At 50.5% G+C, this 142,219-nt stretch overlaps 1 protein-coding gene across 1 annotated transcript; it reads left to right on the forward strand.

The window, feature by feature from the left end:
• Positions 1-1,299: 1,299 nt before the first annotated feature.
• Positions 1,300-66,840, forward strand: TNS1 (tensin 1). The gene is made up of 34 exons (XM_054381062.1): positions 1,300-1,332; positions 5,483-5,597; positions 6,881-6,918; positions 21,816-21,854; positions 23,934-23,975; positions 26,726-26,775; positions 27,094-27,265; positions 27,630-27,680; positions 28,162-28,284; positions 28,578-28,642; positions 28,763-28,846; positions 28,958-29,070; positions 29,729-29,789; positions 30,979-31,054; positions 31,192-31,321; positions 31,707-31,772; positions 32,324-32,485; positions 41,077-42,774; positions 45,161-45,241; positions 48,794-48,972; positions 49,250-49,388; positions 51,937-52,029; positions 52,857-52,892; positions 56,221-56,395; positions 56,814-57,673; positions 59,016-59,102; positions 59,799-59,930; positions 60,315-60,407; positions 60,896-60,973; positions 61,077-61,148; positions 61,228-61,396; positions 61,624-61,692; positions 62,041-62,073; positions 62,907-66,840. Exons 1-34 carry the CDS (start codon positions 1,300-1,302, stop codon positions 63,049-63,051), a joined length of 5,559 nt encoding a protein of 1,852 aa, XP_054237037.1. The 3' UTR covers positions 63,052-66,840.
• Positions 66,841-142,219: the final 75,379 nt, after the last annotated feature.

Below are 142,219 nucleotides of genomic sequence, written 5' to 3' on the forward strand. Positions count from 1 at the left end.
CCTGGGTGGGGGGGGCACAGAGGACCTCTGCCAAGGCTGGCCCTGCTCTGGAGGTACATGCCTGCACCGGTGGTACCCGTGGGGGAGAGGAGTCTGGGCTAAGTGCCCTGTTTGTGTCTTCCGGTGAGAAAAGGAGCTCTGAATGATGCTCACAGGCAGCGTCCCTACAGCTGCCCTATCTCTGTTGCATGATCCTTGTCTCTGCCCTTCTGAGGGGCCTGGGCTTGTCACAGCAGTGAATGGGAGGGAGTGATTTATGCAGGGGTGGGGACACCCCTCTCTATTGGGGCTTCCATTTGTGGGCAGTTACGAGGCTGATGAATGAGGGAAGTAATGTTGCAGAGGGGGCATATGGATGGGCGTTCCCTGTGTGTTTGGTGCTGCGAGCAAGATCAGGCTCCCCAGCCTCCCCAGGTCTAACTGGCATGGGGGGACAGGGAGTGCTGTCCCTGTCTGTCCCCTGTCCCATCTGTCACATCTCCACAGAGGTACCTCTACCATGGGCTGGGCAGGCACAGTGGAGTAGTAGGGTGTAGGGTGATGGGAACTGGATAATTTTGGCAAGGGATGCAGCACTTTAGTGGATTCATATGCCATACCAGCCTCTGGGAAGGGCAGCCTACCCCTGCCCTTTCTTTCTGAGCTGGCAGCTACATGTAGCATACAGACGGGAAACTGAGGCATGGGCAGGGGGAGCCATTAGAGTGCCCATGTCCCCATGCCAGCTGTGGCCTGTCCTATGCCGGTGTCCTTACCCCACGGCACGTTCCCAGTCCTGACTCACATCGTCATGGTCATAGCCAGCTGCGCACAAGTTTCCAGGTTGGAGCCAGAGTCAGCATCGCTGGGCAGGGGGGAGTCGGGGAATACAGACACCGAGGGTCGTCTGGCCAGGTTCCCCCAGGAGGCGCTAGGGCATCTATCTGCCAAATCCACCCCCTTCTGGACCGCGGGCTACCAAGCCGTTCTCCATCACGCCTGGAGCTTGTCCTCACCTCGCTGAGGCCCCCCTGTTTGGCGCATGGAAGTCTACCGCTCCCTCCCAGTTTCCCGTCCTGGGACCACCCAGGAGACATGAGTGAGGGGTGGCGGAGGGGACACCCTGCCGCAGGACTCAGCGGAGCAGGGATGGGGGTGAGGTGTGTGGTAGGTTTCCCCTCGGATCAGCAGAGGAAATGGATCCCAAATGTTTGTGCGTGTATGTGGAAAGGGGCCGGGACAAGGCACAGCCCCACTCCTGGGCGGGCGGAGCGAGGGGCCGGGGGTCTCGGCCGGCGGCGGGGCCGCGCCGGGGGCAGCATGACCGGGCTGTGCCTCTTCTGCCTGCTCTGGGTACGGCCCGCCGCGCCTGCACCGGGGGGCACTGGGGGGCACCGGGCGGGGGGGAGCAGGCCAGCAGCACGGTGGGGCCCGGTGCTGGGGCCTCAGCGGGGCTGGTTCCGGGACCGGGCGGTGGATGGGGTTAGTTGCAGGGGGGTGGGTTGCAGCGGGGGTAACCGGAGGCGTTTGCACTGGGGCGGGCTGACTGGGCGCAAGGGGAACCGGCGATGCTGGATTCGGGCTGGGACCGATTCTGTGGGAAAGGGGAGACGGGCAGGGATGGCCGGACGGAGCAGGGCTGGGGGAACTGGACCGGGAGCGAGCCCGGGGAAGCCTCGGCGACCGGGCGGAGTGAAGCGGGACTCAGACAGGGAGAGAGGGGGCGGTGGGCACTGGGCGAGGAGATGCACGAAAAAGAGACCACTATGGGATGCGGGACAGGGACACCGGACCGACCATCAGCCTGCGGCACCGGCCAGGACCTCTCGCCTTTCCCAGGGCTGCGGCTCTGCTACCCCACGGAAGGAGAGGGAAACTAGGCAAGCTGCGAGGAATACAGTTGGTTTGGGGGTCTGCCCGTCACCCCTAGTCACCAAGCTAAGCTGAGCCCCAGGGCACAGCGGCGTGCAAAGTATTGGGTGAACCCGAGCCCGCAGGGCTGGACCGGGGTGTTCGGGTGCTCTCCACCCACCCCTGCTTTGCAGCCTCAGGGGAATTAGGTGTCTCTCCCCGACGCTGCACCTCTCTGCAGTGCTGGGCAATGGATCTAGGCCTCCTAGCTCCTGATTAGTCTGGCGTGTCTCTCCAGTGCTTCTTCCAGCCCAGGACACTTAGGTCCCCTTCCAGTCTCCTTGGGCCTGCATATTGGGGTGGTCCTTGGCCAGGGATGCCCATGTCTCCCCTTTCCCCCACCGTTTGGATGCTGGCCCTTGGAAGTGGCATCCCCAAGAAGCTCCTTGCCCCTCCAAGAATCCTCTTAACAGTTCCTACCCCTGGGGACAGGGACGCTAACTGGAATCTTGCCAGCATGGGGGTGGGACAGGGTTGTTTCGTGGGATAGGCTGGTTCCACGGCAGGCTGGGTGGCGCTGGGTGGGCAGGGTGCAGTCCTGGCAGCAAGGAGGTGGGTGCTATATGGGCAGCCCCCCCCCGGCGTGGCGATGGTGCTGGCAATGGGGCTAGCAGAGGGGGCTCTGTAGGGTGGGAAGTGGTTGGGGAGCTCTTTCCCTAGCAAGGATAATTGCCGTTAATGAAGCAGACCCATACAAACGTGAAGGGCCAGGGCAGGGTGGGAGGGACGTGCGTGGCATCCCGGCTGGGTCCTTGGGAGCAGGGGGCGGGGCAAGGCCTCTTCCCGGGGCACCCCGCAGCGAAGATGGTGCTTTGCATATGTAAACGAGCGGATGGCATCTTTAGGCCTTGTTGTCACCCAGCAACTGCCCTTGACCTGGGGGAGCTTTTCCCATGGCTGCTGACAGCTGCTGACGGGTGGATGATGACACGCCTGTGCACACGTGTGTGGATGCATGTGGGTACACCCAGCCGGCTGCATCCTGGTCCCTTGTAGGTTGGCACAAGCACAGGGGCTGCAAGGGACTGGTGAGTGGTCCTGCAGGAGCAGGTGCCCAGGAAAGAGGGGCTTGCCTGCATATGTAAAAATCTGTGCAAGTGTGCAAAAGCTTGCACATGGGCCTGTGCTTGGGAACATGGAAACCAACACATGTATCTGCTGGTGCTGCTGCGGCTAGCGGGGGTGTGCTTGGTTGGCACATGCTTGGTTGCACATGCTTGCACAGGCACAGAGGCTTGGGTACATTGGCATGCTCACAGATGTGGATGTGCGTGCAGCAGCATGACACGTGCACCACATTCAGCACCTGCAGCACCATCACAGCCCCGGGGGTGTTTGCATGCATGCAGACATGCAGACATTCTGCCTGTCCGTGTGTGCATGAAGGAAACTGAGGTGGGGAAGTTTTAAGGAGTAGCTGGCACCCCAACCCTTTGGCACCTCCCTCCTCGTGGATCTGGTGTGATGCTGAGGCCAGAGGAGATTGGGGCACCCAGGCAAGGGGGTGCTGATGGGCCTCTGCCTAATCTCTTTAGCCTTGGCATGAAAAGGTGGATTTACAGGGGTCTTTATCTGGCAGGTGGGTGGCCAGAGCTGGCATGCTGCCAGGGGGTGCCCTTCCCCAGAAAGCAGAGAGGAGGTTGGGAAGGGCACTGGCTGCCTCCAGCTGTGCTGGCATGCTCACCACTCTAAATCCCCCTGCCTGAACACATGCACATGCTTGCACACTCGCACCCCAGTGTCTGCACATGTTAGGATCAATCCTGCACTCACACACGTGGGCTGTGCCAGGCAGGGTGGGCATGGCTGCTCACTCAGGGGGCATCACATCCCATACACCCTTCTGTTAGACACCTGAGCACATGCAGTCTGGCATGCAACCCAAAATATGGTGTGACACGAAGACACATGCACACATGTAGATGCACACACATGCACACACACACGTACATGCAAACATACATGCATACACACATTCACCCACACAGACACACATACATGCACACACATGTGGATGCACAAGACATGTAGGATGTAAGAATATGTACATGCACATATACAAATTTGCATGCAATAAACACAGACACATGTACATTAATAACACACATGTGTAGGTACACACATGTATATGCACACACATGCACACACATGTAGATGCATAGAAGTGTACATGCACACACAGATTCACAGACATGTACATGCACACACATGTGGGTGCACACACATGGACATGTATGCAGATGGCCACACACAGATTCACAGATGTGCACACACACATGTACATGCACACACGTGGAGGCATATATGTGTACATGCACACAGCTACATGGACACACAGAGTCACAGATGTGCACACACACACATGTACATGCACACACACGTGGATGCACAGATGTGGGCATGCACACAGATGTGGACATACACACAGATGTGGACATACACACATACATGCGCACAGAGATTCACAGATGTGTATGCACATACACATGTACGTGCATGCACACACACATGTATGTGCACACACAAGTGGATGCACAGTTGTGGGTATACACACACAGATTCACAGATGTGCACACACACACATGTACATGCACACACACGTGGATGCACGGATGTGGGCATGCACACAGATGTGGACATACACACATACATGCACACAGAGATTCACAGATGTGTATGCACACACACATGTATATGCACACACGCGTGGATGCACAGATGTGGGTATGCACACACAGAGTCACCGATGTGCACACACACACATGTACATGCACACACACATGGAGGCACAGATGTGGGCATGCACACAGATGTGGACATACATACATGCGCACAGAGATTCACAGATGGGTACGCACACACACGTACGTGCACGCACACACGTGGATGCACAGATGTGGGCATGCACACAGATGTGGACATGCACACATACATGCGCACAGAGATTCACAGATGGGTACGCACACACATGTGGATGCACAGATGTGGGTATACACACACAGATTCACAGATGTGCACACACACGTGTACGAGCACACACACGTGGAAGCACAGACGTGGGCATGCACACACATGCGGGCATGCACGCACACACACGCATATAGATGCGCGCGCACGCACTCGCAGATGCACGCCCCCGTGCACGCGAGCACACGCGCGCTCTGACTCGCGGTGAGGCGGGAGGTCGCGGCTGAGCGTATGCGCGGGCGGCACCGTGTGCGGGTGCGGGCTCACTCGCGCGTGCGGGCTCACTCGCGCGTGCATAGGCTTGCACGGGCGCGCCCCACCAGGGGGCGTCAGAGGCTGTCCGAGAGGTACGGCGGCGAGGTAGGGCAGTGCCCACCCCCCCCAATCCCTCCCCCCCGCACACCCGGGCACGAGCCTCGGCGTGCCCCCTCTGCCCTACTCGCCCCGGCCCCGCTGCAGGGGGCACGGACTCAGGGGCTGGGGTGCGGGGGGAACAATTCTTCACACGAGGGAGTGAGTGGAGGATGATGACCCCTGCCTAGAGGGAAGCCGAGGCAGGGCAGAGTGCCCTGCTCTGTGCCACCACAGAGCTAACGAAGCCCTGTGCATCTGTCCCCACTTCCAGCCTCAGGACCTGGAGACCCCCGCGACGCACACCTTCAAGATGACGAGCTTCAAGAAGGTGAAGGCGTGTGGGATCTGCCGGCAGGCCATCACGCGCCAGGGCAGCACCTGCCGAGGTGAACGGGGGCTGTGGGCACACGTGTGCAATGGGGCTTGCTGGGGGGGGTCTGGCTGTGGTGGAATGTGAGTGTGTGCCTGTGGGTACAGCCGTGCACATGAGCACTCAGGTGGGAACTTGTGGCTGTGCCATCCCACACCCACATGTGTGTGCTTGTGTCAGGGCAGGAGGCTGTGGGTGTGCAAGGAGGAGTGTGGTGCTTTGGTGAGCAGAAAGGTGGCTGGGAGGGGAGGACAGCACATGGAGGCACTTGTGTGCATGCATGTGACTGTGTCAGTGGCCCTTGTGCAGCTGGCTTGCAGCTGTCACCATGCAAGAGAACATGGGCGTGCAGCAAGTGTGCAGCTGTCACCACATGGGTGTGCACATGCATGCAACTGATGCGCAGCTGTTGCCATGTGGGTGTGCAGAGGTGTGTGAGTCTGTGTCCCTGGGTGGGTGTTCACATTCTCTGCTGTGCCCACTGCCTGTGATGCCCAGTGGGACAAAGGCGGTGTCACAGCCCCTTGCACGTGTGCTGTGCTGCTGAGCAACGTGTATGGGGCGGCGGGAGGAAACGCTGCTGGCCACGGGAACAATGTGGCTTCCTGTGCTGCAGGAAATATCCCCAGGGGGGGACAGGGCCTGGGAGGTGGCCGTGACTGGGGCCACGCTGTGCAGGGACCCTTGTGTCCCCTGAGGATGGGACATGCGGCTTTGTAGGGCTGCCCAGGGGATTGGTGGTGCCCTGTATGAGTGCGTATCCCCAGCAGTGGCAGACATGCTGGCATTGCCCATGTGCATGTGCTGTCCGCTGCAGCAGCACTGGCAGGAGTGTGCAACACCAGCATGCAGGCACGTGGGGGCATGGGCACTGGGGGTGCCCCCACCATGCTTTCTTGCATGCCAGTGTGCGTGTGAGGCCTTGTGAGACGTGTCCAAGCATGGCCTCACTCGATGCCGTTAACCTCTGGGCACTGGGGTTTGCATGCACACACATTTCCCAGCACGTTGTCCTGGGGGGTGACTGGCTTGTACACATGGGTGTGTGCCCCAGTGCAGCAGGCATGTGCACATGGATCTGTGCTGGTGCAACAGGGCATGTGCCTGCACGCATGTGAGGTGGGGGCATCTGTGTGTGCGCGTCCTAGCAGCTTGTGCCAAGTGCCAGGGTGCTCCATGCACCATGTCATAGGGTCCCACTTCCTATCCTGCCCTGCATGTGCAGTGCTTGTGAGCTGTCCCTCAGCAATGGCCTCTCTTCTGCCCCTGCTAACCTTGTCTCCTCTCTCCCCCCCTTAGGCTGCAAGCTTTCCTGCCACACCAAGTGTCAAGCCAAGGTAAGGCTGGTGCTCCAAGGCATACTGGTCTCTGGGGGACACCAGAGGTTTAGGGGGGAGAAGCCACTGTCCATGCCAGCTGACCCAAATAGGCTGGTGGCTGTGGGCTGGTCATCATGGCACTGATGTTGCCTGTGCCTGTCTGGGTACTGGACTGGGTTTTCAGGTGCAGCTCTGCTCAGAGGCTCCCGGCATGGGTCCATGCCTCAGTGCTTGGAATGGGGTGCCCTTTGCCAGGGTGAGTGCTGCTGCATGTGATGCCATGCACCAAGGCTGAATGCTGCCAGCAGAACGCAAATGAGCTGAGCACCTCTCCCAACTCCCAGCACTGCTGGGGGCGGATCTTGCTGGTGGGAAGGAGAGGAGCCCCAAGGATTCTCAGCAGTGGTGTCCGTCTGTCCATCTGCCACACCAGCGAAGGGGGACCCTACTGCAACCCAGGTTCTTCAGGGAGCTGAGCACAGTTCTCTCTGCTATGCTGCTGGGGCAGGGGAGGTGGCATGTTCCTGAATCCCCGGGGAGGCATGTGTGCCAGCCAGGTCTGGGGCTGGCATCTTGGGCAGGAAGAGGCTGGCATGCCCCAGGCGGGCAGCATAGGCTGGGACATGCCCATGCTCATGCCCCATTGGGCAGGGAGAGAGAGGAAAAGCCTGGGGTGGAGGTGAGGGCTTGAGCTTGGGGCCAGGCACGCGTCAGGCTTTGCAGGGTGCTGCAGCGTGGGTGGTGGCATGCAGCAGGCACTGGGAGCAGCCCTGGCATCGAGCTCCAGCTGAGGTGTCGGAAGAGGTGGGGGCTGTGGGGGCACCCTAGGGACATGCCTGGCACTTTGGGTCCTGAGCAATCAAGGCAGAGGTGGCCAGGAGGCTCATCAGGGCTGTGCCACCCTGGAGACCTTGTGCCATCCTAGGACCCTCTGCCAATCCCAGGGCAGTGCCAAAGACACCCCAGGGCTGAAGGTAGAGAAGGCATGCTGTGGGCATAGAAGGGCGTGTGGGGTGAGAGGATGCCCGCAGTACGGCAGGGAACGTCTGCCAATGGTTTCCAGGCAGGAGGCAGCATTGGGAAGTGCATGGATCTGGTTGCGTGCCCAGTGGAGATTCTCTGATGTCTGCTGTGGGGCCGCACACCAAGAAGGGGTGTCACACCGAGAAGGGGTGTCACACCGAGAAGGGGTGTCACACCGAGAAGGGGTGTCACACCAGGATTCCAGCATCTGGGTTGCCTGTGCACAAGGGCAGCCTGTGACTTCCTCCTGCAGCTGGATGCGTTTCATTAGCCTCTGTCACCCTTCCCACGCTTGCTGGAAGCTGGAGCCCCCTCGGTGGGGCCAGCTAGCTGAGGGGTGTGCTGCTGGGGGTGTGTGTACATGGGGCCAGGGGTGTTCTGCAGAGCTCCTTTGGGCCAGCGCCCAGGGAGGGGCTCCTCTGCCTGGGCAAGCGGCCAGCTGACTCACACGCTGGCTTGTTATTGTAGGGTCTTGAGGGAGAGTTCATGTGGGGAGGGGAGCTTGGCACAGAGCAAAACTGGCCTCTTGTCTACCTGAAACCCCTTATGTTTAACCCCTACACTCTCAGGATATATTGGAATGAGAAGATGGACTCATCCTCAAAGTGCTGGCAGCTGCACACTCCAGTGCTTCTTCATTCTGCCCTGGATGTGCTGCTGAGGTCTTGGTGCTCCCCATTCTGGATTCTGTCTCACCATGCTATTGGCAGCATCTTCCCCATGGTCCCCATATTTACACCATTGGGACCTTCCCTGACCCCTCGGTCTGCACCCCTGGCTGCCCCTCCAATACAGCCAGCTCCTGGACAGCTGCCCCCAGGAAGCCCCCAGTTTCAAACCCCAAACGGACTGGGTATGGTGAGAGAGGGGGAGAGGGGAGTGAGGTGTGAGTAGCGGAGCTGTCAGAGTGTGAAGGGATGTGCTGGAGGTGATTGGTGTGGAGTGCCAGGTAATACCATGGATGTGATGGGGATACAGGGGAGGGCTCACAGGGGTGTATGTGGAAACACCAGGAAGATGTTGGGGTGCTGGTGAGTGCCACATCTCCAAGGAGGCAGTGAGGGGGCAGAGCTGTGTCAGGGTGGGCAGGACCTGTGCCCTGGAAGTGCCCTGCATTCCTTGAGGTCCCACCCTGCCCAACAGATAGTGGTGGGGACAGCACTCAGACCTGTGCCTGTGGTGGAAGTGATGTTGGCGGGGTGCCCAGCACCCGTGGGCGGCTCTGGAGGGACCAGGGCAGCCGCACACACGTAGTCTGGGAAGTACAATGCTGTTCCCATGCCCATGTAAGGCCCTTCTGATGTGCGGCCCCTCCGCTCGGGGATTTTTCCTCACTTAGTAAACTTCCCTCCCTCTGAGGGAAACCAGCGGACAAAGGGGATGGATGGATGGACACTGGTGTGTATCCAGCACCCCCAGCCTGCCCCATCCCTGCACCAAAACTGTCTGCCCAAAGCAGGGGTGGGTGTGTATCTTTGAGAAGTGGGGAAACTGAGTCACAGAACCCTGCCTTGGGGCAGCTGGAGGTGGGGACATGACATGGAATGAAGTGCACTCTTTCTGTGGCAGTGGTCGTGTGTGGGTGAGCCTGTGTGTTGGCATGTGCCAGCTGTGGCCCAGCCAGGATCTGGCTGGCATGGAGGGATAAGCCCAGGGATGCTCTGGGCATTGGGGCCACACAGGCATGTCCCAAATCATGGAAGAAGGGAGATGTTGGAGGCATCCCTGTCCCCTGGGATGTGCTCACTCCCACTGGGGTTGGATTTTGACATGATGCTGCTTGGAGAGGCTGAGAAAAGATGGGGGACAATGTTTCTCCTTGTGGTGGGAGCCAGTCTGGTGATAGCCAGTGTGGCTGGGGAACAGGGAGAGCTGCAACGTTTGGCTGAGTAATCAGCTGGCGATTACTGCTGGGTAATTCTGGGAAGTGGTGGATGTACCAGCCCCTGGGCCTGGCAGGGCTCCAGCCCACCCCACTTTGCCTTGTGCCACACTGGGGCTCACATGTCCTAGGGAGATGCAGGTGCTGGGCTGTGCCAAGAGGGAAAACTGAAGCATGGCACATAGTGTGGGGCAGAGGCATCCCAGGGCTGCCTTGACCGCTGGTGTCAGCCCCTGAAGAGCTGATATAGGGCTGCTTGCCCATATGTGTGAGTGTGTGTGAGCATCTGTGCACGGGTGTGTATGAGTGTGCATGCGTGTGCCCAGAGGTGTGTTTGCACGGCTGTGCCCATGCCTGTGGGTGCACAATCACCTGTGCTCACAGACACCTCTGTGTGCCTGGGAGCCTGTGGGTGTGCAACGCCATCCAGCCCTGCACACAAGTGTGCTCACACATGGGCCATATGCATGTGCTCATAGGTCAGTGCCATCCACCCCCGCTGGCTTTGTGCCAGGCACGGCTTGTTTATCAAGTGCCCCCCTGCAATGGGACTCCAGGGGTGAATTTGTCCATCATTAAACCAGGAGCTGGAGCAGTGCCATTGCTGGGCAGTGAGGCGCATCCTGGCTGGAGCAATCGCTCCCAGTGCCCACAGCATGGCTGGGCTGTTGGTAGTGGGGGAACAAAGAAGAACCAGTGCTGTGGTGTGTGGTGGTGGTGGTGAAAAGGACACATGTCTCCTGTCCTCATTTGGGGCTGAGGAGTCCCCAGCTTGTACAGCAAGTCAGAACCAGGAGAGGAAACTGAGGCAGGGAGCAGTTGGAGCCTTCTGGGGAGGCTTTGTTTATGGTCATGGGCACCCTGCAGCTGTAACATGGGCAGGGGCCTGGGCAGTGCTAGGGTCATGGCCAAGTGGTGCATCATAGACTTTTCTGTGCCAGGAACAAGGGCTGTAGGGAGAGAACATCCATGTCCCCTTAGCTCTGGCTAAGGTTCATGCGGCTGTCCTGTCCCCGCTCACTGCCCCAGCCATTCTGCCCTGCTGCCTCCTCCTGGCACAGCGGAAGGGATGACATGGCAGTCACATGGGGAGCTGCCCATCTGTCCCTGTCCTTGATTCCCCCTAGAAGTCCCCCCACCCAGTGCTTCAGGACATCTAATTAACAATACCCTTAGTCTCCACAACAGAGCCGTGGGGGAGGAATGCCACAGCACCTGGCATGGGCCCAGGTGGAAAGGTGGCTTTGGGAGCTGCAGGGATCAGCCCTGCCTCAGTGCCATGCCAGGTCATGTTTATGCAGCAGCTGTTGGTTTGGGGGTGGTCGGGGTTTTTTCTTTTTGATTTTTTTTCCTTCCTCTTTCCTTTTCCCCCTTCTTTACATCCCTACCCAAATATTCAGGCTCTCGCAGCTCCCAGGGGGGTGGAATTTGACTCAGTCGCTTGAGGAAGCTGGGGCCTTTTCTGCACCACTTGGGTGCTGCTTCATACAAGGAGGGCAGGCAGGGGAGCAGTGATACTGAGATTGCCCACACTTGCTGCACTGGTGATCTCAGGCTGGGGCTGTCCCAGGAGGTGTCACCTGAGACAGCAGGGACCACTAATTTTCCTCCTTGGGGGCTCCCAAGGAAGAAAGGGGGTCCTGTGTTGCTTGGAGGCAGTATCTGGGCTGGACAGGTCTCTGCCCACAGACCCACTGAGGGTCTCTGCCAATCATTTCCCACTTATTTTCTCCCTTTCCATATTATCCACATCCCCCATCACCACTTGGATGGGGAGTGCTAACTTGGACCTGCCCTGGCAGGGGCATTGAATCCTCAAGGACCCCCAGCATCCTCCAAGGGGTGGCACCAACCCCAAAGTAGCCAAAGATTCTGGTTCAGGTACAGACCCTGCAATGGGGCTTCATCTCCTCCTCTGTGCTTTCACGTCCAGAGATGATCCTTCCTTGATGTCTGGTCCCCAGGTCTTTCTTCCACTGACATCTGGGGTGACTATGCTCATAATTTTGGGTTGTGGAGAAGCTGATTCAGGCAGGAGGTGCTTTCTCTGGAGGTGCTGAGGGGACCCCATGGGGTGCAGAGGAAGCTAAAGCCACTTGGCTGACTTCTGGACCCTCAGTACGTTGACCTGATGACTCTGGGAGATACTTTGGTGGCTGGAGTTCAGGGATGTTGTCAAGGCTTCTCTGGCAGAGTCCTGTGAAGGGAACATGTCATGTCCCCAGAGGACAGCTCCCATCAGTGCTACAGGGATAGGGACATGCTGTCAGTGCCCTTTGCTCACCCACTCATTTCCATCCTGGTTAGTCACTGATACTTTCCCATCTGGCCCTGTCTTCTTCTGACGCTGGTGTTTCCCAGGGTCCGGGAGCTGTCCCATGGCTGCCTTCTGAGGAGCCAGGGCTGGGTGGGGTCCATGCAGGGGTCTGTACTAGACCTGAGCCAGGGTCTGTGCCCAGATCCCCTGGCACAAAACATGCACTGCCTCTCCATCCCAGTTGTAGTGCTCCCCTCTTTTTGGGATGCCTGCTCTTGGGAGGCTGTGGTGCTGGGGCTGTTTGTTTGGGGGTGCCAATGGATCCCCAGAGTGGTGACTATTGTGATCCAGCCCTGTGCCCTTGGGTGCCAGCAGAGGCTCATGCTTGCCCAGGAGAGGGGTAAGGAGGTGCCCCCCGGGGATTTTTAAGCTCTGGTGCTTCATGCTTGGCAGTGGGAAGGATCTGCCACTGCCTTTTGGTGCTCCTGTCCCTTGGCACTGTCCAGCTGCTTGGGAAACCGAGGCATTCAGGGGCTGGGAAGGATCTGCTGGACTGGAATTGCACTCACGGGGGTGTTGCATCTTATGGAAGAAGGCAGGGGGAGAGCCCCTTGCCACCAAGCTCTCCCTGAGGGCGATGAGGCAGGAGAGGTCCCTGGGGTCCTGCCCTGTGCCAGCTGAGCCAGTCCCAGCCTTTTGGCTGAGCCCGCACTGTGAGGATGGAAACGCAAACAGGAACGGGGAGGTGTTGGGCGAGAAAATGTCAACAGCGCTGGGCCGGGTGCCTGGCTCGCTGCCTCCTCGGCCGGCTCGCTGCTCTGTGGGCCACTGCCAGGCAGGCTCTCCCCTGCCATGCACCGCTGGGGGCTTCCACACTTTGCTTCCGGGTCTTCCAGCACTAAGCACTTGCTCGGGCAGCAGGGCTGGGCTGGGCTGGCCCAAGGGTGGCCAGGGAGAGCGGGGCTCCATCCATTGCCACAGAGCCCGAGGAGAAGGAGGAGGAAGAAGGGAGACGGGAGGAAGGCAAGGAGGATGTTGGGTGCACACCGGGTTTGGGACAGGCAAGCAGGGACTGGTGTGTCTCTCTGTGCCAAGGGACAGCTGGGACTTTTCCAGCATTTTAGCTTTGCTCTTTAATTGGGGTGGGGATGGGCTTATAAATCTTCACATACCCCCAACACCAGGGGTGTGGGTACCCAAGGACCATTAATCGGACACCTTGTCCCATGCATGGGCAGGGGGGACCAAGTTATGCCAAGGGGTGCCAGGCAGAGAAAGGCCCCAAGAAGGGCCCCACACCCCCGTCTGTGCCACCCCCCCGCCAAGGGCACGGGGACGCCGGTGGCGTCACGCGGGGCGATAAGGCCCCGACCCCGCTGCGCCCCATCGTCTGCCACGGCCCCTCCAGCACGGGGTACGAGGTGCTCTGCAGGGGGCTGTGGTGGAGGTGTGTGTGAGGTATTCTTCTGTGAGCAAGGGGGCTGCCCACTTGCCAGCACCCCTCACCCAGGGCCGTCTGCCCGAGACGAGCTCTCAGTTGCCTTTAAGGGCGTTTTTGGGGGAGGCGAGGGGAGCGGAGCGGGGCTGGACTTGGAGCGCGCCGTGCAGCTGGGGAGAGAGGGAAGAGAAGAAAGAGGGAGAGGGAGCGAGACGAGGGAGGGGAGTGGTGGAAAACGCCGCCCGGGACCCCCTTCCTCCCCAGGGCCAGGGCCGGGGCCCCCGAGCTCCCCAGCCCCCGGTCGCCCCGGGGGTGCCGTGGGGAGCGGGGGGCCGGCGGGACCCCCTCGAGCTCCTGCATCGCTTGCGGGGTCCTGCTTGCGGGTAGTGAAACCCTTCGGTCTCTCCCCCTCCTTCCCTCCCCTCCCTCCTCCCTCCCTCCTTCCTTCCTTCCTTCTCCAGACTTGGCCGGGGAGGGAGGGGGGCTCTGCCTGCAGTCTGCCTTCACTCCTGCCCGCCCGGGCGACGCTGGGCTCCCGCCTGCCCCCTCTACCCCTGCCCTCCCTAGCCGCCCCCAGCCGTCCCCCGGCCGCCCCCGGGCCAGGTGAGGCCGCGCCGCTGACCCTTTCAGATGTAGGCAGGCGAGACCCCGGATGGATTTCGGGAGCGTCATGAATAAGGTATGGGCGAACGGCGAGTGCACGGGGGTCCCTAACCCCTCCTGGGGGGGCGTGGGGTGGGTGGGTGCTGCAGGAGGTGGTATCTGTTCAGGGGGTGGAGGCCACGCGCCACGCGTGACATCTGAGTGGGGATGTGGTGGTGGGTGGCTGGGGGTTGCTACACCCCTATATTGGGGTGTCCTCAGCTGTCGGTCTCTAAAGGGGATCTCGGGGCGCGGGGAGGACTTGGACTGGAGCAGTGCAGTACTTCCAGGGAGGAGTATTTGGGAAGAGGGTGAGGGCTGTTTGGCTGCTGGCTAGGAGCTGTGAGCGGCTTGGAGGGGCCATGCCCCCTGCTCCCACCTTCCCACCTCGCCGAGGCGGTGACTCGCTGGGTGACCTGGAGCGGGACACGGAGGCACGGGGCTCCTCGTCCCCTCTCAAGTGTGTGAGGACCTGTCCCTCGGGATCGAGGGCTGCGCGGGAAAGCGAATTCCTGCCCCGGCACCCCGCTCCCACGCCACGGCTAGGGGGGCGATGCTGGGCGGATGCCTGTCACCCCGCACCGAGGAGGACAAACGAGAGGGGCAGGCCCTGGGCCAGGACACCCAGGCAGCCCACGGGTTAACCCCCCTGCGCGTCAATGGTTAAACCCCGGGTTAATGAGTGGCGAGGAGCCCGGCAGCCCCGGCGGGTGCCAGTTCCACCCCCCCCCCCCCCTCCCCGGCAGGGACCCCCGTCCCCTCGGCGTTGCCGGGCCCGCAGAGGGTTAAATCCGGCAGGGCAGGTCCCAGCGCAGATGTTTTTGGGCCGTGCTCGTGGGAGAGGAAACGGCGGAGCTCTCTTAGTTTTAAGGGCAAAACAAGCAGAGAAAAACAAAACAAAATAAAACAAAAACCAAAACCAAAAAAAAACCCCAAAAAAATAAAAAGAGAGAACTGCTCCCTGCCCGGGGTGCCTGATCCTGCTTGGTAGCGAGGTCAGCCACCGGTGACCCCAGTGTGAGTGCTGAGGGGCAGCTGGCAGGGACAAGGGAGTGACAGTAGCTGTGCCACCCGGGTCCTCATGGAGGGTGTTGAGGTGGCATCTGCTGTATCATGAGTTTGGGGTTTCTGTGGGACAACTAAGTAGGTACCCTGTGCCCTTGCAGCATGGTGCAACTTGGAGCATTGTGTGTCTGTCCTGCCTGGAGCCTGAAGCCATCCCTGCGGGTGACATCCCTAGGGAGAGTCAGTTGGGAGAAAATGAGCTCCCAGCCTGTGCTCTAATGAAGTCTGGCTGGCCCCTTTTTCAGGAAGGGTGGGGCACTGAGCCTTCTTTGTGTCCCCGTTTTTGGGTCCTGAGCTGAGGGGTTCATTTACACCGTTTCAGGGGTCTGCTGGAGCAGAGTTGCCCTGGGCCACTCTCATGTGCCTGGCCTTGCGCAGCCCATCTCTGGGGCATCTTGCCACAGTGTCAGCAGTCCCCACTCAGCACTGGAGCCACCCCACTGGGTGTTACAGTGCAGGGAGGAAAGTAAACCCACAGTACAGGCCCTGGCTGTGGGGAAGCAACTCTGTCTCGGCTTACGCCTCCTGTTCCCACACCTCCTTGACCTCATAGGTGAGGAACAACAGTTTTGGGGTGCTGCTCAGCTGTTGGCTTTCATGGCAGCGTCTCCAGCTTCATACTGTGGAGTGGGGACACAGCACCTACCGCAGTCTCCATTTGCTTGGGGCTTTCCCCCATATGGGGAGCCCCCAGGCTCAGTGCTGGGGGCACAAACCCCCTTGGGGCAGTCAAGGCTTATTTTGGCCCCTTGACCATCCATTGAGGTGGGTTACAGCTCCATGGGCACTGGCATTGATGCCATGAGGCAGCCCAAAGCCACCTGCAGTGGGGTCTTTATGCCTTGTGCTCCACCAGTATGGCAGAGAGGATCTGTGAGGCAGGACTCACACAAGACACAGGCAGCCAGCCTACTCGTTCATGGGCCCATGTGCTGGCCAGTCACACATGAGTACCTGTGCTCTGAGCAATCTCGCATCAGGATCCATTTGTTGACCAGTCCCATGTGAAAATCTGTGACTGACCAATCCTGTGCTGGAATCACTGTTCTGACCAATCCTGCATGAGAATCAGTGCTCCAGCCAATCCCATGTCAGAATCCATGTACTGGCCAATCCCGTCTGAGAATCTATGCCCTGGGTAATTGCATCTAAGAATCCATGTAGTGGCCAATGCTGTGTGAGAATCTATGCATTGAACAGTCTCAGGTGAGAATCCAGTTGCTGCCCAGTGCCATGTAAGAATCCATGCACCAGATAGTCCAGTGTAAGAACCTGTGTATGCACCAGTCCTGGTGAAGCCCCCTGCAGCAGATTGTGTCTTAGCCCATCCCAGTGTGACTCTGCTCTCTGGCCAAACCTGATAGCTGATTTGGGGCCAAGGAGGTTGATGAGGGCCTGGGGATGACCCCCACGCCTCCCCTGGAGTAGCCTGGTTGTTGAGACCCCATGGGACTGAGGTGAGGGCTGTCACCACAGCGAGGTGGCAGTATCCACAGCAGCTGGCAGCAGGGCATAGCTGGGGGCTGTGGGGCCAGTGCCAGGCATGTGCTGGCCTGCAGGACTGGATCCAGACCTGCTGCCTGCAGATGTTGCCTTTTTAGGCACTGGAGCACAGCACATCCTTGCCCGTGGCCGGCCTCATGCCGAGGCAGCATACACTGCCAGAGCAGGGCCAACCCTTGTCCTGGGCGTGTGGAGGCACCTCTGCCACCCTTCTAACCTCCCAAACTCCCTTTTCCCCCACAACAGGCCTGAGGATGCTACCTTCTCCCCCTTCCTCTAGTCAGCACTTGGCACCCTGGGGCTGATTGCTCAAACCACCCTTAAGCTGACCTGCCCTTATTTGGGTTGAAATCAGGGCTACTTTAGTGCTGTTGCCTCCATTACAACCCCTTGGAGCTTTCCTGTGTGTTGCCTTCCCCATCGAGTGTCCCATCTCCCTGTACTGGGACTGCTGGCCTGGCCAGCTGTGGGCTACTGGGAACTGTCACCCTCCTGACTGTGCCATGGGGTCCTGGGGTGTGCTGGAGTGCCAGTGGTGACCCTGGGGCCACTGTGTCTGTGAGTGCCTTATGTCCTCCACAATATCTCAGCTGTGATCTGCAGGGCTGGGCACACCTGGTGACCTCTGTCCTGGCCCTGCTGCCGCCAGGGCGGGGATGGGCTATGGGGTGGCTCCCCAGGCACATACCTGGAGGGAGACAGAGGGATGGGGTCTGTCCCAGCCTGGGGGGCATCCCTGGCACCGTGGTGGCTCTTTGCTCTGTGGTACCCAAGTCGAGTACCAACAGCATCTCATGGGTAATGTAGGGCAGGATAGCCTGATGGCCTCTGCCCTGGCACAAGTGCTGCCAGGCATCCAAGCACGGAGGGGATGGCATGGTGACAGCCTTTGGCCCAGCTGTGGGGCAGGCCAGGGATGCTCAGAGGGAAGCCTGGGAGCAGCGAGACCTCTGTGCCCCAGTGTCAGCCCAGCCTGACTCAGCCTGAGCTGCTGGCCAGGCAGCTTCCTGGCCCTTCGGTACAGCCGTTGGTTACACCCACCCGAAGGAGGAAAGCTCAGAAGCAGTAAAGCCCCTGAGCACTGGTGGGGGCATAGAAGGGCTGTGTGATGCTGAGGTGCTGCCTGCTCGACAGGGTCCCCATGATGATAGACCAGGGCTCTGCATAGCTGCCTGTGTCTCACGCTGGGACTGTGCAGGGCAGGGTGGAGCTTGGGCGAAGGGGGGAGTGGGTGTGGATGGAAACATGCCGTCCTCCCGCCGAGGACTTGTTGCATAAACAGGAGATTTGCCAGAGCTGTGAGAAATGTGAGGGAAGGAGCAGGCAGCACGTGATGTAGTCAGCAGAGACCTGAACCCTGTGCAGGGCAGGGGGGGTGGGCCGAGGGGCACTCTCTGAGTTTGGATCCTATAGTCTCTTACGGCTGGCAGGGGGGAAGGATGCTGCACCTGGTCTCACTGGGAAGTGGGGTGTAAGGTTGCTGGAGAGAGGAAAACCTTCTCCATCATCCTCAACTTGGTGGTCGTAAGAAATTTCCTTAAAGTGCTTTCTAGTGTGGGGTGCCAGAGCAGGGCTCTTGCTCTGCCCCACACTGCAGCTAAGAGGGGCTTCAGTCGGCCTCTATGGCTGTGACAGGACTGGAGGGGGTTGACGAGCACAAGAGCTTTTTGTACCCCTGAAATCCCTCCTTGCCTGGAGCAGGGTCTTGGGGTGAGCAGAGAGCCATGGGGAGGTGATGTGCAGCTCAGCTGGGGCACGGGTGACAGAAAGCTCAGGTGATGTTGCTAGGGAGGAATAGGTTCCCCATGGAGTGATGTGGGCTGAGCTGGCATCAGTGCCACCCCAGTACTGGCCTGTGGAATGCCAATCTGGTCACTGAGTCACCATCCTCTTAGGCAAATGCATTTCCAGCCCACAGGGTGGTTTGGGCAGGAGACCCGTTTTACTGAGGGCTAGAGGGAATAGGGTATCTTACTGCCTTCTTTTGGGGTTCATATCCTTCTGGGTAGGGGAAGCCAGGAGGGCTGTACCTGCCCGATACTGTTTTGCAGGGACAGACAGATTTGAAGTGCTAGGAGGGTCCCTTTTGACAGCTCATCTCCATCTCTGACCTCACCAGCTGGGCTGGCTTGCTGCTGTCTGGGTGCTGGGCTGTGTGGAAAGCAGCTCAAGTTTGCCAGGGTCTGCACAAGGGCTGAGGTAGCTGGTGCTGCAGCTGCTCCCAGCACTGCAAGGGTCAGCACCAGCCCGGATATCGGCCAACTCAGGAATGTTTATCGGAGCTCCTGGGGAAGGGAAAAACAAAAACCACCACCCAAAGGAAGGGATATGCGTCAGAGATGGGCTTGCATCGCCCACCGGCAGCTGGGCGGGCCATGCTGTGGGCTGCAGGCCAGTGCTCGCCTGCCTCCAGCAGCCTGGCTAGGGGAACCCCTGTGCTCCCCAAGCCTGTGCCATGCCTGCACAGGGACCTTCTGTGGAGGTTTGTCTCACGAAGTGCCACGGGCATTCCACAGGCTGGGCGTCCAGCCCGTGGGGATGCTCTAGCTGGAGCAGGACACAGCGATGCCCCTGATCATGTCCATGGCTGCAGGGGTTATTTTGCTGAGGGAGGAGGGAGAGGAAGGATCTGGGAGGGAGAGAGATGTGGGCGGTGGTTGCAGCATAGAGAAGGCTCCGAGGTGTCTCATCACTAGGTATGTGGTGGATGTCCACATCTCTCCAGCTTTGCTTGGTGCTTGTGAACTGATGCCAAAGTCCCGACAGGGATCTGGGGTGCAGTAGCTGGTCCCCAGGCTGTAGCTGGTGGGGTTTGGTGGAGGAGGACTGCTCTGCCCTGGGGAGGTGTGGCCAGGGGCTGGTAGGGGTTTGCCGGCCAGGTGTTTGTTTCTGGGCTTGGACACCTCGAAGGTGTCAAGTTACTCTAGGTGTGGTGACAGCTGGTTATGAGCGAACAAGCCCACTCTCTCCAGGGAAAAGCTGCAGTCTGTGCCCAGTCCTTTGTGAGACATGGAGAATCCCTGCCACTTGTGGCTGTTGAGCCTCATTTGCTGGGAAACTGATATTGCTGCTTTGCAAACCCTGGGTCTCAGGGCAGCATCTCATGGGATATGGCTGTTGGGAGGGGCAGAGCTGCGACCTGGGGGGCCTTGGGCTGGAGGGGGGTTGGGGGGTGGGTGTCAACCCCGCTGTGCCTCGTTTCTCACATTCCTGGGCAGGGCTGCTGGGCGGCGGGGTCGCGGCTGTGGGGGCCAGGCAGCAGGAATGCAAACACCGGTGGGGGGGGGGAGAAGAAAGGCTGCTCTGTCTGCCGCAGCGAGGCAAAGCCCCGACCAGGGGTGTGCAGGTCCCCCCACCTTTACCACCCCTCCCTGCACTGTCCTTGCAGGGTTTCTTGGAGATGGAGTTGGTGGCAGTGCTGGGGGTTGCCATGGTCCTGTGTGCACTAATACTCTCACTGGTCCTGTGGGGCAGGAGGGATGCTCCTGTACCCCTGGGTCAGTAACTTGGCTTCCTAGGAAGAGGTCCATTGCCTGAGGCAGGGTCTTGCCTGTTCTCGTTGAACCTGGGGCGTGTTTGAGCCAAAGCTGCAAGAGGCACGGAAGCTGAAAACAGCATTACATTCCTGCAGTCCTTGTAAAACTGCCTTTTTGGGATGAAAGAGTGCCTTACAGCCTGGGTTGGTGTATCCTGTGGATGGGAGGAGCAGTGTCGGGTGAGCACAAGCCCATATTAGACATCAGAGAATCCGCTAGGGCAGGGAAATACAACCATGGGCACCCCTGTTTTCTCTCCAGCTGAAGGTTACGTTCATAGCCTGCAAACCCTCTAGTGCTCACAGCAGAAGAGGGATGGGCATGGACCCTACCTGTCTGTGAGACCACTGTGCCCCATGCTGGAATGGGGGGCTCTGCATCTCCCCCTGTCACTGGCCTCAGGAGCTGGGGCTAAGTGGAGTCCAGGGGCCCTTGGGTGAGCATGCCCAGAAGGAGAGTAAAACGGTGTGCAGGGTACGGTGTGGCGTATGGCGAGGAGCTCGCCAGCAGCTCGCTGCCGCAGAACATTCCAGGGAGGCTGGCGTGGGGCCAGCGCCGAGGGGCAGGGAAAGGGGCCTTTTATGGAAGCATTTCTGCATTAGAATAAAATAATAATAATAATGCGCAGTGGAAGGGAATGGGAGGAGGAACCCCTGAACAAAACAGGCGGGATAGGAGCAGGCTGGCAGCTGGGCAGGGGCAGACACTGGTCATTGCCCTGCGGGGACCGGGATGGGGTGGAATCCGCGTGGTTCAAGTGGAGTGCTTCGCCAAGTCCTGCTTTTTATGGCCCAGGACAGGGGAGGCTGAGCGGGGTGCAGGGGATCACCGAGCTGCCATGCTCAGGGACCAGCCCCTGAGTGGTGTTTGGCACACTGGCTCAGTGCTGGGTCGGGACAAGGGATGCATGGCTGGAGGTCACAGCTCCTGGGGACACACGGCGGGGTTTGGAGAGGTCAAAATGCCACGAATCTCACCCTCCTCCTACCGCTGGCATCTCCCTGTCAACTCGGGGCCGGAGCGGCTGTTCCTGCTGCCCCCGGCACGAAAAACCAAGGCGCGGGGTCTCCCAGCTCGGCGTGCTGCTGCTTCCCGACGAACCAGGGTGCACGCAAAACCCAAGGTTAATTGTCAGTAATTGCCGCTGGTAATTAAGGTAACAATAGCTGGGCTGTTCAGCTGGCGGCTACAGGAGGCTCACGAGGCCAGGCTGGGATGTGTTCCAGGAGCTGCTCTTGGCATCAGGCAGCCTTGCCATGCGGTGCCCTGCCATGCCCACCCAAGGCTGGGGCTCCCTCATTTCGCTGGCTGATGGAAGAATGGCACAGCCACCGTGGCCCTGAGCCTGCTCCCCTTACCAGGGAGCCCTGTCTTGACCTCGGTACTCTGATTGTGCCTCTGCCCAGGGTGGCAGGGTCATGGACCACAAGTGCCCCTGTCACCCCTTGGACAGGAGTTGGATTTGCTTGGGTTGGGGAGGTGGATGGTGCAGCGCAGCCTCTTCTCTCATCCCATGCTGGGCTGTGGTCTACAGGGACTAATCCTGGCCCTCTTTCTGCTTCCTTGCAGGCTGTGACCCCCTGCTCCCCCACTGTCAACTATGAGCTGGTAAGCAAGCCCTCACCATGAGCTGTGCATGCCAGGCAGAGTTCTGGGGATGCTGGGTGGCATGGACACCCTGTTCTTCACTGGTGTAGGGGCTTTCTCTACCTGGGGGCTTCATGGTGTGAGTCACCCACCCCCAAAAACACAGGTGTTCTGTGTTAAGATAAATGGCACCCCCCCAGTTTCAGTGCTGTGGCCGCAGCATGGCTGGCTGCAGGGCATCCTGCGTCATGAATTGAGGCAGCCCAGCCATCAGACTCCTGGAGCTGGAAGAGGGGTTTGCAGGGTTGTTGGGAGGGTAAGAAAGATGGGATGTGACCTACCTGGGCTGTAGGGTACCCCCAGCACCAAGGGCCTCCCCTCCCTGGTCAGAGCCAGGGCAGTTTCTTGCATGTGCGGAGATGGCTCTACCAGATGTGTCTTTGGCTCAGGGCACCCAAGGCGGTGCATTTGCAGCCCTTGTTATTGTCACCCTATTCTTTTGTTCCTCCTGGGGACCTTTCAATGAGCAGCTGGGGCCAGAGTGTCGCACAGCCCTTCCCACCCTGTCCTCCCTGGACACTGAGAGAACAGCTGGGAGCGCCATCTCCTTTCAACCCACTCTGGGGACAGTGAGTGTGGGAGTACTGGGCAGGCAGCCCTGCTCCCTTTCCATGCTACTTCAGGGATGGCAGGGCACCAGGGTGGCATCAAGAGTAGGACCGTGTCTAGGACAGAGGTTTGGGAAGCGTGGCATGGTAGTGCCCGCCAGGCATCATCTTGCCAGCAGGGCAGCAGCCCTGCCCTGTCCCCAGCCTGGCCATGCCTGCGGGAGTGGGCAGAGTGGGCATCTGGTAGTGGGGAGGCTGGCATTGCCCAGGGCCAGTATGGCCACCCTTCCTTCTTGCTCCGCATTTGTGCCAAGGCTTGCTGGCAGGGTTTCAGCTCCAGACTCAACAGCCTGGCAGTGCTGGGGTGGCTGTGCCACGTGTGGGGCCCTGGGTGGGCACCCCATAGGAAAACCCACCTGAAAAGTAGGGTTAAGGGATGGCTCTCTGGTCATGAGTGAAGTGCATGAGTCCAAGTGAGTGAAGGCATGGGGTGGGAGCAGAGTATGCTGCCCACCCTGGAGCCCTCTGGTTGTTATCTGCCCTGGGTTTAATCTCTGCCAGCACTCCCCCTCCACCCGTGCCAGCCTCCTTGGGCACTTATCACCAGCAAAAACATGTTGGCTTTGAGCTGGGACCGTTACTGCGGCTTTGAGAGGAAATCAAAAGAGGTTTGCCCAGGCCTGTGACTGGAAATGGCAGCCTTGGCCATGCTGCCAGAACAGCCTGGTCTCGGAGGTGCCCCTGGCCCTAAGACCTCCATAAGCCACACAGCTGTGTTCCTTTGCTGTGCCACCCCAAGGCACCTCAATCAGCCGTCCCCAGGCAGAAGTGTCTGTCCTCTGCTCTGTGTATCTGGGGTCTGGAGACTCTTAACCCATCCTGGAATGTTAATTCCTATCCTCAACTTAGTTTCACAGCTCTCCACAGACTCCAGTGGTGTGTCACCAAATTTGCTCCTTTTTAGAGCATCTTGGACCCCTGCTCTGCTCCTTCTGGGGTCCTTCACTGGCCCCATGAGTCTAAGTTTGTCTCTGGGAGCTGGGGCTGCCTGTGGCTAGTGGCCAGGCTGGGTGTGGGGCTATGCTGAGCTCGCCTTGTTTGCCTTCTGGCTGTAAGGTCTGAACATGGAGGATCTGGATGGGATCCCACACGTGTGGGGGCCATTGGGTGCCCACTGTGGAGCAGGTGCAGTGTTGAGCTGAGCAGTCTCCATCCATGACAGTGCTGTGGTGCAGAGAGCTGCTGCCTGGAGGCAGGATGGCAGTGCCCTTGGTACCCAAGACTCACCTGGGTTTCAAGTGATTCCTGACCTTTAGGAGTAGTGGAAACTGACGGGCAGGAAAGGAAATGGGACTGAGACACGTTTCCTAGAAAGGGCCAGAAATAGCCAGGGGGCAACTTTTGACCCTAGTCCCCATTCTGTTTATGTGTGTCTCTCTCAATCTCTCTCCTTTCTCACTTTTTCTCACCTTCCCTTTCCACCTGCCTGCAGCCATCCCCAGGGGAGAGCATCATGAAGCAGGCAGACACCCTGGTAAGTACTACCAGTCACAGAGGCTAGTCTCTACTTTGAGACCTCCTGGAGGTCACTTCTGCTTGACTCATTGCCACAGGCACCCACTCTTAGTCAAAATCCCTCAGCCTGGAATGCCCTTGTGGTCTCCTGATATCCTTGGGATCCCCCAGCCCTCCCCCGCTGCCAGCCAAAAGGCCAAGCAAGGTACCCAGGGTTGGTGGCAGAGGCAAGTGGCAGAGGCCGTGTCGGACCCAGTGAAGTGGGGGCTGGGGCTCTTGCCACAAAGCTGGCTTTCCTGTCCCAGAGCTAGGGATATGTTATTTAATCTGTGGACACAGAATTGCTAAGACATTGTAGACAAACGCACTGCCAAAGTCAACGCGGACGGCTTCCCCTTGCCCACAGCCAGCTCACTGGCCTCCCTGCCTGCTGGAGCTGGGACCCAAGGGATGGAGGCAGAGCAGTTCTCATGAGAAGAGGATGAAAGCCTTCCTCACCTGGGAGCTGGCTTTGCCCCATCGCTTTGGTTGTCCAGGGTGTGTTTCTAATCCCTCTCCAAACATGAGCAAGAATTGAGGCTAGGATGATCCAGCAGGACAAGCAGAACTCCCCTTTGCTCTCTTTTGGGGAAGTTTCCTGGTATTTCTGCAGCCTTTTTTGAGCGTCCTGACACCCTTTTTAAGCAGAAGGGACCTGTGGGTTTCACATGTTGCCCAGACCCTGGGGACATGCTGAGCCAGCCTAGGGCTGGAACATGGATGCTTGATGGGGCTGGCCAGGGGGTCTTTAATCCAAAATGTCTGGGATCAGCCTGTCCAGTGCTGGGCTGGACTGGGACACACTGGCTTGGAAGGGGTCTCTCCTGCAGAGGGGTCCTTTGCAGGGTGTCCCAGCCCAGCAGCAGGCAGGCATGTTTAATAAGTGAGTGCTTGCTCCTACCAGCTGATTGCTGGCTGACTCTTTCTTGTGCAGGGGCTGGCAGCAGAGATGGCAGCATGGCTGCAGTCGTAGCAGGCAGGGAGCGGGACAGAGCTAGAGGGGTCCTGCCAGAGCAGGGGACACTGAAGGGCCATGGACACAGGCACCTGCTCCCCTAGGTTGGGAGGGTGCTGGGAGTGGAGCTGCAATGCCGTGGAAATGGATTAGCAAGGGTCTTGCCACTGTCAAGGTATGAAGAGGGAGAGGGGCTCTGCTGTTCCTGCCTTGCTCACATTCAATGTCTCAGTTTCCCCAGGCAGGAGGGTGAGGCAAGTCACAGTTGACCCATGTCACCTCCTCCATGGGGGTCAGACGAGGCTGTGGTTTGGGATGCTGCTGTGACTGGAAGGGGTTACAGGGGCTAATGAAGCTCCTAGGGCTGGTGGACATGGGTGGAGGACGCCAGATGTCTCCCACTGTGAATGACTGGGGCAGAACAGAATCTGTGGTGGGGATCCCATCCTAGTCACCAGTGAGTGATGCAGGGATCAAGCTGGCTCCACACACCTTAGTTCTGCCTTGGTAAGGTTTTACCTTTCTTTATGCTGCGTTTTTAACTCATTCTTTTCCCTTGGCAATGCTGGGGAGTTTCTGGCATGAGCAGGAGTTTTGGGACATCCTGAGGAGAGCTGGGAGGAGGATTGTCATTGCTGTCTAATATCCCTGGGTGCTCAGGTGGCACTGCTGCCTCCTGGAGAGGCTTTGGCTGGAAGAGGAAATCATTGTCCTTGGGCACTGCAGGCTGCCGAGTCCAGCCCTGCTCTGCTGGGCAGCCTGACCTTGAAAGGGGGACATGAGGCCAATGGAGACATTGGCTGTCCACAGAAGGAGCCCTGGGACTGCTTAGGGTGGGAGATGGTGGGCAAAGGACACTGGGGGCACCTCTCCCACCTTGTCCTGTTGCCTCAGATATGCCATTTGGGGGTTGGTGCAGCCTTGAGGAGGGTGGCAGCAAGTCCTGCAGCTCCAGAGACAAAAGGTGCATCGCAGGAGCTGGCTGTGGGGTGCATCTCTTGTTTCTGGATCCTTACAGGGGGATAGGGATGTGCTGCCTGCATGAGATGAGTCTTTAAATGACTCCTGCTTATTAGCTGGAGATACTGAAACTAATGAGGTGTGAGCGTGTTGTAACTTAGCAGGGCTTTTTTGGAAGCCCTGCTTTGTTTTTTGGCTGAGGTCATGAAGTCACTGAGCAAACCGGCTGCAGATGAAATTCTTGAGGCTGAGGAACATACATAAATAGAAGTTTCCTGCTCTGAGAACTCAAACATTTCCTCCCGGCGTTTGGCTTTGTGGAGCTGGGGCCAAAGCAAACCATTGTGCCTGGATGGCTCCTCACCGCCGCTGGGGCAGCAAACCTGCCCCTGGCAGCGGGCTCTGTCCTGCCAGGTGTGTGCCTGGAGCCTGGCTGAGGCTGGAGGGGCTCATGACGAGCCTGAGTCTGTGCACCCACCCGCAGCATCCTCCTTAAAGGTCCTCTGGGACCCTATCCCAAGGTGCTGGACCTGCAGCGCACATAGCAGCTGGTTACAGCTGTGTTGGGGTTGTGAGAGCTGAGTTTTGCTTGTGGCCTTGGTATAGGAGGACGGTAGTGCCTTTGGGATGTTTGATGTCATAGGGATGCTCAGCAGGGGGGATTTGGAGACTGATGGTTTGAGCGTGTTGAAGGTGTGCAGTGGTGGGACTGGGATGTTCTGGCAGCACCATCACAGCTGACTCTAGTAGGACTCCTGTGCTGGCTGAGGGCTGGGTCAGGGCAGTAACTCATATTTTCCCTCTGTTTCCTTTAGGACGCCACAAAATCCCCTAGGAGTGGGCAGTCACGTCACAAAACATCCAGGTAGATGCTTTAGTTTCCCCTTCTGGTGACCACCTTTGCCCTTCCTGAACCCTCTTTCTCCACCAATGCTTTGCTTTTCTGTACGTGCTACAGCTAAGAGATGCTCCCCAAGGAGAAGGCAGGGGTTCTGACCCACTATCCCCAGCCTAGGTCCTGGGGACACCCCAGTGGGGCTGGAAGCAAGAAATAGGCTGTGGGTAGCCCTGACATGGTGTCCTAGCCTGTTTTACTTAATCCTAGCGGCTGTGCAGGGTGGAGAGAGGTCACCATGTCCCATCCTCACACTGTGGCCTGATAGTGGTCGCCTCCCTCTCCCAGGAGCATGAGCCTGACTGCAGCCATGGAGAGCAGTTGTGAGCTGGACCTGGTGTACATCACGGAGCGGATTATTGCTGTCTCCTACCCCAGTGCAGCTGAAGAGCAAAGCTTCTGCAGCAACCTCCGCGAGGTGGCCCACATGCTGAAGTCCAAGCACGGGGACAACTATGTGGTGAGGGACACAGCCAGGTCACCTTCAGGTTGGGGATAGTCCAGTTGGGCTCAAGTCCAGGGGATGGGGTACTTGAAGGGATGGATGCTGCATCCTTGGCTCTGACTGGGCTTAACTTTGGTGAGGAGGGTCTTTGCGCTAAGGTGGATGAATTTCTTCCTTCCTTGAAGATTTCCAGTGCCTTTTGGATCCCCTGGGAGTTTTTAGCCATTGAGTTGCCTTGTGGGAAGGCATTGCTTGGATTAATGTATTTGGCGAAACCTCTTACAGAGAGATTTGGTGAGGCTTTGAAGTGAGGAATGGGTGGGGGATGGCAGGAAGGGAGGAAGGTGTTTCCTCACTCTCTTATTCCTCTTCCCTGAAGCTTTTCAACCTCTCTGAGCGGAGAAATGACATCAGCAAGCTTCATTCCAAGGTGGGTCATATCTGTGGGGAGAAGAGAGGTGCAGGGCAGGGTTGCCTGTGACCTGTTTCTGGAAGAAGCAGACACCCTTTCTATCCTACTCTGCTGTTGGAGGGAAAGCACTGAGACTTCCCAATGAATTTGTGGGGTCTTATCCTAACTCCTGTCCCCATGTCCAGTCAAAACCTGTCTGTGGAGGTGTCTTGGAGACCTTCCCAAAGCATTGTTGCCATCCTAGCGAACATGGAGGAGCCCTGGGCAACTGAGCCAAGTGACCCAGAGGAGGACTGAGATTTGGGACTCAGTCCCCCGAGGGCAGGGGTCTGAAAAGTGGGGTGCAGGGTTGGGGAAGAGGCTGGGAGAGGTGCATCAGGGCAAAGCAGGGGTGTCCCCCATGGTTATGTGCCCTGGGATATGCACGTTGTCAGGCTGGAGACTGTGGAGGGGCCAGAGCCCAGTGTGGATTTGACCTCTGGCCACTGCCTCCAACCAGGTGCTGGATTTTGGGTGGCCTGACCTGCACACCCCAGCGCTGGAGAAGATCTGCAGCATTTGCAAAGCCATGGACACGTGGCTCAACGCGGCCACGCACAACGTGGTGGTGCTGCACAACAAGGTGGGCTGGACCTGGGGTGCACAGGGATGGGGGTCTGGTGTAGCCAAAGGAGCTGCAGGGCTAGGGCTGAGCAGCCTCAGAGGCCAAGGGTTGCAAGGAATGTGGTGGTTTGTGGCTTGGGGTGTGGGTAGGTGTCAGCATGTATGTGCATTGGTTGTGTATATAAGAGTTGGGGTGTGCATAGGGGTTGGTGCATGGGCATAGGGCCCGGTGTGTGCCCGTCTGCAAGGCAGCCTTGTTCAGGCACTCACAAGCACTGCTGCTCCTGTGACACTCCTGCTGTGTGCCTGCAGGGAAACCGTGGCCGGCTGGGGGTGGTAGTGGCTGCCTACATGCACTACAGCAACATCTCGGCCAGGTGAGAGGGGCATGCAGTCCTGGGGTGGCCCTGGGGTCCACTGCTGACCTCCATCCTGGCAGTGCTGCGGTGCTGGTACAGATGCCCTCCTTCAGTCTTGTCTGCCCTCTGTCCCTGTAGCGCCAGCCAGGCTCTGGACAGGTTTGCCATGAAGCGATTCTATGAGGACAAAGTGGTACCAGTGGGGCAGCCATCCCAGAAGAGGTGAGTCCTGGTGTGCGTTTTACCCCTGTGGCCAGAGTGGTTGAGTGCAGGGAGTACAAGGGGAGTTCTCCGCTGTGGTTCTTGCCTCTGACCTGTCTGTATGCCCTGTAGGTACATCCATTACTTCAGTGGGCTCCTCTCTGGCAGCATCAAGATGAACAACAAGCCCCTCTTTCTCCATCATGTCATCATGCATGGTATCCCCAACTTTGAGTCAAAAGGCGGTAGGTACTCCCCACTCCTCCCCTCTGCCTGGCCCCCATGAACACACCACCACTCCTTGCTGCATGATTGGGCTTGCTGCCTATGGGGGATATTTTCCACATTTTCCATGACAATTTGCATTTCCCTTTCCCTCTCAGGGTCTGTTCTGTCTCTTTGACTGCTCACTGTAGCAGGATGCTACTTTTTTTCCCACAAAGAACCCATGGGGGCTGCTCCCTTTGTGCAGGGCTCCAGGGACTGGGCACTAACTTGAGCCTCAAGGTGAATAGGCTTTCTGGAATATGGCACCAGATTAGGCTTGGGGTTTGGGATGTAGCACCACACGTGATGCTGATACCCAGAAGCAGTCCCCCTCTCAAGAGACCATCATCCTCATAACCCTACCTTCATCCCTAGCCCAGCATGTGCCCCAAGTTCTACAGGAGCCAAAGTGGACTATGGAGGCTTTCCCATTTTCCCACACCATCCAGGGCATCCCTTTTTGCCCATCCAAGATGTTGCCCGTGGCCTGTGCAGGCTGGCCAGGGTGGGGAGTGGCTGTTTGCCTTGGCTCTCTCCCTGTTTGGATTTCTCCCCCATGACTAATCCCTGCCCTGGCCCCTCCGCCCTGCCGGCTAACAGCAGTGTGCCTTCTCTGCCTGCCTTGATGTCTTCCAGGTTGTCGGCCCTTCCTGAAAATATACCAGGCCATGCAGCCCGTCTACACCTCGGGGATCTAGTAACTATCTCCTCACCACGGGGCTTCCCTCTTCCCCAGCACGGGGGGGTTGGCAAGCAGGGGAAGATGGAGAGGGTCAAGGCCAAACTCTGCAGCGGTTCAGTGCTCTGTGCTTAGTCTGTTAGGAGTCCAAGGAACTGACAAAAGGGGCTTCCTTTTCCTTGGGGGTGGTAACTAGCCATACTAGCCCTTCTGCTGGGAGGGCTGTAGTGACTCCGCATATCACCAGAGGGAGCCCGGGGCTGTGCAGAGCCTCAGGCTGGGTGCCCCCGAAGGGAGCCGGGACAGAAACGGGCACACTTCCTTGGGAAATGGAGGTGTTTCTCCTCTCCCAGCCTGAAGAGCTACTCTTCTTGCTGGGATTAGTCCTAAAAGCCCTCCTTCTTTCCACCCAAAAAGTTTCCCCCCATTTTAACCTTCTCATGATTTATCCTGACACCATTTTCTGATGCTGCTCCTGGGAGCAGGCACTGTCGAAGGTAACACAGGACCCAGTTTTTTCAGCTGCTCAGATGCTTTGTTGGGCCCACGTCCCAGCCGGGGAGTTCCTGGCTCCCCTAGAGACAGCAAAGCCCCTCACTTCAGGGGTGTTCCCATTCCACCCCACTGAACCAGGATCAGCTTTCCCTGCAGCCAGGCATCCCTGTTAGCTAAGATTTACTGCCATCCCAGCCTTGCCTCTCAGCTTTTAATAGGCTGTTTATGGGATGCTGGTAATAAACTCCAGGTTTATCTTGCCTGTGAAATCCAACTCCTTCTTGCCCCCCGGTGCTGACGCCACTGCCCAGAGAACAGCCCCTTGATCTAAGGGGAGGGAAGGGCTTCCAGCAGGGAAACTGAGGCAGAGAGGATGCCTTCCCCAAGACCTCTCCCTCTGTATTCTGTGGCCTGCTTGACTCATGGGATGGCTGATAGCCCAGCCTCAGCTCTCAGAGCCTGGTCAAATGCTCCCACACAGAAGTTTTAGCTCTGTCGTTGAACTGTGCCTTAGTTTCCCTGTCTTGTCCTCCTCTCCCCGGGAATGGGTGCCCCTTGGCAGTTGGGGCTGGGACCCGACAGAGCCAGTTCTGTGCTTTGTGCCTTTCTTGGATGGGTGTGGGTGGAAGGGGCTGGTTGAGGTGGTGCTGGAAGCTCTGGGAAGGAGAGATCTGCACCACAACTTCTTGTCTTCCCATGTGCCTCTCTGCAGCAATGTGCAAGGAGACAGCCAGACAGGCATCTGCATCACCATTGAGCCTGGCTTACTACTGAAAGGTGATATCTTGGTAAGAGGCCTTGGCTCAGCCCCCTGCGTGGGGAGCAGCCAGGAGACAGGTGGTCCTTGTGCCTCAGGACTCCCTGGTTTCACCTTGCCCAGCTCCAGGGGCTTGTCCTGACAGCCCATCCCCACTTCCCTCCACAGCTGAAGTGTTACCACAAGAAGTTTCGCAGCCCGACCCGTGATGTGATTTTCCGTGTGCAGTTCCACACGTGTGCTGTGCATGACCTTGATGTTGTCTTTGGCAAGGAGGACCTGGATGAGGCCTTCAGAGGTAACCACCCTGGCACCTCCCTGCTGCAAACTTCATCTTCCCACCTCTCTAACACTGTTCCCATTGCTGGGGTATCTGTCAACTTACCCCAAATCCCCCCCCCCCCCCCCCCATGAAGCAGGATACCTCTGCTCCATCTGCAGAGTGTGGTGCTGCTCAGGGAGCAGTGGCAGTGTCATCCCCTTCATTGCCAAAAGCAATGGTGACAATGCAGAGGGGCTGCCTCGCGGTTGTTTAGGGGACTGAGAGGTGCTGCCCTGTGCCAGAATATCCCCTACCAGCTCCTGGCTTTGAGCTGGCCTGTGAGCATGTTTGGCTTGGATGTTCTGGTGCCATTGGAAGGATAGATGGAGATAGTCCCTTTGCTCTGCTTTTTCCCTGCCAGATGACCGTTTCCCTGAGTATGGGAAGGTGGAGTTTGTGTTCTCCTATGGCCCTGAGAAGATCCAAGGTATGGCTAGCTCACTGCTGTTGAGGTTCAGAGCTGGATGCTGCCTTCTTCCCTGCTCCCCAGCTCTATCCCCTGCTGCCTCCCTTATGACCTCCCCCTGTCCCATTTGCCCTCTGTTTGAGGCTAGGATGGGGTGCGGGCTTCAGGCAGTGATGCTGATGCACCCGTGAGTGCCCTGTTGCCCTCACTGTCTTTTGCAGGAGGCCACTCTCTGCAGCACTTGCTGGCCCAGTTGAGAAGGAAGGAGGGAGGGAATGGAGGAATCCCTGCCCAAAATGTCGAGACCTAGGCATGCTCACTGTCAGTCTGTCTGCCTATCCCTAGGCAATCTCAAAAGCCCCAGCCACCTTTGTACACTTTGTCTGTGGATCTTGATGTGTATCCCATGTCTGCCCATCTCTTTTGGTGCTCTCCTTCTTACATAACTCTTCTGACTTGTGCTGTGGCTCCTGTACTTTTTCCTTTGTTTGCACCTTCTCTCCATCTCCTCCCCCTGTCCCACATGCACTGGTTCCATTTAAACCCCAGCTGACCGTCTTGCCTCTTCCTAGGCATGGAGCACCTGGAGAACGGGCCCAGCGTCTCTGTGGACTACAACACATCTGACCCACTCATCCGATGGGACTCCTATGAGAACTTCAACATCCAGCGTGACAATAGCACGGAGGGAGCCTGGGCTGAGCCACCCCTCCCTGACAAGCACCTGGAGAAAGGTTAGGGCTCACAAAGTTGTCGGTGGCCAAAGCGTCCCCATGGAATGTGTCTTGCCCCAGGAAGGGGATGCTGGTGGGCAGCAGAGCTGGGAGCAGACATCTGCTGCTGGGAAGAGTGTGGCTATTGGATGGAAGAGGAAGATCTCATGAATATTCTTTCCTGCCACGATCCCAGGGAACTCAGGCTTTTTTTTCAGCACTTGTGCTCTCAAAGCCCTGTTTGCATGGAGCAAGTCCATCCTCAGTGTATGCCTCAGAGCTTTGGGAAACCCACTTCCCAGGTCTGTTGGGAGTGCGAGCCAATGGGGGGACCGTTACATCTCCCAACTCCTTTCTCATGTCACAAGCATGGAAGGATGTAGCTGTGCCTCAGTTTGTCCCTGGAGGGTCTGCACCATTACTTGGAGCTAGGAAAAGACCTTTGAGCACCCATTTGGATGCAACAAGTTGGCCACCCTCACCCGCTTGGCAGGAACAGGCAATACTTGTATCTCAAAGGGTGGTGGGTCCCCAGCCCAGCAGCAAGGCCACCTGTGGCCAAGCAGATGCTTGAGCTTTCCAGCCCCGGTTCAGGGATCCCTGAAGCAGGGACAGCTATGGTTCCTGATGTCCCTGAAGGTCACCATCTGCTCTGAGTGGGAGCTTGGATGTGGGGCTGGATCTGGGATGGCTGCGCAAAGCTGGCACAGGCACTTGCCTTGGCACAGGGCATTAAACAGGCAACTCGTGATGCGCAGGCTCAGCTATGCGGCAGGGACCTGGGTAACTGTGAGTCTGGCCCTGAGGAAGACGCACGTGACCCTGTCATGAGCTCAGACTGGCTCTACCCCTGCCCTGAGCTGGCAGGACTGGCTGGCAGCCCCCTCCGGCCTGAGAGACCCAAGTGCCTTGATGCATGTGTGTTCCCTGTTGGCCCTCAGAGCAAAGCTGCTGCACTTTGTCTCTCACAGGGCCGCAGAAGTATCCCAGGGCTCCTCTCTGTCCCTTCCCAGGGGTGTCGCTGGGTGTCAGGGCTGCAAAGATACCCCAAGGCTCCTCTCCATCCCCTTCCAGGGGTCTTGGCAGGTGTTGGGGCTGTGTAGGTTCCTCCATGTGCTGAGTTGGCTGTCCTTCCAGCAGGGAATGTGGCAATGGGGACTGAGGGCACCTTGGATTCACAAACACTGCCTCGGTTTGGGGATGAACTGGTGCTGCTAGAGAGCAAAGCTGCAGGCAGGAGGCTGCCCTCCAACCCACGACAGTGCGGATAGCTCCGAAGTAGCCCTTCTCTAGGAGGTGTCACCCCAGCTGCTCTGTGAGGCACCTTGAGCAGTGATGGGCAGAGCCAGCATGGGGGTTCACATTTTTCTCCCTTTCTGTCAGCATTTTGTCTCCTCTCCAGCCTGTCTGAAGCTGGACTGGGGGACCCTGGTGCCCAGCTCTGCAAGTGGGGTCCCTGTTTATGGTTGTTCTCGCCTTATTTGGTCAGGGAATTGCACGCTGCATTTTTGGCACCACCAGGCGTGAGCAAACGGCAGCCGGGGGTGGAGGGGGGGTGAGACTGGCACCAGGACCCATGCTGGGGTGGGATCAGCCGCTGCTCCTTGTCACTGCCACTGCCATTCCCCACTGCTCGCTGAAAGCTCTTCTCAGACCAGCTCTGCAGCCCAGGTCGTCAGGATCAGGACTACCTGCCAAACGGTGGGTTCCCCCTGTGCTGCCTCTCTGCTGACTCTCAGCAGAGGTGGATGCCCTTTCTCTGGCAGCTTCGGCTTCGTGTGGGGCACCCATATGGGCTGGAGGGGGTGCCTGACAGGGTGGGATGACCCTATGGGACCCCAAAGCTGGAGGGGCAGGTGGATGGCTGGGGATGATGCCTATCCTCATGTTCCCCTTTCCTCTGCTGTGCTTGGGGAAGAGGAAAGTGAGTCACAGCAGGGTCACTGTCTGACCAAGCTCACCCAAGGCAGGGGGCATGAGAGAGGAATCTGACCCCCTGCGTCCTGCTCTTTCACTGAGGGTGCCTGGCTGAATTCAGCAGATGGGGACTGCCCCACAAACCAGCCCTATCAGTGAGCTCTCCCTCCTGCCTTACCCCAGCGGGGTCCATGCTACCTGCTGGATTCAGGCTGCCTGTGGTTCTTGAGGAGAGTGGGGTGTGCTGTGATACCTCAGCAAATCCATTCTAGTGCCTGTCATCTATCTCCTTGTTTCACAGGGGAGGCAAATGACTCTGCCTTTCTTCCTCCTTCTCCAAGGGGCTTTGGGGTCACTGCCAGCTGCATGGTGGGTTCCTGCATTCCCCATAGCCATTGGTTGGCTGAGAGGGTGTTTGGAAGCTTCTTCCTTTGGCTATTTTTGGAGTTCAGATGTTGTGTATGTCGGGTGGGTGACGAATGCTTTGCCAGCACTGTGGTGGCTCTCACTGGGGGGGCGAGGCTGGCTCCTGGGAGGCAGGAAGAGACCTGTGGCTGGATATTGCACTGCTGGGTTTGCAACTCGTTGGAGGATTGATGCAAAGAAATTTTAGGGGTGTCACAGAGGCAGGTGGGCAAATCTGAACGGGGGACATCCATGTCCTCGTTTGGTTTTGCTGAGAAAACCAATGTTGACGGAGAACAGGTTGTTGGGGCTGGCACAGAGCTGGTGGAGGGGTTCTCTCCAGGGTCTGCATGTGTGATTGTGGGAGACACATGCCAGGCTTTACCATCCTAGGGTAGCGTGAGACACTGTGAAAGAGCTGGGTTTATGTCCCTGACCCACCAGCTCCCTGTAATGATCAGCCCTTGGACCCACTCTGTCTGGTTCTGCTGCGCCCAGCATTCACCGTTCTCCCCACCTCCCACTCTTGTACCATCCCTGTCCCCACCACAGGCTCGCCCTGTCTACCCTCCCCTTTTTACTGGGGCTGGAAAGGGGGGGTGGCCAGGGCTTGGCCAAATCCAACATCTGCAGGAGACTTGCTAAATCCCCACCTGAGTCATGGTTCTGGCACAGGGCTCCCCTGCAGCTCAGTCCCATGCACAGGGCAGGGCTGGCCAGGGTGGGGAGGGGAATAAGCATCCCATTCCTCTGGGGATGGGAGATCCCGGCAGAGCCTGGATTCTATGTGACAAAGGTCGAGGGATCCCAGAGCCCCACAAATCAGGCTGGATGCCAATCCTTCACCTTTCCATGGGGCAGGAAACTCCTAGATGGTATTGCTGCCATCTGTTAGTTCCCCAGGAGAGTGTGCATCTTCTGGGGTACATCCTATCCTGCCCTGCTTGTCTGGGGCTGAGGCTGCCAAGGAGGGTAAGCCAGGCTGTGCAAAGGTGGAGAGCCAAATGGGCCAGGCCAGAGCTGTTAAATCCATTGCTGGAGCTGCCGTCAGGCTGCTGCTCTCCCCCCGCGGCTGGATCTGTCCCCTGGCCAGGCTCGGTGGGGAGGGGAGCCACTGGCTCACCTCTCGCCTTCGCCAGCTGACTAAAGCTGAAGGAATCCACTTCCCCCTCCCCATCCCGCCCCTCTCTACTGCTCTCTGCTCTGGCCACGGCAAGGTAAAGGCTTGGTGGGGCGGGTGTTTTAGGGGGCAGTGGGGACCCAGATGGGCTTGGATGGAGATCCCCAGGGAGTCTCCCTCTTGCTTCTGGTTATTCCCCATGCTGGAGCATCTACAGGTCTGGCTAGACTTTTCAGCTGAAGTGTCGCTGTTCCCAGGGCAGGGTCTGTCCTCTGACTTGGTATGTGGGGTTTTGATGTTGGTGGGTGGTGGGGTTTGGTTCCACTGTGACTAGAAATTAGGCAGGGCAGGGATTCAGGGAGAGAGGGACAGGCTGGTGGAAGCTCAGCCCCTTGTCTTCTCCCTTTAAACCATCCTTGAAGTCAAAGCCTGCCAGAGCATGTGTCTGAAGCTGGGGTTGTCTCTGGGCAGCTGGGCTGGAGAAGGTTACTTTTGGCCTGCCCTCTAATGAACTGCCCACAGCTGTACAAGCAGGGCAAAAAGTAAAAAGGCAGTGAAGCCTGTAAACCTTGGGGGGTTTGAGAAGATGCTGTGCCACTGTTTGGGAGCAAATGGGGCTATGAGTCAGGGGGCTGGCTGGAAACACTGCTCTCATCCCCTGCCATCATCTGCAGGGGTGTGGGAAATGAACATTTTCAGGGATTAGAGTGGAGGGAGCCTCATGTTTTGCTGAGTATGTTGGATCAATCAAGGAGTGGAGGCTTGAGGGTGGGTTCAAGCAGGGACCCGAATACAGGATGGGCTTGCCATCACCTCTACCAGTGAACTGGTGGCACCATCGCAGCACAGATTTTGCCTGGGATGGAGCAGCACAGTCACAGGTGGCTCCAGGGTGGACAGGATTCATACTGTGCCTCCTGCCATGGGAGAGGGTGGCACGTGCAGTTGTGAAGAGTGCTGGGACATCCATGTCATGTCATGGTGCTGGTGGGGCAATGAAAGAGAGTTGTGAAAAAGAGGTGAGTTTGGTATTGGTGGGGTTGCCGTGGTGAATTTCCACCCCACTTTGTGTATTTAAGATGGAGAAACTCAAGTCTCCAGCAAGACATCTGTGTTTGCAGACCCAGCTGGACTGCAGCCTCATGTGTGGCTTATATCCCCACCTCAAACGTGTCACATCTTGGGGAAAACCGTGACCGTGTGCACCCAGGCAGGAGTCGGGGTCTCAAACTGGGGGCGTCCTCCAGCGAAATAACGTGCAGCACCGAGTGTGGGGTGGATAGGCTATCCATCTGTCCGTCCATCGGTCTGTCGTGCCTAGGAAACAGTTAACGCGGCGCAGCTCTGCCTGTGGAGGAAGTAGTTAATATTCATAGCTAGGAGCTGTCTGTCCGGCTGTCCTCCCTCCGTGGCTCTCACCCTCCCCGTACTTCCCTGGGGTTAACCCGGGCTGGGGCTTAGCCTTGGGCGGCCCCAGCCACCTCCTCAGCCTCTCCCCTTCCCCTCCCGCTCATCCCTGTGTGGTCTGGGGCGGAGGGGAGCACAACCGCACCTCCTTGCCTGCAGCCCATCTCCTGTCTCTGCCGCCTTCCTCTCCTCTATCCTCCCCCCTCCATTCTCCCCTCTGGCGCCCTGTGTCCTGGGGGTACCCCGTGTCCAGGGGGTACTCCGTATCCCAGCCCCTCCGGTGCCCTGCTGCCGTCGGGGTGCCCCTCTTGCTGGCCCCGTGGGACACGGCGCTGGGAAGAGAATAGCTCCCTCCTCGAGAGGGAAAGCAAAGCCAAAAGGACAAACGCCAACCCAAGCCAGCTCCGGCCCGTCAGCTCCTGTCCTGGAGGACATACGGAGCTGGCTGCAGACGCAGTTTGAGCTGCCGCCACATTAGGTGCCCCGGGAAGACACTGATGCTGGAAGGGGCAATGGAAGGAATTTTGCTGCCCGCTCCTTGTCTTCACCTGGGATCTTTTCTTCCCCATCCCTTTTGGTAAGTCCTGACTTTGCTTTTCTTTGAGCTGGACAAGATGGAGAAAAGGGCTGGGAGTGGGTGCAGAATTCATGGCCGTGGTGACGACAGCTTAGAAGCTTCCTCTACTTCTTGCCATCGTATCTGGGCACAGGATGAAAACAGAGCTGGGGGGTTGGGCTCTTCTTTCTGGGACTCAGACTTCATCCTTCATCCTATAAAGGATCCCAGGACCCCAGAATCTTCCCTGCTGGCTGATGCTCTGGAGATGCCCTGGGGCCAAGGCTCTGGGTGGTGGGGAGCGGAGGCAGCAGGTGGGATGTTCCTGAGGGGCAGGACTAGGGGAAACACGGTGGTGCCTGAGCCTAATCCTCTGCACAGGTGCAAAGTTCCAGCCAGGATTTGTGCCCATGTATGATGCTGTATGGTGTGAGGCAGATGGCTGGGATTTTGGAGATAGAAGCTGAGCCCTGTTCCCATTGTCACCTGTGCTCTGGGTCGTTTTTTCTCCTGGATGTAGCTGCAGGGTGCTGGGGAGGGAGAAAAGAGAGCATTGCCCTGCTGGGATGGTGACCCTGGCAGCAATGGTAGAACCAGGCTGGGCTCAGCGCTTCCCCCAGATGCCTTTGATACGGCTGGAGCAGATAGACCTGAAGTAGAGCCGTGTCTGGAGCTGAGACCTGGGCAAACCCTACCCATGCTGGGATGGCACAGCCTGCAGGCTGGAGCAGCTCTGACCTTCAGGGATGAAATCTGACCTTTCTGGAAGTTGCAGACACTTTGCAAATGGGGACCTGGGGGCCTGTTGCTTTGGGGCTGGCTGCTTCAGCTAAGGCAGCCTGTCCCCCCTTCCCCTGGCCTTTTTTTGGGGGGGGATATTGTTCAAGAGCTTCTCAGGTGACAAGCAATAGACAGTCATGGGCGCAAACGCATGGCCCAGGGATGGTGGAAGGGGCTGGGAGTGGCAAGGAATAAGCAGGATTTGGCTCTTTTTGTCAGAGCTCAGGATGCAGGGGGATGAGGACAGGGTAGGCAGTCAAATGTAGAGCAGAGCAGCCATGGGACTGCCTCGGCTGGTGGCAGAGGTGTCAATCCCTTTCTTCTTATTCTGATACTGCTTTTGGGGTGGGGACCAAAAGCAGTCCCTGCTTGGGGAAGAACCCTCCCCCCATGTCCCTGCCTGGGGAAGGTGGGAGACGTGAACAGTGATGTGCTTCTGCTTTTGAGAAGTTTCTCCCCACCATGGGATGATGCCAGCCTACAGGTTGGGTGCAGGCTTTCAAAGCTATTTTCTCTCTTGTTGCTATGTGCTTTCATTTATATTTATTCATTCTCTTTTCCTTTCTATTCCCCTGCCCTATTTATCACAGCCCCCATCCTGGGTCTTGCCCTTGTTTCCTGGGACTGGCTGGCACCCATTGCTGCCATCAGACAGTAGGGCTGGGCTTTTTCCCCATCTCCAGGTGATCTCTCAGCCTCCCTGGTGTTGATGCTGCCCCTGGACATGATGTTTTTTTCCTTCATGGGAAAGGATCCTCTCCCTTGCATTAGAGGTGTTGTGGAGACAAAATGCTACTGGTTCCTGGCTACACTGGCTGGATGAAAGAACTCTGAGTCTCTGGGAGAAATTTTGGAACCCTATCCTTATCCTTTCCAGCACCGAGTGTGTGGAGAGGCTCTTGTGCAGTCCTACAGTATCTGTAGTCCAAAGTGGGCCTTTGGGGCTTGACTGCCTCCTTGGGATGCTGCTGGCAGGGATTTGGGAATGGAAAGTCAGCAGTGAGGAGAGGGCCTTGATTTGGTGGGACTTGTGATGGGTTATTTCTTCTCTCTGCTTTACAACCAGGGCAGTCGGTGGTGCAGGAGCTTCTGGGGTGTGGGTGCAGAGGCATGGGACTGGCCAAGCTGTCCAGGCTTAAGGCTGGCTTTCTGAAGTGTTTTGCTCACAGATAGGAGCTCTCTGATTTCACACTATCGCATTAGAGCCGTCTTCCGTCCCTGAGTCAGCCACCTGGCCCCCTGCCAGGGAAGAGTAATTTTTTCCTCCAAAAGAAAGTGTTTAATGCAGCTCGCGAACCCTTCCAGGAAACCTCAGCAGGGAGCTGGAAAAACAAGAGTCTGCAGCTTGGGCGGTGTTGTGTGTGCTCCAGTGGGGGCACACACTGCTTGGGGACCATCCCCATTGCCATCTCTTTGCTGAGATCCCTCTGTGCTCCCAAAATCTCACTGCCTGGATTGGAAAGGTTTAAAGGGCACAGCTGGTTGTGGTGATGGGGCTGGTGGACGCTGGGGGACTCAGAACTGGGGGGCAGGGTTGCAGGTAGGGGTGCTGCTGTGCTTTGGCTGCCCTCCAGCATTTTGGGGCTGCAGAGCAAAGCTGACTGCTTGCACTGGTCTTGAATCGTGACAACAGGGTGCTGGGTGCTCCCCCGGGGAGGACACACTGCATGTTTGAGCTTGGACAGAGGCACTGCCTGTGCAGGAGCTTTGGGGCAGTGTCTGGCTGTGAGGAAAGGTCTGTGGCAGATCCACCTGTCCTGAGAGAGAGAAGGGGAAGGACAGAAATTGTTGGAGCCTGTCTGTATCTAGGGACAAAATGTCAAAGATAAGTGGCTGGCTGTAACTGCATCATCTGGGAGGAGAGCGGGTAGGGAGAAGTAAGATGGGTCCATGGTTCACCTGTCTTTCATCCGTGGGCTGAGTACATCCATACAGTTGGAGACATGCAGAGCTATGAGGCCAAATCCTGACTGCCTCTGCCTGTCCTTCTACAGCCCATGGTGCATCTCCCCATACCCTCCCTGGTGCCTTGTGGCCCTGCAGGACCAGCAGAGCCTTGTGGAGCCACCTGCATGGGCAGCCAGGCCCTCGCCAGCCACGAAGGGTAATGGTCAGAAATGATGCCTGGAACCAGCATGGGATATTTGGTTAATCCCAGTGGAGCAGGTGATGCTTGCAGGGCAGGGCAGGACGGTGTGCAGGATGTGGGACTGTGGGAGCATGAGCATGGGGTGGGAGTCTGGCTCCAGCGTCTCTGCATGGTGGTGCCCGTGGGATTGCGGAGGGTGCCGAGGAGACGGCGATGCTGGTTGTTAAGCGTTCCAGCGGCACAGAAGAGATCGAAACCACCGGCTAATGGGACCCATTAGCTCTTTGCAGAGAGCCAGGAATTGATCTGGGATCTCGTGTTCGTTTCTCCCCTTGCAGAGGTTGGGCACACACAAGGGCCCCTGGACGGGAGCCTCTACGCTAAAGTGAAGAAGAAAGACTCCCTCCACGGCAGCACTGGTGCCATCAATGCTGCTCGCCTCCCGCTGCCAGCAGCGCCCAACCACGTTGAGCACACGCTCTCGGTGAGCAGTGACTCGGGCAACTCCACTGCCTCCACCAAGACTGACCGGACCGATGAGCCGGCGGTGCCTGGGGCGCCTGGTGGCCAGGCGGTGCTGAGCCCTGAGGAGAAGCGGGAGCTGGATCGTCTCCTTGTTGGCTTTGGCTTAGAGAGTGCCCCACCCATGCACAACCACCTGCCCGGCCCCGTACCGGCACGCCTGACCGCCATGCCAGGCCGCCATGTGGTGCCAGCTCAGGTGCATGTTAATGGGAATGCTGCGACACTGGTGGCTGAGCGGGAGACGGATATATTGGATGATGATCTGCCCAACCAGGATGGGCACAGTGTGGGCAGCCTGGGCACGCTCTCTTCCTTGGATGGCACCACCACTGCAAGCGAGGCTGGCTACCAGGAAGCTCCCCGGGTGGGAAGCCTCTCCTCGCTGCCCAATGGGCCTTCGAGCTGCAACGGGACCGAGAAGTTGCTGAAGGAGGGGCTGTATGATGGTGAGCTGCTCTCCAATGGTGGCTACCCCTACAACAACCAGAACACCCTCACAGGCCACCACCTCCGTGACACGCTGCCTTCCCTGCGGCCCTCAGCGTCTGCTCAGGACCACCTGGCTGGCTATCCACAGCGTCCGCCTGGCTCCCACACCCCAGGCTGGCTCCAGCCTCAGCCACTGCCCAGTTCCCAGTCCTACCTGTATGGCTATGACCCCTCTGGCACCTATCATTCCCGGTCCTTCCCAGCGATGGACACAGCCAAGTACGATGTGAACCCAGTACTGCCCCAGGCTCCAGCTCGCAGCACCAGCAGCCGGGAGGCCGTGCAGAGGGGCTTGAATTCCTGGCAGCAGCAAGGAGGGAGTCGGCCACCTTCTCGGCTACAGGAAAGTGGTGTGGAGAGCCACAGCCCCAGTGTCTCCAGCTGCAGCCCCCAGCCCAGCCCACTACAGCTGGTGCCTCCGCACAGCCACAGCATGCCGGAGTTCCCCCGGACGCCTTCCCGACGGGAGATTGAGCAGTCCATTGAAGCCCTCGATGTCCTCATGCTGGACCTTGCACCCGCCATCCACAAGTCACAGAGCGTGCCCACTGCCTCCCGACAGGATAAGCCAGCAGGATCCCTGCACTCCTCCCTCTCAGCCCAGCCCATTGCTGGTCTCTACGCCCGGCCGACTCCGCAGGTGGTCCAACCGAGGTCCTTTGGCACTTCTGTGAGCCCTGTGGTCTCCGAGCCTGAGGGCAAAGCCTGTTCTCCCAGGGAGCCGGACTATGGGGTGCATGAGTACCGGGAAACTTATTTGCCCTACAACTACCAGTCGGCCCCAGTGCCAGAGCCAAGGAGCTACAGCCATTCCCCAGCCGGAGCGCCAATGGGAATCCCCCTGCACAGCACCTCCTACAGCCCTGCAGGGTCTCAGCAGCTCCTTGTCTCTTCTCCGCCTTCCCCCACCATCCCAGCACAAACTCAGATGCCCCCCAAGGGACCAGAGAGCTATGAAGACCTGTCGAGGTCGGCAGAAGAGCCCTTGAATCTGGAGGGCCTGGTGGCCCACAGAGTGGCAGGTAGGACATTTTGATTAATTGGGAAAATGGGGGTGCCTGTGTCTTGAGAAACCAAAGCTCAAAGGGGTGGGATGCACAGTGACACCAGGAACGGGAGATGTAGCGACTCCTTGTGTGTGTTGCATTCAGGCTTGGGACAGAGCCACCCGCCGTGGGGGCATGCTGGGCAGAGGATCAATTGTGCTGCTCTCCTTTGCCAAGATCCTCTCTTGCAGCTTGACATCTGCAGCAGCATCACCCAGAGTGGTGAGAAGGGGTGGCTGAGGGGTATGGGCCACTCCATCCTCACCTTTTTGGGGTATGGGGCTGGTCTGCTCCTGAAGCAGGGCCATGTGCTAGGTCCTGAGGGGATTTCTCCCTTTTGGGGAGAATATGGTGCGGTTTGAGAAGATGTTTTCACCTCTGGCTGAGGGTGTCCAGCCTGGACCCCACCTTTTGGACATGAGGCTCTCCTTGCCTGGGCATGATGCTCCGGTGTAAGGTCCCAGCAGAATGCTTGCCTAGTTTTTAATTTACCTGGGCTGCTCCCTGATTTCAGCCCTTGCTTTCCCCCCAGCATACTGGGCTTGGTGTTCTGAGCTCCTACCCAGGAAGCTGGGGTACTGCTAGAGGAGGGGGGTGTGTGCAGGCTGGCAGTAGCCTTCTGCCTCAGTGGCCCAGCCAGCTTCATTCACCCCAGGTGGTTTGAAGCTTGACCTGGCCTTGAAACGATGGTCAGTCTGAGAAAGCTTTTCCCACCCCTGTCAGAGGGCTTTGGTGCAACGCTTGGCTGGGTGCAGTGCTGAGTAGTGGTGCCATGGCTGGATGAAGACATTTGCCCTGTGCCATAGAGGTGAAACTGTGTCCTTTGACTCTCTGCTGTCCCATGGCTCTGGCTCAAGGTCTCTGGGGACACAGAGGCTCCCAGTCTCCCAGAAGGGTGGTGCCATGGGCCTGTGGATGCCTTCCTTCTCCACTGCTTCGGCTGTAGTTGAATTGTGGAGTGACATTTGGGAAGGGATTGGGGCAGTGGCCAGGCTGAGGGCCAGCTCGTGATGCTGAGGCTTGGCAACTGTATCCCTTCCAGCTCTGTGCTCAGTCCAGAAACTCGCCCGGCATTAGAGGGAGGGGGAAAAGGCTTGACTGGAAAAATCCAACAGCACCAACCTCCCAGGCATAGAGGCTGAGTCACTGCAGCACCAGGGCAGAGGGCAGGAGGGGTGCCAGCAGCAGCAATGGGGCAAAGGTGGGTGACAGAGGTGTTGGAGCAGTTTACATCCATCTGGATTCAACCTCAGTGTTCCAGGCCAGATCTGCAGAGAGACTCAGGGCTTGTGCAGAGGGTTTGAACAAACGCAAGGACAGAACAGATGCCCAAACTGTGGTGCATGTCTGGACTGAATATTATACGGAGCAAATCCTCCCTCCCAGCTATGGAGTGGAAGAAATGAAGTGGAAAGGAGGAGAGCCCTCAGGAGAGAAGGAGCAGTATTTGTAGTGGGTGGGAAATGGATGTTGAACGGTGTCTACCAAAAAAATCCATTCCCTGCAATGATGGGGTCAGGTTCTCAAGGCTGGACTGGGGTCACTCTCATTCCCCTGCAGCCGCTGGGCTTTCAGAAGAGGAGAGGCTGCCCAAGGATGGCCTCCAGCCTGTGGCCACATGTCCCTGCTGGAGCCTGGACGTCTGTGCTGAGGCAGAGACAGTGCTTGCAGGCAGCCTGACCTCCAGCAGGAACGAGGTGTCCTGAAGCCAGTGCTGGGAGGGGACAGCTGAAGGGGATGGTGAGGCACAGATGGGTTTGTTTACATTCCCCACTGCTATAAATTGACTGTGTGTCCCAGCAGAACTACGAGGAGCATCTCACACCTCCTCCATTCCCGGCGGGGAAGCGCTACTCTTCCTGCTTCCCACTGGACGGGAAGAGATGGGACAGGGCAGTGCTGGTGTCCCCAGAGGAGGAGCCAGTCCTGCAGTTCTTCAAGTCCTCATCATCTCCCAGCAAGGCATCTGGGGTCATCCCTTCTTTTCCCAGCCCTGGGCATCCTACGATTGAGGAGACCTGCATGGTGCCATCCTGAAGGAGACAGTGATGGGCATTTATGGCATTGCAAAAAGCCACATGTGACTCGAAGTCACTATTGGTTTCCCCATGGGTTTAAGCAGTGCTTGGAGACAGGCAGTTTGGGTGATGGGAAAGCAGTTCCAAGATGAGTCTGAGCTTCCTTGGACTCCAAATTTATGTGTCGAAGCCCATCTAATACTTTCTTTTGTTTTCTCTTTCTGTCTTCCTATTGTATCTTGTGACATTGTCCTGTCTTGCCCCTTCCTCTCCCTATGGGGCACTGTGTCTGTCCTGTGTGACCTCTCACCTTCCTTACACTCCCCATCATGGTACACTGGCAGAGTACAACGCCAGGCTCAGGGAACTCAACAAGAGCACCAAAGTCCCCCGTCCTCTGAACCAGCAACGGTCCTTCTCCTCTGGTTTGTTCATTTCACCTACCTCCTTTGTCCTCTATCCTTTCCCAACCATCCTTCTCCTTCCACCCCTTTTCTCCCTTCTTATCCTTCCTTCCATTTCCCTTCTCTTTTCTCCTTCCTTCCCTCTCATCCCTCCTTCTTCCCCCGTCCCTGCATGCTGTGTGCTCTGTGTGTTGCATGGATGTGTGATGCAGGGAAGCTCAACACACTCTCCCCATGCAGGCTTGATCCCCTTTCTCAGAAGGGCAATGCTCAGGGACCCCCTTCACCTCCTCACCTCCTCTGATGATGGTGAAACCCCTGGTTACAGACTCCCCTTCCCATGCTTGGTTTTACATCTCATCCAAGCCTGGCACTGTTCTCTGTGGGTTTTGTTGCTGGGCCAGATCTGGACCTTTGCTCCATCACCTCCAAGGTTTCCCCTGGCCATGGCTTACCCCCTGAAGAAGCAAGGGCTGGGGTGCAGCTCTACAGACCCCTGGTTTAGCCACTTCTCATCCTGGCAGGGTCTCATCTGCCTCAGTCCAAGGGATTTCTCCCATGGGTCTCTCTGCAGATGATGGAAGGCCCCTGGCTGTACTCGTTTTTGGTTGAAACATGGATGGCTGCATCAATGAAGTGCCCTGGGAGGAGGGGAGCAAAAGACTTGTCTGTGACCAGTGGGTTGAGTTTGGCTCTGGTGAAGAGTGGTACAGGGCAATGTCTGCTGCTGCTCCTCATGCAGGCAGGGAGCGACTTTGCATCTCTCTTTTCCCTGGGCATTGTGTGTCTCTATGTGGCTTCAGCTGCTGGGTCCAACATCTTGAGAGCCATGGGATGCATCTTTGCCTTCTCCTCTCCACTGTGGAGCATTGCCTGGCTCTTGCCTGGCAGTAGCTCCAGCATCTCATGCCCAAAAGCATCTTCCTCCTGATTTGGCCCAGAAACTTGTCTCCCGAGGCACAAAACCACCTGAGTTTAAAACCCTTCTGTTTCCTTCCCCTGACTGTTAGACTTGCTGGGAGAGGGTTGCTGCCAGGTTAAGGAGATAAATAGGCAGCAGAAGGGGTGGTAGTGCCAGGGGTGGTGGGGGTGAAGGTGGGGAGCAGGGTGCAGGGTGCTGTTCTCCCTTTGTGATGGGGAACACCCCGTCCTGCAGCCACGCAGGGCATCCTTGGAGGGCCAGCAGTGGTACTGTGGCTAAGGCAGGTTGTACATCTGTCAAGGGGGCACAATGAATGGGGGAAAGGAGAGTTTGTTTTTCAAGCATAGTTTCCAGCCCATAAATCACCCGAGGGGTTGGGGGAGCCGTGCTCAGAGCTGAGTTTCTCCAGGCTTTTGCTCCAGGCAGCCCATGAAGTTTCCCACTCTCCACCCCTGAACAATGAGTCCCTTTTTTCCCCTCTCTTCCCCTCCCTGTGGCCCCAGCCACGTTCTGTCAGAGGAGTGGAGCAGCCAAAGCCTGGTGAGCTCCTGAGTGTCCCAAAGGGCCAGATCCAGCACCCTGTAGCTGGGTGATGTGCAGCCCCAGGGGTGGAGAGAGGGGGTCCCACACTGCAGATGTGTGATGTACACTGATCGCTGGGCTTCAGCAAGCTGCTGTTTGTACTTCCCAAATGGAAAATGCAAAGCAAGCAGGCGTGCAGGACTGGAGAAGCCAGTCCTTGCCTCTCCATAGTGTTTGGTTGCTGCAGCTCACTTTGGGATGGGCCAGAGGATGTTCCTGGTGATGCTCATGCACCGTGCAGGACACCCTAAAATGCGCAGAGTGGAAAGACAAAAAGAAAATATGAGAGTTTGCTTTATTTTTGCCCAACGTTTTGTTTCTCCCTAAAGTGCTTCGTTCCCCTGAACTGAAGAGCAGGGCAAAAGGTAGAAGGTGGCCTTACACGATGCTATGCATGCCTGCAGGACGGCTTTGCAGGGACCCTCTCCATCCCCTTGTCCCTTCCACAGCCCTTTCTAATGGCCGTCCCCCACGCCTGTGAGCACCTGCAGAAGGGATCGGGAGTTATGTTTCAAAGCTGCTCTTAGTGGAATTTTCCAGGCCGCCTCCGCGGCTGGAGCCAGCCCCGTTGGCTCGCATCCCCCGCCTCGCAGCCCGGCCGCCTCTCCCCTCTGAGCCACGATTTTATTGTTGTTGCCGTTCACTGGGCTGGTTATTTAGAAATGCACCCAGGCCACCTCCCTCCTCCTGTGCTTCCAGCCCTTTCCCCAGGGCCAAGAGAGCTCTAGTGCGGGTGTCGGAGTGGTGAAGAGGGGAGGTCGACAGGCGTGAGGTGTGGGTCCTGCACCAAGCCCTGGGGAGTGAGGGGAAGCAGCTGATGGCTGGTTTTCCTCCGCCAGCCCGTGGGAAAGGAGTTGGTGTTTGAAAAGTGCATTTCCTGGAGCATGGTTCCGGCTCCTTTTTTTCCCCCCTTCTCCTAGCTCTCTTTTTTTATTTTTCTCTTTTCTCCAGTGTGCTGGCCAAGGGGAGCGTGAATGCTCCCCAGCTCTGCAAGAAAGGTGGGTCCCAGGGAAGAGCAGGAGTCCTGCAGGGATTTCAGCTGTGCCTGTGATACTCTGCGTGGTTCCCCTGCTCTGAACCTGGCATCATCACCCCTGAGCCCTAATTCACCTCTTTGTCAGGCGAGGTGGGGCAGAGACTGTGTTTTGGCCCCAATGGGTGATGGGAATTGGAGTCACAACTCTCATCCCTGCACCCCCGCACCCTCCTGCCCTGTGCTGGCTTTGTCCCCGTTCCTGGGGTTTATCTCAGCTCGTGGGGATTGCCAGACCCTGACAGCCTGGAGAAACCCATTCTTCTGTGGTGACTTGATCAATCCCTTCTTTACCCCAGGCTGTGAGCACTGGTGAATTGTGGTCCTGGGGTAGGAGATCTGGAGGGGAAATGGAGAAGAGATGCCAATCTCCCCCTTCAGGAAAGCTTTGTGCTGGGGACAGGAGATAGCAATGGTTTGTTTGAGTTCCCTGCAACATCCCTGTGTTGGGGTCCTTCTGACTTGGTGCTCCCTCTGCCTTGGTGCTCCCTCTGCCTTGAGGACTCACAAAACCAGGCTTTTTCCACTGCTGTGATTGAAGCCACATCTGTTTGTGGGAGATGCAGCTGCACGTGGCTGCCGAACGTGGCTGCCCCAGTGCTGGGGGATTCAGCCCTTTTTACCACTGTGAAGCTGGTGGGAGGTCCTGGTCACTTCCTGCTCTGTGGGGCTGGGCTGGCTGGGATGCTCAGTGGTGCCCCTTGCACCTGCTGCTAGGTTGTGGTGTCCCTAAACCGAAGTCTCATGGTGCTTGGGAGGGCTGGTGAGGATATTCAGCCACTAGCCACAACCCTGCCATGCTTTGTTGCTTGCTCCTGAGCCACTGCTATAGGGTGTATGTACTGCAGCTCAAAACTGCTGGTACTGTCTGGGGGTTAGGTGCAGGTGAGTGCTGAGGCTGCCATCTTTGCTGGGCAAAGTCCCCTCTGCGGCACGTAGCCTTGGGGAGGCACATGAGCTTTGGAGCATCTCCTACTGGTCTCCATCTCAGCTAGCAGCTCCTCACTCACCTCTCCATCCTGTGCTTGCCCCACAGGGGTTCAGTCCAGGGAGAAGGCCCCGGAGGAGAGTGCTGTCCCTGCCCGTAAACGGACTCCCAGTGATAGCCACTATGAGAAGAGCTCGCCGGAGCCCAGCTCGCCCCGCAGCCCCACTGTCCTCTCGCCTGAGGTGGTCAGCACCATCGCAGCCAACCCTGGAGGGAGGCCCAAAGAGGTGTGGTAGGGTGGGATGGGGAGTGGTACTTGGGTGAGAGGTGGCTGACCAGAAGCAGACACCTCCAGGGAGGGAGAAGGCTTGGAGTGGGGTATGAGACTTTTAGCATCCACAAGATACTGGAGAGTTGGGGGTCAATCATGTTTTTGTGGTGGTGGTGGTTAACAGGGAGGATGTGAAAACCTTCCCTTTGAGCCCTCTGCTCCCTCCTTGGGGTGTCCTGGAGGTTTGTGCCTGTAATAGGGATGGGACTGATCATTTCTCCTGCTCTCCCTAGCCTCACCTCCACAGCTACAAGGAAGCCTTTGAAGAGATTGAGGGTGCTTCCCCCACCAGCCCACCCTCCAGCGGCGGTGAGATTTCTCCCCCCATCCCGGCCTTCCCCGTCTCACCACAAACCCCTTACTCCAACCCCAGTAAGTCCTACAGCTCCGGGAGGCGGAGGGGCTCGGTGGGTGGCTCTTGACAAGCCAGAAATTTGCTAAAGGTCAGACAGCTCTGGGCTCCAGACACCCACTGCCATGTTAATCACTCTTTCTCTCCATCCTGCTCTTCTCTGCATCCCACCACTCCACACTGCCATTACCATCCCACTGCCCTCTGCACCCCATGTTCAGTAACTTTCTGTCGTCTTTTTCCCACCCTGCACTCAATGGGGTGTTTCTTGGGTGGAATCCCAAGGTGGGATAAGGAGAGAGGCAGAGTCTGAAAGATGGCATCCTTTCACCTTGTTCCTGTCCTGCACCTCCCCATATTTCATACCAGTATGGCAGGAAGGGTAATGAGGCTGCAGCAGTAGGCAAGAAAGGGGAAAGTAGGAGGGTCTGAAGACCGGGAGGGAACTTGGGGCAGACCCCAGTGCTGTGCTGCTTCTTGCTAACTTTTTCTGGGACAGGAGGGGAAAAAGGCTGGAAGATGCTAGTCCTTTGCATGCCACCTGTCTCTGCTCTTCTGGCACAGCATGCCTCCTTTCTGACTAACTCTGACTCTGTAGTCACTGTGGGTTTGTGTGGACCCAGTTTGTGTGACTGGCACCAGCGATGAACCCCAGAGAGCAGCCTCGCATTGACCCAGCAGGACTTGGACTGGACCAGTGCAGTGGAGCAGACAGTCAGCTGGGAAACCCATCAAAAATACAGCACCCCCCCTGCCCCCAAACACTTTTGTAGTCTGAATGCTAAAGGATGGTTTAGGGCTGAGGATGCTCGGGCTGGGTGCATCCTCCTCTAATGCCACATCCTGATCTCAGTGGAGTTATTCCCTGACTCCCATAGCTCAGCCCATGTGGCTTGAGCCATTCTCCCTGTGCTGTTGCTGTTCCTCCCCTGTAACCCACTGATGCATGAGCCCTAGCTTATGGGATGCATTGACTGGAGTGTGGGAGTGCCCGGGGGTGTTTGGCAGCTCGGAAATGGCCCTATTGTTCTGGGGGACCAGAGAGCTTGGCCCTGGATGGGGGTCAGCAGCTCCTTGGCAGTGGGACAGTGACTTGTTTTGGGGATGAGTCACTTGCAGAGGTGACAGGAACAGCCCAGCTGGGGATGTGGCTCAGAAGCAGTGCTTCTTACCCAGCGCCAGTTGGGGAGGCCTGGGAAGTTTGAAGCTGCAGTTTTCAGGCGTTGCCAAAGTGTCCCCTGGGGAGATACAGGAGTGATTCCCCTCCATGGGGAGATGGCAGTCCTGGGGGAATTCCCGGCCCCTGGAGGACCCTGCTGTCAGCCAACAGATGCACAGGCTGACATCAAGCCGACTTCAAGCTGACATTGTGGCTGCAAGCCGACCTGATTTAGGGAAAGCAAACACCCGCCAGGGAAGGTGTTGCTGTCTTGGTTTCCCAGGGACTTGGCTGCTCAGCTGCTCCAGCCCCAGGCTGCTGGGGGAATTTGGCCTTGGGGTGAGGGTCTGGCTTTCCCACCACCCTCTGCCTCCCGGCTTCGCTGTAGACCCCATGTCCTTACCACCAGTCAGGGATGTTCAAAAGCTGATGGAGCAATGTGCCTTCTGGTCCCTTGTGTGGGAGATGGGACCTGAAGGTCACCCTCAGGGAAATGTAGCACTGGGGAGATGGGTCAAACCTGGAAGCAGGAGAGGAGGCACAGCTGGCTCAGGGAGGTCCACCCTGCCCCATGAAACCTGTCACCCTGAACTGCCAATGCGTTGATGCCATAGCCATACGTACATATGCAGCTTCTCCTGGTGTGTACGCATGGGCCCAGAGGTATAGACCTCGTGTGCATTGCCACCCCTTGGGGAACATGCTGTACATGAACATCCTCACCTGCCCATTGAGCTGCTCTGGAGGGCAGGGTTTTTCTTTGGCAGTTCCACTCTGCCTTTTTTGGGGCTCATGAGCTGCTCTGAGACAGCACAGTCCCAGCGCAGCCAGATTTGGGGATCAGCAGAGGGTGAGATCTGGTCTGGGAGGATGGCTGCTCAAACAGGAGCAATGAAGGAGGCTTCATGCCTATAGTGGGGCCATTCTCATATGAGGAGAGTGCTGGGAGGTGGAGTCCGCTGTGGTGGGAATTGCCCTGTGATGCAACAATCTGCTTGTTCGCAGAATTACAGAATCACAGAATTGTCAGGGTTAGAAGGGACCTCAAGGATCATCTAGTTCCAACCCCCCTGACATTGACAGGGACACTTTCCATTAGATCAGGTTGCCCAGAGCCACATCCAGCCTGGCCTTAAAAACTTCCAGGGATGGGGCTTCCACCACCTCTTTGGGCAACTCATTCCCATGTACCTCCTGCCCTTTGCCCTCTCACAAATAGAGGGATTGGTGCCCTGCCCCGGGGTGTTGCTTCTTGTGAGGGCATCATCTCTTCCCAGCACCTCCTATAGGAACTGGTAGGTGGGGTGGAACATGGGGCCTCTGAAGCCTTGGGCAGCAACAGCTCCAGCCTTTCTGAAGCCTCACCTCCTACTTTTGGACTAATGCTTCTGTGTCCCCTCTGCCAACAGTGCGTTCTCCTCCTGGCCTGGCCAAGACTCCACTTTCAGCACTGGGACTGAAACCCCACAACCCAGCTGAGATCCTTCTGCATCCTGTAGGAGGTGAGTGAGGGCACAGGGGCTGCAGGTGTTTTTCAGGTAGGGAGCATCCATGAAGGTACCTATGGAAGGGTTCTCTGTCTGGAAAAGGCACTTCTGCCTCTCTTCTTGAGTCTGGTGTGTGAGGGTGCGGGGATGTTGGTGCTGCCTTGGCAGGGTTCAGCCCAGCAGGGTCTTTAGTGATGGAGGCTGGAAAACCCCAGGGTCCTGCCCCGTTGGCAAGTCCTTGTTCTTCTTGCCTTCACTCCCTCCACCCCTTCTCCCCAGCACAACTGCAGAAGGTTTGCTCTGCAGGAACTGAGCCTGCCAGGTGGAACAGTATCCATAGCCCTCTCTGTCCTGGAGAGCTGTCTTGGGGTGCAAAGGCCCTGCTGTCCTGAGGACACATCCCAGAGCAGCCAGCCAAAAAAGACCTCACTGCTCCTCAGCACCCTGGGCCCCTTTCTGGGCCATCTCAGGGCTGAGTATAATCTCCCCAAAACCCAGCTGAGCCCAGCAGGGGGGATGGTCTGGATGAGTCTGATGGGCAGGACCCTTCTTGCTCTGCCCTGAAGGGTGAGCTGATGCTTTTTTTGGTGCTAGCTGATCATCATGGAGCATCCCTTTGTGGTGGCTCCCTGCTGGGCTGTTCCCTTTTCCCCATCTGAAACCAGCCTCCTTGATTTTGAACTTCATCTTTGGGATGCCAAGGTGGACCATGTGTGTGTCTGAGGCTGTGTGCCCCTGCCTGAGTAAGGCAAAGCTGCTTAACTAATTTATCTTTCTTTGTGTCTCACACCTGCCTTCTTCCTCCTGCCCACTTCTGTTGCTCCCTTGCCCCTGCATCTCAGAGCTAGAAGGGGAGGCAGGTGGTGATTCTGAAGAAGGTAAGAAAGGCTTTTCTTTCTCTGTCTCTCTCTCCTCTGCTCATTCCCACTGTCAGAACCATTATTTAGAGCAGGCTCTGGCGTTCTGTGCCAGCAGCCTTCCCTTGCATTGGCCTCCAGGGTTGTAGGAGCCTGAGTCCTGCCTGTTCTGCTCACTTTTGAGGATGGGAGCATTGTGCCTTGTGTTGTGACTGAATTCCTCAATGTCCAAATTGGACCTGAAGGTCTGTTACATTGGGTGGTGATTGTCCATGGGGGCTGGGAACAATTTCTTGGTGGGTGGCATCCTCACCCATGGCACACCAGGGATGTAGGCATGCTGCTTTGGATGAGCCTGAGGGAGGGCTGGGAGCATCAGCCCCAGTTTTGGGCTCCTGCCCTCCTGTTCTGGCTTTGCCACTGCTGTTCCGAGCGAAAATAAACCAAAGTGCAGCACAAAAGGTCAGCAGGCACAGAGGCCACCGGCAGGCTGCTGGCTTAGTCAGCTGGGCAGCAGCGCAGCGCCGGCAGCCGGTGCATATCCTCCACCGACTGGGAGCCCGCCCAAATTTCCCCCCACCGCTCTCCTTCCTGGGATGAGCCTCTCTGAGGATGTCACAGATGGAGCTGAGCTGGGATGTCAGCTCCAGAGTGTCTGTGCTGATGGAGAGGGCACTGTGTCTCTGGGTGGCATGTCTCCTGAGGGAACAGAGGCTTCGTGCAGTGGCTGTGATTCCCTGGAGTGCTGCCTGCTCTCTAACGGCTGTCGAGTGGTTTTGCTTTCTTCTTCAATGAAACTTTGGACTCTCAAGGCCAGGATGGGGAACTGTGTGTTCAAGATGAGTTTTGAGGAGAGGATATTCTTGGAGAGTTTGCAGTGCTTCTTGTGGGCCTGGAAACCATCAGCATTTCTCCCTGGGAGTTCCTCAAAGTGCACATACCCTAAACATGAACATTGTGTAATATACTGGAGAAAGTGTTTGCTTGAAGAAAATGTTCTGCTTCCAGAGCTGGTTTTTCAGCTATGGCTTCTTGAGTACATTAGAGGAAGAAAAACTGGCCTAAAACCAGGTGTTTCCCTCCTAAGTCCTCCCTGGCTTTACCATTTCTGCCCAGCTTTAAGCCTCCACAGACCCAAACGTTGTCTCTTTTTTCCTTCCCACCAAACCCTTGGGAGCTCAAGCTGCACTATTTTTTGGTTCCTGTGGCACACCAGCCACTTGCATGATGGTTGACCCAGAGCAAAGATGTCTGGTGACCTTGTGTGGCCAGGCTCTTTCCCTGCTTCATCCTCTTGGATAACGTGATGTTTTTTTGTGGGGGTTGAATCTTCAGCCCTGAGAAGGGACCTGTGTTTTGGCTTACAGCTGTGGTGTAGCACCCTCTGCACCCAGCTGCACTCTGCGTGAGGATCCCTGACTCTCTATGCTCTGCTCAGCAGATCCCATCCCACATGGCTGGACTGTGGCTGGGGCTTGGGGGATACTCTGTCAGTGCAGGAGCTCAGGGCCTGGCTGCCACCTCCAAGAAGGTTTTAAAACAGCCTGGTACAGTTACAGTGCTGGGAATTTGTGTCCAGAGCACAGGCCTGCTCTGATTTGGGATTCCCAAACAACTGCTCACCTCCCTGGTGACTCACAGCCTTTTTGTGCTCCCACCATTTTCCAGTTTCTGGAGCCTCTTCCAAGAAAACACCAGGAGGCAAAATCAGATTTTTCAACCTGAAAGAATCCTGCCTGAAACTTCCTAGGGTTTTGGTTTTGTTTTTTTTTCTTTATTCTTTTCTCCCTGTATTGAACCAAGTGGTCACACACCTCGGCTGTGCCCCCTCTCTGAGTCCTGGCTGCTGCTTTGCTTCAGCTCCCATCTTTGCAGGAGGGGCTGGCATTTTTGAAGGTGTTTGGTCTTAACCTCTTGCAGGCTGACTCATATGCACTGTCTGGCTAATTTTAGTTGGAGTGAGGAACTGGAAGGGGGAAGTAAGTAGCTGTGAAATTAATTTAATTACCTAAGCTGCAAGGAGTTTCTTGCAGCTGCCCTGGGCGTCCTCCTGAGCAGTGCCTCATCCCCATCACTCAGAGCCACATGTCCTGCCTCAGATGCTTGTGTTGAGGTCCTCGGTCTGTTTTTGGCTCAGATCTTTCCTTAGATGGTTGAGCAGGGCTGGGCAAGGAGATCAGGCCAAGAGATGGACTCCTCCTTCCCTATCTGCAGGTGGATGGGACATAGAGATGCTGTGGGGAAAGGAAGGGGACATGTGACAAGTCTTCTTTTCAACCCCCTGATCCGGCACTGAACATGGATCTGTGCATTGGTGTTGCAGGTCAGCCGGCAGGCTTAGTTGGAGCCTGGCTGTTATGACTAAAAATGTTTGTCATGCTAATTACTACTGTGGAGCTGCCTCGGGCACAGCCAGCCTGGAGCCAGGGACCTGCAAGGATGCCCATCTCAGAGAGTTTGACGCCATCAGGTTTCCCTTAGGGTGTTGTGCCCAAGCATGGAGGCAGTTGGTGGCACTTACCAGCTGAGGTGTGACACAGCTGTTGGGCAGATGGGGCTGAAGGTGCAGCCCCTTCCTCCAGTGCCTCTTTGGCAAGGGGGAGGTGGTAGGGATGAGAAGCAGCCTGGATGGAGCAAGAAGCAGAGGGGAAAGGGAGGGCAAGGTCTGATGGCTGCTGTGGCTGGTGATGGCCAGCCGAGCCTGCTGCTCCTGGCACACGACTGCTCTGCAGCCTCGAAGGAAAATTGCTCCTTTTGGTTGTGCTTGAGAGCTCTGGTTTCAAGGCAAGCTGAGAGTGTGAGAGTGTTGGATGCTGCAGTGGAAATAACTAGAGCTGCTCTCTGGTCTGCTTCTGGAGATGGCTGGCAGAGTTGGGCCCTGCAGGGCAGGGTCCGAAGGGTATCGTTGTCAGTCCCACATGAGTCAGCGCAGGCTGGGCAGAGTCACTGGCTCTATTTTTAGGGGCTGAGGATGAGCAGGGAACACGACGTGTGCTGTGTGGCATCTCGGGTGGGGAAGGACACTGACTCAGAGCAGGGTGGAGGAGCTGTGGCATTGGAAGGGGCCGTGGTCCTGTGTGTTACAGTCCCTATGGGGAAAGTGGTGGTCACGTCTCCACTCCCTGTGCCCTGGCTGAGATCTTCAACATCTGTTGGAGCAACCTAAAGGCCCAGATGAGGCAGATGTGGTTTTGCACACCCCCTGGGCAAAGAATGATGTGGGAAATGTGTAGCTGAAGGAGCTCAGCCCAAGCACCTTCGTTGGCTGAAATGGGGACACTGGGAAGGGTGTGGCTCTCCTCGTCTGCAAGCTATGGACTCATGCATTTCCCCTTCTCTTTTGTCACAGAGCCCAGGAGCTATGTCGAGTCTGTGGCCCGCACAGCCACAATAAGCAGAGGAGGAACTCTGCCGACTACCCAGCACGGAGGCCCAGAGGTGCCCACCAGGAATGGCACCTTCACCAACTCCTTCACCACCCCCAGCCCCATCTCCACCAGCAGTCCCATTCACAGCGTGGATGGGTAAGGCAGTAGGTGCAAGTCCTTGGGGGCTGGTGGGGTCAGGGCTGAATCCTCCCTGGTGCCCAGGCTTGCTCCCACATTGAACCTGCCTTTACAAGGACTGCTATCTCTTCATGCAGGATTTGGGGGTCCCAGTGACCCATGTGGCTCACAGCCTCAAAGATACAAAGCAGGGTCACTGATTGTAACTTGGTGGTCACAGGGTCTCAGCAGCATCTTGCTGGAAACCTGTCCCCTGAGGTGGGAGGAGGGATGGGGTTTGTGCTACTCTCTAGCTGGCAGAACCCATCCCACCATTGTCTCTGAGCTACCAAGCAGCTGTGTCTCAGTTTCCTTGGGGGCCACTCACAGGAGGGTGCCAGCCAGCAGCAGGAATGAGAGATGGAGTTGAATCCTCCTTATCCTTATCTCTCCTCAGGGCCTCCCTCCGCAGCTACCCATCTGAGGGCAGCCCTCATGGCACTGTTACGCCTCCCCATGCCTCATCTGAGCATGTTTACCGGTCCCCTGTCAGCTCGCAGATGCCTTCTGCTCACAGCAGCTATCAAAACTCGTCTCCATCCTCTTTTGCAATGGTCCAAGGTGGGGTCCCGGGATCAGCATACACCAGCCCTGACTACCCTGATGGCCGAGCTGCCCTCCAGCCAGACACCCAGGCTCGGCCTCAGCCTCATGTCAATGTGGGGGCACACGTTGTACCGGGCAGCCCCCGCACCCTGCATCGGACAGTGGCTACCAACACACCGACACCACCCAGCCCTGGCTTTGGGCGAAGAGCTGTCAACCCCAGTATGAGCAGTGCTCCTGGCAGCCCCGGGCTGGGCAGACATGCAGTGGCAGTCCACAGCAACCTGGTGGCCCCACCGGGAAGCCCCAGCCTGGCCAGGCATCAAGCTGCAGCGGCCCTCCCGCCTGGCAGCCCCCTGTATGGCTACTCCAGCCCAGAGGAGAGGCGCCCAACGGTGTCTCGGCAGAGCAGCTCCTCCGGCTACCAGCCTCCCTCCACGCCGTCCTTCCCAGTCTCGCCGGCTTACTACCCTGGCACAAGCACGCCGCACTCCTCCTCCCCGGACTCGGCTGCCTACCATCAGGGTAGCCCCACACCTCAGCCCACGCTGCCCGAGAAGCGGCGGATGTCGGCTGGGGAACGCTCCAACAGTCTGCCCAACTATGCCACTGTCAATGGTAAGGTGTCCTCGCCCCTCTCCAGCCCCAGCAGCGGGGGTGCCGTCACCTTCTCCCACACCCTGCCAGACTTCTCCAAGTTCTCCATGCCAGGTAAGGGATGCCTTGAGAGTTCCCAGCGTCTCCCCATCCTGCATAGGGCTCTCCTCTCTTTCTCCTCACTGTCTGGTGGGGAAGGGCTTGTAGCTGTGTCCTGATTTATCCCTCCTGCCCATCTGCAAACTGGTGGCACCACCGGCATTCGGGGCTATTTCCTGCGCTTTCTGGCAAATCCAAACAGGAAAAGCACCGACGCGGAATCATCGTAAACAGCACCCAGAGTTGTGTACCGGGAGATCAAAGCACCCGGAGGTGGCTTTTCTCTGCCGTGGGGATGTGCTGACCTCCCAACCCTGTTCCCAGCAGGCTTTACCCCGCCAAGACCCTGCTGTGGCACTGCTTCCTTGTTTCAAATGGTTTGCTGTGCCCCGGGTGCTGCTGTGCCTGGAACGCCTTTTCTGGCTCCTGTTACAGGACACCTTATTGACGCCAAGATTGGGCTGATAGGACCAAGGGAATAAAGCTGTGGGACAGAAGTGGCTCCGGCTGCTGGGCCAGTTTTGCTTACAAGCAGGCACCCCTTTGTGGGCAGGCTGGCGCCCGCCCCAGCCCTGTGACTCGCCATGGCTGGGGACCTTTCCCAGCAGGGAAGCATAAGCAATTAAATCCTGTAACAATTAGCAAGTGAGCTGAGGAGGGGAGCGAGCCCCCGGCCTCTCTGAAGGTGACCAGATTGCAGAGGGCTGATAACTTGTCCCCAGCAGAGATGCTATCTGGCTCTCTGGGTTGTTTATTGGGTTGGTTTTGGAAAGCAGGTGGATGGAAACATTGCCCAAGCAAAGTGCTTGTCACTTTGCTTCACAGCCAGAGGACTGCCTCCCAATGGGGCTGTGCCATTGGTGGGCACTAAGTGAGGCAGGGTTGGGCTTGGGCTGCTGTTCCCAGGTTGACTTGTCCACTTCCTCTACATGCAGCAAAGATAAGGAATTTATTTTTATGATGGGCAGGCCAAATCTTGAACGTTAGAGTGGTGAAGGTCCTCTGAAGTCAGAGAATCTGTCCACTGCCCTCTGGACATACCTTTTTCCTCTGACAGCTTTCATTTCACCTAGCCAGCTCCCTTTTAAATGGTGAGCTCCCATTTTTAATCTGTCCCTGTGGCAGAGATGTTCATCCAATTCCTCCCTCTTCAAGGCCCTTGCACTTGCGTTTATCTTTAGATGCTCATCAGCTCCAAAAGCTCCAGATGATGATCATTCTGCCTGGATATGGAGGATTGGGTTGAGGTTTAAGCAATTTACTGGGGGTGAGAGGAGTGGCAGATTTGCTAAAAACTCACATGGAGTTTTTGATACAGCATCTTTTAGCTTTTTTTCTTGTCTTCCTTTCCTTGCAGACATCAGCCCTGAGACTCGTGCCAATGTCAAGTTTGTCCAGGACACTTCCAAGTACTGGTATAAACCGGAGATCTCCAGGGAGCAGGGTGGGTAGATGGCACAGGATGAAGGATAAAGTCAAATGAGCCATGGTCAGGAGTTGGGGAATATCTGGGATCACAGATATTATCAAGGATATCCCTTAGGGGCTGGGTTAGCAGTGAAGATGGATCGTGGATGCTCAGACTATTGCAGAGGGCTATTGATGCTGGCTTGCATGATGTGAGCTCCCCAAACTTATCCCTTGGTGGAGGAACACAGTTCCTGTGGCATGTAGTTTGGGATGCAAGACACCCAGATCTTGAACTGAGCTAGCTCAGAGAGGTCTTGAAGATGTGACTAAAAGAAGAGGGCACAGGATCACAGTGATCCTGTGACCTCTTGTTTTAGTCATTTTAGGTGAGAGCAAGGAGAGGTCAAGGTGCCTTCAGGTGCAAGGTCCCAGCATTTGGTCTCTGTCCATGTCTGTTTTCCAGTGCTTGATTGCTCAGAGCTAGACTGGGTGGGAATGGGTGCTTTGGGCTGCCCATTCAAGGGCAGTGTAAGTGGGAGGGAGGTGAGCCCCAGTCTGGCCACAGACCCATTCAAGACCCCCATCCAAATGTGCAAGGAGATCAGTAACATTGCGATGCCTGGCTGTGAGGCCATGGAACCAAGGTGCTCCATCCTCATCCACACCTCGTTTGGGAGGGCACGTTGGCTCTCGCCATGCTGGCTCTGACGCCTGCCTTTCTCTCCTGCAGCCATCGCACTGCTGAAGGACAGGGAGCCAGGAGCTTTCATCATTCGAGACAGCCACTCCTTCCGGGGAGCCTATGGCCTTGCCATGAAAGTAGCTTCTCCACCTCCCACGGTTATGCAGCAGAACAAGAAAGGTATTGTGTGTCCCTCTCCATCCCACGCCAAGATGCTTTCCGTCGTTTGGCCAGGGCGTTCGGGCAGCTGGGTATGTGCTGATGTGGCAGAATTCTGCCCTTCTAGCCCTTCCCTCCTGGGACACAAGGAAGCACTGGACACCCTCTGCTCTGAGGCATCTGTATCTTGGGCTTTGGCATAGTGAAATGGGCACAGCCGTCTCAGACCACCAGCACTACTAAGGAGTGTGGCTTGGGGTTGACCCTGTTCAAAGGACCTGATTTGAGGAGTATGTGCAGAGTAGCATGGACCCCTCACTCAAACTGGAGCATGGGCATCCCCTTGGGACTGCAGAGTAGTTTGAAGAGGTGGGTCTGATGTGAGAACATCTTGTCTCTTCCCAGGAGACATCACCAACGAGCTGGTGAGGCACTTCCTCATCGAGACCAGCCCACGGGGTGTGAAACTAAAAGGATGCCCCAACGAGCCCCATTTTGGTGAGTGCCTCCAGTGTACTGCCCACCTGTGGGGTTGGGAGACACTTGCTTTTGCTGGACTGTCAAAAGAGAGCTGTTGGGTGTCTGGGAGAGCCCCCGTGTGTTACTGCTTCTTGTCCCTGTGTAACCAAGTCCTGTGGGCTTCTGGAGTCTCTGGGGTCAGGAACACTCATGACTGCACACAGGTGTGTCTGTATGCACAGGTACATATCTTTCTGCACACACTTGTAGGTCAGGGTGGAGGGCAGGAGCTTCCCCTGTTCCATTTATCCTATGGCTAACGTGCTCCAAGACACTGCATGAGGATCTCTGCCCAATTAGGTTTTCCTAAGGTGGCCCCGGCATGGAGATTTCTTCAAGAGGAATTGCCATGTGGCAGAAAAAACCCACCAAAAAGCCTGTTCCCATCCAACCAGGGCAACAATGACCTAACACCAGGAAAACTTGTGTCTCCAGCCCTGCACTGACTATTTCCCCTCTCTTCCCAGGATGTCTCTCAGCCCTGGTGTACCAGCACTCCATCATGCCCTTGGCCCTGCCCTGCAAGCTGGTCATTCCTGACCGAGGTAAGAGCCAGGACCAGGTGCGACTGCATCTGCTTTGACATCCTGCAAGCATAGAGTAGGTATCCAAGCTGACAGCAGCAAGTAACCTTCCTATGTCTTCTAGATCCTATGGAGGAAAAGAAGGACACTGCATCTGCCACCAACTCAGCCACAGACCTCCTCAAACAGGGTGCAGGTGAGTAGAAAGGGGCTGTCACGGGGTGAAGGTAACTTGGAACAGTGGTTGACCCCATGCTTGCTGTCTCCCTTTCCAGCCTGCAATGTTCTCTTCATCAATTCAGTGGAGATGGAGTCACTAACAGGCCCACAAGCCATTGCAAAGGCTGTCACCGAGACACTGGTGGCTGACCCTACGCCCACTGCCACCATTGTCCACTTCAAAGTCTCTGCACAAGGCATCACCTTAACCGACAACCAGAGGAAGTAAGAGTCCCAACAGCTACATCCCTGGGGGGCCGATGGGGAACATGATGAAGGATGTCCCTAGGATGGCATGAACCTGGTCATGGGAAGGGCTGGGCTTTGTTCTTGACTCTGAAGCATCCTAGGGTAGACCTATGGGGAGTGTCCCATTATGCTGGTGAGGCTGAGCTGTGGTGGGGCAGAGGTGGAAGCTCCCTGCCCCTGATGTTCCCTGATTTGTATTTCAGATTGTTCTTCCGACGTCACTACCCCCTCAACACTGTCACCTTCTGTGACCTGGACCCCCAGGAACGAAAGTGAGTGCTCTAGCCTTCGGTAGCACGTGTCCCCTGCCCTTTCCCTCACCCAGGCTTCTAGCCTGCTTGGAGCAGGGTCTTTGCTCTGTTCCCCTTCCTCCTGTGGAGGGCCGGGATGGAAGGTCCCTTTGGATACTGTGGGGCAACATCAGCTTCTCCTGCTCACTTTTTGGTGTCTCCAAGCATCTTCATGATGGGGCAGAGGTGCATTAGTTTTTCTTCTGTACAGTCAAGCCTCTGCAAAACCAGGCTGACGCTCCAGCATTGGTGTGATGATCCCCATCATATCCCTGTTTCTCTGTGGGGTGTGGGAGGCACCATCCCTCACATCTCCTCTTCTCCTTGCAGGTGGACTAAAACTGATGGAAATGGCCCAGCCAAGTAAGTACTTTTCTGTGCTTCCCAGCTGATTCCTTCTAGCTGCTTTGAGGTGGCTTCCATTTGTATTTGAGCATTGGCTGGGAGATGCCCCATGCAGGGCAGTTTCCTGGCCATGTGTGAGATGGGCTCAGCTCCTTGCCACAGGAATGTTTCACCCAAGCATGGTTCTGGGGGCTCAGAAAACATCTTTCAGCCCCAAATTCCTGGTCGGAGCAGGCGTGGTTCTTGCTTAACTTGCCTTACTGGCAGGTCTTACAGCAGATTCAGGGGACCCAGCTCATGGAGCAGAGCCAGGGATTGTGCTGATGGCCTGTGACCCACTGATTGGCTCTTCCTTTTCCTCCTGTCCTCCCTGTCCTGACCCACAGGAGTGAACAGCCTCTGGCTGAGCCCATTTCCAGGGGCGAACTCCCACTAATTTTAGCCATTGTGTTAGCAAAGGGGTTTTTATTAGGATGTCCATCTGCTGGGATATTTCCTCTCCCCGGCTGGAAATGCCACTGCCTGGGCCTGTGTCACATTCTGTTCCCCTGTATTTATAACTTGAGTTTGCATGTTCTAATTAAACAAAAAAAGAAAAAAAAAAAAGAAGAGGCGTTTTATTCATCAGGGGAGAGACAGACAGAAATAACTGCATGGCCTCACTCAGCTCCCCATGTCCCCACGTGGCCTTCCTCTCATCCTCTCTGATTTGGGGATATCTCTCTGTGTTGTGCAAGGTGGATGTTAAAAAGGGGAAAGTGGAGATGACCATGCTGGAAGAAGGTGGTGGTGTTCCTTGGGTGAGCAATGCTGGCCAGCCTTGCTAAGTCTCTCACCTTCTCCCTACCCAGGCTCTTTGGCTTTGTGGCCAGGAAGCAAGGGAGTACCACAGACAACATCTGCCACCTCTTTGCGGAGCTGGACCCAGACCAGCCAGCTGCAGCCATTGTCAACTTTGTCTCCAGGGTCATGCTTGGATCTGGCCAGAAAAGATGAGCTGGCACTTGTGGGTGATTCTTGAATTTTGGAGAAGGACTTGGAGCAGATCCGAGAAAGAGTGTGAGGAAGTGCATTGTGGGAGAGGGAAGTGAATCTGGGGGGGCGGTGGGGGGGAAGGATTGGAATTTTGGAGGAAAACAGCAAACAACAAGGAAGCCCCAATGAAACCCCTAAAAACTCAACACAAGCCAAGGAACCAAATCCATGCACCTACATAAGAGAACCACAAAGTCACGCCGGACAGGATGCATGTTCCATCGCAGAGAAGGTGACCAAATGAAGGTGGCAGTGAGAGGTGTGTTCCCAGCTTCCAGCATCATGGTCCCAAGAGATGACAGCCACTTGGGACTGACTGCAGGACCATGACTGGTGTTTTTCATCTGCAAGAAGATGACACAACTGGCAAAACCCATGGAAGAAGCTCTGTCCCAGCAGCTCCATCAGTGAGAATCATCTGTGTGTTTGAAACGACTGTAGGAGATCATGATGTGGGCTGGGTCTCTGTGGGACAATGTAGTAGATGCTCTCAGAAATCTTCCCTTGTCTGGCTGCAGAATAGGGTTCTCACCAGCCCTTGCACTTCTCCTGAAACTGGCTGGTCTCCTGGCAACTTACTGGGGATGTGGAGGGACTTGGTTCTGAACCCTCCCATCCCTGCAGAGCTCAGCTATGGGCAGACCTGCATTGCTGACCCAGAGCCCAGCACCAGTCACAGGTAAGCAGCTGTGAGTCCACCTGGAGAAGCGAAGCGGGGGGTGATGACATTTCTCCATCTCCCCTAGGGGTGCTTCTGCCTCCAAGCCAGCAAGGGAATGTGTGGGGAAAGCAGATGCTCCCTGGCAGCCTCCTTGGAGGATGCAGAAAGTTGTCTCCTCTCCATGTTCCCCTTTTCTCTCCCATCACTAGTCCTCTTTGGTAGTTTTCTCCTGCGGCCTGTCACACGTTCTCTTATACACACACAGAAAAAAAAAAAACAAAAAAAAAACCAAACTAGAAAGGCAAGAAAACCATTGCATTAATAATAATAATAATAATAATAATAATAATAGCAGATGCTGGCACAGGTGGGTTCTCTGTGCAAAGCAGCAGCCCCGTGGCTATCCCTGTCTCACTCTTCGGAGACGCTCAAGCGGTTTTTAAATTGCATGGACGTTCCAGTTGCACGAAAGGTGAATGACTACAAGTAACTCAGGCGCTTTCTCTTCCTTTTGTTTTGGAGGCCACGTTAAAAAAAAAAAAAAGGCAAATTTTAAATAGAAAGTAGAAAAGGAAAGGACCTGCCATCACTGGGCAACTTTGGCTCGGTGGGGAGGTAACAAGTCCTCTGAGAGCCACCCCTGCTAGGCACATGGGTGCCCTCCAAACCGACTGGCTGGAGGCTTGTGCCTTCCAAATGCACTGCAGAGTTGCAGTGGCTTTGGTGCTGACAGCTTTTCCCTTTGGGAGGTGAGGAGGGCCAGCTGGGGGGCGAGAGGGACAAAGGGCTGCTGTAGGGACAGATCATGGTTGGAGAGGCAGCAGGCAGAGGTACCAGCCCCTCAGTGTCAGGGAGGGGGCAGAGAATGCTTTGGTCAGACATGAAGGTTTGGGACAGGGGGAGCTATCTGGCTGGAGTGATGACTGATCATTGCTGAGCTCTCTGCTGCAAATATTCCCCCTGCCTTGAGCTCGGGAGAAGTTTTCAGTGCAAAGTGGCCCAGACAATATATTTGGGGCAAGAATTAGAAACATAGCGCTGCAGCCCCCAATCCCAGAGAGCTTGTTGTCCTTGGGCCGCCCTTGCCTCGATAGCTACACTATATATGCAAACTATGCTGATGAAATACTGTAAGCTAACAAAGTTTTAAGGAGGAAGAAACAGTTAAATTTACACTCTGAAAATATTTATTTTTTTGCCATATTGCTTTGTGTGCATCATAACTCCCCCATTATATCTGCCCCCCTTCCTCTGCCCCGGGGATATACCTGCACGTTAAAAGAAGATCCAGAACAAGGAGAAATGCTGATGGGGGTAGAGGTGCGGGGACCCCCCCCATGCCCGGGCAGCGTGCATGTGGCTGGTGTGCATGTGTGTGTGCGTGTGTGTGAGCCTGGGGGAGCGAGCGGCATGGGCGCCCGGAGCGGGATGGCACAGCTGGATGTACTGGAGTGAGTAAGGATGCCAAGTGAGGAGTTGATTGAGAGATGGAGGCAGCATGGGGTGCTCTGGGGGGAGGAGGATTTCCCACCTCCTTGGTCCCCCAGCTGCATGGATGTGGAGACCTTTTTGTTTTCGATGTGTTCAAGAAGTGATTCCCTCCTTCTGCGAAATTCAAGCAAGATGAGAGATAATCTCACCTGAAATCTCCTCACCTTGCCGTTCACCGGTCAGAGAAAACACTGTGTTTATAGATATATAAAGATATATTTTTGAAAGCCTCTATTTTTCAAACTTGGTTTTCTCACTGCTAGGAAAAGAGATGATAATAATGTAATTTTATTTTAATCCGCTGCCTCGGAAACTGGTGCTTGAAAGTCCCTATCCTCTTTTTCTCTCCATACAAACAAAGCAGATGTAAGCACCCCAGAGATGTTGTGTAGAAGCTGACCCCAGCAGATAACTTGCCGAAAGCATCACGCCTGCTTCGGGCCCTGAGCCGCTCACGGCTTCCCCACTAACCCACGAGCTGAAGATTTAGACTGTATCAAAATCTCAACACTAATCTGATGATTATATCATTTTTTTTTAACACACATCTAATCACTTTCCAATGATGTAGCCAGGTGTTTGTCAACTCCCTTTAAAGGCACTTTCCCCCTCCCCTTTTATCTCCTTTTAAAAGCTACATTTTTAGGTGTAACTACCCTTTTGGTCCCCAGGAGAGACGGGAGGCTGGCATTCAGAGTCGCCCAGGTCTTGGGGCTGGTGGGGACCTAGTGTTGATATTTTTTCCTTATGAAAGGGACAGAAAAGACACTTGCGTTTTTTTTTTTTTCTTTTTTTTCCCCCTTTGGGTTTTAAATGCAGTCATGGTATTTGAGATTTGAGCTTGCATGAGTTAAGCCCAGCATATGTTTTTTTGTAATCACACTGCCGTTGTCAGCAGCTGGATGGTATCTCTCGCTCTCTCTCTCACACACACACAAACACATCCCTCCTTCCTGCACAAAGAACTGCATATATTCTTGCCAAAGATATCCTTTAAAACGCACTTTCCCCCCACATATATATATATAAATATATATATAATTTTTTTTCATGTGTGTGTGTGTGTGTAAATTTATTGTTCGTGCCCTTTTTGTGTTGGTTTGTTTTTCAGAGAATCCCCTTCCCGCCTGTCCTCCCTTTGCTCTCGATGTTGCTGTCTGTTGGGGAAACGCTTCCCAAGGGGTTGTTCGCTCTCTAGCCAAAATGGTAGCTCCTGCAGTGCACATCAGTGGAGATGGGGCGGCTCATGGGTTTAAGCAGGTAAATTGAGAATAGTTTGGGATTGCTCTGGACGCAACATTTGCTGGCTGCCCCTGGTCAAACCACACATGGAAAACAAACCAGGTAGGGAGGAAAACCCAACTTAGCCTCCAGGCATTGATTTTTCCAGTGTGTTCAACCGCCTGCACTGAAGAGCAAAGTAAATCCCCACCCAGCAGGTTGGGCGGGTAAAGAAACCAGTTGCCCAAAAACCCCAGACAGCAGCATCAACAAAAGGCAACCCTTCCCGTTGGAGCAGGCAGGAGGATCAGACAGCAAAGGAGCCCGCAGGGGCTTGTTTCATTTCGTTCGTTTGTTTTGCAAATTGCGAGGTTGGTTTGGGGTTACTCTTTTTTTTTTTAAATTTTTTTTTCTTTTCCTTAAAAAGGAGGGGGAAAAAAAAAAGAAAAGGAAGCAACCCACCACTGTGTTATGTGTGGGTTTTGTTGTTGTTGTTATTGTCTTTGTTACTTTGGGAATGTTACAGATTTATTTGCTAATCAGTGTTAATGAACAGTTTCAAACTTTTAGACTTGCCCATTTCTGTGTATTTATATAGATGGAAAAAACCCCCCAAACCCAACCCTGTTCTGTTTTGTATCTTTTTGCCCATAACGTTGTCAAGCGTGTAAGGATGACTTTGGTCGCCCCATGTCCGTGTGTGAATGTGACTCCGCTGTTGTCTTCCCATTGTACAGATGTTGGATCCTTTGCAGTTCATTGTATGGCTTTATAAAGTGGTAAAAACAACAACAAAAAAAGTATCAAATTATATAAAATATACTGTTGCTTGGAATGCCAGCTTCGTGTCTGGGTTGCTGGAAATGTATCTTGAAATTTAAGGGAGCGCAGGAATAAATGCTCTGTTCTTTTTGCACAGGGAAAAAGAAAACCCCTAAATCCCAGTGGGTGCTGTGTTTTCTCCAGGCTTTCCTTCCCCCTGTTCCTTGATGGCAGACTGGGGCCCCCGGACAGATGTGGGGCAGTGGGCGTGGGAAGAAGTAGGGGTTGTGCTGCTGCTTGTCAGCCTCCAGCCACAGCTTGTGTTCACCAGATGCTCGCTAGCCAGAGAGCCCCCAAACTTCCTACATAGCTCCAGCTCTGGCTTGGGCTTTTGTTTACTAGGAGGGATATCTCCAGCCTGTCTTGTAGACAGTGTGTGCTCTTCAAAATCCTACCACTTTTTCCTAGGCTGCCTTTGGGTGCTCTCTGTCCAGTCTTGGGCAGCCCCTTCGAGTCAATTTCCCACAGGGAAATGGGATGGGATGATGCTGGTTATGGGGTCTTTTGCCTTTGCTGAGGTGGTGGTTGGGCTCTGCTCCCATTAAATCCCATTCCCGTACCCTTTCAGAGCCATCCTGCTCCCCCCCCTGCCAGTCTGGCAAAACTTCCCTCAAAGTCTCAGGCTTGGCTTTCCCCAGTGTTTGCAGAGTAATTCCCAGCATCCATCAGATCCCTCAGCCCCTGGCTCTCTGGCTCAGCTCGTTCCCCTCCTTGCTGAGTTGGTGGCCAAGGCCTGGCCCCCGGGATGGATTGAGTTTAATTATACGAGAAATATCAGCCAGAGCAGCGGCAGTTTCTCTGGCGCCAGTGCTGCTGCAGCTCAGAGGCTCAGAGTTTCTCCTGGGAGCCGGCAGCACTAAAAATATCTCCTGCCTTTCTCTAAAATAGCTGCAGGGTGAGGGGTGGATTGAGGGGGCTGCTTGTGCGGGGACCCTGTGCTATGGGGTTTGTGCTAGGAGGCAAAGAGGGGTAAAAAAAAGAAAGGGGAGAGGATGGGATGTCTTCTAGCCCCACAGAAATAGCTATGGGGCTGTAGGTGGGCTCCCAAGATATGTGCCTTCCAAGCCAGACTGTACCGTGGGACCTTGAGAGGTACCTGGTATCTGCCAGACTTGGCCTCTGTTGTTCCCCATCTGCCCGTCAGCATGACAGGACCTGCAGCGTCCTCTCCCTGTCTGACACAGCAGGGATGGTATTTTCCTGTCAGCTTCTCTTAGTTTTGTTTCTTCCTTGAGTTCTGCTGGAATTGATCCTGCAGGAGCTGGCACCAGTTGTGTGCCCATTTCTGATGCTCCTGCCTGGCTGGGACAGCCACTGGGGGATGTCCCCCAGGCAGGAAGGAGAGGCGGCCAGTGCCTGGTGAGCAGGCACCAACAGACTATTTGTTGTGAGCCATAAACTGCTGTGCATCAACCCTCCACCCCTCCTTCCTTGCCCCTCCTTGCCCCCCCATCTGGCTTTTCTGCAGTTAATTCCCCATTTCCTTTCCAAAATTCCTCAGGAGCTTCTGGTTTGTGTTTTTCCTCAACATGTTCTTATCTGCCACCCGCTTCCCCTCACTGGCTCTCACAGTGCAGGCTTTTCAGGGTCTCCCTCTTTGCAGTTTGCTGCTGTCTCCAGGCCAGGCTGGTGGCTGTGATGATACCATCGGGAAAGGCAGATCCACCAGCTCCATGCCAGGAAACCTTTCCCACATCACATCTCCCTGTGCCTATCGAGTCCCTAGCTTGAGGTTCCCAAGTTAGTGTTTGTCTTTTGATTTCAGCCCCTGCACCTGAGGCTCTGGATCACCTGAGGAGTGTTTCTTACACGGCCTGAAAAGCAGCAAAGATTCATACTGTCTGCTGTTGGCTCCAGAGGAAGAGAGTGGGCTTGCTGTCAGACAGTATGGAAACTCTGGGTTGGGGTTGGGGGTACCAAGCCTTCACCCAGGGCAAGTATTCCTAGCTGCTTCCTTTGCAAGCGTGGTCACAGTCTGAGCAACCTTTATTTAACAGATGTTAAAGCCCAGGCTTTGGAGCCCACAGGCTTAATGGTCTGCGGGGTGCTGTTGGCAGATAAAAGCTAGCTGGAAAGCCATGCCCTGAGTCCAAGGAGGTACTCCTGCACAGAAACCCTGGAAGTGGGTCTCTCCCACCACCATCATCATTTTCCACTGACTAAGCTAGAAACAGTCCTCAGTTCTGGAGTGAAAATGGGACCACAGTGGTGGGGATCAGGCAGTTTAATCTTCCTTTGCTTATACTCTTTCCTGGCTTCTCATTGATGCTGGGCCCCCTCAGAAGTACCATCAAGTGACAGAAAGCGTGACACAACCTGACTTTTCCCAACATCGTGTCTGGGCAAAGGTCAGGAGGCAGCCAGCCTGCCCAGGGTGGGAAGGCTGCAGCAGACCAGATGTGTACAAAAGCCACCCTATGGCTGAAGTGATCTGTGTTCACATCTGCACCCTATTAAGCAAACAGCATTCCTGTCCCCTTCCCTGCTGCAGTCACCCAAGTCAACCCCCCCTGAGCCATGTTCTCCCTGACTTCTTGAACTTACCTTTGCCCCATTGCCATACCAGACGGGACCCTGTCCACATGGGGCTGGACCTGACCAATGCTGCATTGCTGCCTGCCAAGCGCTTGCATCCCATTTCCTAGACCAGTTGAGGTTCTGCAGTGTTGTGGGCAGGATGGACTGGAACCTGCAGTGAAAACCAGTGTTGAAGTTACTCAGGTGACTAGAAGTTTTGATCGATGGTCCTCTCTGTGGAGGTGAGTGCACTGGGCAGAGTGCTGCCTGCCACTCCCCTCTGCAAGGCTCCATATGGAGATGAATGTGGGCACGCACGTGAGCTCACCCTGTTCTCTGGGATGCTGCTGCTGAGTTGCATTCCTGAGCTGCTTGGCCGTTGCATGTGATGGTGACAACACAATCCATTAGTGGAGGATTAGAGACCCTTTGCCCAAGGGCCCCAAGAGCCTAAGGCTCCTATTGATGCACAGGCTGAGGATGAGCAGCACCAAACCAGCAGCTTTAGAGATAAAAGAATGCTCTTTCCTCAGCAGCTGACTTGGAGCAATTTCTGTGTCCTGGGCCTGACTCTCACTCCTTCCCTGGGAGTGGACCAAGGCAGCTAAGGAGGACACAATGTGTCAGTGCCTTGATACACCCCACCAGGGCCTGGGGGAGTCTGTCAGGGGTTTTTGGGTTAAGTATTGAGAAAAAAGAGACAATGTGGAACGGTTTACTTGGATAGGGAGTGGAGACAAAACCCTGGAAGTGATCAAGGCAGGGAGGAGAGGGGCTGGGCTACTCCCTCTTCAGAGCAGAGTGTCTTGGGTGTGCTCTGCCCCTCAAAGAAAGGAGATGGGTAGGACTGGGCTGTCCTTCGCCTTGTGAGGTTCTGGCTCCATCTACAGGGATATGCCTTCAATTGATGGAGGTGTTGGGCTGATGCACGCCCAAAGCAGGATGGGCAGGAGGCATTGTCTCCTAGCCTGCAGCCAGGTTCTCCTGTAGCTCCTCACCTGCAGTGTACCTCCGAGTTGTGCTCCCACTGCTCTGTGATGGACACACAAGCTCAGATGCAGTTGGGTTTGCATCCCTGAGATAAAGGGGCTGGGAGCCTCCCGGGTGGTGGCACAACTGGGGTCCATTACAGGCACCTTGAGCTGGGTGCAGAACACTCCCAGCAGTGCCAGTCCCAGGCTCACATGTAGTGCAGCCTCTGCTAGACCCTGCCTCATTTCACTGAGCACAACCCAAAGATGCCTCTGTGCAGATCTTCAGTGCAGGAATTCATTAAACCCATACGGCAGTGCAGTGCAGCATTGGCTTCCACAACACCATGAAGTCCAAGAAAATCAGGCAGCCTAGATCAAAAACTCAGGTCAATAAAAGCATCATTAGCCAAATCTCTTCTCCTTGGTTAGCTGATGCTCACCTTATCACCGTTTTTGTTTGGATGCTCTTATGCTAGCAGTTTCAGGTAGGTATGAAGTAATGTCAAGTAGGATTCCAGATTGTCTCTTCATGCTACAGCCTGGCTAAAGAAAGCAATAAGTTAGACAAGGGATGTGAAGAACCTTGTTCACAACCTCTCTGCCCCAGCCTGGGACAAGGAGATTCATCTATCATGCTTAGTGACTCTTCATTTCATGCTCTGCCTTGTGTCTGTTTCAAATGACATCAATGGCCTCCAGCTGGCTGTACCCACATATCCTTGAGGTGGGATAACCCAAGTGCAAGTGTCCTCTGCCTCTTGATGCCTTGGTGGACTCAGGGTAACTCACACCCTCCTACCTCTTGGCTGCCAGTCCATATTTTCTTGCATCTCACATTCCTGTGTGGGGCTCAGGCAGTGCCTGGCAGAGTCAGAGACAGAGTTCATCTTCAGTAAAAAACAAGTCTCCCCAGAGATCACCTGGAGCTCTGGGCATCAACATGACCTGATGGTAACTGGTACTAGCAGAAAATCCTGTTGATGGCAGAGAAGAGAGTGTTTGGACCCAAAATGGGGGTCATAATTTTGGACTCTGGGTTCTCTCCCCTGTCTCTTCCTGCCAGGCTGAAAGTACAGAGGGATGTGTCTCTATCGTGGTGATACTGCAACAGCTGTGTGGCCTAAGCATCTGGCATCTTTCTGGTGGTGGTGATGGTGGTTCTGCTCTGAGCTTTCCTGTCTGAGTCGGAGCAACATATAGGTGCAGTTTGTAATGGTGCCAGACAGCTTGGGAGAGTCCTCTGAGAGAGTGAGACACACACGCACATGTGTGTGCTTATGTGTGTGTGTATGCAAAACAGGACAGGAACACTCTTGTGATCTCATTTCTCTCACCCCTCCTAACCCAAGTGCCAGTGCTATCCACTATGTACCTCTCCCCTCTCTCCTCAAAGAAAAAAGAAGGAAAGAGCGAGAGCAGGGAGGGGACAGAATATTTGTAAGCTCATTGTTTTAAGCCTCCAGAGTTGCGCTCTAGTGAGAACAGCAAGTGGGAAGGGAGATTGTGTTGAACCAAAGTGCAACAGCGACCTCAGCCCTGGCGTAGCGGAGCTCCACTGGGATGCCCGGCAGCCATTCAAGAGGGCTGGAGACAAGAGCAGTTGCCAGCCGAAGCACACCTCGTTGTCTCAGCACCTGTGGGGCTGCTTGTGTGAGAGCCATATGTCCTAATAGGAGATGCCTATCAAACACCTTTGGCTTCCCGAGATCTCGTTTTTTCCAGTGCTTCTGGGTATCTGTGCTGTGCCATCCTTGCCTGTTTCCCCTGCTCTCACAGGGCAAAATAATCACCCACTAGCCTTGGAGTAATCTCAAAAGGCTTCTGCTCATGCAGACTCCCTCTCTGGGCTGGGATTTTTCAAGTGGTCTAAACTGAGAAGAGCAAAACCAAGGAGAAAAGGATGTGCAGGGTCAGAGAAAATGATTATGGTGACTTGGGATATAGACTTCCCTCTTTGAGGCAGCCTGGACTGAGCCAGTATTCCAAGACAACATGAGGGGATCCTGGGCACACTAGGGTTTACTGTGGTATTTGGATGACCCTTGGGAGATGACTCAATCTTTTGTGTGCATGGGCTAGTTTCCAAAATACCACAGCTTTGCCAGCCTCTGGCTCCTCATGAGCACTCAGGGTCCGTGACAACTATGGCCATGATCACCTCAGCTGAAACATCTTCTTCCACTTACACTTCATTCAATTTCATTCCCACCAGCTTTGCCTTGTGCACCACCATTCCCCATGGATCTCTGTGCTTACTCAGAGCAGGAGGGAAAAAGGGAGTCCTTGTGCACAATTTGTCCAACACTGTCTTCAGAATCCTTTCCAAGCATGTCCCCAGATCTTGTTTCTGGCACTTCAGGAAGGATACACCTCTTGGTCCTCAGCTGGGGAGATGGTTCTCAGAGGTCACTGGGACCCTCCACAACTGAGAGGAGAGGCTGTTTGTGGAGACAGTGATCTCCCTGGGAGCACCAGAAAGGTTTGTAGGCCATGCCTGGAATGCCTAGGACATATGGAGCAGCCAAGCTGACATGTTGGCAGAGTGCCACTCAGTAAGACGTGAGGAGGAGCAGGAACTCTTGCCAAGGTCCTATTTTAAAGCAGCCCCCCTTAACTCTTTGATATAGATAGTACTGGAGGTAGAGTTTCACACATCTTTATATCTTACACTTTCATGTGAAAGAAATATCAGCCTTGCTCAGGCAGGCTGCTATCTGCCTCAGCTTGCTGTGTTACAAGTGTCCTTCATTCCTAAGGCCCTCTGGTTCCAGCCTCAGCTGTACTCAGAGGGTGATCCTAAACACCTCCCAGCAAGGAGAAAGTTCTTGGCTGTGAGCTCATTCCTGGCTTTCCTCACCTTCACACCACTGCAAAACAGGGAGACACTCCCTCTTTAGACACTTCAGAAACTGCTGCATGAAGGAAAGAAAAATGACTGTGCAGAAGAGCGTGAGGCACGAACCCAGGGACCCTAATCACGGTCCGCCTGGCCTCCTAAGTTCCCTCCAAGGTCAGCACCCTGCTATCTTGTCTCTGCTTTCTCTCTCAACCTTGTTTTGACCAAACATCCTCTCAGAGCCAGCAGTTCTTGGGGCATATCTCTGGTGGAGATGCTGGAGGGTTTGGTAACGCAACTCCCAAGGTAATCTGAGCTCTTGTGGCATCTTCCCTCCGGTTTCCCAGATGCTCTCCCATCCACTTCCTCCCTTTTTGGCTTCTCCGGTCATGTGGGACCTTTCTTCATCTAGAGGAGACACTCATGCACATGTGACCAGTAGGCTTCCTCCCTGCCCGAGTGGTCTGGTTGTTAGCTAGCGCTATGGGTTGACACCAGTAGAGGTCAGCCGATCCTTACCGATGGGATCGCTGAAAGCGGAGGGGAGCAGGAAGCCAAAGATGACTTCAAACAGCTTGGCTGATGGAGCCTTGTGTGTGTGTGTGTGTATGTGACAGACACTTCCTCCTGTACTGACATTTCTCCCGACCCCGGGCCAGCTTTCCAGGCTTGGTACTGCTCCTCTTATAGATTGGTGTATTTGACATGCTAGGAAAAACTCAGGTCTTTAAGGGCAGGGGAGTGCTGGAATAGCTGGAATGCCAGCTTTTCCTGGGGAAAAAAAAAAAAAGGGATTCAAGCAGACAGCTGGTGCACACAGAGCTCTGGCAACCTCCCAGGCAGCCCCAGCCATTGGAAAAGTGAAGAGAGGCACCCTCAGCTTCAAGGAGAGAGGTCTTAACACTGGTTGCACTCCCCCATTGCTCAGTAACTTGCAGGAACTCAAGACTCAGTCATACCCTCAGGTTTGGGTCCCACCCCTGTCAGTGCAATCAGCGTTAGGAATTCATAGCAAGGGAACAGCCAGGGGCTTTAATGAAGTTCCAGCTCCTCCTTTGCCCAGCTCTGTCCATCTCTGGAGCAAAGAAAGAAGGTTGGTCTGGCACACCTGGAGAAGGCAGGATGTAATCAGACTGTGTGTATTACTTGGAGTTGTTTCTCAGTTCAGCAAAACTGTGAAAAGAAAGCAAGAAGTTTGTTGTGAAAGTTGCATTATCTGGATACTGAAGGACAGGAGCTTTGGTACATCAGCTACTCCTCCTGAAACCACCTTTTGTGCAGCTTTCGTGGCTGGTTGGCTCCTGTGGCTTCTTGTTCATGCTTTATCCCAATGAAATGTGAGACAGGCCTTACACAGCTGCACTGCTCTGTGAAAGACAGAGATTAAAGTAGAGCAAGGAAGAACACACCAACAACAGTTCAAATGGCTTTTTGGGCCAGGACCAAACCTTCCAAGCTGGCTGAAGATGAGATATTGATACAGGCAGCCCAGAACCAAACTGTTTTGCTGATGTGGACATCACAACAATCTTTCTCAGTGTTTTTTTAGAACTCAAGAAGTTTCTCCGCTTTCTAGAATATTTTACCCCCAAATGGGGCTTCCCTGCACTGTCTGCTCACAGATGGAATCATCTTAGAGAAGACTGATCTTCTATTTCTTCACAGGTTACTTGTTTGCTAGCATGTCTGAGGTTGTATCTATTAAAGTCATCAGATTTTCAGCTGCCTTGCAGGATGCTACATACCCACAGTGTCAATGAACCATGGTTCCACAAAGAGCTCCTGGGATGATTTTTCCCCAGATTGTCAGGTCTCAGGGAGTTATTGGAAGGGGAATGCATTTCACTCATTTACCTGTCTTAAGTTTTAGGTCACTACAGGAGTGAACAACTCAGAGGATGTGCCTTGGTCCCCTGGGTAGGAACCAGAACTCATTCCATCCAGATGGTCTCTAAATGGCTTTCAGATGTCTTTCCTTTAGGAGAATGGCTTTGTACCTAACACCCAGTTAGGTAGGTTGCCTGAGGTAGATGCCTCAGGTAGGTTGCTCCTTGTCCAGTGCTTCCAAGAACTCAGCAATCCAGCGGCTTCCTCAAGTCACCAGGTGTTCAGTCCTGCCAAGCTTTCTCCAAGGAGATGGTGATGACAGAGTTCACTTTATGGAAGGGAAGAAGCAAGTCTACTTCCAAGTGTATTCCCTGCCAGCATGGAGAAATGGGTGAAAGAAACTACAAAGCACTGGAAAATCAGACCTCTGCTCTGGTCATGACTGTTCTAGTAGCAGAGGGAACCCTGATGGATGGAAGTTAGCTTTCTGCTGCTGGACTCTGCTCTTAACTTCAAAAGGGTCTGAGCCTTAGCTGGTTTGAACTTAATATCTCAGTTCTTCCATTTGTTACCTAAAGCAAGCCAATATTTGTAACTTTTGGAAACCCATCTAATGTAATCATAACTGGACGGTACAAGAAAAAAAATATTTAAAATAAATACCGTCATGTTTTGTGACACAGAAATCAGAGTATGGAAAATATAACCTCCTTCCATCTGGAAACAGCTTGGGATTATCTACTGATTCTTGTAGCTCATTTTCTACATGTCTCTACTTCGAGGGTGATTTACTGCAAACATCTCTGTGTTCCCTTCTCTGTATTGATTCATAAGAAATCCTTTCATAGTGAAGTAATATTTTCCATGCACCAGAAAAATGTCAGATAGAAGATGAAGAATATTATTGTAACAGGAAAATGGTTAGGACAAAGAAAGCTTATAATTTTGTAAACAGAGGTTGGGAGGAGGCTTTTGGGATTGAGTTTCTGGGCAGCAAGACAGAGGGTTTTTCTTTTCTTATTTTGAAGGCTCTACTGGCAAGGTCTACAACTCAGAAAGAAATAAATATAAACAATTCTCCCCTCCAGCATGGCTTTGATAGCTCTGTTAGCATAACTGAGCATGTGATGAAGAATGTGCCCAGGAACCTTGGCTTTCTTGGAGAAGTGTTATAAACTTAGAGGTCTTGTCATGCCACTCCTAGTTTGCCAGTAAGGACTTACATAGATACTGTCTTCTGCTGCTGAATGTTTAAGTGACTAAAGCCAAAGGATTTTGTACTACAGATGCAGTGCTGTCACCCATTCTTGGGGGAAAAGAGGAGGCAAAGAGAGCACTTTTCAATTTAAATGAAATTTTTTCAATTAAAATCCATGGAAAAAAAAAAGGCAACAATCTCTTTCCCCTCCCATTACTCACAGTGAGTAACTGGGAGAAGGGGTTGATGGTTGTGGAAAGGAATGACATCTGGCTATGAAAACCAGTTTATGGTATTTTGCAAACACTTAGAGAAGCAGGTGATTACTGTTGTTTTGCTTACTCAAACCATTCTTCTCTTTTGGATAGTCCAAACATTTTTGGTAGAACTATCAGGAAAAAAATGTGCAGGAAATTGATATTTTTTTTCTGCTATTTTTGTCCATTTCTACAATTACCAGCAATGACCAGTTTGGTTTCTAACATTGCCACTTTGCTGGGATAGCTTATTGGGAAGGCATGTGTGGAACAGCTTCTCCCAAGGGAACCATTCTGCGTTGCCTGTGAATCCTCAGCTTCAATGTGTTTTGGCAACAAGGAATGAGGAGAGAGAGAAACTAGCAAGCAACTTCTGGGCAGCTCCACACAGCTCACCTGGAAATGATTTTCAAGGGATCCATCTGCATCTGATGTAAATCAGTGCAGCTCCATAGTCTTTGCATGGTTGGGTATTTTTCAGAAGTCTTGTATCTGGGCAGGTAAAAGGTTTGCTTACCATAGATGGTCTTTCTGTCCCAACATCCTGCCTGTGACCCCTGAGGCTGTGTCCTCCAGGAAGGTTGGGGATGCTCATGAGCTCTGAGCATCTGTTTCAGGTTTTCTACACCAGTGGGGGAGACAGGTACTTGGCTAGGAGATTTTATTTGTGTGCAGAAAAATTCTGCTTGGGCAGAACCAGGGAAATTCCTTTCTGGGGCACATGGTCCCTCTAGGTTCAGTGCCAGTGACACATTTGGAGCTGCTGATCTGGGGATCTGAGGCCTTGTAGACTCTGGCTCAAGTTTCACAGCTTTTGTGAGCTGCCTTGGAAAATCCTTCAACCCTCTCGTCCAGGTTCACCACCTCCTTTCCCAGCTGTAAAAATAACCCAGGGTGGGATGAAGAGCTGCACCCTCTCCCCTTCCCATGCACCTTAGTAGTTGCCGTGGTGGATGGTGAAAGCCAACTCTGTGGAGGTGTCAATGGAATTTGGCTGCAGAAGGAACTTCGTTTATTCTGTCATTCATCAGGGCTGTGATTGCAGCCTGACAACCGGCAAAATCAGCTCATTTCTTTCAACCAACAGTGAAACTCTAGATCTCCTCTGCTTGGAGGTCTTTCCAACTGTCCACATGCCCCTGTTCTCTGGTTGAGTCCAGCCACCCAGGAATGGCCAGCAAGTGAGATTTCAAAGTAAGGATGAGGTTTAGCTCTGACCTAGGCAAATGGAAGGACAATTGGCTTTAGATCACTTTGGCAAGGCTAACGAATCAAATTATTCCTTCTGTTTTGCCTTGTTCCCTGCAGGTGATATTTGTTGTTGTCAGTTATGATCTGGAAGGATGTGGGTTTTTCAGGACTGATTGGAAAAAGATTTGGACCAATCGAAGTAAAGTTCCCACACCCATCTTTTCTTGGACCATGTGTCTCTGCTGTTACATGCAGTGCTGCAATGGGAAAGGAAGTGTTCACCCCAGGCATTGAGATGGCAGGGATCTCTTGAAACCACTGGTCATCTGGAAATACAAGACATAATTCTTTACACATCTGGGTTGAGTCTGAAAACAACTGTGCTTTCTCTGCAGCTTCTCTAGTTTCTCCTGTTATTTTTCTGACCTTACCAGATGTGTAGGCAGAAATGTAGGAGAAGAGGGTCTCTAAAGTGGGATTCAAGGGACTGGTTTTATGTTATTTTATCTTCCTTGGAAGAGTCTGGATTAATCTGGGATCTCTCTCTTTTGTTTCTGCTGCAGGATCCATGCTCAGGAAGAGGACTAGAAGTCCTGAATTGCAGTAGGAGCAAAAAGTTTCTTCCAGCATGGATCTCGTTGTTATCTGATGAAACAGTATTTCCCATGGTGAGTTGCCAAGACTTTTTCAAGACAGCTGTCAGATTCTTCTGCCCTGCTTATCCATCTTGAATCACAGCTGATAATCATGACTTTGGCTTGATGAGACAGATATAGCTGCAGTGGCCTGTCCCAAAGAGAGCTTGGGGAATCCTGTGTACCTTCATGGCTTTCACCCTCCAACTCCTTTTCCAGTTGTAGTCCTTGTCCCTGGCATTGCCCCCACTGGCTTCCCACCCTACCATGTGCCTGTCAGTCTTGCTGTCTGCACAGATGTTTCCCAGCATTTGGGTGAGCAACATGTTCCTGCCTGCAAAATGCAGCCCTACAGCTGTATTGCAAACAGCAGGCTGAGAGGTGGTGCCTGATGGGTAGATTTCTCTCTGTGTTGAACCACGTTTCAAACACAGACCCCTTTCCTCACTTGTGGTAGGACTGAGTGGATCAGAAGGATCTGATATAGTGGAATTACACAGGCGATGGGTAGGAACCTCCAGGCCCAGGAGATAAAGATGCCTGCTCTTGTGCAGCTGAAAACAGCAACACATATGGCAGCAGGCTGATGTTCTTGAATTTTACTCCTCTTTACCCTATGGTTGTGGTGTGCAACCATGAGAGGTTTTGCCAGGTCTTCAGTGGGATCAGGTTTTCTCTGAGATTTCACTGAGATTATAAAACCTCATTTTGCCACCACTGCTTTCTGTTTCTTCCCCCAAGTGCTTCTATACCTCTTTCTCTTGAGCATAGTTCCTGCCCTTTGGCTTAGCTTAGGGAACATTGCAGGGTACGTTGAGTACTGTGTCAAGTAGCAGCAAACTTGTTGAGATGTGTTACAGAATGATAGGGTTTGGAAGGATCAAATATCTTTTTGGAGATCTCCATTAATTCAGGGCTGACTTAGACTTCTGGACACAAATTCCTGGTCACCTGCAGAAAGCCCCGAAAACATCATATGGAATGATGAGCCCTTCTAGGACCTCCTGAACACTGTGATGTGATGAAACTCTTCAGGGTCCTCAGGGAGTGAAGATTCATGCCAAAGGAATTAGAATTCCTTGGACTCTTCCTGTGATTCCGTGGCCAGGCCCAAGTGTGACCCTTTGGAGGTCATGTAAGCATAAGCACATAAGCATAAGCATAAGCACAGCCCATTTATGCTGAGTACAGGAGGCTCCAGGCAGGTTAAAGCATAGGGTGCTCTTTGGAGTCAAGTAGTGTAAAGAGCCTGCGAGGGAAAGAAGTTTAAGGAGTTTAAATCACTCAAGAAGGTCTTGTCTCCATCAGTCTCTTAAGCACTGCTGGAAGCCACACTATAGATTAAGAATCACTAGATGTACATGTGTGGTTGAAGATAAACGAGGTCATGGGTAAAAGCAAGGTTTTCAGGACACAGCATAGTGTAAAGGAGAGCTGGCAGTCAAGAAATGACAGAAAGATCAATGTGAAAGGAGGAGCAGAGGGATGGGTATAAAGAAAGCTATGAACAAAAGAAAGCAGAGAGAGGGCTGGGAAACAGCTTTAGGGGAGGGGGAGGATGGCTAGTGAAAGTGATGGGATGGAGGAATGTGAAGGTAGCAGTTGTGCTCAGGGTAGAAGAAGAATAAATTCCATTTGCACCCTTGCAGCCAATATGGGAAAACAACAGCAACTGGACTAGGAGACCTTCAGTCTCCTCCAGCCATGCTTGAGATAACAGAGGTGACACTTTATGAGAATCTGTTTGCTTTCAGACCCCATCCCCATACAGAGCAAAATGGAACCACAGCTGCAGAGAGGAACACCCTAGCTGAGGAGCACCCTACCCATGCCAGCACCCAGGCAGCTGGCAATGCCATGGCTAAGCAATGTCTCCCAGAAGCAGATGCCTTAAAAGAGAGGGAAAAAAAAAATCAAAATCCTATGGGTTGGAGGAGGAAAGCAGAGAAGTCCCTTCAGCTGCTGAAACTGCCTTGTCAGCATCCGTGAGTGGTTGGCTGGCTTGCTGGCTCTGACAAAAATTGATGGGGACCATGTGGCAGACAACACGGGAGAGGGTGGGAGGGCGCCAAGTTTTCCTACGTATGTGTGTGTGTATGTATATGTGAGTGTGTATTTATTATCCCATCTCTTCTGCAGTTGCTTGCGTGACTTGTGCCAGCAAGCTGTGGAGATGTGGCCTTTCCCTGGAATGAGGAATGCGTCAAGGAAAGTGTGGTTGCATATCCTTATGAACATATGGAGGCCCCGGAGTCGCACCACAGGGTTTGCCACTAATTGAAATAGGCTGGCTAACTGCTTATTGTGGCCACCAGCAGCAGCCCCAGGGGAGGGATGGCACAGGGGGAGGGGAATGCCGGGCATGGGCACAGTACATCTTCCAAAGCATGTCTGGGAGAAGAAAACGTCACCTCTTTCTCCTCTACCACTTCCAGGATGGAGAGAGTAAGCTGGAAGGATTTAGTAGGTCCTGAAAAAGAAAGGGGCCAGAGAGACAAACACAGGCTGAAGGCTGCCCCAAAGTAAGGTCCCTTTACACAGGGATTGGATACAGGTTCCATTAACCCTGTGCCTGGCCACCTCCCTCAAAGGCTAAGTGCTGCATGGGCAATAAGAAATTGAAAGATGTTCCCAGTGGGAAGAGAAGAGACAAGGAAGAGAACAAATTGGTGGCAACTTGCAGGAGGAGCAGCTTGGGTAGTTCCTGAAAAGAAATGGCATGGGAGAAGAAGAGGGCTGGCAACACTGGGGCTGTTCTATGGGCACAGCAAAAACCAGTCACAGAGACAGGCAACCTCTGGCTCCTCCCATACTGCTGAATTCCTGGGGTGTGTTCATGTATGGCGAAATGATAACTGTCTTCCTTGTGCCCATGTGATCACTGAAGTGAGATTGGAAGAAAACGGTCTGCTTCAGCTATGGGCTCAAAGAATCCTGATGCATCATCGGCAAGTTGCACAGCCTGGGTCTGGGCTGAGGAACTTTTACACTTGGGTACTGTAGAAAAGTGCTTGGCTCTTCCTCCAGGTACACTTCCTTTGGATTCTAGTGCACTTGAGCATCGTTTCATCTCTTTGCTTTTTTTTCTAAATCAGGATCTCTGGTGCCTGCTTTTCCCCATAGATGCTCACATGACTCCTGAATCCAGTGGCTGTTTAAAAATCATCTCCATATATTGCAAGAGGTGGCATTTGAAATGGTGGAGGTTTTGCATAACCTGTCTTTGGATTATATTGGTGATGTAAAATCTTGCAGTGAAGACAGCCAGAGAGAAATGCTTCTAAACCTGGAGATGTCTGGATTGTCTTGGACCCAGCACTACACCCTGTTTAGCTTTTTCCCAGCTATGGAATGGAGTGCCCCCTTGGCCAGCTATTACCATCTGACTGGACTTTCCCAAAGCTGTCTTGCACCTCAGCCCTCAGAAGATCAGTCTACATCTCTTCAGCATGTGGAGAGCTGGGTATGGCAGCAGGCTGTCTGTCTTTCCATAGTATGTTGATCACAGTGAAATGCACAGCTCTCACCACCTCTACTTCTTCATAACTATGTTGAGGGGTGAATTCCCACTAACTTCTCTGCTATATTTCTTTTCCATCTCATGTTCATTTCAGAAGAATGTATTCTGTCCCTCAGAAACAACTGTAGGAAAACATGGAAGGGAGGACTGTCAGTACCATTGTGATTTTGTCAGATCCTTTGCTTCAAAGTGAGAGAGCTCTGATGAATACCTCTGGCCAACTAAGTCTATCTAGGTTCAAGACATCTCCAAACTCATGTCCAGCACATCCTTTTCTTTGGGAATTGAATAGAACTAAAGTTCGGACAAGCTGTGAATTACCTGTACAGGATATAATGCACAAGGAAACAAAGAATGGTGGTGTGGCTTTCTAGAAATACCATTCACAGGAACACAGGGAACTTACATGGGGAATTTCCAGCAGTAAAATGGGATGCCGCTGTTATTAAGGGAAACAAAATATTAACAAACAATTTTCAGCAAAAAATTTTTTACAAGGTGACATCAAGAATATATTACTCACGTATCATCAGCTTTCCTAATGGAGACAATCATAAAATGTGCCCCATGTTGTTAATTGTTTGGGTGTTAAGGGGAACAATATGCAGTAAGTTTTATAGTTCTTGTAATGAGCTTGAATTGCTCTAGGAATTTGCTTACTGAAAAATAATAACATCTGATTTAGATGCATAACATTATAAGAATATTTTAATGAAGGTTTGAAGGTTTTTCTAAACCATTCATTATCAGGCACTCTGGATGTGCTCAAAATATCTTGGGGTACATCACTACCAACTTGTGAATCTGTACTTTACAGTTCCTTAGCTCTGTTTTCCTTGGGCTGCTGAGTGTTGAGTAGAACTCTTTCTGCTTATGTATATGAGTGTACAAAGTCAAGTTTGACAGTGCCTTTGAATGGAAATGAGGACTGAAATATTATTACAGCTATGTATGTTAGGAGGCAGCTAAAGAGTCCTACTGGGCAATAACTATCCTAATTGAATTTCCATGTTCCAGAGATCTAAAAGATGAGACACAGCAGCTGGACGATGGGGTAAATCGAAAGGGGGAGGTGGCAGAGGATGAGTGACCAATAAATATGATAGGAGATGTAAAATTTCCAGCTGGCCAGGGACAGTGACCACAGCTTGCTCTCTCTTCATAGCTAGCACTACACTACCTCTTTCTGCAAGTCTATGCCAGGTCCAGAAGGAGATCAGGGAAGGAAAAGGCTTTTTGCACTTGACATAGCTGAGGTGGCATGCCAGGCGTTCACACATGAGGAGTATCGAGTGTGTGATGAGAAGCAGCAGGTGGGACGAGGACATGAAGTCCTCTGCTCTATATGGCCACATGCTAACTTTGGTGGGTCTCCTCTTGCATCACCTTTTGGCAATAAAACTGGGAAATCCATCCTCCAAACCGATGGTGTGATCAGTGGAAAGAGGGATGCTAAAGAGAGAGAGATTGTGGCTGTTTTAAAACAGAAAGAGTTATTTGGCATCCATGCTCTGGTAACCTCCTCATGCAAGTTGTGCCAGATGTGACCACGACAGTTGTGCTTTAGTGTTCCCATGGTCCCCATCTCTTGGGTGCTGGGGGCTGCAGTTTTCACTCACCTGTCTGTGAAAGCTTCCTTCCTCACTGCTGAGAACACCATTTCTATCAATTAGTGTGTGCTGGTGTGCATACATGCACATGTGTGCCCATGGTAGGATGTCATGGTGGTTCTGCAAATGATGGTCTGTAGCAGGAATTTTGGAAACCCTTTTCAACCTTATTTGGATTATTTTTTTTCTTTTTTTTTTTAAACACTGATTTTTATATTCCAAAAGAAATAGTGCTAACTTTGTAAGCACGTGTTGTTTAGGCAAACACATTCCTTTACATTAGAGCTTGTGGGATGAAAAGCAAACAAAGTTCAAACACAAAAAGTGAGATGAGTGTGCCCAAGTCTGCATCATTCTTTCAGGGTTTAATAATTACATGGATTTTTCCCTCACTACTTTCTGATATTGAGCTCCACAAGCCTTACCTGCTTATGTCCTTGTATGTCCTGCATTGCAACATCTTCTGGGCAGGGTTGCTCTGTCTCTGTCCTGACCTGAACAGACAGATGCACTGCATGATAAAGGGGACAGGGGCACCACTTCATTCAGAGCCTGAAGCCTAAAGATGTCCTAAATCGCTGTGTGAACAGCAAAACTGAGGAAGCTTTGTTTCTCATGTGACTCGAAGGGGAGTACCTCTGCAGGTACTCAGAAGTCAGTGAGTTAAAAAGCTCTTAGGAAGGACACATAAAAATGCATTGGCAGACTAAAAGACACTGTGGTCTCACATGCCAGGTTTTCTAAGTAAACCTATCTAAAAGCCCTAAGGATCATCAGTACATCACCTGCTGCTTCCACAAAAATGCAGGACTTTGATTTCTCCCAGAGCAAATGGGAACTGGCATCTCGTTAGGAAGATTTCTGTACAATGCCTGTACAAGATTTGTTTATCCCAAGGGAAACAGTGAGCAGGAAAGCTAGCTCTATTTTCCACATATCCAGCTACTTTAAACCCAATGATATCATCAGATTAAGGTGGCTTGCAGAACCAAGCTACATGAAACTGCTGCCTACTACTGCAGCTCCCCTCAGCTCCTATGGCTTTCTGAGGCAGTCACAGGACACTCTTCTTTGACTGTTGTGACAACAGTAATCCAGCCCTCTGACTCTCTCTTCTGTCAGTGTCTGGAGATTTCCCCATCAGGAATATTTTAGAGCTCTATGGATTTCTTTGGAGGAAAAAATCATCCCTGTAGAATTAGTTCAACAAGTGGCAAAGATAAGGCAGGTCAACTGGTGCCCCCATAGGGAATTTTAACTCCCTTGGACGCAATTCCAAGATAAACCATCTCTAACATCTCTGACATGTTAGGCTGCATTAACATCTCTCCGTTTCTCTCCAAACAGGGGGGTCACATGGCTCCAGCCTAAAGTGGGCAGTTTTCCACTGATCTCAATAGGAACCAGAGCAGCCTCTGTCACGTAAAACACACAGGAGGCCTAATGATGACAAGAAATTAAAATGGAAATATTTCTCATGGCTTTTGTTGAGGTTTGAGTTGTGTTCAGGGCAAAGCTTGTTTCTGATTTTCTGATGGCTTTTGTTCCTGCCTGATGACCACATTAAAGAGCAAAGCCAAATCCTTAGCCCTGCGGCCTGACACTCCTCTTCACCTCTTGTTTCTTCATATGCAGAGTGCCTGAGTTCTCAGCCAAAGCAAACCCTGGTCCAAGCTTTCTCAGGAGGAGCTTTCTGCCAGATACTTCCCCTGGGAGATTTAAGAAACAAACAAACAAACCAAGCAGCCTTCACAACATCCCAATGACAAACAAACAAACAAACATACACACACAGAGTGTTCCTGAAACGGCATCTGACACTGCTCTCCAGAGCCTGGGGGTAGGAGGCATACCTTGGTGTTAAACACAGAGCACTTGTGCTGGGGTGAATGCTTGGAGCAAACTGCAAATGAGTGACTCCTTCCCTGGGGATGTAAGAGGAAAACTCCAGCAAAACCTATTTTGTAGGTCCAGCTCCTCTGAAACAGAATAGGGGCAGGATGTTGTTCTTATAGTTGCCATTTCCTATTGGACCAGTTCCTGTTTCCTTCACCTCCTTTTTCCATCTCTGTGAGCAAACAGAAAATCATGTGTCCAGTGGTGTTTGCTCTCTCTTGGAAAGCTGTCTCTCCACCACTCTGTTCAGGTGAGATTGACAGGTGATGTGTCCCAGGTGTCATGAGGTACATGCCATCATTGTCAGCTACTTGTGTGTTCCTCCTGGTCAGAATTTCCCATGTTTTATATTGACAGTGTTGAGAATTTGCCAAAATGGAAAAAGCTTCATACTTGGATGTGGAAAGATGGTCTGGACATTCAGAGGAGTCCTGTCTCTGCTTCCTGAGCCCAAAGTTCATGAATGGAGTAGTACCCACTGGTTTGATCCCCTGTATGCTGGATGGATAAATGTCATACACCAGAAAAATGTGGTGCCAAACCTTCTACATAGAGGAGTACATGCTGGCTGGATGCTGTGGTGAAGGTCAGACAAGGCAGATTCTAATGACATGTCAGGCAAGTGGTTGCCTAAGTCAGGGAGTTGTGCAGAACAGAAATGCCAGGCTTGCTGTGTCTGGGGAATGAATGAGGCTTCTGTGCATTCCTGCAGCCCATCTCTTCCCAGAAGGGCAGTCACTGCCTCTACCTTTCACCTCTCAAGGCAGCAAGGGCAAGAGATTCATCTCTCTATGGTTTGCCCCCAGTTCTGCAACCTGTCTCTTCATGTCTCCACACCTCCTCTTTGAGCAGAGGCAGCAAAGTCCTTGGTGTGGCAACATGCAGCCATGCCCACGCTTCTGAACTATTTGGAGCCAGCTGTGGGTTCAGAGGAGCTAGATGGAAGGACGCCTTTGCTTTCACTGCTATGCTTGAAGACTCAGAAGATGCTGTGGGCAGAAATTCATTCTGGATCAAGTAAGGTGACTGACTGGAGAATGCAGGCTGATGGAGTGTGCTGGTTTGGGGCCAGACAGATCGTCTCTTGCCCCGAAAGGGACAAAAGAATGAGACTCACACAAACGGATTGGAGAGTGATGGAAAGTTTAAATGGAAAAGCAATTGGTGAAGCTACAGAGAACTACAAACTACAAAGCATAGTGACAAAGAGTATCCCAAAGCGTACAGAACCCCTCACAGAATTCCCAAAGGCTTCCCAATCCTTCCCTTCATCCCACCTGAGGGTAAACCCAAACCCCCCAGGGCTCTTTCTTCCCCCTCCCACTGCTAGGCAAGTCTCAGGCTGGCCAGGTCTGAGACTGCCCCCCCCTCCATTCTCCTCCTGGCATTAGGCCTAGACAGGCCTAAGAGGCCTGAGATACTCCCCCAGCATTACCCGATAAGAGAGGACATCTCCCAGGGGAGCAGAGAGGGAAGAAAGAGGAAGAGAATGACTTTGCAGATGGCCTTATAGGGTGCAGGATTTATGGGTAGAAATACGTCGTTTCCTGTGTCCACCCCTGTGGGTGGGCACCCAGGACACCAGAGGTGTATCTCATGTAGCAGTGGCAGGGGACACCCAGCCTAAACTGCCACATGGAGAAAGGAAAGCAGAAATCGAAGAGTAAAGCTGACCATTAAAAGTTCAATTTTCTGCCCTGGAAGATGCTCTTGAAGAATACATCTTGTAAGCACTTCTCAGGTATGCCCAGCATCCTCTTCACACTGGGGCTTATGTAGGGAGACACATACATCACACAGCTCTTTCTGCTCATGTCTGGCCATGGTTTTGTCTATCTAAATGTTAGCCTGAGCTTGGAGGAGGAGGTGGTTAACTTTACTGCAGGCCCTTTCAGGAAAGAAAAATTCAGGCTAATTCATTCTTGTGAGACCCAGCTTAAAGAAAGGCCACTTGCCTCTAAAGAGTAGGTATGTTACAGAGTTCTGATACAGGATAATGAAGCCACTTCACAAAGGACAGCAGGTGACCTTTCCTTTTGTTACATGGACAGGTGAAGTCATGGCTATGGATAGCAAACCTTGTGTGTCTCATTTTCTCTCAAAGGGGGACATGAGATAACGAGATAGATAAGATAGCAAAGATAATGAACTCTATTCTAGGTGGCCCCTGAAATGTTGATGTTAACACCGAGATGTTGTGCCTAAGTTTCAATTATTCTCCTTGTGGAAAATAAGGCATCCATAGAGGGAAGCCGATTTCTTCCACCATACATAGATGGGCTGTGATGTCATGGATGTGTTTGAGCTGTGTGGCTGTGTCCCCTGGGGCTGTTTTGACCTGTTACACACGGGTAGGAAAAACACAGGCAGAGGCCCTATTGCAGATCTGGCTGGAGTGCTTGCACTGAGATAAAAGAATAATTTTGTGAGTTGTTCTACTGCAGACTCAACACTTTCCTGGAATCACTCTTCCTCTCACAATACCCCCATCTTTAACCTCCCTTGGCACAGAAACTCTGCTGTCAGGTCCCACAATGTACTAACAGGCATTAATTGCCCTAACTAGCCTCACATAGGACTTTTACCCACACACTCTGCTCATGCCCTAGGAGCTCATCTCAGGGTATTTAGTCCTCTCCTGAGCTATGTTTTAGGTATGCCTGGCTGCAGCCTTGCCTCTGGTTCTGCCTTCTGGAAGACTTTGAACCTATGTTCCAGGTAACTTCTCTCCTACATATGTCCCTTTGATGCAGTTGTAGCTTCTCCCCAGCTCTGCTTTTGGTCCTGTGTCCTTTTGATCTTGACTGGGCTTTTTGCATGAACCATGGACTGGTTCATTTTTTTGGTCTCATTTAGGCTTGTTGTTGTACTCCATAAACAGCATGTGGTCTTGCTCCCAGGTATAATCCAGAGGACAAAATTCTTTGGGGACAACTCTTGTCAGTGTGCACTTTCCTTAGGTGAAAATTCCTTTGTCTGTTCCTAAAAAGCTCCTTCATCCTACAATTTGCAACTAACAAACACAAGGTCTAGCAATTTATTTGTTTTCTTGTGGTCCTGGTCCTTTTTTTTTTTTTTTTCCTAAGCAGAAATTATTTTTCTGGGTGTATTTGGAGGATTTCCTTGTTGGAATGGGATTTTCTGTAATATTTTTTTAATAAAAATCTTCATGGTTCTGCATGTAGGTTTGGTTTACAGATGTAGGGACTGCCTTGGGGCAAGGAATCCCTGGTGGAGTCTTTGCTTGGCAGCTAGATGCCATATGCAAGTCCAACACCTCCAGGAAACGTTGGACTTATTATGCTAGTGTTTATTGGAGATGGGTTCTTGCCTTTCATGTTCCTCCAGTGACACTGATATCCTCCACGTTTTTGCAGCGTGGGTGGTCTGGGGCTGTAGCATAAAGCCTTGTGGGGTTGGGTGAAAGAGCCAGGAGTCCTTCATCCAACTAGGGTTGCCAACCATGTGTGCTTTAGGTATGCTGTGGGCACTAGGCAAGGCTGAAAGTGGAGATAAGGTAGAAAAATTAATGGTTGACCTTGGGAGACCAAATGGGTACTGCAAGAGAAATACCACGCAGGGATGGGTAGGAGGCATGGTGATAAATCCAATAATAACAGCGTGCACAGGCAGATGAGCAGTGTAGAAAGAGCTGATTGCTATCACCTAGAAATCCTGCACCAGCAGAGACCCCTTACACCTCCCCCAGACCATGCCCTTTCCAAACTTTGAGTCTCAGCCAATGCTGCCGTTTTCAGGGGCCGGCAAGAGATAAGCAGATGTGGAGCACGCTGTGGTTTTATAAAAACGTGGTGGTTATAGACAATTGCCTAATGAGGACCAGATGGTCAGTTTTATTTTAAGTTGCCCTTTAACAACATTTCTATTTAAGCTGTGTTTTTTAAGTAATAGGTTTTTAATGAGATGCCCATAAGATCTTACAACACATCAGGTTTTAATCACGCCAACCTATTTAAATGGCAGTGTATGTCTTTAGCACTCCTTCTGTGTTTTTATGGTGTTTAGTTTCTTTCCACCACCATTCCTCACTCCAAACCTCAAATGGGCTATGTCAAAGGGATTGTTCCTCCCAGCACTGGATGCTGCCCTTGCTGAACTCATCTGTGCCATTTTGGACTGAGACTGAGGACATACCTCCTTCCCCTGGAAGGAAGATAGGTTGCATCTTCTCCCTGCTGTCAGAGGTCGGGGTCCTGCTCTGCTTCATAAAAAAAGCTCTGGTTATAAATGCTGCTTTTGGAGGGGGGGAAGCATGGAGCAGTATAATTTGTCTGGCAAAGATACTGTTATGAAGCCAAGCAAGCATTTGCTTTGGAATGATGCCTCTAAGTCCCCTGGGCAGCACCATGTGACCACGCTGCAGAGGATGTGTGAAAGCCCAGGCACACAGTGGACACTTTCCCAGTGATAAGCCATAAGAAATAAATTGGAAAGTGCACAGCCCCCCAGCTGTATTTTCAGAGGGAGATGTAATGGCACAGGATGTCATTAGACCATCTGTGCTTCTTAGGTGGGGACACTGAGATGAGCTACCAGTCCAATGTGTGAGAATGCTGCAGAGACCCACATTTCTTGCTTCTCTACCTACTATTGACCAGGTTAGGTCCTGGATAACACAAGTAGCTCATCTCATCTCTGGGAGCTGTATTACAGTAACCCCATGTCCAGTTACCTTTTGGACAGACTATCCTGACCAGAGCATCACTTGCTTGTGGAGGCAGGAAGAAGGTAGATGGAGAGAGAGTTGGAGAAACATGGCTTGATGACTCTAGCTAAGCAGATCTGGACCAGATCACACCTTCCCTGCTCCTTGTCTCAGTGTAAGGCTGTTCACCTTTATGATCTGTGTCAGCCCTCCAGTCAGCCAAGCCTTCTGTGGCCTTCCCAGTAGAGACCAATATGACTTGTGCTTCCCTTTACTGATGCTAACCCAAATAGTGAAAATGCACCCTGATAAATAACCAGTTTTCAGCTGGGTAGAGCAAGAAGCCTGCTGTCAGGACTCAGAATATTCTGTGGGGTGTTTTTTTTATTAGACAGTTCTCATGCATTATCTTAGGGATCCTTTTCTGTCTGTCCCACTCTTAAACATTGGCAGTCATTGTCCAAACCAGTGAGTAACTTTTACCTCTTCCCAGCAGGAAAAATCCCCAGATGACGTCAGAGGTTCTGTGACATTGCAGATGAGCCCAAGGTGTATTTTCTTTCCTGGAGTCTTGGCTGCCCTTTGGAGCTTACACTGAGACTGTGACAGTTAAATGGCATCATCATGTTTTGAACTTGGACACTTTCAGTGTCAGTGGCGGGGGGGAAGCATGCTGGTGAAACTCTGAGATTTGGGGGACTTTGACAGCCTTTCCTGTGCTTGAAGTAGTTCATTCAAAGTTGTCTCCAGCAAAATATATCTTCACCTTACACTGATTTCAACCATGTTTGCTTAGAAATTCTGCATTTAATAATCCTTGTGAGTAGACATCAAGAAGGCAGTTTTGCATAGGGCATAAAACAAAACAAGCAGAGAAGAGGCTGTAAAGGTTTACTTACTGAGGAGTTTAAGTTCAAATGTGACTCTGATCACACTAACAAGTGTGACTCAGGTGGACCCTGAGTAGTGACTTCTCAAGTCTCAGCATAGAGCCTGTCATTGGTTGCTTTCCTGGAGAAACCCAGGCTTTGGTAATTTAGCTCTGAGCAACAGCCATGGTGGAGCATGAACAGCAATGGAAGATACAATAATCCAGACAGGATGAACAAGGGTATGAATCCACCTAGCAAAGATCTACTTAACACCAGTCTTGACTACCCTGTACTAGGCCTGTCAGCAGTGCATGTATAGAAAAGGCTTCAGTGGTTTGGGGGGAGATAACAGCTTTTCCATTTTATCTGTTTTGAAGGAGGCCAGGAGCACACCAAAAACAGATCTTTTGAGAGCTCTTCTAGCATCTCTCCTCATGCCAAACTTATGGACAAGACATTTCACCCGGTCCCTCCCAGCAGGGAGGAAGGAATTCTGGAGTCACTGATGCAGCTCAGTTTTAGCCTGTGTCTTGGTTTTGGATGGGATAGAGTTAATTCTCTTTCTGGAAGGTGCTATAGTGCTGTGTTTTGGATTTAGGGTGAGAATAAAGAGTTCTAGTTGCTGCTGAGCAGTGCTCACACTAAGGTGCAAGATTTTCAGCTTCTTGTACTGTCCTGCTGGCAAGTAGGCTAGGGGTACACAAGAAGCTGGAAGAGGATACAGCCAGGACAGCTGACCCAGACTGGCCAAAAGGATGTCTTACAACATGATGTCATGCTGAACAGCAAAACTAGGGGAGTTGATAGTCCAGTGCTTGGGGCTAGCTGGGCATCAATCAGCAGGTAGTGAACTATTGCATTATTCTTCACTTATTTTGTTTGTCCTTGAATCACACCATCTGCAAGATGACGAGAGATGCCTCTGTGGAGGCACCTTGGTGTGCAGGGTACTCCTTGCTGAGAGGTGTGCTTAGCCCAGGGGGACTGTTTGTCCAGAATCAAATAGCAGTTCCTCCCCTTTGGAGGTCTGCTGACTCCTGCAGCTGGGTCTTTGGTCAGTAAAGCAGCATCTGTGTGAAGTGGAAAGTGTGTGTGTGAGTGCAGGGGCTGGGGCACAGAGCCACAGCTGGGCTTAGGGCCTTAAGCCATGCTGTCTGAGCTGGTAGCTGTTCTGTGGGTTCAGGGAGCTTTCCTTGGAGCCTTGGCAGCCTTGCAGGGGAAACAATGGCAACTGGAAAGAAGACTCTGTGTGTGTATTTGGCACAGAGCTAGCACGCCCTTGTCTTCTCGTCCAGCCCCCAATGATGGGGCATGTTTCCTGCAGACACATGGAGTCAGTAATTTGTGGTGAGCTCCCCCGCCTGATGGCAGATGGAGGAGCCTCAGCACAGCTGGGAATGAAACAGACACATGAGAAGGGTGCAACAACGGAGACGGAGTTCGTCTGGCAAAGAGGCAGAAGTGAGAAAACATTGAGATGCCATCCTCCTAGGGATACCCCTTGCCAGGAAGCTGACTTCTCTGAACCTTGGAGAGCTGCTCATCTTTGGTAGTGTGAGACAAAGCTGATAGGCTCAGCCCCTTCCCTGAAGCCAAGGCTTGCTCTTCTAGCTTCTTGCTGCTGCAAGAGGGGAGGGCAGCTTGAGAAACTTTGTCCTGATGATTCTGTTTGGGCACATCAGTAATGTCCCCAAGGAAAACAAGAGTGCCTGAAACAGCCTTGCAAAATGAGGGAGGCTGTAACAAATCTAGTGGTGTCAATTCCAGTGTTGCTGGGACTTCAGCATTGCAGCTGCAGAAGCGCCAGGATTCAGAGGGCTTTGCTGGAAAAACGGGCCACAGAGGGGCTGGCAAGGAATTGTTACTAACAGTACAGAATCTGTGGCCAAGTGGCTCCAAGACCAGCCATGCTACAGATCCACGCAGCAGCTTGCTGTTTTCCCCTTCCATGAAGATGGAAAAATTGCAACAAAATATCTTCCTCTTGGGAAGAGAAGGGAACCAATTTACCATCAAAGAGGCTGAGACCACTAGATGCAGCCCCGAGGAACAAGCATATTAAAACAGTGTGTGAGACCCACTACTATGAACTGTTCACTACAGTCAGGTCAGAAGTCTCAGCAGATGGTCTTGTTCCCATGGTGTGGGGACTTGCATTAGAAACAAACCACAGAGAAGAGTGCCTGTTTTCAGCCTGAGCTTTGCAGTGCCTTTGATTCTGCTCTGCTGGAAATGACCTCCCCTCAGAGCGAGGTCACTAAAATTCAACCACCAGCTTCTACTGGGCTCTTTGTAAGGAGGCATAAGCTGGCCCTTCCTGTCCTCTGTGGGAAGGGACAACCCTAGCAGGGTAGCTGGATGCTCAAGGTGAAGCCTTGCAGGCTGTAACTGCTTTGACACTGAGTTCAAGTCCTACCTGTGGCTGCTGGCAAGATTCTACTAGTTGTTTTCCCCCGGCAAAGCATTCTTGCACTCCCGTGGGTGGCCCAGAGGCATCTCCAACCCCAACAGTGTCTGGGCTCAGAGAAGTGCAGTACCTCAGATGCTGTGGGCAGCATGGTTTGGTTTTGGCTTGTTGTACATTAGCTCCTGCTACTCTTTGATCAAGGCTGTGACCCTTGGGCAGCCTGGCCTTACAGCATAAATGTAATAAGTGATGGTGCACCTGGATGTGGGTTGGCATGGCCGAGTTAATTTCTCACCTAAGATTTGACTCTGAACTCCCATTATGGAATCTGGTGGAAAGTAAGCAATTGAGTTAAAAATTGCCTGTGGCAGAGCAAATATGCATATCACCAGTCATGTTTCTTTGGAAGTCAAGGTAACAGGAGGTGGTGGACGAGGAAAACAGACAAGTCCTGGAGCCATGGCACAAAGTAAGTGTCATTTTCTGACTGCATAACCTTTCCGTGGGCTGGGAGATGATGTACTCTGTCCAAGCAGAGAAAAGCCATGGAGACTTTTGTTTGCTGTGTCCATGGGGACACATGGGATGCTCTGGTTTCAACCTCAGTGATTACACAAGTGGCTTGGCTGGTGCAGCTAGTGGTGACAGCTAAGGCTGTTTGCATTGCATGCAGGACAGAGAGCAGACACCAGAAACTTTCATAAATGCAATGACTTGCTACACAGTGAAGTGCAGATGCACACATTCACCATGTCACCTGAGTGGGCTCGAAAACACACTGTATCACATCTGAATTTGTAAGCTTGAGTCCATCTGTGATTGTGGATCAGCTGATGCCTGTGTTATGTGACTGCTGGGATGGAGTGTACTTAGGAGACACAGCCAACAAATACTCAGTACATAAAGAGGGCTGGAGTTTGTATTGACAAACTTGGCAGGCTCTTGAGAGAGATTTTGACTATACACCTATAAATAGGAAGATATGAAGTATTTTGGCTCCAGAACTGGATTGGAGAAACTCTGGAGAGCTGGGCTGTGTTCTTGGTCTGACTGTTCCTCCTGTCTCATTGGAGACACTTCTATTTAAAACATGTCTTGCCTCAATTTCCCCTGGCCTACTCTCACAGGCAAATCACAACCATATTGATAGTGGTGATGATCAAGAGAGCTGGTGGTGTGCTGACAGCCATCTCTGTGGCATTCAAACCAAATGGCCTCACTGTCCTCAGCTCGGCATGAGTTTTAGATGGAAATAGGTAGCATGTTATTCTCAGAAGGACTTCTGGATCTCTTACAGTTGTAGCACAAAGCCTTTCCCCAAGCCCTTTATGAACGCTACATCTGCCAAGGGCTGGCTGGCTTTTGTTGCTCCTCAGATGCTCTGTCTGTTCTTGGGCCTTGTCTGATCACATGTGCTTCCTCTGTCTTTGCTGGGATCCTATCCAGGACAAGATGATTGCAAGATCACAAGGACATTGATAGGAAACGTTGTCATGAGTCTGGAGAGTGTCAGCATTAGGTTTGAAGGGGGCTGAAGTTTCTAGGTGGAGGAAGGAGCAGTTGGGTTAAAATCTGTCCACTCTGAGATGCCTCCATGCTACTCACTTTGTTCAGTCCAACACTCTTGCCAGTTTAGCTATGTGACAGGATAGACACTGGGTCAGAAACATTTGGAGCCATGCAAGGAAAGAGGAAAGTAATGAGATCTCAGGCATCAGTGGAGGGATCATCTTGGGAGCCAGGAAGGAGATAGCCCCTTCCTCTGCTCCTTTCAGCCACTCAGTTGTCCAGGTACATCATCACAGTTTATTGCTTTTCTCCAAGGCATTAAGTTTGCCATCAGAGAAGGGATATCAGCACACTGGTTTGATGAATATCTCCATTCCTTAGAGCAGAAGCACCAATATTTCATTGAATATGAATGCACTGGGCCCATCAAAACTTTTGCCTTGATGACCCTACTTTTCCCAAGTTTTGCTGCTGGAGGAGTGGCTGTAGAGCACAGGGACAAGTAATCCCAAACCTCAGTCTTCCTCAAATCCTAGTTAGCCACTTAACTATTACAGGCTTTGCCTTTTGCTCCTGATAGGGGCTGTGTAGACAACATTAAGCTCAATCACCAGAGATCCCAGTGCTTTGAAATACCTCTGCTGTAATGAAAATTGTCTGTGCTTACACTGTGGACTCAGGGTTCAGGCCAATGAGAAGTTCAGGACATAGGAGAAACCACTGACTGGGTTTCCTATTCCATTCTTCTCACTTTCTTTGGCTCTTTGACCTTCTCGGAGTATGTTTGTTTTCTTCTGTGAATCAGATTCAGAATTATGTGACAGTGTAGGAGCTGATAGAGTTACTTTTAGGCTCAATGTTTGTTTCTCTAGTTTTATGTGAAGAAAGCAGTTCATGTGCCCTTAAATGGAGGCTATGTGTCTTTCTCTCTCTCTTTTTTTTTTACTTCAGTTATTATTTTTTTAACCAAAACCAAACAAACACACAACAAACAAATAAACAAAAGCCCAAAGCACTTTGCTGGGAAAATATGAAATGAATCAGATGAGTGCTCAGATGATTCCTTTTCACTCCAAAACTTACGGCTCTTGACTTTTCCTCCCAACTGTGTGTTCACCCTGTGAAGCTGCAGACTCAGTTGGTGCATTCACTGAATAGTCATACTGCCTTAGTTAAAAAGGAAAAGAGGAAACACTAGAAATCAGATTCCACAGATGGCTCACGTTCAGGCCTGAATCTCTGCAGCCAGCTGACCAGCTGAGGTTGGACAACACTGGAATAAAGCTCAGACCCTACATCTACAAAGCAAATGGGCTAACTGTTTCTTATCACTTCCTCTCAATCAAAACACACAGCCTAAAGACCTGTTTCAGTGGAACTGGAATTTTGCCTTGAAACGGATAGAAATGACATTCTGCATACCCTTGGACCACCTCTCTGGAGAACAGGGCCTCCCATTTGCTAAATTGAAGTCTTGGCACATCTACAGTCGTCTTTGTTAACACCAATGTCCTGGAAGGAGTCTAATCTGAACTACAGGTTAGGTACTACAGGGATACAACTAGGGAACTATTTGGGACAGAAAGATCAGCTGCAATGTGAGGTTCCTGCCTAGAGACAACTTATGGCCCATTGGGGCAGAAACCCTCTTGGCATTGTGCTGTCCAACTGTAGAGCAAAGGAAGGTAAAAATAAATAGATAAATAATGGTGGGTCACTGTGGATAGTAAAGTTCTGAAAGGGAGAGGAGAGAGAGTAGGCATGAAAGAGTGAAAACTGGTTTTGGACGAAGAAGAGTTGGCTTGCCAGGTAACGGGTTGCTTTTTAACTTCCAAGTTCTTCCCAGCTCTAATTCATATAACATAAATAATCAAAAGCTGTGCAGACCCAGTGCTAATCCTTGTGGTATTCCACAAGCAACTTCCTTCCCGCTTGAGAAAGGATCTCATTGAGAATTATCTGACCATTCTGGATCTGTATCCAGTTTTCCACCCCTGTCCACAAGTCATTGAACAGAGTCTGAGCTTTCCTTTTCCTTGGTTCAGCCTCCCCCAAAATGCATAGCAGAAAAATTCCCATTGTGTGAGGTCTAATTCCTATTGCCTTGGAGTTATCTGTTCTGAAATCTTACCACAGATCTAGAGGGATGAGGAGGAAGTTTTGTGGAAAAGCTGTGATTTCTAAAGCCAGATTTAACCACACCACATCCATTTGGTCACATAAATCACTTCTACAACAGTCTTGCCATTCCACTGCAGCAGAAGTTTGACAATCTAAATTGATATGGTGCTGTGATATTTCCCCCAAAGTACAAGGCACTAAAGGAGAATAGTTTTAATTTGTTCAAATGCATTCTGTGTGAGCAACAGTAATAGGATGGAGAGCATAAAATAAAGCGAAGATCATTCCTTTTTCCTTTCCCTGTGCTAAATTGAATGGATTTGCTTGATGTCACCAGGACTATAGTCTTAGAAGGAATCAGAAGCATGGTAAAACTCTTGTGCAGGATACATGTCACTAAAATGGAAGATTTCTCTGGTGTTTCAGGCAAAGCCGAATACTTCTGGCCCGAAAACACCTGAGAGGTAACTCTTAAAAAGGCTGCTTTAGGATCAATCCCTACTGCTCAAAGCTGTGGGTCAGATCAGTTGTAGGCAATCTTGGCTACTGAGAGAGCCAAGCCTCAGAGGGTATCAGCCGTGTGTGGCTGGAAAGGCACAGGTCTAATGCCAAGGGGTGGGAGGGGAAATAAAAATGTATTTGGGGAGATGGGTTGTAGAAGCGAAGGAGGCTTTTACAAGCAAGAAAGGACCTGACTGTGAACAAAGGTGGAATATTACAATTCATTCAGAAATGCAGTATCCTTGCAGAACTACTGTGCTCAGCCTTCCTAAGAGAAAGGGAGCAAATTCCTAGTTGCTGTTAGAGGTTAGGACTCAAGAATGTGATATGAATTGGCTCAATTGCAAGAAGTGTTTTCAACAGCAAGTTTGAAAACCAAGTATCCCTTCAACAGCCAGATCTACAGGACTGCACTGGCCAGCATTCTGCTGCTTGTGTTATCCTCTGCCCTTTCTGATTTCATTACATTTCCACAGCAAAATGGCCCAGGAACTTGGTTTTTCAGCTAGGCCAACAAGCTGTTGTGGTGTCCCAACAGGTAAGAACAATGAAATGCAAGCTCTGTGCAGACCCCAGATAACAGAGTGATGGTCTCTGCAACAGGGCTCATGTGCCCTCAGATAAATGGTCAGGCCACCATGTGGCTACCACTTTTGCAGGGATGATTTGGGAGACCGGAGTGAGTATTTTAATTTCTTGCCAGTGTGAAGGATACATGTGTGATTTAAAGGGGAACTACACGTGCATGTTTTGCTAAGTGGCATTTGAAACTCTGTTGTTTGATATCACCAATCACAGACCAAGATCTGGTCCAGCTTTGCCTTTTACCAAGCACCAACAGGGTAAGGCATGCCAAGCAAATATAAGATCTTCCATATGAGGACTCAGTAAGGACAGAAATGAGGCAGCTGTGAATTGCAATGCACCAGTGTTTCTGCAGTGAGGACGATACAACTGCTCCCATAAAAGCCCAGGAGGTGTGCCGTGGCTGCATACTCTGGCTAGCCACTGCTAATGAATCATCCAGCTCCTGGATTGCTCCCATGGTGGGGATGGAAAATGGATCCAATCCAGAGAGATCTTGGGAGTTCATTGCAATGTGATAACCCTGTTTACTACTTTGAGAGCTCCAAAAATTGAGGAGGTGCTGGCAGAACATCTGCTTCTTACAGGATCTTGCCAGCCACTCTTTGGAGATACTAACTCACACCGCAGCTGATCTTTCTGCTTCAGAAACAGCACATTGTTATATCTTAAGGAAGACTAAGTGGATCTAGGAAAAAGAAGTTCCGCTTTACTTCCCAGTGGAAGCTGAAATCTCTGCTAAACTTTCAACAAGTTTTAGCTTAAGTAATTGTCTCAGGGCAGATCAGTTGGGAGCCAGAGGTCATATTGCCATTATGGTGGGTCTATGTTGTGTGTGGACTGTGTTTTATTTTACTTTTTTTCCTCTCTCTTATCCACCCACAGAAATTCTGAGTTTACTGGAGAAGACATATCTGTGGAAGGTTCGTGATCAGACCTGAAAAACCTTCCCAAGCGTGTGTGAGAAGCTGCTGGGGCACACTTTCTGCAAGAAACAGATATTGAGAGGAGGTGGATGGGAGTGACAATCATGGGGTTGACAAAAAGAAGGTAACGTAGATCCCCTGGGAATAAATGAAAACCTTGGTTGCCCAGTTACCGAAATGCAGGTGATGACCTCAGCATGCTGAGGATGGATGTCTGTGCAGTTCCCTTCACAAGTGTTTCTGCATAATTTTCAGGGGGAAAATTTGGCCTTGGGTCTAGTGTCAGGTTCCTTCTTTGCTGCAGACATCCTGCAGGTCCTCCAGCTCCTCTTCTGAGGTTGTATGGATACTAAAACAGGCTGAAGGGTGCACTTGAGCCCTGCAGCTGCATAGTGTTTGTGCAGCCTTTTTTTTTTCTCCCCCAGAGAAGAAGGCCCATATCCAGTCTTCCTCCTGAGAATACTCCTGGTCTGTGGCTGACATTTTCTGAGTGGGTGTTGGTGCTGGGAGCTGTGCTGCATGGGGTTACCTGTGCCTCTCTGATCTGCTCTGGCTGGGTCTAGCAACATCCTCTAGAAGCCTTGTTCTGGGCTCATGCGTTGCTGGTCAGCTGCCTGCACGTTGCTGTTGTGGTGGAAACCTCTTTCTAAATTCCTGGCCTTTAATTTGTGCCTAGGAGTTGAGAGGTAGAGGCAGGACCCTGACTGGGAGTCATCCTGAGGATGGTTTCATGAGCTGTGTTTCCTGCTGCAGCGGTGCAGTGACCAGAGAGAGACACCAGCCTTGTCCTAGGCAGAGGCTGGTGCAGAAGCAGAGCTGGGACCGGAAGGTGGACTTCCTGGTTGCCCTCATTCTGCTCCTGATCATCGCTTGCAAAAGGGGAATTGTCTTCCATGTCCAGAGCAGTAGAGCTGCAGCAGAAGCCCTCCAAGGAGCAGGTCGATGCTGGTACTATGTGAGTGGGAAATGCTAGGGGCTGCTTGAACGTGGCTCAACCCCAGCCTCCTGTCCTGTGAGCCCCAAGCCAGAGGGAGTGCCACATGCCACCAGTAAGTCCTGTTCCCTCACCCTGCTACACAGCCTGAGCTCCTGCATACTCCTCAGCTGCTGAAGATCTGGATTTCTGGATGGAAAGCTACAAGTCCAATCCAATGCCTGCAGGTAGGTTTTGTCTGTCAGATAACTACTGGCTGGAGGCAGGGCCTCTGCAGGGGAGTTTCGCAAACCTGCGCGTTCTCCTCCCTGGCCCGGGAATGGGGATACTCTGCGGCCGTTTTGGGGCAGCTAACCTATCATTTAAGGTCAGCCCTGGTGCTGCCTGGAGGGGAGCTCGTATTTCCTTAACTGAAACAACAAGTTCTGAATGTAATTACAGGATTAAAGGCATGTTCTGGGACCGAACACATGCTTTATAAGCAAAGCAAAGGTTACACTTTTCAGTCTGTTTACAAGGCATTTTTGGCCCTGCTTAACCCTTTGTTTGCTGAAGGCAAATGGTGAATGTGTAACTTCTGTTATGGTGGGCGCTCGAGCATGGTGGAGAGGTGGAGTAGGGGAGTGATCCCCAACAGAGACAGATCGGGGAAGCTGATGGATACTTTCATCACAGAGAAGGCTTAAATGGCTGTTCTAATTTTCCCCCTTTACCTGATGTGCCTTCTTATCTAACTTAAAAACCAAAGCTGGAATCCCAGCAGAAAGTCTTCCAAAAGACTGCTTTAGCTGATGGTCATTTCTCTAGCTGAAAATCTCTGTGGTGCACCTCAGTTCTTCCAAAAGGCCTTCTGTGTGCTGGTCCCTGAGCAGTAAGGTTGGAAAGGACAATTATGAAGATGGAGCCTGACATGTGAGAGATAAGCCAAACCCTGGAGAATTTTCTTTAAAAATTGTGTTGAATCCCTCAGTTTGAGGCAAAGCCAAAGGCTGTCGTGCAGAAGGGCAGCCACAAACTGCGGGCCAACAATTCTAGGAAGCTGTCTTCATTCTTGTGACTGTCTATTTTTACTGACTGCACAGGGATCCAAGGATGTCATACCTCTAGAGAGAAAATGACCAGAATTTCTTGCCTTTTTTTTTTTTTTTTGAGTGCCTAACATGCACGACAATTAAACGAGGCATCAAGATCAGGCCATCTGAATATGGGCCCAGTCTTGCTCTGAAGGCTTCAAAGAATGGAAAAATCTGCTGTGGTCTCAATGAAATTAATCCAAAAGTGAGGATATGTTATTAAAAAGTTGCTTTTTATGTCCAAAAAAGGTGTCAAGTTTAATTTCCTACTCTTGGCTCTAGGGAAGACTGTCCTGTTTTACTCTTTACCAAGCATTTCTGCCTGGTGAATTCAGAGCTACCTACCGCCTCCATCACTACTACCTGAGATGGAGCTGCATTTGTTGAAGAGCTAAGGGCTACGTTTTTCCAAGCATGTGCACAGACTAGAACTGACATTGTTCTTTTTGTCCAGCTTGCAATTTGCTGTTTTCATCTGGTATGAGATACTAAAGCAACTCAAGTATTTTCCTGCAAGTTCAGGGCTATGAGCTCATTTTTTTTTTCACACTTACTGGCAGAGGCTTCCTGCTCAGCTGAGTAAAAAAAGTAACTTGTTCTGACTAGGCAGGTCAAAAGTGGTAGGGATAGTGTCCCATGTGAAACTAGGTGTGCATGGTGCAGAATGCTCTATGAGCATTAAAGGGATTTATATATTTAGTAGGCAAAGAAGGTTTGAAAAGAAATATCTACAGTTTACGAGAGTGTAAATGGGATTGATTTATGTTTCCAAAAAATGTTTTTTTGGCCCAGTGAGGAGTGAACCCACTAAACCTCAGTCTCAGAGTCACAGAAACATTCAGGTTGGAAAAGACCCTCAGGATCACCAAGTCCAACCAATAACCCTACTCTACAGAGTTCACCCCTAAACCATAGCCCCAAGCACCACATCCAAACGACCTTTAAACACATCCAGGGTTGGTGACTCAACCACCTCCCTGGGCAGCCCATTCCAATGCCTGACCACTCCTTCTCTGAAAAATTTTTTCCTAATGTTCAGTCTAAGCCTACCCAGTTGTAGCTTGAAGCTATTCCCTCTTGTTCTCTCACTAATTACCTGTGAGAAGAGACCAACGTCCTTTCAGGTAGTTGTAGAGAGCAATGAGGTCTCATTTCACCAGGAACAGGAGACCCATGAGCTGGACTGCAGCACATGGTATGCACAGACAGACAGTGAAACTGTCCTGGATAGACCAAGCAGGCTGATCATCAGATGGCAAGCAAAGAACACCTATGCCAGGTTTGTCCCAAAGCCATTGTTTTCTTGCCTTCTCTTGGACATAGACTTGCCACTTCTACATCACATTTCTGGAGGTGCATCTAGCCTCAGGGAAGAAGCACCCTTACCCTTATTCTGGTTTGCTCTGCAGTCTTTGGGGAGTAGAGGCAATGTGAGATAGGGTAAGTGATAACCCAAGAAACAAAAAGGAGAGGAGAGGTGCAGGCATGGGAATTCATGTGACCAGTGGACGAAATTGACAACATACTCTAAATGTGAGTTGTTTTGGTGGAATCAATGCCTAGAGCAATTTATGGTCTACTTGTGTCCTTACAAATTGAAAGACTTTATGGAGCTAGGGAGTACTGACATTTTTATCCAAGATAAAAGCCATCATCAACATGAGAGAAGGGGCTGTGTCTCCTGTTCATTTTTTTTCCTGTTTAGATTAAAGTTGACTAAGGCAGCTGGATCTACCATCCTAGGGATGTTTGCTGTGGGAACTCTGCAGACTCAGGTTAGGTCTGGCAGAGTTTGTTAGAAAAATTACAGCATTAAGCTGCATCTGCCTGGTCCCTGAACACCTGGCCAGGAATACAAGAGTCTTGCAAGAATTTAGAAGTCATCCATGCTTGGCTTGGCCTGTGGCATTGCTTAGCTCTTTCTGTTGGCTTGGCAAGTCCCCAACCATCTAGTCACACAGCCACCCATCTATTTTGTATCTATAGTACCAATGCCCTTAGTAACCTAGAGTACCAAGTTGAAATCTGAAGGACCTAGATTTCTAGGGAGTGATGAAGCAGTGGAGATGAGAAACTCTGTCCTTTTGTGTGCCAGGGCAATGCTGTCATTATCACAAGTTTGCAGTGATGTGTCCATCTGGCTCAAGCCCTTGGCTGCTAATAACCAGCTGAGCAGGGATATTTGCTGGCATGTGGAAGTGGGGTTTAACAGGGCCACATGCATATCTATGCAAGTATTATCTGTGAACAAAAAGGAAAGAGGAATAGGAAAAAAAGGAAAAAGCTGTTCTCCAAAGATGGTGACTGTGCAAAAAACATTGGGTTTACAGTGAATGTCCAGCTGGATACACATTCTTGGTGCAATGGTGTGGTTAGAAAAGCTGACACAATCCTGTGAGTAACAGACATGAAGGAACTCTGCTGGTATTGTGCCAAATAAAATGAAAGGGGTACTCTGGTTGCAAACTCAAGGTCCAGAGATCCGAAATACCTGGAAATAGACTTCCTATGCAACATTCAATGGGACATGGTGACATGTATTTTTTTTCCTTTGGTTGGTTGTTTTCTGTGAGGTCCCTGAATGGTTTTGTGCACAGTGGACATTGCTCAGTGGTGCCCACCCCCTCTAGAGTTTGGCTGCAGACTGAGTGGTTGGTATGGCAGTAGCCCAGCATCTGAGTGCTTCCAAGGGGTTGTCTGGAACCAAAGAGAACACATGGTGACTGCTGGTGAAATCTTTCTGATGGACTTGCCCAGCTTGATGCTTTCCTATCCAGGATGCTACACATTTCAACTTCCAGTTGTGCCTTTCTTACTGCTTGGCATTGACAATGTGAAAGTGTTCTTGGCTAATTGTTTTCTCTGACCATGCAGATGAAATGGGATTGTTGCACTTTTTTTTAGTAACGTGGCAAAAATAGTTGTGGATGAAGTGGGACTCCCTGGCTTTCTTTTATCTGAGAAAGGAAGCTGACTTCCTGGAAGATGGAAGGAACTGAAACTTTCTAGGCTTCCTTCAGCCCTGACAGCAAGCATGGCACAGAGATACAGAGTGTCTTGAGTAGCAATGAGAATACTTTTAATGTTGTTAGGATAATCCCCAGCATCACTTCAGTCTTTCTGGCAGGGGTGTTTTGGAAGCCTGCTTTGCCTGCAGGGTCTGGAAATAGTGGGGAGTTGGGTGGGGGCATTTGCTGTGATTGCAGAAGTGGGAGAGGAATGATCCTGTGGCTCAGCCTTTTTTGTCTTGGGAGCTGTGGGTTTATTTCCTGGCTCTGTCATCGACTGATGATGGGCAAGGCTTGGAGGGGCACTCTGTCTAGCACTGCTCCCCAGCCGCTTGTTGCGCAGTATGATGTTATTTTAAAACCCCACCCTGGGTGCAGTGAAATGCCTCATTTTACTTGCTAGCCCACAGATTCATTTGAGTCTTCAGTGGGTAACTTGCAAGGGGACATAGGCCCAACCCAAAACCTTGAAGACCCTGGCCCCCCAACGCAGGATTCTGGAATCCTGGAGTTTTCATGCAATTGAAAATGAGGTGCTGCGGTGCTTGAGTCAGCAATCGTTGATAATGCTTTTGTGGTGAAGCTTCCCTCTTTGCCCAGAATTTGTATAAAGCCTGCTCAGTACTAAACTCCCATTTAATGCCACAAAGTATAGCTTGAGTTGGACTTGGAATGAAACTTACTTAGACCCTGCTGGGGTGGGGTACACAAGGTCTGGGCTGGTGAGGTGGGGTTCTCCTTTTACATGCAGGAGCGATGAGCAGTTTGAGGGTTCTTCTTATTAGTAATTATTGATCTGGAAGGAACAGCGAAGAACACCATTCATTTCCCCCACTCATTTCTCCTTTTTTCTGGTGTTATTTAAACTACAAAATTAAGAGTAACTTCCCATACCAGCAAGTTTATAGCCTTAAGCAAGATACAAAAGGTGCATACGAAAAGATGAAAGTAAAGGCACAAGGCTATGTGATGTCAGCGTTTCATGAAGTTCTTTGTGAGCATCTCAGTCTTGCAGAAATTTAGGGAAGGATTTGTCAAAGCTGCTGGTACAGACACACCTGGACCACACACTTGGCTTTAGGTGTGCTTTTGGCAAAGGCGGAAAGACAGACAACCAAAAAAAAAAATGTGGAAGAATCAGGAGATCACAAAATTGATGGGGAGAGAAGTGACAGAAAGCTGTGCTGTGCAAAAAAAGAACATGACCTTACTCGGTAGGTACTGAAGGTCCAGAAGAAAGGACTACAGCTTAAGAAAGGGACAGCACAGACATAGGCCTTGATGGCACAAGCTTCCTCCAATAAAAACTACTGCTCATGGGAACAAGGATATTTTTGCACTGTGGCAGTACCTGTAGACCCTACATGGGGTGAGGGGCACTTTGCAGCTAATGCTGGGACACTACATGGCTCTGATACTCCATCGTGTAAGATGTAGACCTACTGATGTGGGAGAAGGATAGGCTAGGCCTTACCAAGACATTCCAAACACCTGGCCCTACCACAGTGTCATGAAGAAGGTGGGAGGTCTGAAGGTTTGTAAAGGAGTAACAAAGCTGTACCCCTATGGGCAGAATCAGAAAGCAAGTCTTTGGCCATTACGTTTTCTGCAGGAACTCTCTTTTTCAGGGAACTACCATCATTTGAGCTATTTTAAGACCAGACTGGATTGAGCTCTAGGAAATATACAGTAAGAATCTGCCTCAGGACTGGCAGGGAAAGATGCCAGCTGGTCAAAGCCTTTTCAGTAATGTTGCCATTTGTAGGAATGTTTATATTTCCTCACGAGCCCTGTGGACAGTTAAGAAAAGGCTTGGCTGAGATGTGGGCTATCATTATTGGTCTAGACGCTGGACTGGTGCCACATCATAAAAGTCTTAAAGATGGAGAGAGCTGTATGCAGCAGTCATTTTCAAACTGCAGAAAGCATTCTGCAAATCTATAAATATGACTGGTGGAATAAAGAAACGACCCTTGCATATCCATGGCAAATGGCTTTACTGAGTGCTTGCATGTCAGTCACTGGGAAACCAGTCAGCAGCTCCACTCTCCATACATGTGCTTCCACTGAGAAAAAGAAGACTCTGGTAGCTCAGTTTTCTCCTCTGGCTTTGTTCTGAAAGCTTGTTGAGTCTTTCTGACTCCTGTTGCTGTCAAGTGGTGTCCAACACTTCCAAAAATTTGCTAGCACAATTGCTGGAGCCTTGACAAATGTCAGGGCTGTTAGGTCTGAACACTGGAACGAGAGTTGCTTCTTATCTCCATGAGCCTTGTGTCTAACTACACAAAATGGAAGAAAATTGAAAGGGGATGCTTAAGGGGAAGTGAGTCATCAGAAGCCAGTCAACCATGTCAAAGCACTGCTGGGGACTGGGAGATAAATCTGAGATAGCTGGGAACCTGATATTTTCTTCCTCACTTGGCCTCCACATTGGCTTTGGGGAGAGAGTTGGGTTAATGCTCAATGGTAAAATTCATGGTTCAGAGGCTTGTTTTTAAGTTCGTTTTTCCACTGCTCTGGTTAGCAAAGCTTCCACTCAGAGAGAGGTCCAAAATTTGCCTGGGGTGAATGATGTCAGCCTGATCTCATCTCTGCTCATTTATTCATACTGGTTATCTCTGGCTTCAGTCTTAACTCATTGAGATAATTGCACACACCCTCCTGTGGGACTCAGGAGTCCTGCCACCAGCCTCATCAGTAATGCCTCTTGTGTTATCTTGTTATTTATCTTGTTATTTATCTTGTTATTCATGCTAAGAAGGAGGGGAGGGAATAAACTAGGGCAAACCAAGGCTCATGAACTGCTTTCTCCCTGACAGTCTCTTTCTAGGCCCTGTCCCAGCACCACTCCATCACATAGAGAGTTCTTTTATAGTGCTGCTCACCTACCTACTTTTAAACCCCTGCTTTTTCTCCAGGAAATGGCCTTGCTGAATGGCTCCATTAATGCATGGATAATGTATGTTAGGTATTTGTTGCATTAGCCCTCCTTGCAAAAGGACTTTGAAGTCACTAGGTTATCTGAGAAAATATCTTGCTCTCTGCCTTAAGATTTGTGTCTTGTCTTGTTGCCTCCAGTTCCTATCAACATTGTAAAAGCTTTAGAGTAGAGATCCTCTTCATAGATGTGTTTGTGCTAAACAGAGATGTATTGTCTTTGTACAGATAGAAGCTCTGCCACAGTGGAAGTGTGGCTAGACACATCAGGTAGTGGAATTTACTGATGGATTTCATACCTATTTTTCACGCTTTTTTGATAGGGATGGTAAGAAGCATGGAAGTGCTTTCATAAGCAAATAAGCAGATTAGAACTCTTCAACTGGGAGATTAAGTGGCCAAAGGGGGATTTTATAGGCAGCAAAAATATGAAGCAAGTGAACAAGAAAGCAAACAAATGCAACCCCCCTGCCAAACTCCTTAAAGTTAACCAAAGGAGCTCCTCATCACATCAGATTATGAAGAGTAAAGGTTGGCAAGGATTAAAAAATTAACTGCATAAATGAAGGACTTTTGAGCACACAGCTACTGCCTTTGATCACTGAAGAGAGAGAGAATACTCTTGGGAAGCATCACTGTGCATTTGCCTGGCCCTTATATCCTCTATTGGGCACCTGTTACTGCCTGATGTCAAAGAAAAGATATTGGGCCTTTTGGGCTGATCAGACCTGGCTGTACTCATGTGCTAATGAGATCAGCGCAGTCCTGACCATGGAGTGAGTGCTGAGGGTCTGGCCCAAAACGTGGTCTGCAAGGTAGCTTGGAGCAAAGCAAGGAAATCAGATCTTGCTTGCTTAAAATCAAAACCAGGCTTAAAAAGTAATCCCAGAGCAGGAGTGCTGTTCTCCAGGAAAGTTTCCAAAACCAACTCCTGGCCAGGGAGAATAACATGGCAAACCACCAATAAATAAATAAATAGATAAAGAAGTAAATGCAAAATCTGTGTAGAAAACTCCCTGAACAAATGGCAAAAATATTTCCAGTTTTCAGGCCACCTGCCTGCCATCTATCATGTAGCAAAAATGAGTGTTCTTTAAATATTTATATATTTATATGGGGAAAATAGACCCACCCTCCTGGGTCTGCAGGGTGATTTATGCTGTGGCATATTCAGGGTCGTCCATTGCTTAAATCCCCTGTCTGAGACCTCGGTCCTGCAAGGAACCCGATCCCCATGATCATCGAGATTAAAAGGAGTAGGGCCTGTTTCCATATGTGCCTTAGTGCTGGCATCTGAATTTCAAATAAATTTGCTGATTCCCCATTCTATACTGAGACACCAGCAATCTCCTTTGGCTGCTTCAATGAGTGTTTTTTATATGAAGGATTTTCAGCCGAGGGGCTTCCAGTGGCAGTATTCTCAAAGACACATCTTGGAGTCACATTTCAGGCCCTTACAGCAGGCTCACAAACCCTCCCTGCGGGTTGGAATTTGATATGTTCAAGTTGTGCTCCTCTTCCATGAGGAAAGAGAGTTCTGCTAAAGGAGCCTTGACATGTTGGGGAATCAGGAATAAGATTGTTTGGTTGGTTTTTTTCCTCCACAATTAAGAGTATGTAGAGACATGTGATGCTTAGTATAGGAAAGCTCAATTAATAAAGAACAGCTTGTTTAGCATGCAAGGATTCATCAAAATTCAGGAATGAAGCAAGAAATGTAGCATCTCCAGAGATCAGTTTATGCAACTTTTCCTGTTTACAAACAAAGCTTGAGCAGCCAGGTAGAATATTAACCAGTTCTGCCCTGGCCTATGGCAGGTCTCCTAGTGTGATCAGGGATCTAGAACAGGTCTAATTATCTTAAATCTCTCTTGTCTTCAGTCTCTGTTGGGACACCTTGAGATTTCTCCTTCTCTGGCATACACAGAGAGTTCACAGAGCAGGCTTTACCCTGGAGCTCTCAGCAAATGGGAAGGTCATGGTCAAATTCAACTGCACACTTAAAACCCACTGTGCTTGTAGTATTTGAGGTCAGTATAGGGAGTGTTGCTGAAAGACCAGAGGGAAACCCTGTCTGCACTGGTTTCAGACAGCGCTTAACCATCTTGATTAGAAAAACCTCAAATGCTGTACCAGAAGTTACCCGGTTTCTTTTGCTCAAGTGGAAAATATAATGGAAGGGGATTCCCTAGGTTTTCTTTTTTTTTTTTTTCTCCCTCTCTTTATTCCTTTCATTAGGCAAAAATCTGCCTTGTCAGTACTTTTGCAGAGCATCTTAAGGAGAGACAAAATATACCTTTGGGCAACAGGCCTTTCAACCCAGACTTTTGTTTTGCTTTGTATGGGGAAAAAGCCCACAATAATACAGTGAAACTATTAACTCTTTGGGGACTAAGGCATCAGGTTGCCATAAGACACAAAACAAAGGCACCTGCACACCCCATCCCAAGAGACTGGTCATGGACAGGAGAAACACAGCAGCAAGGTGGTTCTAAGAGCAGCTGCAGACTGAGTAGCTTTGGAAATTGCCTATTGCAGCTACATCTTCCTTTATCTTCAGCATGGAAGTGGAGCAAGAACAGATATATGGCTACAGGCATAATCTTCCCAGGGCAATTTTTTGTAGATGAGTAGGAAGAATCGTTCTCTGACCACTGTACATCAGCTCTGGATCTCTGTGTCCTCCAGCAGAAGGCACATCATGGGCATGGAGGAGTGGCAGCATGCTTTCTGTATTATCGTTCTCTCTGTACCTTTCTTCTTTCATAAAATTCAATTTTAGAAAATTTGGCTGGTTTAGTTGAGTTCAAGACTCTGAGTTCAAGGTCTTCCAGCTGAAGCTGATACAAATGAAGGAATTTCTTTTTCCTCAGCAATGCTCAGCCTTAGCAGCAGAGCTGAAGCAAGTTGAAAATATGAGAAGGGAAATGCTGTTGTTGCTGGTTTTGTACCTGCTTGTAATGAACACGTAAATGGACTTGATTTCATCTCCCAGACTACAAGCCTATCTGCTGCTATGAAATTCCCCACATAAAACATGAAGCCAGAACTGAATCTTGGTATATGGTGTTTGAAATGAATGCATGTCCTTGTCTACAATGCTTCCTCTGTCCTGGTGGAGGAACTTTAACCTGCTTCATTCTTGATACAGCACATCCTCCCCACTAGATGGTATTTTTCTTTCCTTGCTTCTACTGGGGCTGGATTCATAATAGCGAAAGTTCACCCTGCCTTCAAGGTTGCAATTAAGTCAAAAGAGAAAGGAATGATATTCAGATGCAAAGAAGAGTCTGTGACAACGGTAAATCAGCACAGGTCACAGAGCTGGCAGAGACAATCCCATCCCACCAAGACAAAGAAACACAGATTGCTGTTCCCACCATGTTGAAAAGCCAAGGATCTTACTCAAGATCTGGAACTACCAAGGCCAGAGTCCTGTGAGAGCAAGAGCTATAAGCATCAGGCACTGCCACATCAGTCTGCTCCCCCTACTCCAAGAATGAACGTCATAAATTCTGCTGGTATTCCTCTAAAATGCCACCCGCAAATGAAGGAATGGCCTGTTAGAGTTGAATTTAATCAAGAAAGCTGAGGTGGGGTAAGATCACAGCTGCCTACCTTGTAGGACTCAGTAAATTAATGTATTAAATGTATACCACCTGTCTTTATCTGCCTTGTGGAATAGAGCAGAAGCCAAAGAAAATAATCCAAAATCTTTAAACTCTTTCTCCACTTCTTTTTTTTTTAACCTTTCTCCAAGAAGGATACACCTAGAAAGGTTGTTCCTGACTTCCATAATACTGGATGGAAATCTGCGTCCAGCACCTGCATTGGGCTGTAAATAATGCACAGATCTGGGTCACAGATGCCTCTGATATGCCATTATCTTTCATTATCTTTCATTATGTACACATTGGGGAAAAAACCCACATGATGGCCAGTCCATATTTTCTTCCACGTCGAACCATTCTCTTTGGCTTCCTTACCTGTTTGAGCTTCAGCTTTTAAAATGGATGTTTACAGCACAGTATTGGTCCAGCCAGGTCAACATGGAACTGAACACGGCCTAGAAAACCCAACTCAGAAGCAGGATGAGTTACCTTGCGTTGAGCTCTACAATGGCATAGCCAGTTTACACTGAGCACTTTAGGAAGCTGGTGTCCATCCCTGCAGAGGGACAACAAAGCAAAGAGACCAGTTCCTCAGAGTACCACACCGGTCTCAGGTCAGTGTGTAAACATGGCCTGAGTTGTCCTCTGGCAGGTGCTGAGATCTTTCCCCTGACTGGAAGAGGTGCTTGAAGATGGATCATGACTGAGCACTGGTGTCAGAGAAAACAGCCTACTTCTGGGAGCTGAAGGGCCTGTCCATATCTCAGTGGGCCTGTGTGCTCTCTCAAGGCAGCCTGGATGCTCTGAAAAACCTGATTCAGGGAAATCGGAGACCAGTTTAAGAAGGACGGAAAAGTTTAGGATTTAAGTGGAGACTGGGACATTGAGTCCTTCTTGAGGACAGAAGGAAACTAGCCCATGAGATAGATCCTTCGTACTGACGACAGGATCCCTAGAGATGGCAAAAAGGCACAGAGTGGGGTCAGCAGACAGGTGAATCTCTTCACCCTATAGCACTCCCATCACACAGCAGAGGCAGGAGAAGAGACATCAGAGTCAGGGCTCCAGTACGCCTCAGTGAACCTCGGGCTTCTGACTTCCCGGGCTCCCTGGTTTGTTTTCCCTCCAGTATGGGACTTGGCCCAGATTGTGCTTGGACCATGAATGCTTCCAGATGTTCTCAGCCCTCAGGGGGACAGAGGCACGCCAGGCTGTAATTGGTATGCAAGCAAGCCCCATGCAAGAGGCATATAAAAAGTTACCTATCCCTCAGCCAATGCCTCCTGCCTGGAGGCCTGCTTGTGGCAGTGGCAAAAGGGAAGGAAAACATCACAGCTTGGTGGAATGTTTTCTGTTATTGCTGTGTCCATGGGCAAAATGGCCAACGGGCTAAGTGGCACCTGTATAGAAAGGCAGGAGAATGCAATAGGAAGAAGCAATGAGAATGCAGTCCAAGCCAAAAGCATTGAAAACCTGAAGAAAAACATTGCTTCTCTCACTGCTGCCAAGTTTATTTCAGTATGTGGCAACCTGGTGAAGTACGTTCCTTTATAGGGGAGGAATTAGAGAGGACAAGACCTTAAATTCCTCCCATTTGCTCAAGAACTCCAGCAAACACCTCCTCCTTCTTCTCCCTCCTGCTGGTCCGATTTTAAGGAGATTTTAATTTGAGCCCAAAGTGCTGGAACATAGACAGGAAACAGTTTATAATTTGCAAAAGTGTATATAGTTTCATGGAAAAACAACACATATACCGAAACCTATGTTTTTCAAATTCTTCCCAGCAGCCATCTCTTCTGGCCTCAGGACAATGAAGTCTCTGTTCAGTCCTGTTCTCGGTCGAAACGGTCCATGACTGCTCTTTTGTGACCAAACAGAATGCGAGAGCAAGCCGGCCGGAGCGCTCGGTGCCTTAATTACTTTGGGTCATGTGGCTGCCTCTGCTGCTGCAAGTGGCAGAGCACATGCAGCTGAGGAGCATGGTTTCTGCTAAGAGGAGACTTGGAAAAAAAAAAATAAAAAAACCAAACCCAATAACACAGAAGGGGAATTCAGACATCTCTTGGAAATCCAAAGCAAGGCTCCCATAGGCATGGACAGTACCAGGACTTCAGCCTTTGTGCTGGGGTGGGTGGATGTGTGCTTGCATTCACTGCAATAAAGTCATTGTGAGTTAGAAATGTGTTTGGCTTCAACTGCTAAGAAAATTGAGAGTCCCAAAAGCTCTTCTGTCCAGCCTTTGCATTTGCCCTAGAATTTTTGCAGGCACAAAGGCAGGCTAGGTGGACAATGGCTTGCTTGACTGGCGAGCACAAATGCGAGTTTTGCACATACAAAGGATTGTTTGTGCAAGCAGAAATGTCATGCAAAACGAGGAGCATACGACCATGACAGAAGGATCTTCCGGCTGAAGAAATCATATCCAAACCTATCACTAGTTTGATTGAAGAAATTAGGGCAAAATGTGGAGTCATGTGAGCTGATTTTGGAGTGGGAGAGAGGTCTCTTGCCTTGGCCGACCAGGAGATGCATGAGCTCTTGAAAAGAGCAGGGCTGCAGGGAGCTGACAATGCTGCTGTTTGGATAGGGGCATTTAAAAGAAACCACCTTTGTAAAAGGGGGGCATAGCATTTGGCTATGGGCCACACTGCATCCTGCTCAAACACTCATGGCTCAATACTGCAGGCCCAGTGCAGATTCTAAGGCAGTATAGATGTGCAATTGTACATGCAAAACGCAAGCCTAATTGCTTAACTAAATGCTGTGAAGCTAGAAGAATCACATAAAACGGGGAACAGATTGTACTTACTTTTTGTCACTGTACTTGTAGTAGTCACTCAGCTATGCTATATGTTCTGTTGTGCCCACCATTGGACATCTGAGACAAGACCTGGTTGCCCAAAGCATTACACTATTCATTGGAAGTCAGAAAGACTGGTCTGGTTTTCTTTTGTTTGGCAAAGTTACTTGCCTGGAAACCCTTTAAAATTCCAAAACCAATCTAAACTCAAAATGCTGGTCTTTGAAACACAACTTAACATAAAGATGCCTTGGGAAAAAAAACTTAACCTCCATGTTTTCTTCCCTTCTTTGGAAATTGTAGGTAATAACACAAAACTATTCTTGCCAATTAGGTGCAGCCTAAATGTGGGTGGATTCTCATATTTTCCCTTTGGAAGGGGTCTATTTCTCTTTAATGTGCAAATCCCTCTCGTTACAGCTCAGGCTTATGTGGCCACTGTCTAGCTAGAGCCACCCATGTTTTCAAGCTGCTCTCTGTAACCCCAGAAGCTACCTCTGCAGCCAAACAGGCAGCACCATAATCTCAGGTTTATTTGAAGACATAAGCTGAAACTCAAATGAAGGATGCTTGGTGTTTGCAGATGACATTTTGTGGGTGAGCATTCAAGACGACTCTCAACTTCATCAGTAGATGGTGGTGTTGGGATTCTATAGCATTTCTTGAAAGTGCTCCTTCACTTAAATATGGGTAGAGTGTCACTGATGCATGAGTCCCCATTTATGAATTTAAAGCACACATCAAGGAGAACTTGCCCTATCAGGTGTTCAATGTCAGCTGCTGAGGATGCCTCTGACTTTAATGAGGAGGTACAGGAAACTGGATCAGGAATATCATAACTCCTTATGGGCCTTGAAAAAGACATTGGGACATATTGGCATTTCTCCAGCTAATTACCTGCAAGAAGAAAGGCTAAGACTTGCCTTTTGAAATGCAAAAATGAGGCAGTATGCAAAAAGAACAGAAAATTTAAATCAAAAGAAAAGTTGTAGCCCAGTGGTGTGAGGAGTGCTTTTCTGTGCTTGGATTGTCTGAGCTGCTCCTTGTTGGGATGAGAGGCTTTGCCTGGCATTGAGTGATGACCAAAGCACCTGCTTAAGGCAGAAGTTGCATAGAAAACCAAGCAGGGACACAGAGCAGCTAGCTGTGTGTGCAGAAGATGACCAGGGTACCTATGAAGCTGGCTCAAGAAAAACAGCTCCAGACTCTGCAGCACTGAAAAAACTCTGGGTGCTTTTCTTGTAGCACCTAAATGGTATAGGCCTCCTGACTTTCCCAGTAGCAGCAGGCCTTGTGTCCCTTCAGAAAACCCATCACTTTTTGCCTGAGCAAGAAGACCGTCTTCAGTTTGTCTTCCTCCTGACTTGACTTCTGCATTTTTAGGAACTGCTGTGTGAGAGGAACAAGAGCACATACAAGACATGAATGAAGCTCCTGGCTTCAAGGGGGTGTGGAGGTGTTGCAGTATTGTGCACATGTACCCCTGTATTACACCACTACCACAGGAGCCTCTTTGAAGTGCAACTGTGTTGCAAGGAGCACACTTCGTTTTTCCAAGACCTGTCATGAAGGCAAAATATGTGTATAGAGGTGAGGTGAAAAAGGAGTCACTTGGACCTTTCAACGCATGCTCAGATCTGGAGGTTCTGCAGCTGGGAGAGATAACAGATGCTAGAAGTTTGTGTTTGCTGTTATGCAGGAGGAAAAACAATGGGACCTAATGAATCTGGTCCATTTTCAAGTTAACCTATCCTTTCAGCTGGGAGGAAGCAAGGATTGTTCATTGTTTTGGATATGGGACCAGCCACTTCATGCGTTGGGTATGACTCCAGAATTTAGAAGCTTTGGAGTCCCTGGATGCAGCCATGTCATTTCTAGTTATTTTAATATGGTTCAGATCTCCAAAGAAGCCAAATAGGCCCCAGCTCTCAGCAAAATCCAGGTTATATTTCTGCTGAAGAAAAGGCCAGGGACAATCAGTCCATTTGCAAATGTCTGTTAGAACATGAGAGAAAAATTGGATCAAATCTTAGCTCAGAAAGCTACAGAATGGTTTCCTGGTTATGTAGCCATCACAGGTTATTACGTCATTAGCCTGCCTGCCCCTCACAAATAGCTCTGAAAGTACACAAAGCTTATTGGCTACTATGGGACCTTTGCACAAGTCACTAGGTGCAACAGAATGCTAATGTTTTCTGGCAAGGAATATGGCTCTAGTGACATGTAGCTGATCATAGAGAAGACGACTGAATGAGTGTCCTTGAAAACAATGGCAAAATGGCTTTGGTCCTTTCTTAGTGAGTTGCTGGAGCTCAGGTTTTTGGAAAGAGACGTTTTACCTCTTTTTGTGGTTGGAAAATGGAGAAACATTCCAATTATGTATCTTCAATGCAAGCAAAATACAAACCTGTATTAATAAATTAATATGGGAAGAGGCTGGGGTAGATTAATAGCTGTGTTACTCATTCCACAGCCTAACAGTTTCTGGTTATTGTCATGAACCTGCAGCTTTGACATTCATGGGATCTTCATATGACAGGGCTCATTGATTTAACTTCCTGAGTGAACAAAGTTCTAACTTCTACAACAAGGAAGCAAGACCTTAGTTAATGTCAAAAAGCACATAGAATCCAATAAATAAATAAAATGTCATTTTGCATTCTTGTGAAGTGCTATGACATATGTCACAGCCTGGGATTTTCTGGTTTTCTTGGTGTATGAGACTCCATCTTGCAGTGTTCCAACACTTATGTCTGGAAACTCTGCAGCATCTGAAGAACCAGGCCAGTCTTGGTCTGATTTCAGCCCTTGAAGCTGGTACAAATGTGTTTCCAGATAAGAACTGCAGTGACCAAAGCGACCTTCACCCTCACCTCAACCCTAAGTGCTCTATCTGCGGAAACACTTGCAAGTCTACATGAACCTTGGGCAGGCTAAGCTGGTCTGCTTAACAGGTCTGAGAGAACTACAAACGGTGTCGAAATCATGTGGAGCCAGGAAACACCTGCGACCTGAGAATCAGTTGGTGTTTTGAGTCTTTCTCCCTGAGAAACCCCTTCTCCCTGAGACGGGCAGGGCTGGAGGCACCTTCCCTTTCCCCGCCTGCCTGTGCTCTGAGCAGTAAGCTGTAGAGGGCGATCTTGCTCCGCCTGAAACAAAAAAAAAGTTTCTGCATCTCCGGTCCCATCTTCTCCTTTCCTCCCTTCCATCTGCCCCTTTAAAATATAAGCAAACAAGTCAGTCTGCTGCGACCTGAACTCTGCGTTGGAAGCAATGCGTCAACGGGGAAGAGACATTTCCAAACATCCCGCTCCTCTGCTTGCCCGGGGAAGGCTGGGATTTACGGCTGGATTTCGTGGGGCTGTGTGGCTGAGAGGCCAGGAGGGCAATGGGCTTCTTGTAACCCGCGTCAGAGAAAAAACGCTGTCAGTGGTGGTGGACAAAGGAAGAGCTGCTATTGCAGAAATGTCCGTGTTTCAGACACCAGAAAACCATTTACCTCTCCAGTCAGGCAAGGCAATCTGTCAATGAGGCATTTATTCAATGTGCTACTCACCTCTGGAACACCTTAGTGCATGGCAGCTGTTGTGTGCAAATACCCCTTGAATGTTTCAGAGAAAAGAGCTTTTAGAATCACAGAAAACAGATAGGAGGGATCCTGAGAGGCTGTTCACTACACTGGCCTTCCCCAAGACAGCAGCAACTCAACTGGAAGCAGTCCTTGCCTGGACTGCTCTTAAAATCCCTCAGCTATGGAGATTTCACAAACTTTCCAGGCCACCTGTTCCAGAATTTAACTTTTTTTTTTTTTTCTTTTTTTGCTTTGGTGGTAGAATTTGTGTTACATTTCTCATGACTCTTGGCTAATCCGTCACCAAATACAAATAAGATTTTTCTCTCCTATTATGTGAATCTTCATCATAATTAGGAAATACTAAAACACTGTTGTGCTTTTTATCTGTATGCTCATTTGGAGACAGGCTTAATATGGTTTGTGAGCACCATCTACTTGTGTTTCTCCATGTGGAAATGGATATGCCACTGAAATGCAATGCTGCCAGCAGTGAGGACATCAGGTAGCAATGAGGCTAATGTGGTGAGGTGCTGAGGATTTCCCTGAGGCTCATCCTTTCTTGGAAAGGTGCTCTGTAAAGATCTCAAATCAGTTAAGGGCAATCATGACTGAAGATGGCCACAAAATACAGCTTTCCTTCTGTGCAAATCTGCTTATGACTTAGGAGTGAGAAAATGCATCACAATCTGTTTTACAGCACTTTACCCTAAGCTTCAAGCAAATGCAATCTTCTCTAGTTCTCTAGGCTTGTGCTATAGTCAAAGTTGAAGGCCAACTTCCTCTAGAGGATCTATTTTTCCCTTGTAAAGTGACTGTTTAAGTTGGGTGGTAATGGGAGCTAAATTATGTCACTTCCTTTCTGTTTTCTTTAGTTTTACAGCTCAGACTTGCAAAATTCATATGGCTTCCCATACACTAATGTCAGACTAGCCATATAGTCTAAAACAAAGATATTAATGATCTGTGGAACAGAATTTACTTGTTTAAGAAATTCACAAACACATCCCCCATACTGAACACTTCTGAGACTACTGAAGTCTTGGTCATGACCATTTTCCAAGAGAAAAAGCCACAGTCACTAAGGAAATCTCTTGTGCATCATTTGAAATTATTATTATTATATGTAGCTGGCCCTTGAAAGCAAGCTGCTTTCTGCCTTCCCCTTAAGACCTGTGGTCATGGAACATTTATCCATTTTTCTACATGATTTCAAAATGCATTATTATTTACTTTGATGAACACTCAACACTAGAACCTTGTTTATGAAATTACAGATATCAAAGTAGACATGTAATAAAGCTATTAATTGTCTCATCTGTTCTCTCTGTCCACTGAAAGGATGAATCATTAATTATCACAGCTGTATGATCAGTTTAGTTTGGAATGTTTTATAAAATGGGACCAGCACTTTTTTTTTCCCTCCTGGGAGACTAATTTAAGGCCAAGCCATTAAGTCTAAGGATGTTTGTCTTAGATCTTTTACCGAGAGGCACACTATGTTACTTCTAGTTCATCCATTTTGTAAGTGGGACAGGTGAAAATATTCCTACTGGAGAAGGGGATTATCCAACATTGCACTTTTGAATCTTCCACTAGTCTGTTGCGTACTCTCAACTTGCTTTTATTTGTTGAAATAAGGAATTGAAGAACCAACAGAACCATTTTTCTACATCAAAATTTTCCTTGTGAGCTGTGACCAGCTGGCAATTTCCATCTAGATTTATTTCTACGTATTTGCATCCTGGAGCAGAGATTATGGCAAATTATTATTTTATATCCTTTTATACTGCAGAAAAAACCCCAAAGTTATGTTCTTACCAATTCAGACATCCCTTTATGACAGGAACAGTCACACCAACTTTCAGCAACTTTCAGTCTGTCATGTGAGCTGTAAGCAGTAACTTACATAGGGCAAACATCTATTTTCTGTTGTCAAATTTTATGGTCCAAAGTCTTCAGCTGGAAAATCTCTGAGATAGGGTCTGAAATAGAAATATCTCATGGATAGCTCAGTCCTGTTCAGTGTCCCTTCTGACAAGTGAATCTTTAGATTGCCTGTGCAGTGGCCTGAGAAAAAAAGTAGCATGGCATTTTAGATGGATAGATAGATGGATGGATGGATGGATGGATGGATGGATGGATGGATGGATGAATAAGATCCCACAGTCTAGGGGGGTGCTAACTCCTTAAGGATGTCATGACATGAAGACATCTGTTGTATCTGTCTATTTGTCTAGAAGAGGTCGGTGTGGGAGGGTCACATCTGGAGACCCAGGCTGTATCTTCTAATTTGAGACTTGGAAAAAAGATGGAAGAAGCATCAGAACAACATATTAGGAACCTGCTTCTCACCAAAATCAGGGATTTTATAAGCCTGACTTAGCTTTGATCTCAGTAAAGAAGGTTTCATGTAATTAAAGGCATCTCACACATTTCTGAGATGCTAGGAAGGAGAAGATTAAGGAAACATTTCCTATCCTACTCTAGGTCTTTTCCTTCAAGGTGTTTGCTCCATGGGTCTTCAGAACCATCATATCAAAATTGGATCTTCCCCCCCCAAATTCATGTCACCATTTTGGCAATTCTGGCCAATGACAGATAGTTCTTCACAAGGCAAAATAATATTTAGATGAATGGGTCAGTGGGAAGTCAGAAAGGCTTTTTAAAATTGAAGCCTAGTGACGGCTCTTGCAACACAAAGTACTTTAAGTACTTTAAACTTGAATATTGCAAAGCAAATAGAAGAAAGGTGAGGGTGGGTTGTACAAGTTTACTGACTTTCTTATCTCTTCAAAGTTATTGTAGCCCTTCTAGCAAGGGAAAGAATTTGGTATACCTCACATTTCTAGCTCAAGCACTTGTTAGAGTCACTTGTGTCTCAGTCAACAGCTTTCTCTGCACAGCTTTTTCTAAAGTAAAGGTCCCCCATGAACTCCAAACCCTGCTGAGGAAACATGGGGCAGATGTCAACATTTCTGAAGTTATTCACCCTGTGCCAAAGCACACACATGACTGGGACAGCAGAACTGTAGCAGTAAAATCCAGTGAGGTCAACAAACAAAAGCGACACAAAGTCTGTGTCTTTCACTAGGTCCTCTGGTACAGGAACAGGTGAAAGGTCAATACAGGTTGGCCAGGTTCAGATCTCTCCCATGGGAAACACTAGAACAAATCTTGTTAATCTCTACTGCTGAAGATCCTCCTCAGTGTGTTTGCATTGGTGAGATGTTCCTAGAAGAACTTTTAGTCTTATTCTCTGTAGCAAGTCCTGAATTCTGCCCCATCAGTCCTGTCACAGCTGCAATATCCATGCATTGCTTCCTCAGGCATCTCTGTAGCTGGCCCCCAAACAGTGGTGTTTCTATGTTTATCATAGCCATAGGAGAGGACAGGAGAAAAGAACAAGCCCTGTAAGTGCAAAAACCTCTGCCGAAGCTTTTTTGGGCCAAGAAGACTCAAAGGAAAATGAAGAAGAAAAGCATCTGGAGAAAACATGGTTGCTTTCTTTTGGCTCCTTTTCTTAAGAGAGGAGCAAGGGGGCATGAGGTGTGGGCCATGGGTTTGTTATCTGCTAAGAGAATTTTCTTATCTCTCAGGCAAGTCTCTTACAATAAGATTCGTGCCTGCTTCCAGCTCTCTTTAAACTCAGTATCTTCACTGTGTCAGGTCTCTTTCTCCCAGTCTATCCTGTGAAGAAGGGCTGAAAGATTTGGAGTTATTCAACTCGGAAAAGGCTCCAGGGAGACCTTATTGTGGCTTTTCAGTACTTAAAGTGGTCCTATAAGAAAGATGAGGACAAACTTATCAGCAGGGCCTGTTGCAATAGGACTAGGGGTGATTGTTTTAAACTAAAAGAGGTGAGATTTAGACTAGATATAAAGAAGAAATATTTTATGATAAGGGACAGGTTGCCCAGAGAAGTGGTACAAGTCTCATCTCAGGAAATATTCAAAGCCAGGTTGGATTGAGCTGTGAGCAGCCTAATCTAGTCAAAGATATCCATGTTCACTACAAGCAATTCGGACTAGATGACCTTTAATGACCTTCCGATGATTCTATGATCCTTTCATGTAGTAGATCTGTTTGACTCAGATCCTCATGCTCTCTTTCCTCTGTTTCAGTGATCAATAAGAAGCAAATTAAGCAGGATTTCCCCCTTCAACCCCCTCCCCACCTCTGCCTGTCTGACAGCTTAATATATTGCTGAGGGCTAGGCACAAAGATAGGAAAGAAATAAAAAGATGTTTAGCAATTAGGCATCTCCCACTTTCTGAATACAGAAATCACACTGCAGAGTGGAGAACTGCTGGCGGGTGGAATGTGTCAGCTGCTTACCAGGTCATGGGCGCGTTACAGAGCCATTGGAGAAGCACGCTGAGGCGGTGGTATGAGTGCAACCATATGCTTAGCGTTAAGCCAGTGAGAAATTCCACTGAAGTCAAGGGGGGTTTTGCACGTGCTTAAGGGCTTTACTGGATTGGGGCCTATGGAGGGAAAAATGGACTGTTGGTCCATCAGATGGGATAGGACCAAGAATCTTGCACCCTTCCTCTTGCCAAATCCTGAAGGATGCCTCTGATTCACAACTGATAGGAGTGAATTGGGTCACTGAAAAGAAGGGAATTCAACTGACCAGCTGGCCATAAGCTCCCTAGTTGGATGCTGCTGTGGAAAAAGTGACTTTGTCTTACAGCCAACTTAGGTGCTTGCTGCAGGGTATTTATGCATGGGTAATTTTTTTATTTTTTAATTTTTTTAAGCCCAAATATCCAAACTCAGGTAATTCACATGACGAAACAGAACCCTTGATTACGGTTGTCCAGATGTCATTATGGATGAAAAGCCATCAAATCATGATTAAGAACAATATTTGCAGAGCAACCACATTACAGCAGGCAAAGATTAATCACAGAGGTTGTTAGGAAAGGAAAGGGAAAATAGAAAAGAGAAAAGAGAAAAAAGAGAAGAGAAAAGGAAAAAAAGGCTGGATTTGTCAGATCAAAGGAAATAAACTTGATGATACTTAGAGATTAAGTTGTCCCATGGCTTATGTAGCCATAAAATCTATAAGAATTAGCTGGAACTCAGCTGCCAACAAACAGTCATCAACCTAAGAACATTGTATAGTCTTGACTAAGGCAAGAAGCTAAGAGAAGAAGGGCATTCATACTCTTAGATTCAGAGCTGAGTCACTCCATGGCTTACAGACACATCACTTGTGGCTCCCATTCTCCTCTCCCAGCCAACCATTAAAATATAGTGATGGGAGAACTGCTTCACGCTCCCTACTATGTTTGGGTCCAAGTCCTCATGTGATATGTCTTGATTTCGGTGACGCTGCTGTGCATAGAGAAAAGGCTCACTATTCTGGGTACTTTGCAAACCGCCTCCTAATTCCCTGTAAGGAAAATTTTGTTTTCCCTTCCAGAGGTCAGTTAGAGAAGAGAGAGATATTAATCCCAACAGCAAGATTTCAGCCAATATTCTAAACCGTGAGGAAAATCTATGGTCAAAGCTAGCAAATGAGTTTGGAAGAAACAAGTTCATGGTCAGTGTGTTCTTTCATGAGCAGATTATGAAGGTTTTGGAAACTATCTCCATACCAGAGGTAGTGAAATACTGCTAGTTTGCTGTAGGCAGTGTCTCATATCCACCCCCTCCATCCTCTTGTGAAATGAAAAAAGCAATCACCAAGATGTCAAATAACCAATGAAGAAACAGTCCTCCTTTTCCAGCACTTTTGAACAAAAGGAGAAAGGCAAAGTATTGGCACTCTGAGCAGAAACACAGACCTGTGTGAGCTCAGCTTTTTGAGGGAATAAGTCAACTCTGAAGTTCAGCAAGCCATTTAACTCTTGGTACTAGCCATTTGGGTGGGACTGACTTTCGCCCTGTGGAAGCACTGCGGTGTTTAAAAGAGACAGGACTCTGAATGCTGAAGCTTTGATAGTTTTCAAGATGCTTCACCAAAAGTGGCAACTTCAAGTGATGTGAGGGACTTGGAAATAGATGAAGAGGGGTCCAGTTCCTGATCCAGCCAGGGACCTTATTTTGAGCTTCAGAAATTCACTTAGCCGTGGGACTTGCTGTCTACAGACTAAGTGCTTAACCTAAGCCAATAAAATCAAACGAGGTTGGAAGAGACATTTGAGGCTCAAGCTAATGGAGAGAGACAGATACCTCCAAAAACTGCACTCACCACTATTCCTGCAGAAGGGCATTTTGCCTTGAGGAAATACCAGCTTCTTTTCATTGACTTATCCTCTCTGTATTATTACAATGTTTTCAGTGCAAGGATAGTCTCTCACCAGGTCTACTTGTTGCACAACCGATTTAGACCCTGGATCTTTGATGACATTTTGCCATTACTTCTCTAAAATTTACTAGAGGCAAGAACCCTAAATAAGACTTTCTGGACTGTCTTGTAGATCCACACATTACTAGCTTAATGGTTTGGAAAAGAAAAGGCACTGTCTCCAAAGAATCTTGTAGTACCATTTTTTAATGGCAATGCAAATGGCCTGAACATGCCAAGCTGGAAACAAGTTTGCAGTGCAGACTACAAGGAAAGCAGTCAAGTATTCAGAGGAGGTGGTATCCCCAGGAATTCTGAGCTTGGTTTATTGTTTTTCTACATCTAGTTCACCCAGATAAGTGCTCAGCATCTCCCTGCAACACTCAGAGCTCTATAGTTTGAGCTGATGTGGCCTCCTAGAGCAGACTCAGCTGTTCAGGCAATGGATGAAAAAAGAGATTGATCTTTGCCTTAGAGGTATGTACCAATACATACCAAGGGGACACAGCTCATTTCAATTACTAAAAGCATTGCGGAAAAGTGTTGCAGGAAAGGCTTCTGTTGCCTTTACCTAATTCCTGCATGGATAACTGCATGCTGCTTTCCCCAAAGACATCCTGCTTGTTTGGCAGGAGGAAGTGATTCTGACCCTTTGGGTTAATCTGCTGTGCAAGGCTGAGTCTGTGTTTAACTAGCCACCATGTTTCACCACCATGAGAGACCTGGTATCCAGCAGGGAGGAGAGGGTTGCTGTTAAAAATGCGTGTGGGATCTCTTGGGAGGGAGGTTGTTGTGGGAACTCAGTTAATTCTCCAACCTAGAAAGAGAAGGAAAAGGGAAAGAAAAAGGAGGACACATCAAAACACATGCTGCCTCATGATCAACTTGGCCATGTGGGCCCAGGACATAAAGCAGTCTTGGAACTCACTGGACTTAATAAGCTCTGTGCTGTTGTATCCTTCAATGATTGATTCCCAAAGATAATACCCATTAGATCTTATTCTGAAAATACCTTCTTCTTGAATGACTTATATACTACCCAGATTTTTCCAGTGTGTGAGGGCATAGACAATAGAAAATAACTAAGATGCAGAGCTCTAGAAAGTCATTGCCTCTCTGCTTCACACAATAATCCCCTAAAGCTTCCCATTAGCAAAAATCCATGTGATTTCTTGCAATGTAGTGTCACATGGAAAGACATCTCCCCTAGTGCTGTTTTGGAAATACCATAGTAATTTTTTGTTTTATCTGCTGTGCCATCAGCCCCCCCAGCTGGGGACTCAAACATCTATTAATTCTTCTTATGACTGCCAGAAGAGTTTATTATGGCCAACAGCAAGAAGCATGTAGGAATCCGTGAGGTGTGTGCAGTTCTGCAGAACAAAAGCCTTGGTCCCTGTTTGCCGTCAGCTTTCATTACAGCAGGAGAAACTTCTTGCTGGAGAGGGGATCGTGCAGTAGGCAAACATTGCACAAGAGGGAGAGAGATGCCAGGACTAACTTGAAGGCTAGGTTGTTGTAACGGGAGGTGGGGAGAGTGGGGGAGTGGGAAGAGAATCTGGAAGGCAAGAGGAGAGATGAGATACAAGGTAGCCCTCAGGAGTTTCAAGTGTTAGATTGACAGGATGGTTCACTTCACTTTCTTTTTTATTTTTCTTTTTTATTTCTTTTTCTTTTTCTTCTTTTTCTTTTTCTTTTTCTTTTTCTTTTTCTTTTTCTTTTTCTTTTTCTTTTTCTTTTTCTTTTTCTTTTTCTTTTTCTTTTTCTTTTTCTTTTTCTTTTTCTTTTTCTTTTTCTTTTTCTTTTTCTTTTTCTTTTTCTTTTTCTGTTTTTTCTTTTTTCCTTTTCTTTTTAGTGTTGAGAGAAGCTCTTCTGTGTTGATTGGCACAAGTTTAGGAAGGATTAAATAAACCTAGCAAATGGAGACTGCCTTGACTGCCTTTTCCACCTTTGCTGAAGGCAGCTGTCTTTCAGCAATCAAACCAGCATGTTGCTGCAGAGGCTCAGCATATCACTGCCTGACTGCATCCAGACAGCGGGAACATTGTGGCACAGCTCCAGTGCTGGCTGTCCCCTTGGAGAGGCATAGTTTAAGTTGGGACGGTTTATGTTGAAGGGCACTTTAGGAGGTCTCTAATCCAGGTTGCTGCTCAAAGCAGGCCTAACTTCAAAATTAGGTCAAGTTGCTCAGGGCCTTATGCAGTCCAGTCTTACTGCTTCTGTCTAAGGTGGGTTGTATAACATCAAAATGTTACAGGCTGCTGGGAAAGGCTGAAAGTGTGTCAGGTATGAGAGTCCTTAACAGCAAAACAGGGAGTTTGTCTAGCAAGGTTTGATGGAGTTTACTCTGTCCCAGATGCAGGCTGGGATTGGGTGACTTCTCAGAGGCAGTCACTTCAGGGAGGGCTGTTACCTTGTTCACCCTGGTTCCTAATGCAAATGTGTGGGTACACATTTCATGTGTACTGGATCGTATTATGAGATGAGCAGCTGGCTGGAGGAAAACTCCAGTGCCTCTGTCCGGGGAAAGCCAGTGCGTGGACTCAGCCTTTTCTAAACCTGGCTAATTGGGATGGGGAATGACTCATGAGGCACAAAGCCATAGAACTGGGGATTCAGCAGCCATCGTGACTGCCAAATGACCTGCTTAGCTACTCATTACCTGCTGGCTAAGCTAGTCTGACTCCATCCGGCAGTGCCAAGAATAGTTTGTTTTTTTGGTTTTGCCTGATCAGAACTGGCACAAGGTAGATCATCGTGATCAAGTCCAAGAGCACTGTATCAGATCTAACCTCTTCTCATCCATCAAGTATATAACACCTCTCCCTTTGAAACTCTGGCCATTGCTGTCACTGCTGCTGACAAGATTTCAACCATATAATGCTCTGCGATAGATGCAAACGACTGGACACTGGGCTGACTTCTACACAATTCAGTGCTGAAGTTCACAAAGTTGCAGTAGGTTAATTTTCTCAGTCAACTTTTTTTTTTTTTTTTTGGCAGAGCAAGGAATTAATCAGTAGGAGCCCATGGATTCAGGCACCCCCATTGCTCTGTGGACCAGGCCTTTAGTGGAAGGTTGCTTTCAGTCTCCCAGTAGTCAGCCCTGGAGGTACAGGTTACCACTCCCACAGTCCTGGCTCCTTTTCTCTCTTGGTAACTGTCTTGCATCTTTTCAGTTTCTCCTCCTGCAGACATGGTTTCAGTCTCATCTTTGTCCTGACTTGCTGATGTGGAATGTAAGGCTTTTATTATTTTTTTTTTCACTCTGTAAAACAAAAATACAAATTGAAGCACATCATATCAAGATTTCAAGCTTGCATTTTATGTCTGGGTCCTTTTTAAAAGCAGCACCTTACTTTTCCTCTTCTTTTTAGCTTCCCTTTGTCCTGCTCTCTGAGAAAATTTATGCCCTGTTGTGAGAGTGCTGTACCTAACACAGCCAGCTCTCACAGTTTCACTTGCTGTGCAATTCCAGTATGATCTTGCTTCAGTGCATACTTGATTCAGGAACAGTGGGGTGTGTTCAGATGGATGAGGCTGATCAAACATGAGCCAATCTCTTATTTTATTACTGTTTATTTCTTTAGGAAGAGCCAGCGTTGAACTAGGAGTTCATTGAGTTTTAAGCTAACACATTTTCTCTCTCAGCAGGAACAGACCCTTGGCATATATGGTTATTTACAGCAGCTCAGCTGAGAGAGGGTAACCCATAAATAGCAACTTCTTGTGTTCGCTCACAGGCACATATTCTTAGAGAAGGCAGAAACCTCACGTTCCAGCCCACTTGTTAAGATTCAGCAATAGGATTTTTGAAGGAAAATGTCTCCCTAGATAGGATATCCTATAACTCCTGACCACAGGGGTTTCCTGCAGCTTCACCTCCAGCATCTGGTGTTGTCTGTTCTTGGAGACAGGCAGATGGGGTAGATGTACCCCTGATCTTATTTGGGAGGACAGCAATTCCCATGAGCCTAATGCAACACCGGAGAAGTATGTCAGATGCATTCCAGCTAGATATCCCTGGAGAGCACCATCTTAATTCATTGACCAGGCAAAGAGGCTGAAAAAGGAAATGGCTTTTCCCCATCACAGTGGGGAGCCTCAAGAAAGGAAGGGTAGATCACCTTCCTAGGCTGAGCTTGCAGGCTTGTTCTGGTAGCTTTGGTGATGGACCTGTCTCTGATTCGGACTGAGCAATCTCTTCCATCTCTTCCCTGCCAGGTTTCATAGGGATGCCTACAAACAGCCATTACAGCTGGTCTCTTTTCATTACTGGTTAATTCAGATCAGTGACTTAAATTCCTCTGCTATGAATAAACTGTTGCCACAGTGAATTCTGCCTGTCCTGCATTTTCAGATCAATACGGCTGATTTTTGAGATGCAGTGTACTAAGGCCAGATATATGGGCAAAATTCTTTTATCCCAGGATATCTCTTTTTTCCCCTTATTTACAGTGACAGTACCTCATCTACTATCTCAAATAAACCACCTATTCTGTGGGAATGAATTATTCTGCTGCCATCTATCTAGACAATATTTACGTTTCACAGATCTATGAGACATCCTAGACATTGTATCACTTTTTTCTTTTCTCTGAGCTACATATTTGCATGTTTTATAAACATAGACACCCAAATTTAGTCATCTAGCCAGCTCTTTGGTCATGTATGGACACTACTTGTTATTTTTCCATTGATTACTTGGCAGCTTAGACCCATGGGTTGCACATAGACCCTCTACTTAGGTTCCACATCTGTAAGCAGCATCCTGTAAGCAGCCTGAAAATATGCAGACCATTTACAAGAGCAATAGTATGATAAAGTATTGTAGTATTTTTGACTGATACATCACTTAAGAAACCCTTATGATGAGCAAGGCCCCGCTGTACTAGACCTTGGACATAACTAGGGAAAGAAATAGAACTCTTCATCTCAGTATTTTTCAGTTAAACTGAGCTGATAGAGATGGAGAGAAAGAGGTTCAGAGTGGAACTGTCAACTTCTGCTGTTCTGGCCAGAACAGCATTTACCCATGGAGCAGAAAGATTGTAAAAGATGTGATCTATTGCAAAAAAAAAAAAAAAACAAAACAAACCCAACAAAAAAACCAAAACAAAACACCTCTGTCCAGTGACGAATGCAGAAAAACTTCCACGTGAATGAACTAACCTCCTTACTGTCTTCCAAAGAATTAGATCATGGTCCTAGCAGCTGACGATCGATATCCATCCCCACAGAAAGGCAAGGCAAAGCATAGTCTCATCTTAACACCACGTCATTGATGAAGAGCAGATTTTGCACTGTCATGCTGAACACTGACAGTGGAAAGTATTGAGAGCTCTTAGAAAGCATTCATGTTAGAGACCTCCTTGCTGCTGGCTAGCCTTGAACACATTTTGATCCTATCTTGTAGTGGAAGCATGTTTTAATATGCAGTAACAATGCATTTTCCTTTCCACAGTGTATTTATGGATAGGTCCTGCTTTCTGGCAGGTTGGTTGCGGATGACAGATTGGGAAGGATTTCACTTTGCCTGTGTTTTCTCTGTGGGGTTAGACAGCATGTGGGTGTGGTGTTAAATTCCCCATCTCTTCACTTAGACCTTGTGTTAGAGGATCAGGAGGATCTTTGACAGGTGCTACAAGATGGTCCTCTAAAGGGGATTCTGTTTGTGTAGTTGTCAGGTCAAGTGGTGTTATTTAAGCATATGCACCATGGTGGGTGTTGCATATGCATTCCTTTAAGATTTTCACAGCCATGAAATCATTTAAACTGACTTGGTAGTGCTGCAGTCAAGCTACCTGCTCCTTTGTTACAACAGTCTTTCTCTCTGACTTGTCTTGTGCCATTTTACCCTGTTAATGTTCGTTTTCAGTGCCTTTCTTCTAGTGACTTTCAGGTCACTTTCTTCTACCTTGACCAGATGGCTGCTCCATTCAGAAGACAGAGGGCCAAAAGGTTATCTCCAGCCTTACCCAATCACACCATTTACAACTGGTGAGGATCTGTAAACGGCTGAGATGATGCAGAGATAATTGATCTAGTGAGCTGAATTTACAAAGCTTCATGTAGCATAATGATGATTTGTTTTGTGTGTTAAGGTCCCTTAGAGGATCTGTGTCCTAAGTCAAGATCCTATTTGCAGGTAAATACATGATTCAATTAAATTCACAGGCTAAAATACTGCATGAAGGTGTATGTGGAGGAGGAGGAGGTGCTCATCTCTTTTGAAACATCTGAAACATACTATTAAGAAAGAGGAAAACCAGAGGATGTTAAGAATGCCTGTCTAGTGCCATTGTAGCAGGAATTGACTTATTGCTCATATAAATTCCTAAGAGAACTGACAATTTTCACATATAATGTTGCCCATGCAAAAGTACAGAGGAGTTTCCTGTGTCTAAATGGGCTGTGTCAAAATGTCTCCCAATAAATACACAGAGAGGGATCTTTGTAGCCTCTGAGAGTACTAGAATAAGGTTTGAGAGCTTAAAGCAAGTGAAGGAAATAATTAGTGGCTTGAGGAAATAGCAAAATCAACAGGAAAGGCTCTTTTTTTTTGCATCCCTGATGACAGCCAGGAAAATTTCACTAGCCTCAAGAGCTTTGCTTTACCCTTTTATTTCCACCCAAAAGCTGAATTTCCCCTGCTAACATGTGGTTAGGTTTCTTTACTGAAACTACATTGTGCCTGTGGTATTTTATTACTTTTAATACTGTTGAGCTTGTGCCTCTGAACCCTAGCTTTAGCTCTTAGACATTGTACAAGCACAGCACAAAACCACCATCCTCTGCCTGATGACTTCACACATAATAACACTTGGGACACAGGGCAGTTATGGAAGACAAAGGGAAACAGGGCAGTAGGTGAAAGAGACACCTGCATCCCAGTCTTTGTTATGGATCAGGAACTCCTTTCACCACCTTGGGGAAAGGAAGGGGGAAGACTAGAAATAAGGGGACTCTCCTGGCATTCAGGGGCCTCCTGCAATCCCTGTTGATCTCTGCTTGTACTCTAGAGAAAGGAGTAATGATACCATCCCATCTGGAAACACAGATGCAATGTGTTTGTATACAACTGTCTTGCAGCCACCTGCAGCCATGGTGCTGCTTCAAGACTTGGTGATCCAGTTTGGTGCTCCATGCAGCCTGTTATACTGTTCTTGGTGGTGAGCCAACACTGGATATTTCAAAAGATGAAACCTCTTTCCCCTGCTCTACTCAGCATCATAATTCAGGTCCTTGGCACCAGTGCTGCATGATGCAGGGGAGGAAACTCTTGCCTGATCCCAGCTGATGGACCGCCCAGACCTAGAAACACAAGGATTGATGGCCTCTGTAAACACTTCTGCTGCTAGTGCCACTGCCTGTGCTGCTGAATGATCCTCTCCTTTTCTCCCAGGACCTGCTTCTCCCTATCCTTACTTAGTGCTGATGCCTTTTAGCAGCTGATAGATCACCACCTCTTTACCTCTTGCCCCAAGTGAGATGTATTTCATTCATGGGAGGGTTTCGGTGTGAGGAAGGCTCTGAGACCCAAGCCTCATCCCACAGGGAACTATGCTGCATCTGTGGTTATTTCCCCACCAGTTCTGTTCTTTTAACTAGTGTTTTTAGGAGGGATAGAAGATGAGCCCAGAATGTATTTATTGAACCCAGGGGAGTTGTGTGCAGATGTTAAGTATTATTAAGATATCATTGATGAGTTGGTTTCACCTAAAGGCTGGAAGAGATGACATTTACATGGCTCTCATGGGATGGTGCAGAGCAGGGGAAAGGACTGTTGCTCAGTGATAGCCTTCCATATCCAGGGGAGGCATGGCATACAGAGAGCCTTCAGGTCTCCAAATACTGAGTTTCCTCTATCTACCTGCTGGATTGGATGGGAGGAAAGACTATGCTAGGCATGCCAGAATCACTCACAGCAAGATTTCAGTCTCTTCCTCTCAGATAAAGCATTTGTGTTTGCCCTATCCCTCTTGTGCCTCCCACAGAGATCTGCCTACTTGCTAAAGATGTCAGCTCACATGTTGTTCCCCCCCCCCCCCCCCCAGGAATTTAAAAGCACATTTAGATTCTCTCTTTTCAGCTGCCATCTTCCCAACAGTTATCTTCCTGGGCATGGCACCAAGCCCCCCTGGTCCTGCCTCTCAGATAGCCTTGGTCAGATGGGAGGAATCCATCATCCTTCAGTGTCTGTGCTCGTTCCAAATGATTTTGAAGGTGTGGCATGGCTGACCCATCCCAGTTCTAGCAACCAGTCACTGGTCAAACCACTGCTGCACCTTTGGAAAAGTCCTGGATCCCAGGCTAAGAAATAAAACAAGCTTTTCTTTGGTAAGACTGTCTTCTTACATTTATGCTTTCAAATTCTCCCCTGAAAGTTAAATAAACAGTAACTACAGTCCTGCTGTGACAAGAAACAATTCCAGCCCCCTGCTCAGGAGAGGGGAAAGTGTCATCTCCTTCTGTGCTTTGATTCTTTTTATGTTTATGTAATCACCCCAGATCTCGACAATACAGTGTAATACTAAAATCAGAGAGGAGTAGAAAAGGGGCAAGAAATTAGTTTTTCAAAATGCTCTCAATATTCACTCAATCCTTTCAATCCTTGAAGGGGGTGACCCATATCCTATTGCACACCTGATGTTGCCCCCAGCAAAATCAGTCACGATGGCCCCATGCAGGTTTTGGATTTATTGTCTGCAAATCTGGCTGGTCCAAGTCCTGGTCTGAACACCTGTGAAGCCTCAGAGCCCAGGCTATTAGATTAATCTGTCATTCACTCTATATAACAGCCTGTCCTCCTCTCCATCCCAATCTGACACTTCTTTCCCAAGCTTGGTGCATAGCTCCAAGATTCAGTTTCACCGGAATGTAAACAGTGTCTGAATCCCCCAACTTCCCCACTTTGCTTCCGTTGTGAGTGTACATTGGGTGTATTGGCTGCTTGAAAAGTAATTATGCTCACTTCCCACCTGATAAATTAAAGACCCCCAGGTTCTTTGCTTAATGGTGCAGAGCAATCCAAAAGTGATTCCCCTGCAGAAGCTGTTAGGAGAATGTCCTAGCAACCCCACACCCTTGTGGACCTCACTGTGCTGGGGCGACAGCCCATTAATCAGCCTGACCTGGCTTGGAGATGGCAAAGGTCATGCTGCGTGAAGTCTAATCAGAAAAACAAATTCCACCCCTCTGGAGCGCTTCCTGGCAGTGACAAAGGGGGAGACTCGCTTGGTTTCACACTTAAGTACTTTAAGTATTTTTCCAAGGCCAGAAGACAACTGATGTGAAGGATTTGTACTTCAAACAGAGGAGCACAATTCCCCAGAGCCATGTATACACTGTTCAGTCCGTTCCTGGGGAAGCAGGGATCAAGCCTGCTAGAGCCTCAGATTCCGTGAAGTACAACTTTGGAACGTGCTGACTGAAGGTCCACTACCTACTGACACAGATGAAAAGACTGGTCTCAGTTTCAACACAGTCCTGAAAATTGTGTGGCCTGTCATTGGTTTCCATATAGGAAGGACTGGGCCATATTAATTTGAAAGTCCATCTGCCCCAAACCCTCTCTCTGACAGGCCAGAATTGGGTGCCTAGGGAAAGATGATGCTTCACAAGTAACTCTCTCATCATTTGGTGTCTCAGAAGTGCTGTATCTGTGATTAGGAATCTTTGATGGATTGTTTTTCATGAATTTTTCCATTCAGGTTTTAAGTCCATGCAAGCTTTCTGCTTCCTCAACGTCTGGTTCAGCAACACATTACATGAAGTGCTTGGTTTTCTTTGTTATGAGCATGTCTCCTTTCAGTCCTACATTATGAATGTTAAGCCACAGCCATCTCCAGTTCATCTTCTCTGTCTTGACCTCTGTAATATCCTCTTGCAGTTATAGAGATATGCTCTTGCCCTACTTGTGACAGTATTGAAATTTTTCTCCCTTCCTGATTCTAGTCAGTGCTACTCATGAAACTGAAACAGTTTATTGCAGTGGTCCTAAAATCCATGAACCTAGGAAACAATAACATATTAGATAATCTGTCTGTGGAAACATCTCCTCCAACCTGGCAGGCGGTGATATTCACAATTTGATAAGCCAACCTAAAGTCAAGCCAGAAAAAACAATGCACAAGCTGCAATGTATTCTTGTGTTGGCTTAGTACAAGGGAAAAAAAAAGCCCAAAACACAAAACCCAAAAGCAACATCTCTGGTTGTCTAATCTAAAACTTGAACTTTCTGGCCCAGGAAAGCAATCCTGTAAATGTAGGACTAAATGCATTGGCAAGCAAAGAAGTTGCTGTCATTTGGCTCCATGACAAGAATAGCACCGTGTTATAGTTTGCTGTTTTCACATAGACTCAGCAATAACTGTACACAGTTAATCTTCTGATCCTTTGGTGTAAACCAGTATATTCCTTCATGGGTGAGAAAAAACTGCATAGCACCAACTACAGGTGCATCACTCCACAGCACCACCTTTACCTCTGGCAAGGGTTTGCACATACTTAGCAGCGACCCCAACAGCGATCATCACTGTAGGGGACACAGATCAGAAGCGTGTGGCTTGTGCTGATACTTTTCAGTAGTTTCAGCCTCTTGTTCTTGCTGTATGTATACTGCTATCATGTCTATATACTAACATCTCTGTGATACTGTATCATATTTTATCCATACACAATCCAGTAGGATACAGACAATGTTAAGGTGCCACTACTCACTTTATTTTGGCCTTTCTTTTTTTTTGGCATGTGCAAAATCCTTCACCCAGCCTTTTTGTCCAAAATAGCTTCCAAGTAACTCTGACTGATTCTATATTTCTTCTCCAACTCTGTTTGTACCAGAAGTACTTCTGCTTGGCTTTGTGGCCATCCTGAAGTTATGGTCCTCTCTATGCATTTGACTCTAACAATGTTCAGGAGATGGTAACAACCTTCCAGTTCTAGTGTGTTTGAGGCAGCAGAGCAAGGTATGAGGGCCTTAAATGCAACCCTCAGCCCTCCAAGCAGTCCTAGACATGATTTGAGTTCCCCCAAACCCTAGGTAACAGAAACTCCCAATCACTCTCTTGAACTTGGACATCACAGTAGGCTTTTGAGTCTATTTTAGGTGCTATGGGAGGCAGTTCAGGTAGGTCCTACTGTGCCTCAGCTTTTGTGGGTGAGCAAAAGCCCTGTGCTATTTCATTGAGGGATTGAGAGGTCCTATCTCCATATGAGCAGTGACATATTCAGATGATAGAACTGAGAATCAGAGGGAAACGTTCCATGTGCAGGCATAGCCATGTCTAACTGCCTTGGCACAACATTATCTTTGGAGCTTAGGGCTTTGCCACCCATCTTGCAGGGGAGCAAACAGAGGGGGATAAAGTAAGCAAGATGCAGAATTTGTAGAGGTATTACATGAGTGAATAATGAGAGGGAAGAGGCTGCATTGTTTCACTGGATGAGAGACTCATGTGGAAAATTCCCAAGGATTAGTTACAGCTAGGCATGGGCTTCCTCTTCCTGCTGAAAAAGTTTGCTGGACTGGGTTTTAGTGGTACTTGCAGGTGGTAGATAGCTAAGTGCAGAGCGCCCATGTGTGGTTTTTGGTTCTGTGCCTGCCTTTCTTCTTTTCCTTGTTCTTTGAGGTACCTCTGCATTACAGCAGTACTTTGGGATATCCCAGCTGTCTCTCCTTTTTGACTTGATATGAACTTCTTTCTTATCCTCAAATGGGATATCCCAGCTGCCCCTCCTTTTTGACTCGATATGAACTTCTTTCTTATCCTCAAATGGGATATCCCAGCTGTCCCTCCTTTTTGACTCAATATGAACTTCTTTCTTATCCTTAAAAAATGTCCCCACAAGCTGTCCCATTCGGCTTTGTTTCAGCTAAAGCAGAGAAATGAAGAATTGGGAACATGATGGTAAGAAATCCTACTCTCATGAAACAAAATCAAAGTTATATTCTTCCGTTCTGGGCAGCTGGCTCCCAACTCCACAAGATTTTGTGGATTTCCACCCCATTGCTTGGGGCTGACTATTCTTCCAAAGACAGTCCTTGTTAGGCTTTCAGCAATTTAGAGCATGTCCCAAGTACACAAACCTTAGATCCTGGTTTGATCCTGCTGTAGAGACTTGTTTCTTGCCATGTGTCCTGGCACTGGAATCATCTAAGCAAAGACTGTTCCTGGGCCTGGGAAACAGAAGTGGGACCTGTTTTGTGGGCCAAGCTGAAGACCTTCTTGCTTCTCTCCCCTCAGGCTTGAGGCTATCCACAGCTTTCATGAGTGCCCCAAGTGTCCTGATTATTTGGTGGGGATACAGAATGATATTTATCCATGGACAGGGGCATGCATTTCCTGGGGAGAACAGGTGAAGTTCTCTGAGGCTTCACTGATGAGGTTTATGGGTGAGGCTGGGAAGAAGAGTTTGGAGAAAGGACTGAGCTGGTCCTTGGAGAGAGCTGTTGAAGAGTTCTTCTGGAGGGGGGTGGAAGCAGAGATAGTATATTGGCTAAAGGAAAGGGCATGTGGCAGATACTTCTCAGCTGGAAAGAGTGGAGTTCTGCAGACTCATGTGCTCCTGCTGTCAGTTGGGAGAAGGAAAGCTCTTACTAGATGCAGTGGTTTCAGGTTTCCTTACCACACTGAGATGTTCCTCTGTGCCAATAGCATCACTATCAACAGCTTGTGAGCAGGGTGTGGAGCTTTGGAGTTGATGATACCGATACTGGTTAGTACTGGCATGAGGGCAATTAGGTTGTGGGAAGCTGAGCCTATATTCGCTACTGTTCACTCTTCTAGCTGATGTCTCACATACCATTGCTGCTCTCTTGGAACTCAGAAGATGGCCTGTGAAACAGAAGAGGGAAAAATGAATACAGTAGTCTCAGAGATGCCTCCTTGCAGGCTCAACATCAAGTTTCTGTCCTGGGGAAAAACAGAGGAGGGTTCAGACTCACTGGAGCCTGCTGCATACAAAGGACAGCAGTCAATGGGTCAAGATGCCCTTCTTTGTGGAAAGCGTTGACACCAGCTGACCACAAGAAAAAAAGAAGGATGTTGGGAAGTTCCTGCCAATGAGTGAGGGAGCCACAGGGAGATTCCTGAGAAGCCCCGAAACTATTTTGAAAATGGAGACCCAACTCAGCGTAGCAAATACAGCATGACCCTCCCTAATACAGCATGAGGAAAGCAAAGAGCAGCCCAGCTGCTTGGATACTCAACACCAGGATCACACTCAGCAGCTCCATTCCCTAGTGCTACTTGCAGTTGATGACTGAGAGTCACTTCCAGCAAGAGATTTCACATGTGAAGCCTGTTCAGTGTAGAGTGATTGCTGAGACTTTCAAAGGGGGTGACTCAGTTATGGTCTGGGAAATGAACACAAGGAACTGTTGGTAGAAACCAAGCTGAAACACATGAAAATAATAAAATGGATGTGCAAACTAGGACCTCTCCTGAGGCTATGCAGCACTGACAAGCTGACCCTAGATGCATTGCACCTCTCAGCTTCACAGCTCCTGACTCACTGCACCAGCTCTCCCATATGTCAGAGCCACATTCCCCACTGCTGGAATGCAGCAACTTCTGGAGCAGAACTCGGCAGCTGTTTAAAGAATTGACAGAAACAAACCAGGGACAGGATGCAAAGATGCAGCCAAAGTGCAGAGGAACACAAGAGATGGAAAAATGTCAACCAGGTCCACAGAGCAAGTGTGACATAATGAAATGATAAAGAGCATGACAAATTACCAGGCATCAACACAGCTAAAGGAACCACCTGTGTGTTTCCTGTTGGCCTGAAGCAAGCATAGGGTAGCACAGCTTAGACCCTTCTCTTACATATTATGCCCTGCCATACTCACTTGTGTTTGTTCCAGCTAAGACTGCTGATATAATATCTTAGCTGGTGCTTGGTAACCTATAAATCCATAAGAACCTGGAGAGAAGCGTGACCTCTTTGTCTAGGGTGGGTATAAGACATGAGGTGTAGTTTCTCTCTTCAAGCCAGTCTCACCTTTATGTCAAGATGTTTTCTGCTCTTCCAAACCTGCTGATCACATCCTCTTGGACATTAAAAGAGTGATAACCTAGAAAATAACCTGGACAGACTTTAGTATGCCATCAGAAGAGTCAGGAATGATGGAAAAGCTGAGCATCCTGTGGTTCAGAGGTGCTTGTGTGAGTTTTATCTGCTCAGACATGAACCATGCAAAGGAAGGACCACTTCATGTGAGTTATTCCCCAGCGGCCTGTTGTGGACTTCTGTTGTAGAGAAGACACCACACCTGATCATTGGATAATTCAGTTGGGAAGGTCCTCAGGAGTCCTGTGGACCTAGTTGCTGACTCTGGGGCATCAGTGGAGAATTGATCTGGCACAGGAGAGTTCCTCTTGCCTCTTTCTCTTCCAGAGCAGTTCTGAGTATTCATCTGAGTTAGTCAAGAGTATCTGGACTGGCAATTACCTCCAGACTCCAGCTTAAAAGAATTAATTAGAACAAGCTACTGACTGAACCCACTAGTGAGACTGCTGTGCAGAGACATCCGGAGCTTTGTGTGGTAGCACCCATCTGAACAGGCTGGCCCCTGAAAGGAGGTAGAGCAGAGGAAGAGAAGCAGAAGGTTTTGAGATGGATAATGGGAGAGGCAGGAAGCCCTGACTGCCCACACTGCCATTACCCATGCCATTCCAGTACAGAGAAAGCCTTCTGCTCCCCCCACATAGACTTCCCCTCACCATCATTGTGTCTGGCTACTTGGAAAGATATTTGCAAGCCTCCCCCCATTGCATTCAGTGTGCAGCCACAAGAACAGCAGCCGTCTGGATTCCCTCCAGCTGTCCAGTGAGAGAAAGGGAAAAGTATTTAGTAGTAGCAGAGAAAAGGGGGGAGAAAAAAGAAAAAAAGGAAAAGCCAGAAATCATTTTCCTGGCACACTATGACGCACAGATTTGGGAATGAGGGTTGTGAAAGCTTTTTGTTTAGCTTATTCTTTTCTGGTCTGACAGCTGATAAGTCCCACAGCTCAGAAACATCTGACAGGACTGGCTGAAGTAAATTCATCTTTCATCTGCCCATCATGCTCCTGAAGTGGAGAGTGACAGAGCTGTTTCTCTCTGCCTGAATGTTGCTCTCCCTCCTTCTCCCTCTTTCGCATGCTGTTGTTTGGGGCTTGGGAAAACCAGTTTCCTTCCTGCCTACAGCCTTCTCCTCAAGTCCAGGGCAGCATTCGTCTGCCCTTGCACCTGCTCCCTACAGCTGTGAGCTGCCTCTGCTGAAACCATTTGCACCTGACCCAGCAGCAGGCTGATGGGGCCCCTCTGGCTTCCTCTCGACTCCTTTCCCTGTCATATTTTCCTTGCTGCTCTTGCAATTAGTGCATGTGTTCACTGCTCTTCTTCCTAGCTCCTTCTGCTTTCCTGGCTTGTTCTGCTTTTAACCTCCCCTGACTCCTTGCTCACTCTCTACAACAGGACTACTCAGATGCATCTTTGGAGACACAGCTCCTGTTCTTTGCTACGTGCCCTGTCCCCAAACTCATTGAATAGCCACCACCCAGGTGCAGAGATGTAGTCCTCATGTCTGGCTCATTAAAAAAGCTTTTAGCATCTTTTACAAACTGGTTAGATCTTCACTAGTGCTGGTGCTGGCCGTGCCCAGTCCAAGCTGTCACATAGTCACACCTCAGTGGGGAGATATCTCTAATATCAAGCAGCCACAGCCTCCCCAGCGACTCAGAAAACACAGATCAACCTCATATGCACCAAGCACTTACCACAGTTGAGCTGGTGAGGAGTAATTTGCATACCCTGCAAATTACCACCCCAGGTTATCACTTGTGAGGGGTGGAACATCCTCTGATGCACCTGTTGGGTTGGTAGAGTACACTGCTTGGTGTGCTCCAAGTGTTGCCCTCTGGGAGAAGACTGCATGAAGACAATATATCTTTGGTAAGCCAGCAATTTCTATGGGATGTCAAATCTGTGTATTTTCATGGTGCTTGCTGAGATGACAGCAGTGAGGTACAGCAAGGAGCAATGTCTGAAACTGACCTGAATGTCTTTCCATGTGGAGAGCTATTTGTGTGCTCATTGTGTTGTTGGTGCCCATCCATACAGCATTTTCTACTGAGGGAGTAGGTGACAACCTTTCACATTGAGATCATGTATTATCTAGAACAAGATCTGTGTTTTTCATGGGACTCTGGCTCTCTAGCCTGCTATTAAGTGACAAAGAAGTATTAGAGGTGGCAAAAGAAGGACCTAAGACCCCAGGTCTTTGAATGGAGATGTTTTATTCCAAAGGTGATGTTCTGTCCCATAGACTTATGGGAAACAGAACAAAAGGAACAATTAAAACCAAAGAAGACACTATAAATTATTTGGAAGACAAACTGCACTGTGCTTTGACATAAAGTTTAATAGCTAGGAAAAACATGAATGAAAATAATTAAATAAAAACACCAAACAAATCACTTGCTAGGCTGCAGGAAATCTTACTTTGCATCCTGCAGCAGAAAATCAGTGATCTAAAATGATCTAATTTCATTTGAACTTGACAGGCTGCATCTCCCAACATGGCATACCATCAGAGGCACTTGAAAATACAAAGCTGTTTGTCAAATTTCTTTGCATCTCAGGGCTGTCATTTTGGTCCCCAGTGATTTGTTTTGTCATGCATGTGTTTTTCTACAGAAAAACAAGCACTTATTCTGTCAAGTGGGACCTCTAATATTTAATTTACTCATCTAATAGCACATCTTGAATTTTTCTGCTGTGGCTTCTGCAGCTCCTGCAGCTCCTTCACTCATCCCTTCCCAGATTCAAAACTATGTGGCCGGGTTACGTCTGGCCACCAGCTGGGACCCAAAGTCCGTGCAAGAAGCTTAACTGAATCCTCCAGATATCTCATGGTTGGTCTCACAATATCTGTTTATATCCTGTAAATTAGTGCAATGTGGTCTCTAACCAGGATCCTCAGTTTTACAAGCAGCAACACAAACCTTGCCAGGCCAGCCAAGAACCTGGATGGGTCGATAAAAGCTCCTGGTAAAATGACTCTCAGCTTAGTATGCCTGATGGATCTTTGTGAGGTAGCTTGAAAAACAGAGGAAAAGAGGGAAAGAAAGGAGACAGGGGGTGGGGTTGGAGAGAGAGAGAGCAAGTGTCTCAAGTATTTTGTTGAGTTGCCGGATCTGGTTCAGCGCCATTAAGAAAGGGGATATTGAAGAGTGCTTTTCATTCCACCATTTTGCAGTGGGTAATTACTTTCCACACGGTGCCTTGGGTTTTGATGTGAGTCCAGCTGCAGTTACAGCAAGGGCTGTTCCAGTGCAAATGTGTTATTTGAGTGTCTCTTTGCTCACACTATGACTAAACAGAAGCAGCTGTGGCCAGAGGGCCATCAGTGCTAGTGCTTTGTATTGCACAGTCTGGCATTTAATGGAAAGTTTTTGTGTTTTCAGTTGGAAAAACTTTCTGTCTTGCGGGGCTGGTAGTTTTGCAGAAATCTATATTTTTGCATGATGCAAAAGAGTGCCCTGAGAAACAATTGTCCTTTCCACTGGAGATACAAGCCTGGCACCATCCTCACCCCATGTATGATTCTCACATATTATGAGCCTTAGTATGGCCAAGAGCTGCAAACGTGTGTTGGTTAAGCAAACTGCCTGTACAAGAGTGTCAAAAGGATGGGGCTGGACTCTTGTCAGAGGTGCCTAGTGACAGGAGAAGGGGCAGTGGGCACAAACTAGACCACGGGAAGTTCTGTCTAAACATAAGGGAAAACTTCTTTACTTTGAGGGTGACAGAGCACTGGAACAGAGAGGTTGTGGAGTCTCCTTTTCTGGAGACAGTCAAAACCTGCCTGGATGCATTCCTGTATAACCTGCTCTAGGTGAACTTGCTTTAGCAGGGGAGTTGACTAGTGGATTTCCAGAGGTCCCTTCAATCCCCTGCCATTTTCTGATTTCTGGAGATGATCACTTTTAAGAGAATAAGATAAAACTGGAGTAAAGACAGCTTGGAATAATGAGACTATGTTGCTAAGACAGGACGATCCTATCAGTCTGCAGCCCTATAATCCGCAGGGATTAAAATTCCTTATTGTTCAGCTGTTCCAAACTATCTGGAGAAAGAAATGAAAGAGAACAAGCTTGCCTTAGCAGAAAAATGTGATAGATGATTCTTACCCCGATTTAGCTGGAACTTGCACAAAGTTTTAGCCCTCAGCAACAGCAAGCATCCAGATGAGCAGCTCTGATTGACTTCGGGAGAATCAAGCAAGTAATGCAAAGATACAGGACTGGGATAGTTGTGAGATCTGGGTCTGGCTCACTCATAGGGAATGGCAGAAACGTTTGAGCAGAAATTTTATGCATGAATCTGGGTATGTCTTAGAAGATTATTAAAAAAAAAAAAAAGTAGTATTTTTTTGAGATTATTCTTGGGCCCTCAGGATCAGACTGTTCTTAATGGGTCTGCTTGACAAAAAATCAAACGAGTGAATGGAAACATAAAGATGGACCATCTAAACAGGCCCATTTTACATTTATTACCCTCAGAAAGAAGCGAGGAAATAAGAAAGATCTACTCAGTAGAAAACATTGTTCCCCAAAGGGCTCATATTCCTTAATTGCAGCTAGAAGCAAGTGACTTTCTCAGG

This window comes from Indicator indicator, chromosome 5 (genome assembly GCF_027791375.1).
Source record: "Indicator indicator isolate 239-I01 chromosome 5, UM_Iind_1.1, whole genome shotgun sequence".
Taxonomy (NCBI): Eukaryota; Metazoa; Chordata; class Aves; order Piciformes; family Indicatoridae; genus Indicator; species Indicator indicator.

Coding starts and splice junctions, on each gene's coding strand:
- TNS1 (XM_054381062.1), top strand. CDS start 1,300: ATGACCGGGCTGTGCCTCTTCTGCCTGCTCTGG. Junction 28,643..28,762: donor TACAGCAACATCTCGGCCAG/GTGAGAGGGGCA, acceptor CTGTCCCTGTAG/CGCCAGCCAGGCTCTGGACA. Junction 62,074..62,906: donor GATGGAAATGGCCCAGCCAA/GTAAGTACTTTT, acceptor CTCCCTACCCAG/GCTCTTTGGCTTTGTGGCCA.